A 121,896-nucleotide genomic window follows, 5' to 3' on the forward strand; every position below is an offset into this window, starting at 1 on the left:
CGTGACATTTTTTGATCGCTTTTTATTCCGATTTTTGTGAGGCAGAATGACCAAAAACCAGCCATTAATGAATTTCTTTTGGGGGGTGGGGGGGCGTTTATACCATTCCACGTTTGGTAAAATTGATAAAGCAGTTTTATTCTTTGGGTCAGTATGATTACAGCGATACCTCATTTATATTTTTTTTATGTTTTGGATCTTTTATATGATAAAAAACTTTTATATAAAAAAAATATTATTTTTGCATCGCTTTATTCTGAGGACTATAACTTTTTTATTTTTCCGCTGATGATGCTGTATGGCGGCTCGTTTTTTTGTGGGACAAGATGACATTTTCAGCGGTGCAATGTTTATATCCGTCTTTTTGATCGCGTGTTACTCCACTTTTTGTTCGGTGGTATGATAATAAAGCGTTGTTTATTGCCTCTTTTGTTTGTTTTTTTACGGCGTTCACTGAAGGGGTTAACTAGTGGGACAGTTTTATAGGTCGGGTCATTACGGACACGGCGATACTAAATATGTGTACTTTTATTGTTTTTTTTTTTTAGATAAAGAAATGTATTTATTGGAACAATATATTTTTTTCTTTTTTTAGGAATTTTTTTTTTTTAAACACATGTAAATATTTTTTTTCTTTTTAACTTTTTTACTTTGTCCCAGGGTGGAACATAGTTGTATAGTGTCAGATTGCTGACACTCTTAGCTCTTAGAAGGCGCTAGCAAGCCACCTCCCTGCAGGACCTGGAAGGAGCCCCTCAGCCATTTTGGATCCAGGGCCTGCAGGGAGGGTCTCAGGGAAGCACGCAGGGAGCCCCCTCCCTGCTTCCCTATGCCGCCGGAACGCTGCGATCATGTTTGATTGCAGTGTTCCGGGGGTTAATGTGCCGGGAGCGGTACGTGACTGCTCCTGGCACATAGTGCCGGATGTCAGCTGTAATAATCAGCTGACACCCAGCAGCGATTGGCCGCACTCCCTCCGTGAGCGCGGCTGATCGCCCATGACGTACTATCCCATCCCTGGGAATTAAGTCCCAGGTCCCCTCGACGGGATAGTACGTCATATGACAGAAAGGGGTTAATTAAATAGGTGTGTGTGTGGGGGAGCAAACTATGTTGAATTCAGGGTGTGTGACAGTGAACAATGAACTTAAGGTGGGGAGCAAATTATTAATTGAAGGGTGGGGGGGTGGAAAGAGCAAATAATGATGAATTAAGGGCGGGGGACAGCAAATGATAATGAATTGAGGGTGGGGGGAGTAAATTATATATTCAGACTGGGGACAACAAATTATGAATTGATGGTGGGGAAGCAAATAATGATAAATTGAGGGTGGGGGGGAAGCAAATGATGAATGTAAATATGAATCGGGAGCTGGAGGTACAGACGGGCATTGATGCAGGAGTGTGACTGGTAATGAATTGGGAGAAAGAGTATAGAGACTATATATTTATTGGGTAGGGAATGTGGTTATTTATGTTTACAGGGGGCGCAGTGGTGGATTACAATTTATATTTGGAAAGGTGGGTATAATGGTTATGTAGAAATTATTATTATTATTTATTGTTATAGCGCCATTTATTCCATGGCGCGTTACATGTGAGGAGGGGTATACATAATAAAAACAAGTACAATAATCTTAAACAATAGAAGTCATAACTGGTACAGGAGGAGTGAGGACCCTGCCCATGAAGGCTCACAATCTACAAGGGATGGGTGAGGATACAGTAGGTGAGGATGCAGGAACGCGGGATGTCACCACAGACAGGAGGCAGATCAAGAGTTAAAGTATTTAACAAATGCACTCCACGCAGGGAGTAGTGGGTTGCAGGGTGGTGGTAGGAAATGGGGCAGATCTGGGAGAGTGGCAGGGTAGGACAGGGACGAACGGTAGTTCAGAATTAAAGGGGTGAAACTTATCAGACTGTAGTATTCTTTGAGGCGTCTCTGGGTGCCAACGGTGGCACCGACAACAGTGGCATGTGACATCTCAGCGAAGTCTGTAGCAGGTGGGAATCCAACAGCGGCGCGTGACGTCTTAACAGAGTCTCTGGGAGCGGGTGGATTTCCTTTACTTAAAGGTGTTTAGCATGGTACTCAGTCCAACATAAGAGACTGCATTGAATGGGACTTCGCTGCGCAGCATACACTGGTCATGGGTGACAGGGCGCGGGCCTAGTCACCTGCCTCTCTCGGCGTCGCACACCTGATACAGTCCCTGATGTCAAGGCTGCGTCTCCTCCAGTCGTGGAGGATGGCGGGGGTCTGTCACCTAGTAGTACATCAGCGGTGGGCCTATGTGAAGGAGTGCTGTTGGGTTGGGGTATATGCACGGCACACTCTGCCCTGTCTGCAGACACTGCACCCGACTCACCACTCGGTTTTCCTGCCCCGGCTCTGCTCTGTGCACGGCTCCGCTGGCACACTAATCCCCCCAGCACTACAGCTCCTTTCCTCCTGGACGGTAGAATCACGACCGGTAATAGGCCTGGTACTCTCAGAAGGGAGAAGGGGCAGCCCAGCGCGCCGCTCACTGCTCTCCACGCCGGCGTCTAACTGGCTTCGCGTGCTTTTTTCCCCTTTTTGTCCCCAATGCTGCGTGCTCTCCAACGGCTCTCCCTGCCTCCTTCTGTCAACAGGAAGCTCCGTCTTGCAAGTGTTTCCCCTCGGCTGCAGAGGAAGGTCCGCCTCCTTAAAGCTTCCTCCTGGGAACAGAGGTTGCAGCCCTTTCAGTTCCGGACCCAGCATGCAGGTATCCGCGGTCCTATCTCCTTACATTTGCATAATAACTAATTATATATTATTGTTGGGTGTACGTCTGTATTCAGCTGCGTAGTGTAGAAGTTCGGGGAAAAAGTGGATAATGTGCGCTGGTAGCGGTAAAAACTTAAATAAGATACACTCAAGAAAGCTAATAACATTTTTTTTTTAAAAAAAGGGTAATATACTGTATGTACACTGAATAGCACGCTGTGGGGTAGGTGACAAACCAGGCTGCAAATAGATGATTTATAAATATTAAAGTTTGGAGATCAGCCTAATTTGCCCACCCTGCTTTCATAGCATATGCGCCAATATGTATCCAGTTAAAAGTTTAAGGGTACATGCACACGTAGATGGAACCTCTGCGGATTTTTCGGCACCTGTTTTTAGAAATCCGCAGATAAAAAGCACTGTTTTACCTTCAGATTTTATGCGTTTTTTGTGCCGATCCCTATTATGGAGCAGGTTTAAACCGCTGCGGAATCCGCACAAAGAATTGACAAGCTGCGGAATAAACAACGCCACGTTTCCGCGCGTTTCTTTCCATAGCATGGCACTGTGAACTCATGGAAAACTGCTGCGAATCTGCAGCGGCCAATCTGCAGCAAAATCCGCAGCGTGTGCACATACCCTAAAAAAAAAAAAAAAAGTGAAAAATACTATACACTAACGAAGTAGGTAATCACTTAGGCTAAGTTCACATTAGCGTTCGGGGACTTCCTCCGTTAAGCCCTGCCTACTTCTGCATACTTCTGCATGCGTCCTGCATACCTATCTTTAACATTGGGTATGCTGGATATGCAGATGTGTCGCAATTGTGAACCTGGCCTTACTTTGTTTGTGTATAGTGTTGATTTTTTTAACAGTGCACAAACTTTTTGTTGTGTTTTTATTAATTTATATATTTCCAAAATTTACCACACTTTTACTTTTCATGGTATTGCAGCTATGCCGTAAACTTGATCACTGATCTTTTTCATACTTACGAGCCAATTATCTGAGCAATTTGTAAAGATTACTAGGTAGAGTTAGCAACATTAACTGGCTGGGTTCACACAAGCGCCTTCCATGGTCTGTATATAGAATCCCCGGATAGAGTCAGGAGACCTGCAGTCAAACATACAGCCTCATCAGGGCCGGACTGGGACTAAAATTCAGCCCTGGCATTTGAAGTTACACAGGCCCACTTGTCACATGGTGACTGTATAATATCTTTGTACACTTGTAGGTTACAAGAAGTGAGGGGAGTGTAACACGACTATATAACATATAATTACAGCTGTATCCAGCATTACAGCTCAGTCCTATTTATTGCTTTTAGTTGCAGTACCAAGAAAAGCCGCTACTTTACCTACATAACTGGATCTTGTAGATAATGAAGGTATGAGACGACCAAAGGCTATGGAACCTCATTCTGATGCTCCATACACTTTGCCTACAGCCACTTTTGGTTCCGCTGCGCAGCACGAGACCCGGTGACTCTGAAGAGCGGTGACATCAGTAACGTCACCGCTCTTCAGATATTCCGGGTCTTGCTCTGAGCTCGGCGACTGTGAAGAGCGGTATTGTTACTACCGTCACCGCTCTTCAGAGTCGCTGGGTCTCGCCAGGTCTGGGCTAGTAGTGAGGGTGTCTGATAGACACCTCTCCATTACTTACACCAGGGATTGATAGCAGCTGACATTACGCAGCTGACATCAACCCTAAAAATCATTACACATACCAGAATTAAATGCTCTGGGGGCTGGGAAAAGCAGTAGAGTTAGCGCTAATCCCAGGAGTCGGGTGCTAACTACAACTGTCATCATCCTGGCCTGGTCTCCCTGAGAAGCATTTCTGCTGTATTTACATGCACTGATCTCAGGCCCCTAAACGAGTGCGATCAACAATACTGAGGTCGTTCGCTTGTTTCCCGGCCTCATTACACCAACTGAAAAAGAATGAAGGGAACAGAACAATCACAATTAGATCAATCTGTCATGATACAGTATCATGTTATCAGCCGCACATCTACAGTTTACACCGGCGATGTGCTGCTGAGAAGGATTTCTGTTCCCACATAAACAATCCAATCACTCGATGAATAGGCAGCATTTTGCTTGTTTTGTATAATACACCCCATAGTCCTCCATATATTATAATGTGCACCTCAGTCCTCCATATAGTATAATACACTCCTCAGTCCTCCATATAGTATTATACATTCCACATAGTCCTCCATTTAGTTTAATACACTCCTCATAGACCTCCATATATTAATACACTGCAATTCCTCCATATAGTATAATACATTCCTCCAAATAGTATAATACATTCCTCATAGTGCTCCATATAGTATAATGCCCCGCCATTGTCATCCATGTAGTACAATTCACTTCCCATAGTATAATGCACCCCATAGTTCTTCATATAGTATAATGTATTCCCCATAGTCCTCGATACAGTACAATGCAGCCCACATATAGTATAATGATGCCACCCCAGAGAATAATGCAGCCACCCCACAGAATATATTGTAGCCCCCTGAGTATAATGCAGCCCCCTCATATAGTAAAATGCAGCCCCTGCATATATAATATATTGTAGCCCCCTCATAGAGCATAATGCAGCCCCCCATAGAATATAATGTAGCCCCTCCATAGAATATAATACAGCACCCCATAGAATGTAATGCAGCCTTCCCCCATAGAATGTAATGCAGCCAGCCCCATAGAATGTAATGCAGCCAGCCCCCATAGAATGTAATGTAGCCAGCCCCCATAGAATGTAATGCAGCACAGCCCCCATAGAATGTAATGCAGCACAGCCCCCATAGAATGTAATACAGCCAGCCCCCATAGAATGTAATGCAGCACAGCCCCCATAGAATGTAATGCAGCACAGCCCCCATAGAATGGAATACAGCACAGCCCCCATAGAATGTAATGCAGCACAGCCCCCATGGAATGTAATACAGCCAGCCCCCATAGAATGGAATACAGCACAGCCCCCATAGAATGTAATGCAGCACAGCCCCCATAGAATGTAATACAGCCAGCCCCCATAGAATGGAATACAGTACAGCCCCCATAGAATGTAATGCAGCCCCCCAATAGCCCCACAATCCAATTGTTATCACTCAGTGATATATTTAAAAAAAAAAAAAAAAACTCCTCTCCTCGTGCGCAGCGCTACTCCTGGCTCCGGTCTCAGCAGCTGCAGTCTGCCCAGTCACACAGCAGGTACGCAATGATATGACATCATCACGCACCTGCAGTGTCAGCGCCAGGCAGAGCAGGAAATGATGGGTGAGGGAGCGTCAGCAGACACTCTCTCCTCCATCATTGCAGTCAACTGTACCGGCGTCATAAATTGCGGTATAGTTGAATGCGGCGGCACTGGCGGGGGGGGGGGGGGGGGGGGAAGGGGGGGGAAGGGGGGGGGGAGTCGGCGCTGGCGAGTCACCCCCCCCCGCCAGTGCCGCCGCATTCAACTAATGCCCTTCTGGCATTTGGCCCTGAGCCTCATAGACGCACAACTTCGGGTCTACTGTAGAGCGCCAAAGCAAGACTAAGCATTGTGGTCTTTATATGGGCTCTGAAATATCAGCGTGTGTGTAGTCGGCCTTTTAGTGTACCTGTCATTTTAAGTACCTCTTCGGAATAGGTGGTCATTTGTGTGTTCATGAGGAATAACACCATTTTCTCATGCATTGTATACTTTTGACATGTTTTCTTTGCTGCAGGCTCTCTAAATTTCAATTTTGTCTGAGCTGGTGGGTGAAAATTAGCTGCTATGAGGTCTCCTATAAGTAACACACAGAGGGCTTCCTGCTTGTTTTCCTCTGTGTAGCACAAAGGCATGGTGGAATACAGTATTCAGCTGTACAGTACTGTGTGGCTATGAACTCAGCACTAGAGTGATGGAAAGATCTGCCTGCCTATCACTGCTCCTTAATCCTCCGCCCCTCTTCATACAATATCATAGGCTCTGTAGCCTGTCACTTCACTGTACGGGTCCAGCATTCTTTGACCAAGGTGGATTTGAGCGTTTGTTTGGTTTTATTCTAGAATGGATGATGAGTCAGGAGTCACGGGGAGGGGATGAAATGGCTCATAAGTAGTGTTACATAGTTACATAGTTATTTAGGTTGAAGGAAGACTGTAAGTCCATCTAGTTCAACCCATAGCCTAACCTAACATGCCCTAACATGTTGATCCAGAGAAAGGCAAAAAAAAGTAACATAGTAACATAGTTATTAAGGTTGAAGGAAGACTTTAAGTCCATCTAGTTCAACCCATAGCCTAACCTAACATGCCCTAACATGTTGATCCAGAGGAAGGCAAAAAAAACCCATGTGGCAAAGAGTAACTCCACCATGGGGAAAAAAATTCCTTCCCGACTCCACATACGGCAATCAGAATAGTTCCCTGGATCAACGCCTTATCAAGGAATCTAGTGTATATACCCTGTAACATTATACTTTTCCAGAAAGGTATCCAGTCCCCTCTTAAATTTAATTAATGAATCACTCATTACAACATCATACGGCAGAGAGTTCCATAGTCTCACTGCTCTTACAGTAAAGAATCCGCGTCTGTTATTATGCTTAAACCTTCTTTCCTCCAGACGTAGAGGATGCCCCCTTGTCCCTGTCTCAGGTCTATGATTAAAAAGATCATCAGAAAGGTCTTTGTACTGTCCCCTCATATATTTATACATTAAAATAAGATCACCCCTTAGTCTTCGTTTTTCCAAACTAAATAGCCCCAAGTGTAATAACCTATCTTGGTATTGCAGACCCCCCAGTCCTCTAATAACCTTGGTCGCTCTTCTCTGCACCCGCTCCAGTTCAGCTATGTCTTTCTTATACACCGGAGACCAGAACTGTGCACAGTATTCTAAGTGTGGTCTAACTAGTGACTTGTATAGAGGTAAAATTATGTTCTCCTCATGAGCATCTATGCCTCTTTTAATACATCCCATTATTTTATTTGCCTTTGTAGCAGCTGCCTGACACTGGCCACTGAATATGAGTTTGTCATCCACCCATACACCCAGGTCTTTTTCATTGACGGTTTTGCCCAGAGTTTTAGAATTAAGCATATAGTTATACATCTTATTACTTCTACCCAAGTGCATGACCTTACATTTATCCCCATTAAAGCTCATTTGCCATTTATCAGCCCAAGCTTCTAGTTTACATAAATCATCCTGTAATATAAAATTGTCCTCCCCTGTATTGATTACCCTGCAGAGTTTAGTGTCATCTGCAAATATTGAAATTCTACTCTGAATGCCCCCTACAAGGTCATTAATAAATATGTTAAAAAGAAGAGGGCCCAATACTGACCCCTGTGGTACCCCACTACTAACCGCGACCCAGTCCGAGTGTGCTCCATTAATAACCACCCTTTGTTTCCTATCCCTGAGCCAGCTCTCAACCCACTTACACATATTTTCCCCTATCCCCATTACTCTCATTTTATGTAACAACCTTTTGTGTGGCACCGTATCAAAAGCTTTGGAAAAGTCCATATACACTACGTCCACTGGGTTCCCTTTGTCCAGTCCGGAACTTACCTCTTCATAGAAGCTGATCAAATTAGTCTGACATGAACGGTCCCTAGTAAACCCGTGCTGATACTGGGTCATAAGGTTATTCCTCTTCAGATACTCCAGTATAGTATCCCTTAGAATGCCCTCCAGGATTTTACCCACAGTAGAGGTTAAGCTTACTGGCCTATAATTACCGAGTTCAGTTTTTGCCCTTTTTTGAATATTGGCACCACATTTGCTATACGCCAGTCCTGTGGTACAGACCCTGTTATTATGGAGTCTTTAAAGATTAAAAATAATGGTCTATCAATGACTGTACTTAGTTCCTGCAGTACTCGGGGGTGTATCCCATCCGGGCCCGGGGATTTGTCAATCTGTGTTGAGCGATACCGTCCGATACTTGAAAGTATCGGTATCGGAAAGTATCGGCCGATACCGGCAAAGTATCGGATCTAATCCGATACCGATACCCGATACCAATACAAGTCAATGGGACTCAAGTATCGGACGGTATCCCTGATGGTTCCCAGGGTCTGAAGGAGAGGAAACTTTCCTTCAGGCCCTGGGATCCATATTAATGTGTAAAAGAAAGAATTAAAATAAAAAAATATTGCTATACTCACCTCTCCGACGCAGCCTGGACCTTACCGAGGGAACCGGCAGCGTTCTTTGCTTAAAATGCGCGCGTTTCCTGCCTTCCGTGACGTCACGGCTTGTGATTGGTTGCGTGCCGCCCATGTGGCCGCGACGCGACCAATCACAGCAAGCCGTGACGTAATTTTCAGGTCCTGAATGCCTAATTCTAGGCATTCAGGATTTGAAAATTACGTTACGGCTTGTGATTGGTCGCGTCGCGGTCACATGGGCGACGCAACCAATCACAAGCCGTGACGTCACGGGAGGCAGGAAACGCGCGCATTTTAAAATTACGTCACGGCTTGTGATTGGTTGCGTGCCGCCCATGTGACCGCGACGCGACCAATCACAGCAAGCCGTGACGTAATTTTCAGGTCCTGAATGCCTAATTCTAGGCATTCAGGAGTTGAAAATTACGTCACGGCTTGCTGTGATTGGTCGCGTCGCGGCCACATGGGCGGCACGCAACCAATCACAAGCCGTGACGTCACGGAAGGCAGGAAACGCGCGCATTTTAAGCAAAGAAGGCTCCCGGTTCCCTCGGTAAGGTCCAGGCTGCGTCGGAGAGGTGAGTATATCCCTATTTTTTATTTTAATTCTTTATTTTACACATTAATGTTGTTTCGATACCGATACCCGATACCACAAAAGTATCGGATCTCGGTATCGGAATTCCGATACCTGCAAGTATCGGCCGATACTCGATACTTGCGGTATCGGAATGCTCAACACTACTCATAAGTGGAGGGAAAAAAAAGACATTGCTCTGATAAAACTTAGAAATATTCTTGTTTGCCTATTATATATCATATTTGTCATGATTAACGGAGCTTAGGCTCCAGAAACGCGTTGAGATTCTTATCCATATGGTTTGTGCTGGAGTCTGTATTCTCTATGCTTAAAGTTTGTGAATAAAGAAAACTCTTTTTTACGGATTCGGTGAAGCTGGACATTCTCTTCTTTTTTTGGACTTTATACGCTTGGACACAGCGGGTCCGTGCTCCCGAAGATTGGTTTATGCATCACGGGTGAGCTGGTTTATGCATCACAGGTGAGCTGGTTTATATTCCTTCTGCCTATGTTTAACCCCTTCATCCCCGGAGCTTTTTTCGTTTTTGTTTTTTGCTCCCCTTCTTTCCAGAGCCATAACTTTATTTCTCCGCCAATAGGGCCATGTGGGGGCTTATTTTTTGTGGGACGATACCATTGGTTTTACCATGTCGTGTAACAAAAAAACGGGAAAAAAATTCCAAGTGCGATTAAATTGCAAAAAATGTGCAATCCCACACTTGTTTTTTGTCTGGCTAAATGCTAAAACTGACCTGCCACTATGATTCTCCAGGTCATTACGAGTTCATAGACACCAAAAGTGTCTAGGTTCTCTTTTACCTAAGTGGTAAAAAAGGGCTTATTTTTTGCATGCCGAGCTGACGTTTTTAATTATACCATTGTGATGCAGATACGTTCTTTTGATCGTCCATTATTGCATTTTAATGCAATGTCGCGGCGTCCCAAAAAAACGTAATTTTGGGTTGTTTTTTTTTTCAGGTTAATCCTTTTTTTGTTGATAGATCGGGCAATTCTGAACACAGCAATACCAGGTTTGATTTTTTTGTATTGTTTTATTTTCATTGGGGCAAAAGAGGGGTGATTTGAACTTTTATATTTTTTTATATTTTTAAACTTTTTTAATTTTGGCATGCTTCAATAGTCTCCACGGGAGGCTAGAAGCATCCACTATTCGATTGCCTCTGCTACATAGAGGTGATGCAATCTGCCATCAACAACCATAGAGGTCTCGAGAAGACCTCTGGTTGTGATGGCAACGCGCCGATGACCCCCGACGTGACGGTGGTCAGCGATGCGAGTACTTCCGGCTGCGCTTGTTAAATGCCGCTGACAGAGTTTGACAGCGGCATTTAACTAGTTAATGGGCGCGGGCGGATCACCATTTCGCTCTTGCCCATTGCTGGCACATGTCAGCTGTTGAAAACAGCAGACATGTCGCGGCTTGGAGATGGGCTCACTGCTGGAGCCCACCTCACAGCGGGGGATACTACCAGCTGACGGAATAGTACGTCAGGGGTTAGAGAGTTTCAAATGACAGTGATCATTTAAGAATGTTTAACCCCTTCCTGACATGGCCAGTTTACATTTTTTTTGCGTGTTCTCCTCCCCTTCTTTCAAGAGCCATGACTTTTTTTATGTTTGTCCACTTAAAACTCATACCACAAAAAAAAAACACCCTGATACATGTACTTTTGAATGACACCGTCCATTTTACAACATAGTGTACTGGAAAATGGCAAATAAACACGAAGGTGAAATTGCAACAAAATCCCTCAATTCTGACTTTGGGAACTTTTTTATAGCGTACATGTAGTAAAAATGACTTGGCATTATGATTCTCATCATCAGTACGGTTACTGCAATGCCAAACTTGTCTTGTTTTTTTTTTAATTACAGTGGGTACAGAAAGTATTCATACCCCTTTAAATTTTTCATTCTTTGTTTCATTGCAGCCATTTGGCAAATTCAAAAAAGTTAATTTTTTTTCTCATTAATGTACACTCTGCACCCCACCTTGACTGAAAAACAAATGTAGTAATTTTTGCAAACTTATTAAAAAAGAAAAACACTGATATTACATGGTCATAAGTTTTCATACCCTTTGCTCAGTACTGAGTAGAAGCTCCCTTTTGTGCTAGTACAGCCATGATGTAATAAGTTTTTCCACACCAGGAATTGGGGATCCTCTGCCACTCTTCCTTGCAGATCCTCTCCAGTTCCGTCAGGTTGGATGGTGAACGTTGGTGTACGGCCATTTTCAGGTCTCTCCAGTGATGCTCAATTGGGTTTAGGTCACGGCTCTGGTTGGGCCAGTCAGGAATGGTCACAGTTGTTCTGAAGCCACTCCTTTATTTCAGCTGTGTGCTTAGGGTCATTGTCTTGTTGGAAGGTGAACCTTCGACCAAGTCTTAAGTCCAGAGCACTCTGGAAGAGATTTTCATCAAGAATATATCTGTACTTGGCCGCATTCATGTTTCCTTCAATGAAAACCATTTGTCCTGTCCCTGCAGCTGAAAAACACCCCCATAGCATGATGCTGCCGCCACCATAGTTACATAGTTATTAAGGTTGAAGGAAGACTTTAAGTCCATCTAGTTCAACCCATAGCCTAACCTAACATGCCCTAACATGTTGATCCAGAGGAAGGCAAAAAAACCCATGTGGTAAGAGTAAGCTCCACATTGGGGGAAAAAAAATCCTTCCCGACTCCACATACGGCAATCAGACTAGTTCCCTGGATCAACACCCTAACAAGGAATCTAGTATATATACCCTGTAACATTATACTTTTCCAGAAAGGCATCCAGTCCCCTCTTAAATTTAAGTAATGAATCACTCATTACAACATCATACAGCAGAGAGTTCCATAGTCTCACTGCTCTTACAGTAAAGAATCCGCGTCTGTTATTATGCTTAAACCTTCTTTCCTCCAGACGTAGAGGATGCCCCCTTGTCCCTGTCACCGGTCTATGATTAAAAAGATCATCAGAAAGGTCTTTGTACTGTCCCCTCATATATTTATACATTAACATAAGATCACACCTTAGCCTTCGTTTTTCCAAACTAAATAGCCCTGAGTGTAATAATCTATCTTGGTATTGCAGACCCCCCAGTCCTCTAATAACCTTGGCCGCTCTTCTCTGCACCCGCCCTAGTTCAGCTATGTCTTTCTTATACACCGGAGACCAGAACTGTGCACAATATTCTAAGTGTGGTCGAACTAGTGACTTGTATAGAGGTAAAATTATGTTCTCCTCATGAGCATCTATGCCTCTTTTAATGCATCCCATAATTTTATTTGCCTTTGTAGCAGCTGCCTGACACTGGCCACTAAATGTGAGTTTGTCATCCACCCATACTCCCAGGTCTTTGTCATTGACGGTTTTGCCCAGAGTTATAGAATTAAGCACATAGTTATACATCTTATTACTACCCAAGTGCATGACCTTACATTTATCCCCATTAAAGCTCATTTGCCATTTATCAGCCCAAGCTTCTAGTTTACATAAATCATCCTGTAATATAAAATTGTCCTCCCCTGTATTGATTACCCTGCAGAGTTTAGTGTCATCTGCATGTTTCACTGGTGGGATTGTATTAGGCAGGTGATGAGCAGTGCCTGGTTTTCCCCCACACATACCGCTTAGAATTATCACCAAAAAGGTCTATCTTTGACTCAGCAGACCAGAGAATCTTATTTCTCATAGTCTGGGAGTCTTTCATGTGTTTTAGCAAACTCAATGCAGGCTTTCATGTCTTGCATTGAGGAGAGGCTTCCGCTCGGTCACTCTGCCATAAAAGCCTGACTGGTGGAGGGCTGCAGTGATAGATGACTTTGTGGAACTTTCTCCCATCTCCCTACTGCAACTCTGGATCTCAGCCACAGTGATCTTGGGGTTCTCGTTACCTCTCTCACAAAGGCTCTTCTCCCACGGTTACTCAGTTTGGCTGGCCAGGTCTAGGAAGACTTCTGTTGGTCCCAAACGTCTTCCTTTTAAGGATTATGGAGGCCACTGCGCTCTTAGGAACCTTGAGTACTGCAGAAATTCTGTTGTAACTTTGGCCAGATCTGTGCCTTGCCACAATTTTTTCTCTGAGCTCCTTGGCCAGTCCCTTTGATCTCATGATTCTGATTTGGTCTGACATGCAATGCAAATCAAGTCCTATTAATTTAATTAAACACAGCTGGACTCCAATGAAGAAGAACCATCTCAAGGAGGATCACAAGGAAATGGACAGCATGTCACTTAACCCCTTCATGACCTTGGGATTTTCTGTTTTTCCGTGTTCATTTTTCGCTCCCCTCATTCCCAGAGCCATAACTTTTTTTATTTTTCCGTCAATATGGCCATGTGAGGGCTTATTTTTTGCAAAACAAGTTGTGCTTTTGAACGGCATCATTGGTTTTAGCATGTCGTGCACTAGAAAACGGGAAAAAAAATCCAAGTGTGGTGAAATTGCAAAAAAAGTGGAGTCCCACACTTGTTTTTTGTTAGGTTCACTAAATGCTAAAACGGACCTGCTATTATGATTCTCCAGGTCATTACGAGTTCATAGATACCTAACATGACTAGGTTATTTTTTATCTAAGTGGTGAAAAAAATTTCCACACTTTGCTAAAAAAAAAAAAAATGTGCCATTTTCCGATACCCGTAGCGTCTCCATTTTTCATGATCTGGGGTCGGTTGAGGGCTTATTTTTTGTGTGCCGAGCTGGCGTTTTTAATACCATTTCGGTGCAGATACGTTCTTTTGATCGCCCGTTATTACATTTTAATGCAATGTTGCGGCGACCAAAAAAACGTAGTTCTGGCATTTTTAATTTTTTTCTCGCTGTGCTGTTTAGCGATCAGGCTAATGCTTTTTTTTTTATTGATAGATCGGGCGATTTTGAACGTGGCGATACCAAATATGTGTAGGTTTGATTTTTTTTATTTATTTTGAATGGGGCGAAAGGGGGTGATTTAAACTTAACTTTTATTTATTTTTATTTTTTTTCACATTTTTTTTTCACTTTTTTTTTACTCTTGCCATGCTTCAATAGCCTCCATGGGAGGCTAGAAGCTGGCACAACTCGATCGCCTCTGCTACATAGCAGCGATCATCAGATTGCTGCTATGCAGCAGAAATGCAGGTGTGCTATGAGCGCCGACCACAGGGTGGCGCTCACAGATACCGGGGATCTGTAACCATATAGGTCTCAAGGACCTCTATGGTTACTATACAGAAGCATCGCTGACCCCCGATCATGTGACGGGGGTCAGTGATGCGCTCATTTCCGGCCGCCCGGACGGAAGCGGCGGTTAAATGCCCCTGTCTGCGTTTGACAGCGGCATTTAACTAGTTAATAGCAGCGGGTGAATCGCGATTTCACCCGCCGCTATTGTGGGCACATGTCAGCTGTTCAAAACAGCTGACATGTCCCGGCTTTGATGCGGGCTCACTGCCGGAGCCCTGCATCAAAGAGGGGGAATCTGACCTCGGACGTACTATCCCGTCCGAGGTCAGAAAGGGGTTAAATACGAGTGTCTGAGCAAAGGGTCTGAATACTTATGATCATGTGATGTTTTTATTTTTTTTATTAAAAATTTGCAAAAATTTCTACATTTGTTTTTTTTCAGTCAAGATAGGGTGCAGAGTGTACATTTAATGTGAAAAAAATAACTTTTTTGAATTTACCAAATGGCTGCAATGAAGAAGAGTGAAAAATTTAAAGGGGTCTGAATACTTTCCGTACCTACTGTATTTTAGTGACTAAAAAAAAGGAAGTTTTTTATTATGTTGCCATTATTCAAGAGCCATAATGTTTTCATTTTTTTGGTCAATGGAGCTGTGTGAAGGCAGCTTTTTTTCAGCCTAAGAAGATATTTTTAATCGATAACATTTTGAGATGGATGTGACGTTTTGATGGCTTGTTACATTTTTTGGGGTGTTGCAGCAACAAAAAAAAATAAAAAATTGGGGGGGCTTGAATTTTTTTCTGTTTATGGTGTTTACCGATTGGGTTGTTATACTTTGATTTGGACTTTTATGAACACAGCTATGCCATAAATGTATGTATGTGATAAAAAAAATCTATCTAATTATCTTTATTTTTAATGGAGGAAAAATAGGGCAATTAAATTTTTTTCCTCACTTTCTATTAGTCACTTTATGGGAAGTACAGGTACAAGCGATCAAACAATTGCACTATATAAAGCAATACAACAGTATTGCTGCATGTAAGAAAAATAACGTTTTCCTTTGAAACCTAGCCAAGGGCTGGATTTCATTGGAGTTTTATCATTACAAGCACAGAGGTCTTCAACAGGTCCCCGGCTGTCAAAGCAACCCAGCGGAGGTCTGCGATCTTGTCATTTGGACCGTTGATGGGCGCATGCGTGCTGTTAATGCCGCAGTCAGAGATTCATAGGAGCAAGATTCACAGTTGCGGGCGGAGCTCTCCATCCACAACTCGTAGAGGCAGGTCCTGGCTGTATGGGCTCAACCGGTGAGCCAGATAGCGACTTGAGATTTACATGTAGGAAAAGACTTCCTTCAATTTTTTTTAATGTCACTACATAAATTGGGCACAACTTTCAGGGCAGCAATGTTTCCCTTGGGTATTTTTGTGTCAAAGTTATGTCTGTATTGGTATTTTAATGAACAGTAATAAAAGTTTATCTTTTATTGTACTCTAACGAAGAGAACCATAATGTCCACTGTCTAATCACAGAGGGGCATTTTGTGGTGATAAGTATTTTGAAGTGCCATTGCCAATCAGTACTTTTTTGGATGATTTTTTGATAGTCCATAATATGGATCTAAAAGTCAGGAAAAGCGCCTGGCGGTCAAAAGTGACAGACATCTTTGCACAAAATACACCAGTTGTTTCGCAGGATGCCCCATGTGAGATCAAGGATCTCATGCATAAATATAAACGCTTTGCAACTTAAAACGAAATTGTGGTGGAACCGATCCTCTTTGGGAATAATCTTTTTCTCTTGATAATTCTCCAGAGGCCTTCGGATTCAACTTTATCAGACATACGAATTGGGTGATCCGGAATTGATCAAATCAGTGGATGGCAGCAGCAGCCAAGTGCTCATTTGAGTTTATACAAATACCGATAAACAAAAATACTGGATTTCTACAAGAGATTGATAATGAACTGGACGGACTGCATAAACCTCTATCTAAGGATTTACCCACTGACCAATTTACTAAATGGTCTAAAGACCTGGATACTGATATTACAAAATGGGAAAACAAGGTCTGTCAAGACAAATTACGTAAGTACCAATGTGATGTCGCTGATTTTGATAGTAATAAGATCTATAGATGGCAACAAGGTGGTAAAAAAACAGCTCAGGGCCCTAGAATAAGGGCTGAATCTGAGGCCTCTGGTATATCTGGTATGGAAAGCACTGCTTCCACTAGTGATGTTGAACTGCCCCGTGATTTTCATCTTAGAAGTGGAGATCGGAGGAAAAAATTCCCGGAAATGTTCAACAAGTCACAAAGGGGACAAAGAAATAAAGATCAATATCGGGTTATTAATTTGTCAGAGCATATTTTGACCTCTGCTCAACCTAAGGTATTGCAATGTGGATTAACTTTTTCTCCTTCACGTAATCTAGACGCGTTCACATCAGTGAAAGATATTCATGTTTTCGTTAGAAAATTAATTTTGAAAAAGCTCCATACACAAAGATTGGAACCTGATTCTTTTCCTACTATTGAAGAAAGGGAGGCCCTGGAAATTTTGATGTCTTTGGAAGAGGAAAATGCCTCTCCACAGGTTAGTACTATTCCCCATCATTTATTTACTAAATCTAGGAAATTTCCGGCTCTAGGCATTTGCTCTGCAGTAGATATTTTTACCAAACTAGTATCTCAGGATATTGAAAATCGAGCTAAAGATCAAAAGGGTCAGTCCAACCTTACCAGACAGGAACAACAAGCTTTGACTGAGCTGAAGACCTGGAATGATGTTATTTTCAAACCAGCCGATAAGGGTGGGAACCTTGTTATCTGGCCCAGGGATCGGTACGAACGACAGGCTTGTATACTGCTGAACGATCCACTCTGCTATTGCAAACTTACATTCAACCCAGTCTTCTTTTCAGGCTCTTCTGATTGAAATTATGGAATAAGCGTTTGCTGATGGTATTATTTCTAAAAAAAACCTTTTGGATTGCATCCGGAATGATCACCCCATATTTTATCTCATCCTGAAAATACACAAGAACCCACTGGATCCTCCTGGCCGTCCTATCGTTTCAGGTATAAATGGACCGTGTGAACTTATCTCTGATCTGGTGGATTACTTTTTAAAACCACTAGTTGTTAATTTACCATCATACATAAAAGACACCGTCCGCTCTCCAACGTCTGGACCAGCTGACACTTGAGGATAACATGGTATTTGTCACGGCGGATGTTGAGGCTATGTATACCTCCATCCGCCACGAGGACGGTTTGGAAGCAATTCGTTTATTTCTCAGCTCTAGTTCTTTGGATAGTTCCCTTTCTAAATTTATTCTGGTACTTTTGGAATTTTTGTTAACCCATAACATTTTTACTTTTAAGGGCCAGACATTTTTGCAAACTCAGGGTACTGCCATGGGTGCCTCCTGCACCCCCTCATATGCCAACCTATTCTTGGGGGGCACGGGAGAGGGATTCTTTAATGGTGACCTCATCCAGAAGATGGACCATGTCCACAACTGGATGAGGTACATTGACGACATTCTCTTCCTTTGGGAAGGCACCCAGACAGGACTAGAAAATTTGATTCAACAACTTAATGATAACAATCGTAACATCAGATTGACTTTTAAATTGGGTAGATACTGAATTTTTGGACATCAAGTTGAAGGCAGGACCTGATGGTCATCTTAAAACGGATGTTTTTAGGAAGCTTACGGCCACTAATTCTTTATTGTTAGCTGATTCCTCGCACCCTATTTCCACAGTTCGAGGAATCCCGATAGGCCAATTTCTTCGTGTAAAAAGGATATGCTCCAATATGGAAAATTTTGAAACAGGCCACAGATCTTACACGAAGACTAATCAACAGAGGATACAGTAAAAGATCCATAAAGAGGCTTTTTCAGAGCGGAAAAAATGACACGTAACCAGCTTCTCTATGGCCCATCAACATCGGCAAAACAAGACTCCTACAATGAGGTAGGGTTTATTTCCACCTATAGCCAACAATGGAACAATGTCAAATCCATTATTCGGAAACATTGGGAGGTCTTATTGGTTGATCCCATTTTACGACATACCCTACCTCCCCATCCATCTTTTGTGGCTAGAAGATCAGCGAATCTTAGGGATATGCTAGTTCATAGCCACTAAGAGCCCCAAAAGTCTGGGAGATACTGTGGTTCGCCAGGCTTTTTTCCCTGCGGTATGTGTAAGGGCTGTCTCAATCATGTAAAATCAGGAACATTTATGAATCATGATGGATCTCGGTCATACACAATAAGAAAACATCTAAGCTGCAATTCTCAAGGTGTCATATACCATGCACAATGTCCCTGTAAGAAAATTTACATCGGTATGACGACTAGAGAACTAAACATAAGGACACACGAGCATGTTAGGGACATCGAGAAGGCAAAAACCAATGAAGATGATTCGGCCTTGAAGTCTATTCCTAGACACTTCAAGGTTCACCATGGATGTAACCCAAAAGGCCTTGTGGTGAAAGCTATTGACCAGGTAGATTTAGGCTCACGTGGTGGGGATTTGACTAGGATTTTGTCACAAGTGGAGAGTAGGTGGATTTAACGCCTTGGCACTATGAGCCCAAGGGGTCTTAATGAGAGTTTGGGTTTCTCAGCGTTTCTTTAAATTTAAAAACTTTAAAGTTTTTTTAAGCAATATGGGCATTCTTTTTAGGGATTATTTTTAGTTTTTTTTGGGGGGGTTATATTGCAGGCTATATTGTTTTCAATATTTTAATAGCTTTTTTATTTCCATTTAATTATTGTCATTTATAGTGATATTTATTTATTGTTATTCTTTAGGTCATTTTCCCTGGTGGTTTTTTCATGTGGGCCGTTTATGTGGCGGTGTCGTGTATGGACTGAGATATCACTCTCTCCATATATATTTATACATGCCTGGATCCTTCATATGGGACTATGGGAGCTGTTCTTCTGGCTGAGAAGATTTTTTTCTGGAAAATCCCAAAACAATTGGAACAATTCAAACTATCTGGAGGATATTACATATGGTGCTCTATTTATGGGCAGTTTTAGCCATGCGAGATGACGTGCCTTATCACATTCTGTGAATGGGGGGGTTTATTGGGGATTTGATCATGTCTAGGATTTGCACATGTCACTTTGTTTAATAATCTAGCCACTTATGCACTAGTCACTTTTGAAGCATTACATTTGACTACTTATTCTCAATTAACAGACCATTTTTTTACTTGTCACTGAAGACACTTTAAAGTTTATGCATTTAGCATTAATATGGATTTTTATCAAGTCATTTTATCGATTAAGGTCGAATACATGCAATAAATATTAAATCATTTAAATCACTTTTCTTATTATTTCTATCCTTTTTTTTCTCCCTCCTGCTTTTTCCTCCCCCTGGGCACGTTCACTGAAATGATAATAATGGTGGTATATATTTTTGTCCTTTGCACTTTGTAAATCGGTGTTTCACTTTCTTTTGCACTCCTTTTGCCGGCGTATTAATAGGAACTTTTCTTTTCCTCCGTCCCTTATGTCTCGGAACAGAGCGCATGCGTCTGACTTCACCTCTCCTCGCACTTCCGGATGGGCTCTGTTCGACATCACTTGCGTTCCAGCTTGCGGGGCCAGGGAGCGCATTCACAGAAGAGCACTGAATAGGAGGAGTATGATGGACGCATGCGCCGCCACGTTCTGAGATTTCTATCAATACACGGCACCCTGCATTGATGCGGCACCACAATTGGTCACACAGTCTTTTATAACCCCCCCCCATCCCTATACTGCACGCCCCCGGAAGAAACAACGGGCGAAACGCGCGTCGGGGCGCAGGGGAACTACCGGACCTTTCACCCTTAACTGATGACCTTCTGAAATCAGATAGATATTGTTACTCAGTGATGCACATTGGGCTATACTCCTTATGCAGGGCCATTTATGATTAGGATTTTAGGTCTCTTGATTCTTTTGGATGTTGTTTAGACCTTACATTTATACTGTTACCCATATTGATGGGATGCTTGTTCATGTATGAGAAAAACGCTACAATATAGGCATATGCATAACCATTAAATGTGTGATTAACTCCTGCAGGTTGGTCTTAAATGAGGTTCGGATACCCCCTTGGGTATTTTTGTGTCAAAGTTATGTCTGTATTGGTATTTTAATTAATAGTAATAAAAGTTTATCTTTTTATTGTACTCTATGGTTCTCTTCGTTAATGTCCACTGTCTAATCACAGCTGGGCATTTTGTGGTGATCAGTAATGTTTCAGAGTCAGAAATTTATTTTTGCTATGGGAAGGGTTGTAGATTTCTGCTATAACTGGTAAATTTCTAGTGCAAGTAAGCGTTTAAAGTTGTGTAAAGTTTCCGAAAGTAAAAAATAAAAATGGGAGTAGCTTACCGGAAGGTGGCGTGGGCATTCACAGCCCAATTAATTCACTACAGTTGAGAAAGATTAGTAGATCCTTGGCCACGGGTCATATCACTAGTCCATACCTTCAGAACTAGAGCCTTGTACCTATTCTTACCTGATGGCATTACCATCCCTGGATCATCTTCTGATTTGTATGCCCAGCAATAAGACTTGCGTGTGTCACAATACAATAATGACACTGTGCCGGGCCTATTTATGAGAAGAGGTGCCAGGAGGTTGGTTGACAGGGGCTCTGGTGTGGCAGTCACATACTATAGATGGACCTGCTGGACCAGTGTCTTGTGTATCTTTTTTCCCCTCAACTCTAGTGAACCAATTAGACTCTGTTACTTTTCCAAAAGCCTACACAATTTGGCCAAGTTGTAAACTTTTTGCGCAACTAATCAATACTAGTAGAGGTGGTCCTGACTGAAGCCACTTTCTGGAACCTCAATATGAACAAATGCATTATTTTAAGGAGTAGCTGTTTAAATCAGCGACAAAGATTCCACGTGGACTAATGACTAGAAAGATTTTTGCAGTTCTCTATTTTGCCCTTGGCATATGGGAACACATCAGTAGATCCCAAGATCCCATCCAATTTCTAAAGAAAACATTTTCCTACTTGCTCTTAAAGGAACCAAAGTACAACCATGTAAATGCAACCTTAGCATTATCTTATGTGACCTAAATATATATTAGACATACAAGACGAGTGAGACCTATATCCGTCATAAAATTGATACAAGGGACCAATCATTTTAGTGAGCTATGTACTGGTAGAAGTCAACCAGCTTTAGCACCAACTCTTGCCTAGGTGGTAACATGAAGCGATGATCTTCATAAAATACTCCTTCCACAACAGTTTGTATTTAAAATATTTATTAGTAGGAGACAGTTACATTGACAATGACTAGTACAACCACTAAAACGTAGAATTCTACTCATCAGTCCAAAAACAATCCAATGCATGTGAACAGAAAGGCTGAGGCTATGTTCACACGTTGCGGATTTTGGTGCGGATCCGCAGCGTTTCCGCAGCTGCAGGTCTGCAGCAGTTTCCCATGCGTTTACAGTACAATGTAAACCTATTGGAAACACAATCCGCAGTGCAAATGCGGCGGAAACACGGGTATTACATACCTGGTAATGTGTTTTTTCATGAGACATGACGGCACCACGAGAGAGGGGATCTGCCCATCAAGGACAGGAAACCTTCAAAATAAAAGAGGCGGCTCCTCTCTCCACATCAGTTGTTTTACAGAGTACGAGAGGAACTCCGCCGGTTAGTGTACACATAAATAATACATCCTATACGGTTCTATTCATCGACACCCAAGGGAGTGTATAATACAAATAATGCTAATAATACACCCAACTAATGACGTGATCAAAAAGGGTGGGAATATAAGGGTGCCGTCATGTCTCATGAAAAAACACATTACCAGGTATGTAATACCCGTGTTTTTCCATCATACATGATGGCACCACGAGAGAGTTACAGAGATTTGTATTCTCTTTTAGGGAGGGATGACTGCTTGTAACACTCTTCTCCCAAATGTGAGATCAGAGGTAGCAGATAGGTCTAGCCTATAATGTTTAAAAAATGTAGACGGAGAGGACCAAGTGGCCGCCTTACAGATTTGACGATGGTAGCATCTGCTCTCCACCCAAGACGTCGCCATGGCCCTCGTGGAGTGGGCTTTCAGACCCTGTGGAACAACCCTGCCTGTACTACTATACGTTAGAATAATGGCCTCTCTCACCCATCTAGCGATAGTTTGTTTTGAGGCTTTAAGGCCTTTCCTTGACCCCTGGAATGAAACAAATAAAGCTCTCTGTTTCCTCCAGGATTTTGTCATCTCTAAATACTGTAGGATACATCTCCTGACATATAGGCAATGGAGTTTCTCCTCTTTCTTGTTACTAGGATTGGGACAGAAAGAGGGTAAGGTTATATCCTGAGCCCTATGGAATCTCGATACCACTTTAGGGAGATATGCCGGATCTAATTTTAATACAACCCTATCGTCCATAATTTGTGTGTAAGGGGGGGTCAGCTGACAACGCGTGTAAATCCCTAACCCTACGGGCCGATGTAAGTGCTACTAACAAAGCTGTTTTTAATGTTAGTACTTTATCTGATGTTGTATTTAACGGCTCAAAGGGGCTTTCTGTCAAAGCTGTCAACACTAAATTTAGATCCCATGGTGGAGGAGTAGGGGATGGAACAGAGTCAGCTCTACTACAGGCTCGAATAAACCTCACCACCCATCTATTGCTTGCCAGGTCACAGTTGAATAAGGCTGCTATGGCTGAAATGTGTACTTTGAGGGTACTAACAGCTAATCCCAGATCTAAGCCCTTTTGCAGGAACTCCAGTATTGCCACTATCAGGACCTCCCCTTCCCATATTGGCCCTGAGCTGGACAGGAATTTCTTCCATATTTTCCCATAGATCTTGGTCGCTACTCGTTTTCTGCTACTGAGCAAGGTGGATATTAAACCAGCAGAGAACCCTTCTTTCTCTAACAACAACCATTCAAATGCCAGGCTGTCAAATGTAGCCCAGAATTCTGCAGGTGGTTGAAGGGATCCTGTGTTAGAAGGTCCTGGTCTTCCGGGAGTACCCACGGGTCCGTCACTGACATCACTCTCAACCAGTAAAACCATGGTCTTTTCGGCCAGAAGGGAGCTATTACAATTACCCTGGCCTTGTCCTCCCTGATCTTCTTCAGAACTGCTGGGATTAGAAATATCGGTGGGAAGGCATACAAGAGTCCTGACGTCCATTCTATCCTGAAGGCGTCTACTGCCAACGGCCTGTCTGCCGGGTTCAGGGAGCAGAACTTTTTAACTTTTTTGTTGACTTTTGAGGCAAAGAGGTCTACACTGGGTCTTCCCCAAATGTGCACAAACCGTTGAAAAATTGACTTTTTTTAGGGACCATTCCCCTTGCCTTAAGTGGTTCCTGCTTAAAAAGTCTGCCTTTATATTGTCCACATCTCGAATTTGCAGGGCCGATAATGAGAGGAAATGCCTTTCGGCTAGAATCATGAGTCTTTTGGTTATGTGCATCAGTGACCGAGAACGGGTGTCCCCCTGGTGGTTCACGTATGTGACCGCTGTTCGGTTGTCCGATAGGACCCTCACATGATGCCCTGTCAGTGTGGAAGTAACCTCCTTAGCGCTTTTTCGATTGCTAGGAGTTCCCACTCGTTTGAGGATAGATTTTTCTCCTCTTGAGCCCAGGGATCTTGGACCCATAGTGGGTCTGAGTGAGCGCCCCACCCCCATGGACTGGCGTCCGTTGTGAGTACTTTAGAGGCTGTGTATGTCCAGGGAACTCCTCTCGGAGATGACTATCGGTGACCACCATCTGAGTGGCTGGAGTACAGAGAGCGGGAGAATGAGCTTCTGCTCTAGCTGCCCCTGAAGTTCCACGTCGTTCTGCAGCACACACCATTGCAGTTCTCTTGCATGGAATTGGGCCCATTTTACTGCCAGTATGCAGGAGGTTAGGGATCCTAACACCGACATGGCTCTTCTTAAAGTCATCTCTGGTTTTTTAATGTTGTCATAATCATTTGTTTTTTTCCTCTTTTTGCTCTGGGAGGCGACACTCCTGCGTCATGGAGTCTACCGTTATCCCTAGGAAATTCTGGACCATTGCTGGCTCTAGTTTGGATTTCTTGAGGTTCAGTTGCCATCCTAGTGTCTGTAGAGTGTCCATCACTATTCTGACCTGCTCCTGACAGTGAGAAAAGTTTTTCCCCACTATTAGGAAGTCGTCTAAGTAGGGTATTATCAGAGTATCTTGTTCTCTGAGATGTGCTGTGACCTCTGCAATCAGTTTTGTAAATACCCGTGGGGCTGTTGCTATCCCAGAGGGCAGAGCCCTGTACTGAAAGTGATGCAACTGGGACCCCATCTGAACTGCCACGCTAAGAAACTGACGATCTTGTTGTCTGATTGGGACGTGGTAATAAGCGTCCTTTAGGTCTAGGACCGCCATGTAACACCGAGGATATAGGAGCTTCACTGATTTTATTGTTTCCATTTTGAACGATGGAATTATTAAATATTTGTTGAGGCCCTTTAGATTTATTATTGTCCTCCAAGAATTGTCAGGTTTTTTTATGAGAAAAAGGGGGGAGTAAAACCCTTTCATCCTTTCTTCTATTGGAACTTCTTCCAAGACATGTTTGTCTAGGAGTGATATTATTTCTCCTTCAAGATTGTCTTGTTTCTCTTGGGAGGACTGTACCGGGGTCTGCATGAATCTTCCTGGAGGCCAGTGGTGGAATTTTAGTTTTAGGCCTGATCCTATAATCTGACGGATGCATAAGCTGGATGAGATCCTCTCCCAGGCTGGAAGGAAGTGAGCGAGCCTCCCTCCCACCTGAGGAGGACCGTCACTGGGAGGGTTTCTTGGTGTCCCTGGGGGACTTGCCAAAATGCAAGCCTTTTCCTCCCCTGGATCGCTTGTCCAAGTTGCTCCTGTCTCGGTCTCTAAACTGCTGTCTTCAGAATTTTCGGCCTCTCTGAAAGGAGCGCCGAAAGGGCTGATATGGCTGCTTTGGAAAATTTTTCTTTTTGTCACCGGCTTTCTCCAACACCTCGTCTAATGCCGGTCCAAACAGGATGTTCCCCTCACATGGCAAAGAGCAAAATTTCATCTTTGCCTGTGTATCTCCTGGCCAGCATTTAAGCCATACCACCTGGCGTTGGCTAAAGCTGCTGACTTTGCTGCCAGTCTAGCAGAGTCTGCTGATGCTTCAGCTAGAAACACTGCCGCTGCTCTCATGGCCGGTATTGCCTCTAGGATAGTCTCTCTGGGAACTTTTTGTTCTACCTGTTCATCCAGGTCGTCTATCCAGATTTTTAGGGATCTGGCTACACAAGTGGCCGCGATAGCTGGCCTTAGTGCTCCTGCCGAGGCTTCCCATGCTGTCTTTAGGCAACTATACATCTTTCTATCCAGAGTTTCTTTTAGAGAACCTAAATCCTCGAATGGCAGGGAGGATTTTCTGGCAACTTTTGAAATTGCCACATCAATTTTTGGGGCTCTATCCCAAGATGAGGACGCCTCCTCTTCAAAAGGATACCTTCTCTTTAGGGAGCTGGTTATCTGGTACTTTTTCTCCGGTTTTTGCCATTCCCTCTTAATCAGGTCTTGTAGCTGTTGATTAATAGGGAATGACCTCTGTTTTTTCTTTTGCAGACCACTGAACATAAGTTCTTGGGCTGTCTTTTTTGCCTTCTCGTCTACCAGCCCCATGGTAGAGCGAACAGCTTTTATGAGCTTATCCGTAGCCTCTGCTGGAAATGTATCTTCCTCCTCTGAGCTACTATCTGAGCAGCTAGCTGTATCTGAGCCCCCCTCTGACTCCGAGGAATCTCTTTGGGATGCTACTGAGGGGCTGGATCTGTCCCTAGATCTGGTATCTGTGTCGGCTGTCTGCAATGCTTTTACAGACCAACAGACCTCTGATTGGATCAGTGATCTTAGACTCTCTGTAAAGGAGGGTGTTTCCTCCGCTACCGTCTTGTTAATGCAATCCTGACACAGATTTTTATTCCAGGATGGTTTCAATGCTTTTTTGCATAAGGGACATTCCTTGTTTTTAGCCTTTGATTTACACTTCTTGGGGACCTCCTATACTCCACCCCCCCAAATGTATGTAAGAAAAGAGGGGAGAGACGGAGATAAGAGAAAAGAAAAGACATTAGCGTGCTGGACTTTCTCGAAGTTCACTCACCACTCGGACGCTTTCAAAGTACAGGTACCGGATCCGGAGGTTGGCTGGTTCTCTCAGTGTCTCCCAATGAGACCAGGGACCCCTCCTTGGCATGGCAATCCGTCCGTACGCTATCCGAGCGACTTCTGCTGCTGCCATGGCGGATCTGGCTCTTTTCACTCGAGCGAGACCACCTCTCCTGCACCTCTTGCTGTGGCAATTAATGTTCTGGCGAAAAGCTCTCCATCTTACACACTACCACGTAACAAGAGCAGTCACTATCAACCTGGCCTGGTTTAGTGACACAGGGCAGCACTTCTGGTTTGCTTAAATAGACTCACTTCCTTCTCTTTTTTTTTTTTTTAAGGGATCACCTGGTTGATCCTGCCTTTTACTGGCCCTCAGCACTTTGTGCTACAATCAGGTGTATGCGCGCACCTGCATGTTATATGCAATCAATCACCTGGTTGATCCTGCCTTTACTAAGGCTGCTCAGCACCCTGGCCTGCTAATTTTATTAATTACCTGGCTGATCGTGCCAGCACCACTTCCGGTGCATGTGGTGCAATCAATCACCTGGTTGATCCTGCGTCTGTCTGCTGCCAGTGTGATGCCTGCGCTATCCCTCATGCATGAGCGCGCATCCGGCAACCACTTCCGGTGCGCGCTTTTTAATCCACCATTCACCTGGTTGATCCTGCCTCTGCCCGAACACTGCCGTCGGGTCCTGCGCGCGCACCCGGTGCGCGCTGCTGTACTGTGCTCCAGGCGCGAATCCGGTCACCACTTCCGGTGCGCGCCGCCTTTTTCGGTCCCCCTGCCCCTTAGCTCCTGTACAAGCGGTCCGAGTGCTGCCGCCGGGTATTGTGCGCATGCGCGTACCCACCATTTCCGGGTACCCGGCGCCGGCTGAGAAGGAGCTCGCAGTGCCGGGAATGTCCACGCCACGGGCTCCAGGAGGCAGCGCAGCACTCACCCCCAACGTCCTGATGCTCTCCAGTGCCCCGGACACCGCTCCATACCCCTTGTGCAGCCTCAGGTACCGACCAGGGAGGAGGGGGAAAGGGGAAGACCTGCTTTCAAATGCTTAACAGGGAGGGCCCCAAAACCTCCGAGGAGCTTACCCAGCCCGGGCACCAATGTGCCTTACGGGCTGCATGGCCACCTTTGGTCAACGGGGGGGGGGGGGGATGGGCGGCACCATAAGTGACCCCTGTGGACAGCAGGATTTTTATATCAACGGGGGGGAAACGCTACCTGCGGCCCCCCGAGGATAATTTTTTACCCGGACATTGCCTCACGGGTTGTGGCCATGCTTCGCTCTGGGGGGGCATGGAATACATGACCCCCGAGGCGACTACTGGTACCTGGTGACGGTGCAGCAGACCAGCGCCTGCCCAAATCCACCCGACCCAGGCATCCTCTTCTGTCTTCATCAGAAGTCTTCATCTTGAGGGTTCCCCGTCAAGGACAGGAAACCAACTGATGATGGGGAGAGAGGAGCCGCCCCTTTTATCTTGAAGGTTTCCTGTCCTTGATGGGCAGATCCCCTCTCTCGTAGTGCCGTCATGTATGATGGAAAAAAAAAATGCGATGAAACGCAGCGGTTTACATTCCGCAGCATGTCAATTCTTTGTGCGGAATCCGCAGCGGTTTTACAACTGCACCATAATAGAAGACCGCAGGTGTAAAACCGCAGTGGAATCCGCACAAAAACCGTGGTAAATCCGCAGGTAAAAAGCAGTGCCTTTTACCTGCGGTTTTCACAAATCCGCTGCGGAAAAATCCGCAGACCTCAAGAATACGTGTGCACATACCCTTAGCCTTCATAAATGATTGTGACTTTTCTGATGTCTAATGAGATGGGCCTTCTGGTTAAAACTTCTATTGCATTCAGGGCAACAAAATGGCTTTTCCCCTGTGTGAACACGCACATGTTTGAGAAGCCTAGACTTGCTTGTAAAGCCTTTCCCGCACTCAGAACATGGAAATGGTTTCTCCCCAGTGTGTATTCTATGATGCTCTACAAGATGAGATTTATTCTTGAAACATTTCCCACATTCAGAACATGGGAATGGCTTCTCTCCTGAGTGAACTCGAAGATGTTCCAGAAGATTGGACTTTGTGGAAAACCTTTTCCCACACTGAGAGCATAAGTATGGCTTATCGCCTGTGTGAATCTTTAAATGATTTGCAAGATTAAATTTCTCCTTAAAGCAAAGTCCACATTCATAGCACATATATGGTTTATCACCTCTGTGAATTCTCAGATGTTTGTTGAGATGCCATTTATATCGGAAAGGTTTTCCACACTCTGGACATGGAAATGATTTCACAACAGGGTTAGATGCGAATGAAAAATTATTATGAGGATAAAAACCTGAATATATCGTATTATCTAGATGGCCTGAATTGTGAGGGATACATGATGGATCAAACGCAAAGCTGCCATGTATGGTGGTGTCATATGAGAGTCCAAAGTCATGAGGGATTGAGTGTATATTGGGGGCAATAGGATTTGCTTCAAAGAAACTTCCTCTGCTATTCACCTCTTCTGCTCCACAATGTGAGTATGCACCAAGACGTCTCTTCGACTTCTTTCTACTCTGCTTTTTGCCTGCCAGGGATTACACAAAGTAAAAATAATTGCATTATTAAAAAAAACTAACCCCTTTCAAAGACTCAGAAAAATGATAATTACTTACCGGTAACTTTATTTTCCCAAAACCCATGATGGCAGTTGGGAGAAAGGGGAATCTGCCCTATCACTGCACAGGAAACCAAGAGCAAAAAATAAAAAGGCCACTTCCTCCTTCAGTGGCTCTCCAAGAAGTCAAGTAGGAGTAACCCAAATTTCTTATCCTTATTCTTGTTATGATTTATACATTCACTCAAGCTCATTTTTCACTGTGAGAAGAGAAAGACCGAAACCTCAACAACCACAAGCCAGAGGTAGAGAATAAATATGGGTGTCTTCATGGGTTTCGGGAAAATCAAAATTACCAGTTAGTTATAGTGCTTTGGAACAAAGCACTATACTGTTATTCCACCGTGGTAAACTTCTTATTATAGTGCTTTGGAACAAAGCACTATACTGTTATTCCACCGTGGTAAACTTCTTCTTATTCTTATTATTCAGTCCGCACGTAATGCGGCCCGAACCGCTAAACTCACAGACTCCAGTGAGGTGTCATTTCGAAGCCAGCGTTCCTGAGAGGTGTGCTAAGTATTTTTCGTGTCGATCGGATTTGTAGTTTTTGCGCAATTTGTGTTTGAAAAAAGTCTTTCAATGCGTTTCAATGGAGAAATTTTCCTATACGTTTATAATGGGCTGGTTTCTGAGGCAATTTCTAAAAATAACTGCCACCTGGCTGATTAGCTCATTGATATGCGCAGTCAGACACAGTTACTATGCCAACGCCTATGAACTCTACATCAGCTCACCAGGTCACAAGTTTTGTCAGATAATATCAGCTCTTAAAGTGACAGTACAGCACAATTCCAAACCACTATCCGTAGTCTTATGATTATTAGACTGTGGCCCGATTCTAACTCATCGGGTATTCTAGAATATGCATGTCCACGTAGTATATTGCACAGCCACGCAGTATACAGTGCAGAGCCGTGCAGTACACAGCGCAGAGCCGCGCAGTACACAGCGCAGAGCCGCGCAGTACACAGCGCAGAGCCGCGCAGTATAAAGCGCAGAGCCGCGCAGTACACAGCGCAGAGCCGTGCAGTACACAGCGCAGAGCCGCGCAGTATAAAGCGCAGAGCCGTGCAGTACACAGCGCAGAGCCGCGCAGTACACAGCGCAGAGCCGCGCAGTACACAGCGCAGAGCCGCGCAGTACACAGCGCAGAGCCGTGCAGTACACAGCGCAGAGCCGCGCAGTATAAAGCGCAGAGCCGCGCAGTACACAGCGCAGAGCCGCGCAGTACACAGCGCAGAGCCGCGCAGTATAAAGCGCAGAGCCGCGCAGTACACAGCGCAGAACGCGCAGTACACAGTGCAGAGCCGCGCAGTACACAGCGCAGAGCCGTGCAGTACACAGCGCAGAGCCGCGCAGTACACAGCGCAGAGCCACGCAGTATACAGCGCAGAGCCGCGTAGTATACAGCGCAGAGCCGCGTAGTATACAGCGCAGAGCCACGCAGTATACAGCACAGAGCCACGCAGTATACAGCGCAGAGCCACGTAGTTATACTGCCCAGTCACGTAGTATATTGTCCAGTCACATAGTATACTGCATATCCCTGTTAAAAAAAAAAAGAATTAAAATAAAAAAGTTACATACTCACCTCCTGGAGCGGCCGGTATCTGATGGTTGTTGCACCTCCTAGAGCGGCCGGTACACGATGCTTGTTGCACCTGGAGTGGCCGGTACCCGATGCTTGTTGCGCGCTCCGGTCCCAAGAGTGCATTGCGGTCTCACGAGATGATGACGTAGCGGTGTTGTGAGACAGAAAGACGGAAGTGCCCTTAGATAATTAGATAGTAGATTACCCCGCTCACCAATTCGGAACCCGAGAGGCCCGGCCCACCAAATCGGACCCCGAGGGGCCTGGCCCACCAAATCGGACCCAGAGTGACCCCGCCCCCTAAATCAGACCCAGAGTGACCCCGCCCACCAAATCGGACCCAGAGTGGCTCCGCCCACCAAATCGGACCCAGAGTGACCCCTTCCACCAAATCAGACCCAGAGTGACCCCTTCCACCAAATCGGGCCCAGAGTGACCCCGCCCACCAAATCGGACCCAGAGTGACCCCACCCACCAAATCGGACCCTGAGGTGCCCAGCCCACCAAATCAGACCCTGAGGTGCCCAGCCCACCAAATCGGACCGAGTGACCCCACCCACCAAATCGGACCCTGAGGTGCCCAGCCCACCAAATCAGACCCTAAGGTGCCCCGCCCACCAAATCGGACCCAGAGTGGCTCCGCCCACCGAATCGGACCCAGAGTGGCCGCGCCCACAGAATCGGACCAAAAGTGACCCCGCCCACCGAATCGGACCTAGATTTACCCCGCCCACAAAATCAGACCCAGATTGACCCAACCCACCAAATCGGACCGCCTGAGGGGCACCCAAGTGTGAAAGTCTTGCAGGGGCAGCCCGGGCACCATTCCAAAGCACTATCTGTAGTTCCTTCAGGAAATACCCATCTAGTTCTTATTATTATTATTCAGTCCGCACGTAATGCGGCCCGAACCGCTAAACTCACAGACTCCAGTGAGGTGTCATTTCGAAGCCAGCGTCCCTGAGAGGTGTGCTAAGTATTTTTCGTGTCGATCGGATTTGTAGTTTTGGCGCAATTTGCGTTTGAAAAAAGTGTCTCAATGCATTTCAATAGGGAAATTTTCCAATACGTTTATAATGGGCCTGATTTCTGAGGCAATTTCTAAAAATAACTGCCACCTGGCTGATTACCTCATTGATATGCGCAGTGAGACCCAGTTACTATGCCAACGCCTATAAACTCTACCAGCCCACCAGGTCACAAGTTTTGTCAGATAATATCAGCTCTTAAAGTGACAGTACAGCACAATTACAAAGCACTATCTGTAGTCTTATCATTATTGCCCCGCTCACCAAATCGGACCCAGCCCACCAAATCGGACCAGAGTGCCCCCGCTTGCCAAATCGGACCCAGAGTGGCGCCGCCCGCCAAGTCGGACCCAGAGTGGCGCCGCCCGCCAAATCGGACCCAGAGTGGCGCCGCCCGCCAAATCGGACCCAGAGTGGCGCCGCCCGCCAAATCGGACCCAGAGTGGCGCCGCCCGCCAAATCGGACCCAGAGTGGCGCCGCCCGCCAAATCGGACCCAGAGTGGCGCCGCCCGCCAAATCGGACCCAGAGTGGCGCCGCCCGCCAAATCGGACCCAGAGTGGCGCCGCCCGCCAAATCGGACCCAGAGTGGCGCCGCCCGCCAAATCGGACCCAGAGTGGCGCCGCTCGCCAAATCGGACCCAGAGTTGCGCCGCCCGCCAAATCGGACCCAGAGAGGCGCCGCCCGCCAAATCGGACCCAGAGTGGCGCCGCCCGCAAAATCGGACCCAGAGTGGCGCCGCCCGCCAAATCGGACCCAGAGTGGCGCCGCCCGCCAAATCGGACCCAGAGTGACCCGGGCCGCCAAATCGGACCCAGAGTGGCGCCGCCCGCCAAATCGGACCCAGAGTGGCGCCGCCCGCCAAATCGGACCCAGAGTGGCGCCGCCCGCCAAATCGGACCCAGAGTGGCGCCGCCCGCCAAATCGGACCCAGAGTGGCGCCGCCCGCCAAATGGGACCCAGAGTGACCCGGGCCACCAAATGGGACCCAGAGTGACCCGGGCCACCAAATGGGACCCAGAGTGACCCGGGCCACCAAATGGGACCCAGAGTGACCCGGCCCACCAAATGGGACCCAGAGTGACCCGGCCCACCAAATCGGACCCAGAGTGACCCGGCCCACCAAATCGGACCCAGAGTGACCCGGCCCACCAAATCGGACCCAGAGTGACCCGGCCCACCAAGCCTCAACCCTGAGGGGCTACAACTACCAAACCAGCGCCTGAGGGGCACCCAAGTGTGAAAGTCTTGCAGGGGCAGCCCGGGCACCATTCCAAAGCACTATCTGTAGTTCCTTCAGGAAATACCCATCTAGTTATAGTGCTTTGGAACAAAGCACTATACTGTTATTCCACCGTGGTAAACTTCTTCTTATTCTTATTATTCAGTCCGCACGTAATGCGGCCCGAACCGCTAAACTCACAGACTCCAGTGAGGTGTCATTTCGAAGCCAGCGTCCCCAAGAGGTGTGCTAAGTATTTTTCGTGCCGATCGGATTTGTAGTTTTTGCGCAATTTGTGTTTGAAAAAAGTCTTTCAATGCGTTTCAATAGAGAAATTTTCCTATACGTTTATAATGGGCTGGTTTCTGAGGCAATTTCTAAAAATAACTGCCACCTGGCCGATTAGCTCATTGATATGCGCAGTCAGACACAGTTACTATGCCAACGCCTATGAAGTCTACATCAGCTCACCAGGTCACAAGTTTTGTCAGATAATATCAGCTCTTAAAGTGACAGTACAGCACAATTCCAAACCACTATCTGTAGTCTTATAATTATTAGACTGTGGCCCGATTCTAACTCATCGGGTATTCTAGAATATGTATGTCCACGTAGTATATTGCACAGCCACACAGTACAAAGCGCAGAGCCACGCAGTACACAGCGCAGAGCCACGCAGTACACAGCGCAGAGCCGCGCAGTACACAGCGCAGAGCCGCGCAGTATAAAGCGCAGAGCCGCGCAGTACACAGCGCAGAGCCGCGCAGTATAAAGCGCAGAGCCGCGCAGTATAAAGCGCAGAGCCGTGCAGTATAAAGCGCAGAGCCGTGCAGTACACAGCGCAGAGCCGCGCAGTACACAGCGCAGAGCCGTGCAGTACACAGCGCAGAGCCGTGCAGTATAAAGCGCAGAGCCGTGCAGTACACAGCGCAGAGCCGCGCAGTACACAGCGCAGAGCCGCGCAGTACACAGCGCAGAGCCGCGCAGTACACAGCGCAGAGCCGCGCAGTACACAGCGCAGAGCCATGCAGTACACAGCGCAAAGCCGCGCAGTATAAAGCGCAGAGCCGCGCAGTACACAGCGCAGAGCCGCGCAGTACACAGCGCAGAGCCGCGCAGTACACAGCGCAGAGCCGCGCAGTATACAGCGCAGAACGCGCAGTACACAGTGCAGAGCCGCGCAGTACACAGCGCAGAGCCGTGCAGTACACAGCGCAGAGCCGCGCAGTACACAGCGCAGAGCCACGCAGTATACAGCGCAGAGCCGCGTAGTATACAGCGCAGAGCCGCGTAGTATACAGCGCAGAGCCGCGTAGTATACAGCGCAGAGCCACGCAGTATACAGCGCAGAGCCACGCAGTATACAGCACAGAGCCACGTAGTTATACTGCCCAGTCACGTAGTATATTGTCCAGTCACATAGTATACTGCATATCCCTGTTAAAAAAAAAAAAGAATTAAAATAAAAAAGTTACATACTCACCTCCTGGAGCGGCCGGTATCTGATGGTTGTTGCACCTCCTAGAGCGGCCGGTACACGATGCTTGTTGCACCTGGAGTGGCCGGTACCCGATGCTTGTTGCGCGCTCCGGTCCCAAGAGTGCATTGCGGTCTCACGAGATGATGACGTAGCGGTGTTGTGAGACAGAAAGACGGAAGTGCCCTTAGACAATTATATAGTAGATTACCCCGCTCACCAAATCGGACCCCGAGGGGCCCGGCTCACCAAATCAGACCCAGAGTGACCCCGCCCCCTAAATCAGTCCCAGAGTGACCCCGCCCACCAAATCGGACCCAGAGTGGCTCCGCCCACCAAATCGGACCCAGAGTGACCCCTTCCACCAAATCAGACCCAGAGTGACCCCTTCCACCAAATCGGACCCAGAGTGACCCCTTCCACCAAATCAGGCCCAGAGTGACCCCGCCCACCAAATCGGACCCAGAGTGACCCCACCCACCAAATCGGACCCTGAGGTGCCCAGCCCACCAAATCAGACCCTGAGGTGCCCAGCCCACCAAATCGAACCGAGTGACCCCACCCACCAAATTGGTCCCTAAGGTGCCCCGCCCACCAAATCGGACCCAGAGTGGCTCCGCCCACCGAATCGGACCCAGAGTGGCCGCGCCCACAGAATCGGACCAAAAGTGACCCCGCCCACCGAATCGGACCTAGATTTACCCCGCCCACAAAATCAGACCCAGATTGACCCAACCCACCAAATCGGACCGCCTGAGGGACACCCAAGTGTCAAAGTCTTGCAGGGGCAGCCCGGGCACCATTCCAAAGCACTATCTGTAGTTCCTTCAGGAAATACCCATCTAGTTATTATTATTATTATTCAGTCCGCACATAATGCGGCCCGAACCGCTTCACTCACAGACTCCAGTGAGGTGTCATTTCGAAGCCAGCGTTCCTGAGAGGTGTGCTAAGTATTTTTCGTGCCGATCGGATTTGTAGTTTTTGCGCAATTTGTGTTTGAAAAAAGTGTTTCAATGCATTTCAATAGAGAAATTTTCCAATACGTTTATAATGGGCCTGATTTCTGAGGCAATTTCTAAAAATAACTGCCACCTGGCTGATTAGCTCATTGATATGCGCAGTCAGACACAGTTACTATGCCAACGCCTATGAAGTCTACATCAGCTCACCAGGTCACAAGTTTTGTCAGATAATATCAGCTCTTAAAGTGACAGTACAGCACAATTCCAAACCACTATCCGTAGTCTTATGATTATTAGACTGTGGCCCGATTCTAACTCATCGGGTATTCTAGAATATGCATGTCCACGTAGTATATTGCACAGCCACGCAGTATACAGCGCAGAGCCGCGCAGTATACAGCGCAGAGCCGCGCAGTATACAGCGCAGAGCCGCGCAGTACACAGCGCAGAGCCGCGCAGTACACAGTGCAGAGCCGTGCAGTACACAGCGCAGAGCCGCACAGTACACAGCGCAGAGCCGCGCAGTACACAGCGCAGAGCCGCGCAGTATAAAGCGTAGAGCCGTGCAGTACACAGCGCAGAGCCGCGCAGTATACCGCGCAGAGCCGCGCAGTACACAGCGCAGAGCCGCGCAGTACACAGCGCAGAGCCGCGCAGTATACAGCGCAGAGCCGCGCAGTACACAGCGCAGAGCCGCGCAGTACACAGCGCAGAGCCGCGCAGTACACAGCGCAGAGCCACGCAGTACACAGCGCAGAGCCGCACAGTACACAGCGCAGAGCCGCACAGTATACAGCGCAGAGCCGCGTAGTATACAGCGAAGAGCCACGCAGTATATAGCGCAGAGCCGCACAGTACAAAGCGCAGAGCCGCGCATTATACAGCGCAGAGCCGCGCAGTATACAGCGCAGAACGCGCAGTACACAGCGCAGAGCCGCGCAGTACACAGCGCAGAGCCGTGCAGTACACAGCGCAGAGCCGCGCAGCACACAGCGCAGAGCCGCGCAGTACACAGCGCAGAGCCGCGCAGTACACAGCGCAGAGCCGCGCAGTACACAGCGCAGAGCCGCGCAGTACACAGCGCAGAGCCGCGCAGTACACAGCGCAGAGCCGCGCAGTATACAGCGCAGAGCCGCGTAGTATACAGCACAGAGCCACGCAGTATACAGCGCAGAGCCACGTAGTTATACTGCCCAGTCACGTAGTATATTGTCCAGTCACATAGTATACTGCATATCCCTGTTAAAAAAAAAAAAAGAATTAAAATAAAAAAGTTACATACTCACCTCCTGGAGCGGCCGGTATCTGATGGTTGTTGCACCTCCTAGAGCGGCCGGTACACGATGCTTGTTGCACCTGGAGTGGCCGGTACCCGATGCTTGTTGCGCGCTCCGGTCCCAAGAGTGCATTGCGGTCTCACGAGATGATGACGTAGCGGTGTTGTGAGACAGAAAGACGGAAGTGCCCTTAGACAATTATATAGTAGATTACCCCGCTCACCAATTCGGAACCCGAGGGGCCCGGCCCTCCAAATCGGACCCAGAGTGGCCCGGCCCACCAAATCGGACCCAGAGTGACCCCGCCCACCAAATCGGACCCAGAGTGACCCCGCCCACCAAATCGGACCCAGAGTGGCTCTGCCCACCAAATCGGACCCAGAGTGACCCCTTCCACCAAATCAGACCCAGAGTGACCCCTTCCACCAAATCAGACCCAGAGTGACCCCTTCCACCAAATCGGACCCAGAGTGACCCCGCCCACCAAATCGGACCCAGAGTGACCCCACCCACCAAATCGGACCCTGAGGTGCCCAGCCCACCAAATCAGACCCTGAGGTGCCCAGCCCACCAAATCCGACCGACTGACCCCACCCACCAAATTGGTCCCTAAGGTGCCCCGCCCACCAAATCGGACCCAGAGTGGCTCCGCCCACAGAATCGGACCAAAAGTGACCCCGCCCACCGAATCGGACCTAGATTTACCCCGCCCACAAAATCAGACCCAGATTGACCCAACCCACCAAATCGGACCGCCTGAGGGGCACCCAAGTGTGAAAGTCTTGCAGGGGCAGCCCGGGCACCATTCCAAAGCACTATCTGTAGTTCCTTCAGGAAATACCCATCTAGTTATTTTTGCCCCTCATCCATGACAGCACCTGAGAAACGATAAAGAAATCCTCTGATAGGGAGTGCCACTTGTAAGATCTCACACCTGAAGAAAGATCCCAAGAAGAAACTAACTAACTTATTAACTTTTTTGGAGGATCTATATTGATAGACTTTACTTTTGTGTATGCTTGGTTAGCTCTCTAAACTTAAATATTTTGTACTTGTTAAACCACTTCAACTGAAGTCTTCAGGAACTGGTAGTAAAACTTAGTATGTTATCAAAAGCAGAAGTCAAGTGATCCAAGGAACTTGGTAAGCCTAACAAGTCAGTGTAGGGTGCCAAGTGGGGTAATAGGCCAAACAACTGGAGCCACTGAGTACTTATACCTGGTTACGGAACTTCCTTTATTCTTCTCTCTTTTGTGATGTTTTAGTGTCTATCTTATTACTTGACTCATTTATTATGGATTATGTCTTAATGCATATGTATGCAAGATTACTTCTGCCATAGACGATATTTATGGAAGCCCGAATGTTGTATAGCTATTATACCCATTATCAACTCCTTGCAGCGAGTTCCTTGTACAGGACTGTTTTTTTACCATTTTCTAATTTTATTTATTAATTGAAAAAAAAAAAAAAGTATTTTTTATAAAAACATTTGATTAGTGAATATCCACATTATTTAGGTTTAATTACCAGTGATTTTTCACTCTGACCTTGTATTTCTATATTAAAATAAGGCCTCCTAAAACCAATATCTTGAACCTTAAAGAAATCCTACTTATGACAGTTAATTTTAACAAGAAACCCCTATGGATATAAAAAACAAAAAAACAAAAACACACACACACTAAACCATCGAGTGCAGATTGAACACTTAAAGGGAACCTGTCACCCCCCCCCCCAGTCGTTTCAAACTAAAAGAGCCACCTTGTGCAGCAGTAATGCTGCATTCTGACAAGGTGGCTCTTTTAGTTCTGGGTGCTGTAACTAGAGAAATAATAAGTTTTATAATTTGTCCGAAATACCTTGTCTTCAGTCAAGTAGGCCGGCGTTTCCCCCCTGCTTCAGACAGCACACAGCTGTCACTCACATCTTCTTGGCGCCGGGCGCCGCCTCCTCCTCACCGCTGTTTTCAAAATAGCCGGCGCCTGTGCTCTTATCCCCTGCCTGGTGCAGACGCAGTGAGCGCTGCCCGTCTTTCCTCATATGCAGCCCAGCTGACTGCGCCTGCACGGCCGCCCTGCCTGTGAATCCCAGCCCCGCAGTGACTTATGATTTATTCACATTGCAGGGCTGGGATTCACAGGCAGGGCGGCCGTGCAGGTGCAGTCAGCTGGGCTGCATATGAGGAAAGACGGGCAGCACTCACTGCGCCTGCACCAGGCAGGGGAAAAGAGCGCAGGCGCCGGCTATTTTGAAAACAGCGGTGAGGAGGAGGCGGCGCCAAGAAGATGTGAGTGACAGCTGTGTGCTATCTGAAGCAGGGGGGAAACGTCGGCCTACTTGACTGAGGAGCAGGTATTTCGGACAAATTATAAAACTGATTACTTCTCTATTTACAGCACCCAGAACTAAAAGAGCCACCTTGTCAGAATGCAGCATTACTGCTGCACAAGGTGGCTCTTTTAGTTTGAAACCACTGGGGGGGGGGGGGGGGGTGTGAAGGTGACAGGTTCTCTTTAAGTATGCTGACCAAGAACAAAGATTAGTATTTCCCCAAGGTATTAGTACGTCAAGTCCATTTCATGACATCAATTAGGAGGATTAGCTGGACTTAAGGCCCCGTCACACATAGCGAGATCGCTAGCGAGATCGCTGCTGAGTCACAAGTTTTGTGACGCAACAGCGACCTCAGTAGCGATCTCGCTATGTGTGACACGTACCAGCGATCAGGCCCCTGCTGCGAGATCGCTGGTTGTGTCGGAATGGCCTGGACCTTTTTTTGGTCGTTGAGGTCCCGCTGACATCGCTGAATCGGTGTGTGTGACACCGATCCAGCGATGTCTTCACTGGTAACCAGGGTAAACATCGGGTTACTAAGCGCAGGGCCGCGCTTAGTAACCCGATGTTTACCCTGGTTACCAGCGTAAATGTAAAAAAAACCAAACAGTACATACTCACCATCTGATGTCCGTCAGGTCCCTTGCCGTCTGCTTCCTGCTCTGACTGAGTGCCGCCGTACAGTGAGAGCAGATCACAGCAGTGACGTCACCGCTGCGCTCTGCTCTCACTGTACGGCGGCACTCAGTCAGAGCAGGAAGCAGACGGCAAGGGACCTGACGGACATCAGATGGTGAGTATGTACTGTTTGTTTTTTTTGGTAACCAGGGTAAACATCGGGTTACTAAGCGTGGCCCTGCGCTTAGTAACCCGATGTTTACCCTGGTTACCCGGGTGCTGCAGGGGGACTTCGGCATCGTTGAAGACAGTTTCAACGATGCCGAAGTCGTTCCCCTGATCGTTGGTCACTGGAGAGAGCGGTCTGTGTGACAGCTCCCCAGCGACCACACAATGACTTACCAACGATCACGGCCAGGTCGTATCGCTGGTCGTGATTGTTGGTAAATCGCTATGTGAGACGGGGCCTTTACTCTGGTTTACTCAACTTACCACAACCATATCCATCTTACTCAAACTAGGAGGAAAAATTGGAACATTGATGTTCACAGACCTAAATGCCGACCCGTTCACCTTCTGGCTCCAAACTAGGACGATTAACTGGACATACTATGGTTTTATTCATCTTGGCACAAGTATCACCATGTTACAACTCCAACCAGGAAGATAAAACTCGGGCATAGATGTTTATCGACCTAAATGCTTACCAGTCCATCTTCTGTCTCCAAAATAGGAGGATTAACTGTACGTACAATGGTTTCAGTCTGTTTAGCATTGCCATGTCTTCACAAAACTACTCCAACTGGAAGGACAGATTAAGGACATACAGTTAAGTCCAGAAATACTTGGGCAGTCACACGTTTTGGCATTTTAGCAGTTTACCAAAACACATTCAAGATGTATAATCAATACAGATGTATAATCAATATTAAGGTGTAGACTCCCAACTTTAATTTGAGGGTATTCACATCCTAATTGGAGTAAGGGATTAGGAATTACAGCTCTTTAATATGTAGCTGCCTTTTTTTTTTTTTTTTAAATGGCCAAAAGTAATTGGACAATTATCTCAAAAGCTCTTTAAATGGGCTGCCTCCTTAATCCATCATCAATTAAGCAGCTAAAAGGGTGAGGCATTTTAATTTGGAAGCTGTTGCTTTTAATCCACAACATGCGGTCAAAGGAACTCTCAATGGAAAAGAAACAGACCATCATTAGGTTTGTAAAAAGAAGAAATTCATCAGAGAGATAGCAGAAATGTTAGGAGTGGCCAGATCAACATTTTGGTGCATTCGGAAAACAACTCCATTGAGCATGCATGTCACATGATTAAGACAAAATTTAAGGCAGAAAGATCCACAAACAAGAACAACTGAAGTCAGCTGTAATAAAGGCCTGGCAAGGCATCATAAAGGAAGAAACACAGTGTTTGATTACATCCATAGCTTTAATATTTCAGGTAGTCATTGTCGGCAAGGATTCTCTGCAAAGTATTAAAAATTAACATTTTAGTTATGATAAAGTTATCCTGTCCAATTACCTTTTGAGTCCCTAAAATGAGGAGACTTTATAGAAAAATGGTTGCAGTTTCTAAACATTTCACAGGATATTTTTGTTCAACCCCTTTTATTAAACCTGGAAGTCTACACTTCATCTCAGTTGTTTCATTTTAAATACAAGAAATAGTGACTTGCAGAACCCAAATATTTCTGGACCCAACTGTAGATGGTTTACCAGATTAAATGCTGACCAGTTCATTTTATGCCTCCTCCACATGTAGGAAAAATGACTGGGCTGATTTGATTTAGTGCAATATGCACATCTCAAGTAGGAGGGATAGACTTGGAATCTGTTGGACTCGTGCTGCAGGACTGCATTTTAGCACCCTACCTAATTTCAAGAGACGGTATGATCTGTACCTCATCCTTCACCAAGTTCAGCGGCATTGAGCTGCAGGCAAAGAAAAGGTAGAATCCAACATATTGTGAGGCAGTAATGAAAAACCAGACCTACCAAGCCAGGTGTCAGCTGGCTAATTAGGCAAAGCCACGTATCCCAAAGTTAAGGCATATCACTGAGGGTCATACCAGGCCAAAGGCCACATCAAGCCAAGTCATACGGCAGAGATAGCAGGACATACAGCCAACACAAGGGCTAACATCAGGCCACCATCAACCCTGAGGGTACAGGGCCGGCACCAACCATAAGGCTGCAGGCGCCACAAACCATGAAGCTGTGAGCCAAATATCAAATCTGAGGTAGAAGGTACTGTAAACATGAAATCTAGCTTTCCCAAAGCTAATGATAAGATTTCAGGGTCCAACTGGGCCAATGTACTCACTGTGATTCTTGCCAGAGGTTGCTGTGTAACAGCCTAAAGGCCCCGTCTCACATAGCGAGATCGCTAGCGAGATCGCTGCTGAGTCACAAGTTTTGTGACGCAACAGCGACCTCAGTAGCGATCTCGCTATGTGTGACACGTACCAGCGATCAGGCCCCTGCTGCGAGATCGCTGGTCGTGTCGGAATGGCCTGGACCTTTTTTTGGTCGTTGAGGCCCCGCTGACATTGCTGAATCGGTGTGTGTGACACCGATCCAGCGATGTCTTCACTGGTAACCAGGGTAAACATCGGGTTACTAAGCGCAGGGCCGCGCTTAGTAACCCGATGTTTACCCTGGTTACCAGCGTAAATGTAAAAAAAAACAAACAGTACATACTCGCCTTCTGATGTCCGTCAGGTCCCTTGCCGTCCGCTTCCTGCTCTCACTGACTGCCGGCCGTACAGTGAGAAGTGAGAGCACAGCAGTGACGTCACCGCTGCGCTCTGCTCTCACTGTACGGCGGCTCAGTCAGAGCAGGAAGCAGACGGCAAGGGACCTGGACACCGAAAGGCGAGTATGTACTGTTTGTTTTTTTTTGGTAACCAAGGTAAACATCGGGTTACTAAGCGCGGCCCTGCGCTTAGTAACCCGATGTTTACCCTGGTTACCCGGGTGCTGCAGGGGGACTTCGGCATCGTTGAAGACAGTTTCAACGATGCCGAAGTCGTTCCCCTGATCGTTGGTCGCTGGGGAGAGCTGTCTGTGTGACAGCTCCCCAGCGACCACACAGCGACTTACCAACGATCACGGCCAGGTCATATCGCTGGTCGTGATCGTTGGTAAATCGCTTAGTGAGACGGGGCCTTAAGGGTGCTCCATGATCCATGGCTGCCCCTGCAGTGTGCTCAAGGCTCCATTGTCTGCAGGACAGGAAACCACTGACAGAGGACACATGAGTGGCGTTTTTATTTTTTGCTCTTGGCTTCCTGTCCAGTGATAGGGTGGGTCCCTCTCTCTCAGGTACTGTCATGTGAGGGGAAAAATGATTCCATTGAGATTACAGATTTCTAGTATGGAAGAAAACACGAACTATTGCTCTGTTCAGTGGCAGAACTAGAATCCGGTTGGCCCTGGTGCAAGATTTGTACTGGGCCCCAGTGCAAAATTCTGAAGCACAGCTATGTATAGCATAGGCGATCAGATGATCGTAGCATCAAGTCCTAAGTGGACTATTAAATGAAAGTGAAAAATATTATTAAATAAAATATATTAAATAAATATATGTAATAAATAAATATATTTAATAAAAATTAATATATTAAATAAATATTAAATAAAAGTGAAAAAGTTTTTAAAAGTAGGAAATAAAAACAAAATCAAATCACACCCCTTTTGCCACATTGAAAAGAAAAACAAAAAACACACACATAATTGGTATTGCTGCATTCAGAAAAGACCGACCAAATATGAAAAATGAATCTGATCAATAGACAGCGTAGTGAGTAAAGAAAAAAAAAAAGCTCATTACTTCAGCACGGCATTGCAAGCCTCTCTGTGCAGATAAAGTATACAAGATGTTTTCTTCCTTTTTGTGCAGCCTTAACATTTTTGGGATGGTGCTCTTGGTGGGTGCCCGCTTCGGCCGGCTCTGCTCAGTGGCCAGAGTGAAAACAGCAACATTTCAGGGGGTAACATAATTAATACACACGATATGGAAAATTAGGGAAGAAATCAAAAATACAACCAAAATGTAGTGAAGACTGAAATAAGACCAACGATGACGGGAACTCTTGTGTATTTAGGAACCCTTACTCACTTGGACTGTCATCTGTAGAAGTGTCATCCTCCATAAGATATTGATCTCCACTCATATAGGTCTCTTCGTCTCCTCCTACAATACACACTTGAATATCAATCTGGTCTTCCCCCTAAATTTGCCAAAATCAACAGAAGTATCATAGTACATGCGTTCAGCAATGCAGACCGGCATTTTGACACTTGTTGAGACCTCTGACCTAGCTACCTGAGGATTGTCACTGTCATATTTTGCTGGAGAATCTGGAGAATACAGAGGACTACAACAATTTTTTGGTAGGCTTCTCTTAATGGATCCATCTGTAGGAGACAAATTCACACCATTACCTAAATACATAACATAATATGATAAAGATACCCAAAAAGTGTCTTACTGCTGTGAAGAATACACTAATATGTGAGAAGATCAATGGGGAATGAGACTTCTAGTATTAAGAGGAGACTGAACCTGAATATGGGACTGTTCCAAGTTTCTCACCTAGGCAGAGCTCCTCCTGCTCACAATCCAGATTGCTCCTTCCATACAGCTCCTCTTCATTATCTAGTACTTCAACTTTAATCATCTTCAGATCTTCAACCTCAATAATCAAACATAGAAGCATGCTAAAGCGAATGGCCCTTAATAAACAGGTTAGTTGAAGATTTATTCCCAGTTACCTGATTGATCTGTGGGGTATGGCAAGGAATTTTGGGACAATCCTTGGAACTAAAACATTTCTCTGATGGATTTCCTTTGTGGGATCCAACTGTAGGAATCACACACACACACAGTGAATGAATACACATCCCATTCACAGGATTGGAGCTTTTTCTGCAGGAAAGCAATACTTTTTTTTTTCCAATCTCATACAACCTTTTTAAAGGAAAAAAGAAGAACATAGCTAGTTAGGACTAATCATAGACCAAGGATATTTCTGTAGCAAGAAATGGCTTGGGATAACGGAAGCAACAACATTACATTGATAGATTTTGTCAAACACACAAGCCATGTCTTATTTGAAGCAGATTTTTCTGGATTCGGACCTTTGATTTTTTTGTTTTGTTATAATTGTAGGGAAAAAAAAGTAACAAAAAAAAATATAGTTCTTACCGATAACGGTATTTCTCTGAGCCAATGACGGCACCACGGAGAGAGGGGATCCGCCCACCAAGGACAGGAAACCTACAGATAAAAAGGCGGTACCTCTCTCCCGCATCAGTTGTTTACTAGAGAACGATGGGAGACTAAAGAATAGAGCCTTACTTTTAACATTTACTTAAACTTAATTGAGATACCGTGTGACTATTAGATAATTGGCATAGGGCACTATATTAATGTGCACACCCATAAGTGAAGGGAGGGAATGTACGTGTGCCGTCATGGGCTCAGAGAAATACCGTTATCAGTAAGAACTATATTTTTCTCTGACGCCCATGACTGCACCACGGAGAGATTTGCAGAGATTGTACATTTAGGGAGGGACCACCGCTTTCAGAACCCTTTTACCGAAGGCAAGGTCTGAAGAGGAGATAAGGTCCAATCTATAGTGCCTATAGAATGTAGATGGTGAGCACCAGGTAGCAGCTCTACATATCTGGTCAATTAAAGCTCCGGCCTTCTCTGCCCAAGAGGTCGCTACTGCTCTCGTTGAGTGAGCCTTGATATCTCCTGGGATGGCCATCCCACTCGATGAGTAAGATAGACTGATGGCGTCTGTGATCCATCTTGCCAGAGTGTCTTTGGAGGCTTTTTCCCCCTTCCGGGGACCCTGAAAACACAAAAAGACGCGTCCTCCCTACTCTCTCTCTAGTGGCTTCTATGTAGTGCATAAGGCATCTCCTGACATCTAGTGTATGTAAGGATTCTTCCTCCTTGTTTTTAGGGTTGGGACAAAAGGAGGGAAGAGATATCTCCTGAGTTCTATGGAATCGGGATGCTACCTTCGGGAGGTATGCCGGGTCTATTTTGAGAACAACCCTATCCTCTAAAAACTGGGTGTAAGGAGGGTTAGCAAATAGAGCCTGTATGTCGCTAATTCTCCGTGCAGAGGCGAGGGCAACCAGCAGGGATGTTTTGAGAGATAGGATTTTCAATGGGATATCCTCTAACGGCTCGAAGGGAGGTTTAGTCAGGGCCCTAAGGACCAGATTTAAATCCCATTTAGGGGTAACCCTTATTGGAAGATATCTTGATCTACCTGCTGCCCTGATGAACCTGGAAACCCACCAATTCCCTGCCAAATCATAATTATATAGGGCTCCCAATGCCACCACATAGACTTTTAGGGTACTCGTGGCCAGACCGATTTCCAACCCGTTTTGTAGGAACTCTAGAATGGCCTTAAGAGGGACTCCTTCATTTATTTTAGCGCCTGAGGACGAAAGGAACTTTTTCCATACTTTTCCATATTGTTTGGTCGTAATTGGTTTTCTACTTTGTAGTAGAGTAGCCACCAGCCCTGGTGAGAATCCTCTGCTTTCTAGTAGCTGCCTCTCAATGCCAGGCTGTCAAGTGTAAGCTCGCAACTTGCGGATGATGAACTGGGCCCTGGGAAAGGAGGTTTGGATGGTCTGGAAGTACCCACGGGTTGGATACTGACATGCTCATCATCCAAGAGAACCAAGGCCTCTTCGGCCAGAACGGGGCTATCAAGATCACACGAGTCCTCCTGAATCTTCCTCAGCACTGCCGGAATCAGAGCAAGAGGGGGAAAAGCATATGCTAGATGATGGAGCCACGGGATCAGGAACGCATCCAAAGATACTGGGTTCCCCAATGGTGTTATGGAGCAAAAAGTGTTTACTTTTTTGTTGAGGTTGTTTGCAAAGAGGTCTATGTTCGGTACCCCCCATTTTTCCGTAATTTGGGTGAACACAGCTTGATTTAGCTCCCCTTGCTTTAGACGGGAACGACTCAAAAAGTCCGCTCTGAAATTGTCCACCCTTTTATGTGAAGACCTGACAGGGATAGAAGGTTGCTTTCGGCTATGTGGTGGAATATTGATTTGGCTACTTCCATCAGTTTCTGAGAGCGAGTACCCCCTTGGTGATTCAGGTACGCTATCACTACCCTGTTGTCTGACATAATACTGACATGGTGGGAGTGAAGGGGTCCCAAGAACTCCAGTAGTGCAAATTTGGCCGCTAGTAGTTCTTTCATGTTGGAGGATTCTTTTGCTAGAGTCAGTGGCCAAGTACCTTGGGCTAGCAAGTCGTTCAAATTAGCCCCCCACCTGCTGGGGCTTGCATCCGTGGTTACTATTTTTGAAACTGGAGTTACCCATGGGACATCTTGGGAAAGATTGCTTTGCGATGTCCACCAGTTTAGTGACTGAATTGTGCACGGAGATAAACTGAACCGACCTTCTAAATTCCCTTTTAGAGAGACCTCCTCTGACAAGATTTGCCATTGAAGGTCTCTCGAATGGAGCGGAGCTCATTGGACTGCAGGGATGCAGGATGTCAGATTCCCAAGAGGGACATGGCTTGGCGGAGGGTTATGGAGGGGAGATTTTGCATTTTGGATACGAGCCCTGATATTTTTTGTATTTTTTCCAGAGGAAGGCGGCACTCCTCTTTTATGGAGTCTAGAGTGAGACCCAGATATTCTGGGATTTGGGATGGTAGTAACCTGGATTTTTTTAAATTTATCAACTAGCCCAGTACATTATTGCCTCTAGTTGTTTGTTGCAGTGTTGGGGAGAGGAGCCGATTACCAAAAGGTCATCTAGGTATGGCATTATCAGTGTGTCCTGTTCCCTCAGGTGAGCCATTACCTCTGCAACTAGCTTGGTAAATACCCTTGGAGCTATGGCTAGCCCAAAGGGGAGGGCTGAAAATTGAAAGTGGTGTAACACTCCCCTGATGTGAACTGCTATCCTGAGAAACCTCTGGTGATGTCTGTGGATAGGGACATGATAGTAAGCGTTCTTCAGGTCCAGGACTATCATGAAACACAGAGGAAACAGCATTTTTATAGATGTCTTTATTGTTTCCATCTTGAACGCTTTGACCTCTAGGTATTTGTTTAGGTTTCTCAAATTTATGATAGTCCTGTATGACCCATCCATTTTTTTCCCTCAGGAATAGAGGGGAATAATACCCTTGCCCTTTTTCTTTGGGGGGGGGGGGGGGGGGGGACTTCTAGGAGAACCCCCTTGTTCACTAGGCCGATGATCTCATTTTCCAATGCTAGTTGCCCTTCCCCTGAAGATCTTGGCGAAGTTATCATAAAGGAAGGACGAGGGAGTCTGAGAAATGTCAGTTTTAGTCCCGATTTTATTATATTCAAGATCCATGGGCTGCAAGTAATTTTCTCCCAGGCCGAGAGAAAGAGGGACAGTCTTCCCCCACCTGTGGCAAACATTCATTGGGAAGGTTTCTTGTTGTCACTGGGGTTCTTATTGAACAAGAACCCTTTATTCTTGTTCCTCTTATCTTCCCATTTGTCCCGGTTTTTCCCTGGCTTCCTTCGGAAAAACCTCTTGCTCCGAAAGGGCCTTCTGTAGGAAGAAAAACCTAGGGAAGGGAAAGATTTCTTTTTATCTCCCGCTTTTTCTAAGATGTCACCTAAGGTGGGGCCAAATAAGAATTCCAACAGAACAATGCTCCATGCGGACAACACCATAACCCTAGTGAGTAAAGCTACGCGTTTCGACCGGAAAGGTCTTTGTCAAAGCTCAACTACCATGATTCCAATTAGAATAAATGGAATCCTTCTGCCAATCTGGCAGCTCCAAAGAGGTCACATGTTCCGCGATTTACAGTACAATACAAATCAATGTGAAAAAAAAAAAGGGGCTGTGCACATGGTGCAGAAAAATCCACGCAGAAACGCCGCAGACCCCAAAGAAGTGCACGTCGCTTCCCTTGTGCAGCTCTGAAGCGACGTGCACTTCTTTGGGGTCTGCGGCGTTTCTGCGTGGATTTTTCTGCACCATGTGCACAGCCCCCTTTTTTTCTTTTTTTCACATTGATTTGCATTGTACTGTAAATCGCGGTGCAGTTCTGCAGCGTTTCCGCAGCAGAAACATCTGCTGCAGTTCTGCACCAATTCTGCACTAAATCTGCATCGTGTGCACATACCCTTATTGTTTTTGGTTCAAGCATTTTATAGGCAATAGGACCTTTTGAACATGTGACCTCTTTGGAGCTGCCAGATTGGCAGAAGGATTCCATTTATTCTAATTGGAATCATGGTAGTTGAGCTTTGACAAAGACCTTTCCGGTCGAAACGCGTAGTTTTACTCACTAGGGTTATGGTGTTGTCCGCATGGAGCATTGTTCTATTGTGTTTTTAATGTTTTCATTAAAGTTTTTCATTTTACTCATTTAGAGCTGGAACATTTTTTTATTTTTTTTCTCCACTAATCTGCATCTTGTCAGGATCGGGTTCCGTGCTCTGCTGGAAATGGTGAGCTGGCTTTTTTTCTCTTTTTGTCTTCTTCAAATAAGAATTCGCCCTCACAGGGGATGGTACACAATTTGGATGATGTTTGTAGGTCCCCTGGCCAACACTTAAGCCAGAGGGAGTGCCTAGCCGCGCTAGAAAAAACTGCTGACCTAGCAGCCAGCCTGATTGAATCGGCCGAAGCGTCCGCCAAAAAAGCGGCCGTCCCCCTCATCACCGGCAAGGTGTTTTGTATGGAGTCTCAGGATGATTTCCCTTTTAGTTGGCCTTCCATTTGGTCTAACCATATCATTAATGAACGGGAAGTACATGCGGTGGCGACTTCAGGCTTTAGGCTACGTTCACACGATCCGGATTTTGATCCGGATCCGTAGCGGATTTTCAGCTGCGGATCCGGATCAGTTTTCCATGTTGGTTACAGTACAATGTAACCCAATGGAAAACCAAAACCGCTGTGCTAACGATCCGTTTTTCCGCTGGAAAATCCGCGCGGATTTTCCAGCGGAAAAAAGAAGTAGCATGTCAATTCTTTCAGCGGATTCCGCACCGGTTTTCCAGCAGCTCCAATAGGAAACTGCTATTGGAAACCCGCAGTGGAAAACGCTGAAGAAAAAGGATCAGAAAACGCAGCTCAAATTCACTGCGGAATTTAGCTGCCGTTTTCCAAAAACGGGCAGGAAAAAAAAAGGATGGAAATCCTGATCGTGTGAACGTAGCCTTAGACCTCCCCTGGTTGCTTCCCAGGAACTTTTTTAGAAAGGAGTCTGCCTTTTTGTCCATGGGATCTTTCAAGACCCCATGTCTTCAAATGGTAGGGCGAATTTCTTTGATGCCTTAGCTATGGCGACATCTAGTTTAGGGGCTTTTTCCCAAAAGGAGCAAGATTCATCCTCAAAAGGGTATTTCCTTTTAGGCGTCAGTAACGCCTTCCTTATGGGTTTTTTCCACTCTTTTTTGATCAGTGCGGATATTGTGTCATTAAGGGGAAATGCCCTCCTCTTTTTTTGTTCAAGACCCCCGAACATGATGTCCTGAACCGATCTTTTTGGGGAAGGGTCCACCAACCCCATAGTGCTTCTAACCGCCTTAAAGAGGCCATCTGTGTCCTCCAAAGGGAAACAAAGGGACCCCCAGAGGAAGAAGAGGATGATGAAGAAGAAGAAAAAGAGTTAGACGTATCCAAGTCCACATCATCACTGTCCGTAATATTAGACCCAGGGGACGGAGACCTGTGCCTAGTCTTCCTCCGCTTTTTACCGCTTTTAAGGGATCTAAAGGTGTCTTCCACCTGATTTTTTATCAGGGTTTTGAGGTCGGCTGCCAACCCGGGAAGCCCTTTGGATACTGTCTGCTGTTTACACATGTTACAAAGTCTTTTCTCCCAGGTAGTTGGAAGGTCTTCTCTACACAGGGCACATATCCTATGCTTAGTTTTGCCTAAGCTTTTCTTCCCCTAAAGTAAGAGACAAATATACCCTTACTGTCACTGACTTTCACGAAGATCACTTACTACCTCACGGACCCATAAATACCGGTTGGGGATGCTCTGCATCTGTCTTTTTTCCGGACGCTGTACTGGACTCTTTGCTATGCTGGGACCTTTGGCGTTCTTTACCGGTAGTATCTTGGTGTCCTTTTTGCTGTCGCCGCTTTTGCTGCTGCGGCGATGCTGGTGGCGATTCTGGTAAGGGTGACGCCCCCAGGTCGCTCATAGTGCCTGTGTTGCGGCTGTGCTGCAGCTGTGCTACCGCTGCTGTCCCACAGAAGCACCTAAGCAGGGCACCCTTTTATGTGGCGGTAATTCCCGCCGCCAATTTAGGCCTGTGCAGTAGCGCTGTTTGTCGGCGCATGCGCAATGGCCCGTTATCGCGATAATCCCGGCCAAATCCCGCGCAGTCGGATCAAAGATGGTGCCGCGCATAGCGTGCACGCTGCACACCGGAGCCCCCGGCTTTTTGCTGCTTGCAGGCTGATTTTCGGGAGGGAGAGCACCACTCTCCCCGCAGCCACAGATGGACCGCCCTGGATGATTATCGCTGCTGCAGCATCTTACTCGAGGAGATGGCCGCGAACTCCATGCCACCTCCCCCGCACACCCTAGAGGCCCACTAGCCCCAGCGGTGGTGCTTCAGGTCACCACACCAGCCGAGGCAGGGGGCCCCCCCGCTACCTGAGTCGGACTGAGTGGCCCCGGAATCCAACGACGTCTTCTTGTCGGTAAGCTGTAGGTCTCCCATCAAGGACAGGAAACCAACTGATGCGGGAGAGAGGTACCGCCTTTTTATCTGTAGGTTTCCTGTCCTTGGTGGGCGGATCCCCTCTCTCCGTGCTGCCGTCATGGGCGTCAGAGAAAATAGAATAATGTACTTCTCTTTATGTAGTGCTCGACACCTCTAGAACTTTCCCATAATGTTTACCATGCATCACATATGTCTCAATCTTCCTCTTTTCTAATACCAAATGGACAATCCTAAGTAATATTTTACCACAATACCTGGTGTTGAATTCAGTATTACTTTATTTTCCGATGACACCTTAGCTTGACCTTTCGGATGATCTTGAGACAATTGAGAGGCATCTTTTGAATTTGTACTTTTTTGCAGATTTTTCTTACTGAATCCATCTGTCTCTGTAGGAAACACATATTGATTTAATACACAGTCCATATGCAAAGCTGGGGTATCCTGGTGACATGTGAAATTACTCTAACCTGTACTTGGAGACTTGATGGGCTGGGGAATCCCAATAAAGTCCTTGTACAGATCCTTGTGTCCTTCTATGTACTCCCACTCCTCCATGGAGAAATAGACAGTGACGTCCTGACATCTTACAGTAATCTGACACATAATGACAGTCATTATCCACATACCACTAGTGATATTTTTGCATAACGTCCCCGTATTCCCAGTGGCGCTCACCTCTCCAGTCAGCAGCTCAATGATCTTATTGGCGAGTTCCAGGATCTTCTGATCGTTGTTCTTCTCTTCTGTCAGTGAGTGAGGTGAAGGCTCCATTGGACTCTGGCTTCCACTCCAACCACTTGAGATGTGCGGCTTCCACAAAGCTTTCATTTGTTTACTTGACTGCTTTAATGGTCCATAATTCTAATTTCCAAAAAAAGAGGGAATAAAATATCATCCAACAGCATAACCTGTAATGATCTGATGTTGGTCTCATTTCTTCAGAGGCCTCACCTCACCAGTCAGCAAATATATAATCTTAAGGGTAAACTTTAGTATCATCTCAGTGTTATCCTTCCTCACTCCATCCATCATTACCCCTCAGTCTGTAAGAGATACAACAAAATAAATATATTATACATCTTATATTCTTATTTCTTGAGCCAATTACAAATGGAGTTAATTCTGTATTCTGGATCAAAGTCTTGCCCTACATTCCAATTTTTCTTTTCTTAAAGATGTCCTGTACCAGTTGAGATTTCATGATCAACTCATTAGTAGCAAGAGTTTGGTGTCAGCAGATCTTTATGGAACTACCTGAACCAGTCATAATTTCTGTATGTCGACCTGGCTAGAGCATGCTGGATAACATCTGATATAATGGGACCCACAATGTCCAGAACACCACAATCCATATAGAACAGTACATCACATCGCTCAGAGACAACCCAGAAGTTTGTTTTATTCCTTTTTAATGGACAATGCCTGCTGGGAAGTGAGGGAAAGGAAGTTCCAGCTATTACAATGTAATATCATAATCAATGAGTGGACGGCAAATTACAAAGCATGAAATTAATAAAGTCTCTAAAGAAGCTATGACCACCAATCAATAATATAATGTAAAACAGCAGAGTGTGATTCTAAATTAAAAATTAGCTTTTAATAAATTCATTAAAATTGGTAGACCCAAGGTAATCAAATACACATAAAGGACTCACAGTATATCACATTTCAACAGAAGAAATGCCAATAACAAAATCGAACTGCCTCAGGCCTCAAATTCTGTGTTTCTCATGAATCGACCTATCATGAAGTTGAGGTCTGATGTGAACTGGCAGTGCAGAAAAGTAGCAGATTTCACATCACCGATCATTTAGCAAATCAGACCACACATGCTCTCCATATACACATATATTACTAGACGGAAAGCAATGACCACTTAAAATGGTGTGCGAAAAAAGTATGAACAGTTTCACCTTATCAACATTTAACAAGATGATGACCGTTTTTAACTGGTGTAAAGGCTGGGGAGATGGCACATCCTTATCCATACAAATACCCCATCACTGAATATCACCAGTTTCTTAATAACCCCCAGTGTAAGATATTGAAAAGGTATACTTCCCTACGCGTTTCGTTTTCCTGTACTCATCAGGGGAAGGTTCCTGTAGTTCTCCACTAAGATAGGAGGTTTATCAAAAACGGGGTGCTGTGACGGTCTTACGTGCCTCTTACCGGCTGTTGTTAAATAGACTGCCCGCTCTTTTCGTGTCTCACTGCTTCAGCATCACTTCCTGTGCGTCCGCTGTGGAACGCACAGCTGAACCGCACACACAACATCCGGCGCGCCGCTGAGCTGCACATGTCATCTCCTGCGACGTGTGCCCGGTGTTGCCATGCCAGCGCCTGACTGAGCCATAAATCTCTATTCATGGGGTATTTGTATGGATAAGGATGTGCCATCTCCCCAGCCTTTACACCAGTTAAAAACGGTCATCATCTTGTTAAATGTTGGTAAGGTGAAACTGTTCATACTTTTTTCGCACACCATTTTAAGTGGTCATTGCTTTCCGTCTAGTAATATATGTGTATATGGAGAGCATGTGTGGTCTGATTTGCTAAATGATCGGTGATGTGAAATCTGATACTTTTCTGCACTGCCAGTTCACATCAGACCTCAATTTCATGATAGGTGGATTCATGAGAAACACAGAATTTGAGGCCTGAGGCAGTTCGATTTTGTTATTGGCATTTCTTCTCTTGAAATGTGATATACTGTGAGTCCTTTATGTGTATTTGATTACCTTGGGTCTACCAATTTTAATGAATTTATTAAAAGCTAATTTTTAATTTAGAATCACACTCTGCTGTTTTACATTATGAAATTAATAAAGCAATGAATTATCTTGAATGTCACGCTGTGAAGGTCTCAGTAAGGAAGAGGGGCTTCAAACTGTCCCTTGAGCTAGGACCTTAACTATCCTTGTCCCGGGGGTACTCTTGATGGTAGAGAGGCCAGAGTCTCCAACTTTACTATGCTCCTGTAAAAACACTGATCTGTCCCCTCCCCCACCCCATGAGGCATGGGACAGAAATGAAAGGTAAACAAGACACAAAAAACAAAACAGTGGTATCAGAATACCTCTATCATACAAAAGCATTACCCAACAATAGGGAGCAGGATAGGGACAGGGAGGAATAAACTAAAGGGGAAAAGGGACCAAGAGATAAACACACACACACACATACAACAGCAAACTACAAGACACCACAACTCCAACCTGCAACTACTTAGCTTTAGCACAGGAAGACGAATCTCCAAGAGCAACCACAATCTCCTATTCAGCAGTGTCTCCTAGGAGCAAGGAAGCATAACTTTCACTGGCAAGACAGAGAGGGTCTGGGCAGGTTTTATAAGAAGAGTTTATGACCAGATCAGAAGCAGCTGAAATGAAGCTGCATGTTTCTGACCAGCATAGAAAGGGCCGTTAACCCCTACAGCACCAAAGGAAACCAAATCCATTTAAATGGAATCCAAACACACAGGCTAAATGGAAGATCTGCGATTCACAATACGCAGTGATCTATCCTCAGATCTCTCAGGCTGGCGTGACTCACTTGTGACAATTAACTAGTATGTGACATCCACATTTTCCAGTTTGCTTTTTAACCCAGTCGAGGCTGATACATATCAACAACTTTCTCTTTTGAACCCTCCTGGTAAAGTGTTCATTGACCACTTTACATCGGGGCAGTGTGTCACTGCATGGCTGCCAAATAAGGCCAATCACCAGGTCCATGAGCAGAGTCTTTGTTCTTTCCACAAAGAGAGGAATAGCCCAAAAAGAACATATTCTTCATTATACCTATATAGGTATGGCACACAACAGCAACTAGAAGGCTAGTACTAGGATGCTGATACTTCATGTAGACGGGACACCACATCCCACTCCTCCTGTTACTGATCCCACAGACAGGACACCACATCCCACTCCTCCTGTTACTGATCCCACAGAGAGGACACCACATCCCACTCTTCCTGTTACTGATCCCACAGAGAGGATGCCACATCCCACTCCTCCTGTTATTCATCCCACGGACACCACATCCCACTCCTCCTGTTATTGATCCCACAGACAGGACACCACATCCCACTCCTCCTGTTATTGATCCCACAGACAGGACACCACATCCCACTCCTCCTGTTACTGATCCCACAGAGAGGACACCACATCCCACTCTTCCTGTTACTGATCCCACAGAGAGGACGCCACATCCCACTCCTCCTGTTATTCATCCCACAGAGAGGACACCACATCCCACTCCTCCTGTTATTAATCCCACAGAGAGGACACCACATCCCACTCCTCCTGTTATTAATCCCACAGAGAGGACACCACATCCCACTCCTCCTGTTATTAATCCCACAGAGAGGACAACACATCCCACTCCTCCTGTTATTGATTCCACAGAGAGGACACCACATCCCACTCCTCCTGTTATTGATCCCACAGAGAGGACACCACATCCCACTCCTCCTGTTATTAATCCCACAGAGAGGACACCACATCCCACTCCTCCTGTTATTAATCCCACAGAGAGGACACCACATCCCACTCCTCCTGTTATTGATTCCACAGAGAGGACACCACATCCCACTCCTCCTGTTACTGATCCCACAGAGAGGACACCACATCCCACTCTTCCTGTTACTGATCCCACAGAGAGGACGCCACATCCCACTCCTCCTGTTATTCATCCCACAGAGAGGACACCACATCCCACTCCTCCTGTTATTAATCCCACAGAGAGGACACCACATCCCACTCCTCCTGTTATTAATCCCACAGAGAGGACACCACATCCCACTCCTCCTGTTATTAATCCCACAGAGAGGACAACACATCCCACTCCTCCTGTTATTGATTCCACAGAGAGGACACCACATCCCACTCCTCCTGTTATTGATCCCACAGAGAGGACACCACATCCCACTCCTCCTGTTATTAATCCCACAGAGAGGACACCACATCCCACTCCTCCTGTTATTAATCCCACAGAGAGGACACCACATCCCACTCCTCCTGCTATTGATCCCACAGAGAGGACACCACATCCCACTCCTCCTGTTATTAATCCCACAGAGAGGACACCACATCCCACTCCTCCTGTTATTAATCCCACAGAGAGGACACCACATCCCACTTCTCCTGTTATTGATTCCACAGAGTACACCACATCCCACTCCTCCTGTTACTGATCCCACAGACAGGACACCACATTCCACTCCTCCTGTTATTGATCCCACAGAGAGGACACCACATCCCACTCCTCCTGTTATTGATCCCACAGAGAGGACACCACATCCCACTCCTCCTGTTATTAATCCCACAGAGAGGACACCACATCCCACTCCTCCTGTTATTAATCCCACAGAGAGGACACCACATCACACTCCTCCTGTTATTAATCCCACAGAGAGGACACCACATCCCACTTCTCCTGTTATTGATTCCACAGAGAGTACACCACATCCCACTCCTCCTGTTACTGATCCCACAGACAGGACACCACATCCCACTCCTCCTGTTACTGATCCCACAGAGAGGACACCACATCCCACTCCTCCTGTTACTGATCCCACAGAGAGGACACCACATCCCACTCCTCCTGTTATTAATCCCACAGAGAGGACACCACATCCCACTCCTCCTGTTATTAATCCCACAGAGAGGACACCACATCCCACTCCTCCTGTTATTAATCCCACAGAGAGGACACCACATCCCACTCCTCCTGTTATTGATCCCACAGAGAGGACACCACATCCCACTCCTCCTGTTATTAATCCCACAGAGAGGACACCACATTCCACTCCTCCTGTTATTGATCCCACAGACAGGACACCACATCCCACTCCTCCTGTTACTGATCCCACAGACAGGACACCACATCCCACTCCTCCTGTTATTGATCCCACAGGGAGGACACCACATCCCACTCCTCCTGTTATTGATCCCAGAGAGGACACCACATCCCACTCCTCCTGTTACTGATCCCACAGAGTACACCACATCCCACTCCTCCTGTTACTGATCCCACAGACAGGACACCACATCCCACTCCTCCTGTTACTGATCCCACAGACAGGACACCACATCCCACTCCTCCTGTTATTGATCCCACAGGGAGGACACCATATCCCACTCCTCCTGTTATTGATCCCACAGAGAGGACACCACATCCCACTCCTCCTGTTATTAATCCCATAGAGAGGACACCACATCCCACTCCTCCTGTTATTGATCCCACAGAGAGGACACCACATCCCACTCCTCCTGTTATTGATCCCACAGAGAGTACACCACATCCCACTCCTCCTGTTACTGATCCCACAGACAGTACACCACATCCCACTCCTCCTGTTACTGATCCCACAGACAGTACACCACATCCCACTCCTCCTGTTACTGATCCCACAGACAGGACACCACATCCCACTCCTCCTGTTATTGATCCCACAGGGAGGACACCACATCCCACTCCTCCTGTTACTGATCCCACAGAGAGGACACCACATCCCACTCCTCCTGTTACTGATCCCACAGAGAGGACACCACATCCCACTCCTCCTGTTACTGATCCCACAGAGAGGACACCACATCCCACTCCTCCTGTTACTGATCCCACAGAGAGGACACCACATCCCACTCCTCCTGTTACTGATCCCACAGAGAGGACACCACATCCCACTCCTCCTGTTACTGATCCCACAGAGAGGACACCACATCCCACTCCTCCTGTTACTGATCCCACAGAGTACACCACAACCCACTCCTCCTGTTACTGATCCCACAGACAGGACACCACATCCCACTCCTCCTGTTACTGATCCCACAGACAGGACACCACATCCCACTCCTCCTGTTATTGATCCCACAGGGAGGACACCACATCCCACTCCTCCTGTTACTGATCCCACAGAGAGGACACCACATCCCACTCCTCCTGTTACTGATCCCACAGAGAGGACACCACATCCCACTCCTCCTGTTATTGATCCCACAGAGAGGACACCACATCCCACTCCTCCTGTTATTGATCCCACAGAGAGGACACCACATCACACTCCTCCTGTTATTAATCCCACAGAGAGGACACCACATCCCACTCCTCCTGTTATTAATCCCACAGAGAGGACACCACATCCCACTCCTCCTGTTATTAATCCCACAGAGAGGACACCACATCCCACTCCTCCTGTTATTGATCCCACAGAGAGGACACCACATCCCACTCCTCCTGTTATTGATCCCACAGACAGGACACCACATCCCACTCCTCCTGTTACTGATCCCACAGACAGGACACCACATCCCACTCCTCCTGTTATTGATCCCACAGGGAGGACACCACATCCCACTCCTCCTGTTATTGATCCCACAGAGAGGACACCACATCCCACTCCTCCTGTTACTGATCCCACAGAGTACACCACATCCCACTCCTCCTGTTACTGATCCCACAGACAGGACACCACATCCCACTCCTCCTGTTACTGATCCCACAGACAGGACACCACATCCCACTCCTCCTGTTATTGATCCCACAGGGAGGACACCACATCCCACTCCTCCTGTTATTGATCCCACAGAGAGGACACCACATCCCACTCCTCCTGTTATTAATCCCACAGAGAGGACACCACATCCCACTCCTCCTGTTATTGATCCCACAGAGAGGACACCACATCCCACTCCTCCTGTTATTGATCCCACAGAGAGTACACCACATCCCACTCCTCCTGTTACTGATCCCACAGACAGTACACCACATCCCACTCCTCCTGTTACTGATCCCACAGACAGGACACCACATCCCACTCCTCCTGTTATTGATCCCACAGAGAGGACACCACATCCCACTCCTCCTGTTACTGATCCCACAGAGAGGACACCACATCCCACTCCTCCTGTTACTGATCCCACAGAGAGGACACCACATCCCACTCCTCCTGTTACTGATCCCACAGAGAGTACACCACATTCCACTCCTCCTGTTACTGATCCCACAGAGAGGACACCACATCCCACTCCTCCTGTTATTAATCCCACAGAGAGGACACCACATCCCACTCCTCCTGTTACTGATCCCACAGAGTACACCACAACCCACTCCTCCTGTTACTGATCCCACAGACAGGACACCACATCCCACTCCTCCTGTTACTGATCCCACAGACAGGACACCACATCCCACTCCTCCTGTTATTGATCCCACAGGGAGGACACCACATCCCACTCCTCCTGTTACTGATCCCACAGAGAGTACACCACATTCCACTCCTCCTGTTACTGATCCCACAGAGAGGACACCACATCCCACTCCTCCTGTTATTAATCCCACAGAGAGGACACCACATCCCACTCCTCCTGTTACTGATCCCACAGAGTACACCACAACCCACTCCTCCTGTTATTAATCCCACAGAGAGGACACCACATCCCACTCCTCCTGTTACTGATCCCACAGACAGGACACCACATCCCACTCCTCCTGTTACTGATCCCACAGACAGGACACCACATCCCACTCCTCCTGTTACTGATCCCACAGACAGGACACCACATCCCACTCCTCCTGTTATTGATCCCACAGGGAGGACACCACATCCCACTCCTCCTGTTACTGATCCCACAGAGAGTACACCACATTCCACTCCTCCTGTTACTGATCCCACAGAGAGGACACCACATCCCACTCCTCCTGTTATTAATCCCACAGAGAGGACACCACATCCCACTCCTCCTGTTACTGATCCCACAGAGTACACCACAACCCACTCCTCCTGTTATTAATCCCACAGAGAGGACACCACATCCCACTCCTCCTGTTACTGATCCCACAGACAGGACACCACATCCCACTCCTCCTGTTACTGATCCCACAGACAGGACACCACATCCCACTCCTCCTGTTACTGATCCCACAGACAGGACACCACATCCCACTCCTCCTGTTACTGATCCCACAGACAGGACACCACATCCCACTCCTCCTGTTACTGATCCCACAGACAGGACACCACATCCCACTCCTCCTGTTACTGATCCCACAGACAGGACACCACATCCCACTCCTCCTGTTATTGATCCCACAGGGAGGACACCACATCCCACTCCTCCTGTTACTGATCCCACAGAGAGGACACCACATCCCACTCCTCCTGTTACTGATCCCACAGACAGGACACCACATACCACTCCTCCTGTTACTGATCCCACAGACAGGACACCACATCCCACTCCTCCTGTTATTGATCCCACAGGGAGGACACCACATCCCACTCCTCCTGTTATTGATCCCACAGAGAGGACACCACATCCCACTCCTCCTGTTACTGATCCCACAGAGTACACCACATCCCACTCCTCCTGTTACTGATCCCACAGACAGGACACCACATCCCACTCCTCCTGTTACTGATCCCACAGACAGGACACCACATCCCACTCCTCCTGTTACTGATCCCACAGACAGGACACCACATCCCACTCCTCCTGTTACTGATCCCACAGACAGGACACCACATCCCACTCCTCCTGTTACTGATCCCACAGACAGGACACCACATCCCACTCCTCCTGTTATTGATCCCACAGGGAGGACACCACATCCCACTCCTCCTGTTACTGATCCCACAGAGAGGACACCACATCCCACTCCTCCTGTTACTGATCCCACAGACAGGACACCACATCCCACTCCTCCTGTTACTGATCCCACAGACAGGACACCACATCCCACTCCTCCTGTTATTGATCCCACAGGGAGGACACCACATCCCACTCCTCCTGTTATTGATCCCACAGAGAGGACACCACATCCCACTCCTCCTGTTACTGATCCCACAGAGTACACCACATCCCACTCCTCCTGTTACTGATCCCACAGACAGGACACCACATCCCACTCCTCCTGTTACTGATCCCACAGACAGGACACCACATCCCACTCCTCCTGTTATTGATCCCACAGGGAGGACACCACATCCCACTCCTCCTGTTATTGATCCCACAGAGAGGACACCACATCTCACTCCTCCTGTTATTAATCCCACAGAGAGGACACCACATCCCACTCCTCCTGTTATTGATCCCACAGAGAGGACACCACATCCCACTCCTCCTGTTATTGATCCCACAGAGAGTACACCACATCCCACTCCTCCTGTTACTGATCCCACAGACAGTACACCACATCCCACTCCTCCTGTTACTGATCCCACAGACAGGACACCACATCCCACTCCTCCTGTTACTGATCCCACAGAGAGGACACCACATCCCACTCCTCCTGTTATTGATCCCACAGAGAGGACACCACATCCCACTCCTCCTGTTATTGATCCCACAGAGAGGACACCACATCCCACTCCTCCTGTTATTAATCCCACAGAGAGGACACCACATCCCACTCCTCCTGTTATTAATCCCACAGAGAGGACACCACATCACACTCCTCCTGTTATTAATCCCACAGAGAGGACACCACATCCCACTTCTCCTGTTATTGATTCCACAGAGAGTACACCACATCCCACTCCTCCTGTTACTGATCCCACAGACAGGACACCACATCCCACTCCTCCTGTTACTGATCCCACAGAGAGGACACCACATCCCACTCCTCCTGTTACTGATCCCACAGAGAGGACACCACATCCCACTCCTCCTGTTATTGATCCCACAGAGAGGACACCACATCACACTCCTCCTGTTATTAATCCCACAGAGAGGACACCACATCCCACTCCTCCTGTTATTAATCCCACAGAGAGGACACCACATCCCACTCCTCCTGTTATTAATCCCACAGAGAGGACACCACATCCCACTCCTCCTGTTATTGATCCCACAGAGAGGACACCACATCCCACTCCTCCTGTTATTAATCCCACAGAGAGGACACCACATTCCACTCCTCCTGTTATTGATCCCACAGACAGGACACCACATCCCACTCCTCCTGTTACTGATCCCACAGACAGGACACCACATCCCACTCCTCCTGTTATTGATCCCACAGGGAGGACACCACATCCCACTCCTCCTGTTATTGATCCCACAGAGAGGACACCACATCCCACTCCTCCTGTTACTGATCCCACAGAGTACACCACATCCCACTCCTCCTGTTACTGATCCCACAGACAGGACACCACATCCCACTCCTCCTGTTACTGATCCCACAGACAGGACACCACATCCCACTCCTCCTGTTATTGATCCCACAGGGAGGACACCACATCCCACTCCTCCTGTTATTGATCCCACAGAGAGGACACCACATCCCACTCCTCCTGTTATTAATCCCATAGAGAGGACACCACATCCCACTCCTCCTGTTATTGATCCCACAGAGAGGACACCACATCCCACTCCTCCTGTTATTGATCCCACAGAGAGGACACCACATCCCACTCCTCCTGTTATTGATCCCACAGAGAGTACACCACATCCCACTCCTCCTGTTACTGATCCCACAGACAGTACACCACATCCCACTCCTCCTGTTACTGATCCCACAGACAGTACACCACATCCCACTCCTCCTGTTACTGATCCCACAGACAGGACACCACATCCCACTCCTCCTGTTATTGATCCCACAGGGAGGACACCACATCCCACTCCTCCTGTTACTGATCCCACAGAGAGGACACCACATCCCACTCCTCCTGTTACTGATCCCACAGAGAGGACACCACATCCCACTCCTCCTGTTACTGATCCCACAGAGAGGACACCACATCCCACTCCTCCTGTTACTGATCCCACAGAGAGGACACCACATCCCACTCCTCCTGTTACTGATCCCACAGAGAGGACACCACATCCCACTCCTCCTGTTACTGATCCCAGAGTACACCACAACCCACTCCTCCTGTTACTGATCCCACAGACAGGACACCACATCCCACTCCTCCTGTTACTGATCCCACAGACAGGACACCACATCCCACTCCTCCTGTTACTGATCCCACAGAGAGGACACCACATCCCACTCCTCCTGTTATTGATCCCACAGAGGACACCACATCCCACTCCTCCTGTTATTGATCCCACAGAGAGGACACCACATCACACTCCTCCTGTTATTAATCCCACAGAGAGGACACCACATCCCACTCCTCCTGTTATTAATCCCACAGAGAGGACACCACATCCCACTCCTCCTGTTATTAATCCCACAGAGAGGACACCACATCCCACTCCTCCTGTTATTGATCCCACAGAGAGGACACCACATCCCACTCCTCCTGTTATTGATCCCACAGACAGGACACCACATCCCACTCCTCCTGTTACTGATCCCACAGACAGGACACCACATCCCACTCCTCCTGTTATTGATCCCACAGGGAGGACACCACATCCCACTCCTCCTGTTATTGATCCCACAGAGAGGACACCACATCCCACTCCTCCTGTTACTGATCCCACAGAGTACACCACATCCCACTCCTCCTGTTACTGATCCCACAGACAGGACACCACATCCCACTCCTCCTGTTACTGATCCCACAGACAGGACACCACATCCCACTCCTCCTGTTATTGATCCCACAGGGAGGACACCACATCCCACTCCTCCTGTTATTGATCCCACAGAGAGGACACCACATCCCACTCCTCCTGTTATTAATCCCACAGAGAGGACACCACATCCCACTCCTCCTGTTATTGATCCCACAGAGAGGACACCACATCCCACTCCTCCTGTTATTGATCCCACAGAGAGTACACCACATCCCACTCCTCCTGTTACTGATCCCACAGACAGTACACCACATCCCACTCCTCCTGTTACTGATCCCACAGACAGGACACCACATCCCACTCCTCCTGTTATTGATCCCACAGAGAGGACACCACATCCCACTCCTCCTGTTACTGATCCCACAGAGAGGACACCACATCCCACTCCTCCTGTTACTGATCCCACAGAGAGGACACCACATCCCACTCCTCCTGTTACTGATCCCACAGAGAGTACACCACATTCCACTCCTCCTGTTACTGATCCCACAGAGAGGACACCACATCCCACTCCTCCTGTTATTAATCCCACAGAGAGGACACCACATCCCACTCCTCCTGTTACTGATCCCACAGAGTACACCACAACCCACTCCTCCTGTTACTGATCCCACAGACAGGACACCACATCCCACTCCTCCTGTTACTGATCCCACAGACAGGACACCACATCCCACTCCTCCTGTTATTGATCCCACAGGGAGGACACCACATCCCACTCCTCCTGTTACTGATCCCACAGAGAGTACACCACATTCCACTCCTCCTGTTACTGATCCCACAGAGAGGACACCACATCCCACTCCTCCTGTTATTAATCCCACAGAGAGGACACCACATCCCACTCCTCCTGTTACTGATCCCACAGAGTACACCACAACCCACTCCTCCTGTTATTAATCCCACAGAGAGGACACCACATCCCACTCCTCCTGTTACTGATCCCACAGACAGGACACCACATCCCACTCCTCCTGTTACTGATCCCACAGACAGGACACCACATCCCACTCCTCCTGTTACTGATCCCACAGACAGGACACCACATCCCACTCCTCCTGTTATTGATCCCACAGGGAGGACACCACATCCCACTCCTCCTGTTACTGATCCCACAGAGAGTACACCACATTCCACTCCTCCTGTTACTGATCCCACAGAGAGGACACCACATCCCACTCCTCCTGTTATTAATCCCACAGAGAGGACACCACATCCCACTCCTCCTGTTACTGATCCCACAGAGTACACCACAACCCACTCCTCCTGTTATTAATCCCACAGAGAGGACACCACATCCCACTCCTCCTGTTACTGATCCCACAGACAGGACACCACATCCCACTCCTCCTGTTACTGATCCCACAGACAGGACACCACATCCCACTCCTCCTGTTACTGATCCCACAGACAGGACACCACATCCCACTCCTCCTGTTACTGATCCCACAGACAGGACACCACATCCCACTCCTCCTGTTACTGATCCCACAGACAGGACACCACATCCCACTCCTCCTGTTACTGATCCCACAGACAGGACACCACATCCCACTCCTCCTGTTATTGATCCCACAGGGAGGACACCACATCCCACTCCTCCTGTTACTGATCCCACAGAGAGGACACCACATCCCACTCCTCCTGTTACTGATCCCACAGACAGGACACCACATACCACTCCTCCTGTTACTGATCCCACAGACAGGACACCACATCCCACTCCTCCTGTTATTGATCCCACAGGGAGGACACCACATCCCACTCCTCCTGTTATTGATCCCACAGAGAGGACACCACATCCCACTCCTCCTGTTACTGATCCCACAGAGTACACCACATCCCACTCCTCCTGTTACTGATCCCACAGACAGGACACCACATCCCACTCCTCCTGTTACTGATCCCACAGACAGGACACCACATCCCACTCCTCCTGTTACTGATCCCACAGACAGGACACCACATCCCACTCCTCCTGTTACTGATCCCACAGACAGGACACCACATCCCACTCCTCCTGTTACTGATCCCACAGACAGGACACCACATCCCACTCCTCCTGTTATTGATCCCACAGGGAGGACACCACATCCCACTCCTCCTGTTACTGATCCCACAGAGAGGACACCACATCCCACTCCTCCTGTTACTGATCCCACAGACAGGACACCACATCCCACTCCTCCTGTTACTGATCCCACAGACAGGACACCACATCCCACTCCTCCTGTTATTGATCCCACAGGGAGGACACCACATCCCACTCCTCCTGTTATTGATCCCACAGAGAGGACACCACATCCCACTCCTCCTGTTACTGATCCCACAGAGTACACCACATCCCACTCCTCCTGTTACTGATCCCACAGACAGGACACCACATCCCACTCCTCCTGTTACTGATCCCACAGACAGGACACCACATCCCACTCCTCCTGTTATTGATCCCACAGGGAGGACACCACATCCCACTCCTCCTGTTATTGATCCCACAGAGAGGACACCACATCTCACTCCTCCTGTTATTAATCCCACAGAGAGGACACCACATCCCACTCCTCCTGTTATTGATCCCACAGAGAGGACACCACATCCCACTCCTCCTGTTATTGATCCCACAGAGAGTACACCACATCCCACTCCTCCTGTTACTGATCCCACAGACAGTACACCACATCCCACTCCTCCTGTTACTGATCCCACAGACAGGACACCACATCCCACTCCTCCTGTTACTGATCCCACAGAGAGGACACCACATCCCACTCCTCCTGTTATTGATCCCACAGAGAGGACACCACATCCCACTCCTCCTGTTATTGATCCCACAGAGAGGACACCACATCCCACTCCTCCTGTTATTAATCCCACAGAGAGGACACCACATCCCACTCCTCCTGTTATTAATCCCACAGAGAGGACACCACATCACACTCCTCCTGTTATTAATCCCACAGAGAGGACACCACATCCCACTTCTCCTGTTATTGATTCCACAGAGAGTACACCACATCCCACTCCTCCTGTTACTGATCCCACAGACAGGACACCACATCCCACTCCTCCTGTTACTGATCCCACAGAGAGGACACCACATCCCACTCCTCCTGTTACTGATCCCACAGAGAGGACACCACATCCCACTCCTCCTGTTATTGATCCCACAGAGAGGACACCACATCACACTCCTCCTGTTATTAATCCCACAGAGAGGACACCACATCCCACTCCTCCTGTTATTAATCCCACAGAGAGGACACCACATCCCACTCCTCCTGTTATTAATCCCACAGAGAGGACACCACATCCCACTCCTCCTGTTATTGATCCCACAGAGAGGACACCACATCCCACTCCTCCTGTTATTAATCCCACAGAGAGGACACCACATTCCACTCCTCCTGTTATTGATCCCACAGACAGGACACCACATCCCACTCCTCCTGTTACTGATCCCACAGACAGGACACCACATCCCACTCCTCCTGTTATTGATCCCACAGGGAGGACACCACATCCCACTCCTCCTGTTATTGATCCCACAGAGAGGACACCACATCCCACTCCTCCTGTTACTGATCCCACAGAGTACACCACATCCCACTCCTCCTGTTACTGATCCCACAGACAGGACACCACATCCCACTCCTCCTGTTACTGATCCCACAGACAGGACACCACATCCCACTCCTCCTGTTATTGATCCCACAGGGAGGACACCACATCCCACTCCTCCTGTTATTGATCCCACAGAGAGGACACCACATCCCACTCCTCCTGTTATTAATCCCATAGAGAGGACACCACATCCCACTCCTCCTGTTATTGATCCCACAGAGAGGACACCACATCCCACTCCTCCTGTTATTGATCCCACAGAGAGGACACCACATCCCACTCCTCCTGTTATTGATCCCACAGAGAGTACACCACATCCCACTCCTCCTGTTACTGATCCCACAGACAGTACACCACATCCCACTCCTCCTGTTACTGATCCCACAGACAGTACACCACATCCCACTCCTCCTGTTACTGATCCCACAGACAGGACACCACATCCCACTCCTCCTGTTATTGATCCCACAGGGAGGACACCACATCCCACTCCTCCTGTTACTGATCCCACAGAGAGGACACCACATCCCACTCCTCCTGTTACTGATCCCACAGAGAGGACACCACATCCCACTCCTCCTGTTACTGATCCCACAGAGAGGACACCACATCCCACTCCTCCTGTTACTGATCCCACAGAGAGGACACCACATCCCACTCCTCCTGTTACTGATCCCACAGAGAGGACACCACATCCCACTCCTCCTGTTACTGATCCCAGAGTACACCACAACCCACTCCTCCTGTTACTGATCCCACAGACAGGACACCACATCCCACTCCTCCTGTTACTGATCCCACAGACAGGACACCACATCCCACTCCTCCTGTTATTGATCCCACAGGGAGGACACCACATCCCTCTCCTCCTGTTACTGATCCCACAGAGAGGACACCACATCCCACTCCTCCTGTTACTGATCCCACAGAGAGGACACCACATCCCACTCCTCCTGTTATTGATCCCACAGAGAGGACACCACATCCCACTCCTCCTGTTATTGATCCCACAGAGAGGACACCACATCACACTCCTCCTGTTATTAATCCCACAGAGAGGACACCACATCCCACTCCTCCTGTTATTAATCCCACAGAGAGGACACCACATCCCACTCCTCCTGTTATTAATCCCACAGAGAGGACACCACATCCCACTCCTCCTGTTATTGATCCCACAGAGAGGACACCACATCCCACTCCTCCTGTTATTGATCCCACAGACAGGACACCACATCCCACTCCTCCTGTTACTGATCCCACAGACAGGACACCACATCCCACTCCTCCTGTTATTGATCCCACAGGGAGGACACCACATCCCACTCCTCCTGTTATTGATCCCACAGAGAGGACACCACATCCCACTCCTCCTGTTACTGATCCCACAGAGTACACCACATCCCACTCCTCCTGTTACTGATCCCACAGACAGGACACCACATCCCACTCCTCCTGTTACTGATCCCACAGACAGGACACCACATCCCACTCCTCCTGTTATTGATCCCACAGGGAGGACACCACATCCCACTCCTCCTGTTATTGATCCCACAGAGAGGACACCACATCCCACTCCTCCTGTTATTAATCCCACAGAGAGGACACCACATCCCACTCCTCCTGTTATTGATCCCACAGAGAGGACACCACATCCCACTCCTCCTGTTATTGATCCCACAGAGAGTACACCACATCCCACTCCTCCTGTTACTGATCCCACAGACAGTACACCACATCCCACTCCTCCTGTTACTGATCCCACAGACAGGACACCACATCCCACTCCTCCTGTTATTGATCCCACAGAGAGGACACCACATCCCACTCCTCCTGTTACTGATCCCACAGAGAGGACACCACATCCCACTCCTCCTGTTACTGATCCCACAGAGAGGACACCACATCCCACTCCTCCTGTTACTGATCCCACAGAGAGTACACCACATTCCACTCCTCCTGTTACTGATCCCACAGAGAGGACACCACATCCCACTCCTCCTGTTATTAATCCCACAGAGAGGACACCACATCCCACTCCTCCTGTTACTGATCCCACAGACAGGACACCACATCCCACTCCTCCTGTTACTGATCCCACAGACAGGACACCACATCCCACTCCTCCTGTTACTGATCCCACAGACAGGACACCACATCCCACTCCTCCTGTTACTGATCCCACAGACAGGACACCACATCCCACTCCTCCTGTTATTGATCCCACAGGGAGGACACCACATCCCACTCCTCCTGTTACTGATCCCACAGAGAGTACACCACATTCCACTCCTCCTGTTACTGATCCCACAGAGAGGACACCACATCCCACTCCTCCTGTTATTAATCCCACAGAGAGGACACCACATCCCACTCCTCCTGTTACTGATCCCACAGAGTACACCACAACCCACTCCTCCTGTTATTAATCCCACAGAGAGGACACCACATCCCACTCCTCCTGTTACTGATCCCACAGACAGGACACCACATCCCACTCCTCCTGTTACTGATCCCACAGACAGGACACCACATCCCACTCCTCCTGTTATTGATCCCACAGGGAGGACACCACATCCCACTCCTCCTGTTACTGATCCCACAGAGAGTACACCACATTCCACTCCTCCTGTTACTGATCCCACAGAGAGGACACCACATCCCACTCCTCCTGTTATTAATCCCACAGAGAGGACACCACATCCCACTCCTCCTGTTACTGATCCCACAGAGTACACCACATCCCACTCCTCCTGTTACTGATCCCACAGACAGGACACCACATCCCACTCCTCCTGTTACTGATCCCACAGACAGGACACCACATCCCACTCCTCCTGTTACTGATCCCACAGACAGGACACCACATCCCACTCCTCCTGTTACTGATCCCACAGACAGGACACCACATCCCACTCCTCCTGTTACTGATCCCACAGACAGGACACCACATCCCACTCCTCCTGTTACTGATCCCACAGACAGGACACCACATCCCACTCCTCCTGTTATTGATCCCACAGGGAGGACACCACATCCCACTCCTCCTGTTACTGATCCCACAGAGAGGACACCACATCCCACTCCTCCTGTTACTGATCCCACAGACAGGACACCACATCCCACTCCTCCTGTTACTGATCCCACAGACAGGACACCACATCCCACTCCTCCTGTTATTGATCCCACAGGGAGGACACCACATCCCACTCCTCCTGTTATTGATCCCACAGAGAGGACACCACATCCCACTCCTCCTGTTACTGATCCCACAGAGTACACCACATCCCACTCCTCCTGTTACTGATCCCACAGACAGGACACCACATCCCACTCCTCCTGTTACTGATCCCACAGACAGGACACCACATCCCACTCCTCCTGTTACTGATCCCACAGACAGGACACCACATCCCACTCCTCCTGTTACTGATCCCACAGACAGGACACCACATCCCACTCCTCCTGTTACTGATCCCACAGACAGGACACCACATCCCACTCCTCCTGTTATTGATCCCACAGGGAGGACACCACATCCCACTCCTCCTGTTACTGATCCCACAGAGAGGACACCACATCCCACTCCTCCTGTTACTGATCCCACAGACAGGACACCACATCCCACTCCTCCTGTTACTGATCCCACAGACAGGACACCACATCCCACTCCTCCTGTTATTGATCCCACAGGGAGGACACCACATCCCACTCCTCCTGTTATTGATCCCACAGAGAGGACACCACATCCCACTCCTCCTGTTACTGATCCCACAGAGTACACCACATCCCACTCCTCCTGTTACTGATCCCACAGACAGGACACCACATCCCACTCCTCCTGTTACTGATCCCACAGACAGGACACCACATCCCACTCCTCCTGTTATTGATCCCACAGGGAGGACACCACATCCCACTCCTCCTGTTATTGATCCCACAGAGAGGACACCACATCCCACTCCTCCTGTTATTAATCCCACAGAGAGGACACCACATCCCACTCCTCCTGTTATTGATCCCACAGAGAGGACACCACATCCCACTCCTCCTGTTATTGATCCCACAGAGAGTACACCACATCCCACTCCTCCTGTTACTGATCCCACAGACAGTACACCACATCCCACTCCTCCTGTTACTGATCCCACAGACAGGACACCACATCCCACTCCTCCTGTTATTGATCCCACAGAGAGGACACCACATCCCACTCCTCCTGTTACTGATCCCACAGAGAGGACACCACATCCCACTCCTCCTGTTACTGATCCCACAGAGAGGACACCACATCCCACTCCTCCTGTTACTGATCCCACAGAGAGTACACCACATTCCACTCCTCCTGTTACTGATCCCACAGAGAGGACACCATATCCCACTCCTCCTGTTATTAATCCCACAGAGAGGACACCACATCCCACTCCTCCTGTTACTGATCCCACAGAGTACACCACAACCCACTCCTCCTGTTACTGATCCCACAGACAGGACACCACATCCCACTCCTCCTGTTACTGATCCCACAGACAGGACACCACATCCCACTCCTCCTGTTATTGATCCCACAGGGAGGACACCACATCCCACTCCTCCTGTTACTGATCCCACAGAGAGTACACCACATTCCACTCCTCCTGTTACTGATCCCACAGAGAGGACACCACATCCCACTCCTCCTGTTATTAATCCCACAGAGAGGACACCACATCCCACTCCTCCTGTTACTGATCCCACAGAGTACACCACAACCCACTCCTCCTGTTATTAATCCCACAGAGAGGACACCACATCCCACTCCTCCTGTTACTGATCCCACAGACAGGACACCACATCCCACTCCTCCTGTTACTGATCCCACAGACAGGACACCACATCCCACTCCTCCTGTTACTGATCCCACAGACAGGACACCACATCCCACTCCTCCTGTTATTGATCCCACAGGGAGGACACCACATCCCACTCCTCCTGTTACTGATCCCACAGAGAGTACACCACATTCCACTCCTCCTGTTACTGATCCCACAGAGAGGACACCACATCCCACTCCTCCTGTTATTAATCCCACAGAGAGGACACCACATCCCACTCCTCCTGTTACTGATCCCACAGAGTACACCACAACCCACTCCTCCTGTTATTAATCCCAGAGAGGACACCACATCCCACTCCTCCTGTTACTGATCCCACAGACAGGACACCACATCCCACTCCTCCTGTTACTGATCCCACAGACAGGACACCACATCCCACTCCTCCTGTTACTGATCCCACAGACAGGACACCACATCCCACTCCTCCTGTTACTGATCCCACAGACAGGACACCACATCCCACTCCTCCTGTTACTGATCCCACAGACAGGACACCACATCCCACTCCTCCTGTTATTGATCCCACAGGGAGGACACCACATCCCACTCCTCCTGTTACTGATCCCACAGAGAGGACACCACATCCCACTCCTCCTGTTACTGATCCCACAGACAGGACACCACATCCCACTCCTCCTGTTACTGATCCCACAGACAGGACACCACATCCCACTCCTCCTGTTACTGATCCCACAGACAGGACACCACATCCCACTCCTCCTGTTATTGATCCCACAGGGAGGACACCACATCCCACTCCTCCTGTTACTGATCCCACAGAGAGGACACCACATCCCACTCCTCCTGTTACTGATCCCACAGGGAGGACACCACATCCCACTCCTCCTGTTACTGATCCCACAGAGAGGACACCACATCCCACTCCTCCTGTTACTGATCCCACAGACAGGACACCACATCCCACTCCTCCTGTTACTGATCCCACAGAGAGGACACCACATCCCACTCCTCCGGTTACTGATCCCACAGAGAGGACACCACATCCCACTCCTCCTGCAGTACAATACTGAGGTTAGCCAGCACTGTGCTTCCCATGTGGTCTATCACAGCCCTAAGGCCAGCCCGTCACTGGTTAATCCCGCCACTAGTGTCCTCCGCCTGTGGCATGCCCGGAGGGCAGAGCGCATCTGAGGACACTACAGTCCACATCACCCATTCTGCTCTGCTCCCCTTGTGCTCTACCAGGCACTCCATTCTGCATCTGCTGTGGTCCATCCCTCAGCCCCTAATTCTGCTCCCGAGTGGTACACTCCACGCCTCCAGCCGCACAAGCCCCGTTACCTGCACCTCCTCTTTGTTAACTGCACCTCCTCTTTGTTACCTCCACTTCCTGTCTCGCCGTTGTTTTCCTGAAGGCAGGTGGTAACGTTATCTGCCTGGCCACACCCCCTCACTCGTAGTCAGCTCCCTTACATTTTCTGCTGTGCAGTGCCCATATATGGGTAGAGTGACGTCATTGTGTTGACCTAGTTACAGTAACCTGGGAAAGGCTCTGTAGTTCTTAATCTGTCCTCAAGGCAGGAGAATGGCAGCCATTTTCTTGTGGTCTAAATTCTCAACCCCTTCACCCCCGGAGCTTTTTCCGTTTATTCGTTTTCGTTTTTCGCTCCCCTCCTTCCCAGAGCCATAACTTTTTTATTTTTCCGTCAATATGGCCATGTGAGGGCTTATATTTTGCGGGACGAGATGTACTTTTGAACGATACCATTGGTTTTACCATGTTGTGTACTAGAAAACGGGAAAAAAATTCCAAGTGTGATGAAATTGCAAAAAAAGTGCAATCTCACGCTTGTTTTTTGTTTGGCTTTTTTGCTAGGTTCACCAAATGCTAAAACTGACCTGCTATTATGATTCTCCAGGTCATTACGAGTTCTTAGACACCTAACATGTCTAGGTTACTTTTTATCTAAGTGGTGAAAAAAAATTCCAAAGTTTGCTAAAAAAAAATAAATAAATTGCGCGATTTTCCGATACCCGTAGCGTCTCCAATTTTCATGATCTGGGGTCGGGTGAGGGCTTATTTTTTGCGTGCCGAGCTGGCGTTTTTAATGATACCATATTGGTGCATATACGTTCTTTTGAATTCCCGTTATTGCATTTTAATGCAATGTCGCGGCGACCAAAAAACGTAATTTTGGCGTTTTGATTTTTTTTCTCGCTACGCCATTTAGCGGTCAGGTTAATCCTTTGTTTTTATTGATAGATCGGGCGATTCTGAACGCGGCAATACCAAATGTGTGTAGGTTTGATTTTTTTTTAATTATTTTATTTTGATTGGGGCGAAAGGGGGGTGATTTGAACTTTTATATTTTTTTAATTTTTTTAATATTTTTAAACACTTTTTTTTCTTAATTTTGGCATGCTTCAATAGCCTCCATAGGAGGCTAGAAGCATGCACAACTCGATCGCCTCTGCTAGATAGAGGTGAAGCACAGATCACCTCTATGTAGCAGAAAGGCAGGTGTACTTTGAGCGCCGACCACAGGGTGGCGCTCAAAGCATTCGGCCATCAACAACCATAGAGGTCTCAAGGAGACCTCTGGTTGTTATGGCGATGCACCGCTGACCCCCGATCATGTGACGGGGGTCAGCAGTGCGAGCACTTCCGGCCGTGCGGCCGGGAGCGCTAGTTAAATGCCGCTGTCAGCGCTTGACGGCGGCATTTAACTAGTTAATGGGCGCGGGCAGATCGCGATTCCGCTCGCGCTCATTGCGCGCACATGTCAGCTGTACAGAACAGCTGACATGTCGCGGCTTTAAGGTGGGCTCAGCGCCGGAGCCCACCTCAAAGAAGGGGATCTGCCAGCTGACGTACTATTCCGTCAGCTGGCAGAAAGGGGTTAAAAAGGTTGTCCCATTAGAATTCTTCCCCAGGCGCAATGCACGGTCTTTTAATGTACCGCTGTATGAAATAGCTAGCGTAACTAGTTCACATTAAAATTACAATTATAGCACATATGCAAATTGTCTCTTCAGAGAAAAAGAGGACTTTACTCTATAGCGCCACCTGTTGGAAGTAGCGATCCTACAAGTCACAATCAACCCTCTAACGAGTCGTGCAATATGACTTAGGATAAAAGCCAAATCAGTATCTCAATTCGCAGACACGGTGTTTCGGGCTGTTGGCCCTCGTCAGTGTGAAGCATGAGAACTGATTTGGCTAGGTGAGAAGCTCTGGACTGGGGTCTAAGGGGTAACGTTTCTCCTTATGGAGAGTGACATACCAGCTCTGGCTTAATTATAGCACATGCACCTTAGGCTACTTTCACACTAGCGTCGGGAAAGACCTGTCGCTGTGCGTCGGGCCGACGTTCCCGACGCTAGCGTGGTCTCCGTCGCACAACAGGGGCAGCGGATGCACTTTTCCCACGCATCCGCTGCCCCATTGTGAGGTGCGGGGAAGTGCGGGGAGGTGGGGGCGGAGTTCCGGCCGCGCATGCGCGGTCGGAAAAAGCGGACCGTCGGGAGCAAAAAACGTTACATGTAACGTTTTTTTCTCCCGACGGTCCGCTACCACACGCCCAAGCGTCGCAAAACGGACGCAACGTTTGGCAATGCGTCGCAAATGCGTCACTAATGTTAGTCTATGACGAAAAAACGTATCCAGCAAGAACTTTTGCTGGATGCGTATTTTCGGCAAAAATACGCATTTGCGACGTATTGCAGTTAACGCTAGTGTGAAAGTAGCCTTAGGCTTCTTTTACACATACCGTTGTTTTGTGGCCCCAATAGATTTTTATGGGGCTGCAAAAACGGGCCGCAATTATTTCACGGTGCGCCGTATGGCTGTGAGGGCCATATTTACGGCTGTCAAAAAAGATCGAGCCTGCTCAATCTTTTTCACGGCTTACGGACACAGACGCCATTGAAAATCAATGGAATAGAAGAAAAGAACCGCACTCAGATTGTATATTTGCGTCATAAATGTGAAGAATTTTAATAGGAACACCACAGTGTATATATTTGTATATATTATATTGTGATATTGTGCATAGTAATTTTTATATGGGTTCCCCGCTACTTTTGTATGCTGCCTAATTTTGCATGCTGCCCCTTGTTGGTATCCTTTTCACATTCTCCTGCTCTATATATTGTAACTGTATATGTATAATTTTGCTTTATGTTACACATGATTTCTAATATTATGTTTTTCTGCATTTTTTCAGTGAGGTTTGACAAAGGCCCATATAAGGGTCGAAACGTTACCTCAGCAACTGATTATACCACTGTGGTGTTCCTATTAAAATTCTTCACATTTATGACGCAAATATACAATCTGAGTGCGGTTGTTTTCTTCTATTTCTGAATGGTCTGGATCTCTCCGAGTTCAACCAGCACCTACTTCATTAACTCCAGAGTGCACGTTTTATTATTGAAAATCAATGGGGCCGCAAAAACAATGGAAGCTTGTTTTTGCGATGCACCGTGACTTCCGGTTTTGCGGAATGTCGGTTTTTTTCCAATACTATTTCCATACCTCCCAACTTTTGAAGATGGGAAAGAGGGACACATTTTAGGCCACACCTCTGACCACACCCATTCATAATTAGTCACACCCATATCCACGTCCCAACCACACCCATTTAGCACTGCTGATCACACTGTTTTATATACAATAATTATAAACAAAAAAAAATATGGCCACACAGTGCTCCATACTGTATAATCACCCCACATGATGCTCCATACTGTAAAATGGCCACACACAGTGCTCCATAGTGTATAATGGCCACACATGATGCTCCATAGTGTATAATGGTCACACAGTGCTCCAAACTGTATAATCCCACATGATACCCCTCACTCCTGTATGCATGGCTCATATTCCCCCCCCCTGTATGCATGACTCATCTCCCTCCCATCCCATATACATGGCTCATATCCCCCCCTCCTGTATGCATGGCTCATATTGCCCCCCTGTATGCATGGCTCATATTCCCCCGCGATTGCATGGCTCATATTCCCCCCCCCTGCATGCATGGCTCATATCCCCCCCCCCCCTGAATGCATGGCTCATATTGCCCCCCTGTATGTATGGCTCATATCCCCCCCTGTATGTATGGCTCATATCCCCCCGAATGCAAGGCTCATATTCTCCCCCCTGAATGCATGGCTCATATTCCCCCCCCCCTGAATGCAAGGCTCATATTCCCCCTCCTGTATGCATGGCTCCTATTCCCCCCTGAATGCATGGCTTATCTCTCCACCCCCCGCTCCCATCTTGCATGGCGCGCCGGCTTATGTCCTCCTTCATCCCCCCATCCCCCGTCCCTCATACTCACCTGTCTCACATCGCGCGGCCGCGCCGACATCCCCCTCGCTCTGTCCCGATGCCCGGCGCAGCACCTTCTTCCTGCGTGAGCGGTCACGTGATACCGCTCATTAAGGTCATGAATATGCGCATATTCATGACCTTAATGAGTGGTGCCACGTGACCGCTCATTCAGGACGAGCTGTGCACGCGGAGACCAGGCATCGCTGGAGCAAGGTGAGGTGAGTATCGTCTTCAAGGAGGGAGAGCGGGCGGGGGGCGGGATCAGAGAGTCCCGTGCTGGACAGCGGGGCGAAGCAACAAAACCGGGACAGTCCCGCACAATGAGTGACGGTTGGGATCTATGCTATTTCTATAGTATTGGAAACCTGAAGAACGGCGATCCGCAAGTTTTTTGTAGTCCGTTATTGCGGCAGACCTTGAAAATTGTGGCTATACGACCCGCAATAACGGACCGCAAAAAACCCCGAATGTGTAAAAGAAGCCTGACCCATAAGTTTGTGAGAAAATATTTTACTATTTATATATAAATTGCTTTCAGGGCTGGTTTTAGACAAAGTGGGGACCTGGGCAAAAGTTTAAAATGGGGCCCCATATGCTCACATATCACATCGTCACTCAGAAACATTCTGGTTGTATTTACATGCGCTGAGTTCAGGACGATAAATGAGTGTGATCGACAATATTGAAGTCCTTCAATGCTTGTTTCCCAGTGCTTTACACCAACTGAGGAACAATGATGGGGACAGAGTGATCATTAATAGATCAATGTGCACCCATACATATCATGTTATCAGCACATCTACAGTTTACACTGGCGATGTGCTGCTGAGAACAATGATTTATGTTCCAGCATAAACAATCCAATCACTTGATGAATAGGCAGCATTTTGCTTGTTTAGTATAATACACCCCATAGTCCTCCGTATATTGTCATAGCTCCCAACCGTCCCTCATTCTGCGGGACTGTCCTGGTTTTGAGCCTTTGCCCCGCTGTCCAGCACGGGACACTCTGCTTCCCGCAGACAGAAGCAGCTGACACTCCCCGTTGTGTTAAGCCATGCCCCTTACCCTTCCGTATGCAGTGCAGTACATATCATCCGGTCATCCCTGCACCCGCAGAGCCTTACACCACATATTGGCTGCCTGCTTTGTGCGCACAGGACCTGTGATGAGGTCACAGGAGGGGAGGAGTCAGGGGTCACATGATCGGGACCTCCGTGGATTGCAGGACTCGGCTTTGCTGGTTGGCAACTTGCCACATGGTGCTGCTGGATGAGGTAAGTAATGCCTTGTGTGGGGTCAGATGTACAGTGCGGATGTAGCAGAGCCATGTGCGTACGAGGTGTATGGAGCAGAGCCGTGTTTGAGGTTTATGGAGCGGAGCCGTATGTGTACGAGGTGTATGGAGCAGAGGTGAATGTGTACAAGGTGCATGGAGCGGAGCCGTGTGTATGAGGTGTACGGAGCGGAGCTGAATGTGTATGAAATGTATGGAGCGGAGCCGTGTGTGTATGAAGTGTATGGAGCGGAGCCGTGTGTATGAGGTGTACAGAGCGGAGCCGTGTGTGTACGAGGTGCATGGAGCGGAGATGAGTGTGTGCGAGGTGTACGGAGCAGAGCCGTGTGTACGAGGTGTACGGAGCAGAGCCGTGTGTGTACGAGGTGTACGGAGCGGAGCTGAATGTGTACGAGGTGTACGGAGCGGACCTGAATGTGTACAAGGTGTACGGTGCGGAGCTGAATGTGTACAAGGTGTACGGAGCGGAGCCGTGTGTACAAGGTGTATGGAGCAGAGCCGTGTGTATGAGGTGTATGTTGCGGAGCCGTGTGTATGAAGTGTACGGAGCGGAGCTGAATATGTACGAGGTGTACGGAGCGGAGCTAAATGTGTACGAGGTGTACGGAGCAGAGGTAAATGTGTACAAGGTGTATGGAGCGGAGCTGAATGTGAACGAGGTGTATGGAGCGGAGCTGAATGTGAACGAGGTGTATGGAGCGGAGCTGAATGTGAACGAGGTGTATGGAGCAGAGCTGAATGTGAACGAGGTGTATGGAGCGTAGCTGAATGTGAACGAGGTGTATGGAGCGGAGCTGAATGTGTACGAGGTGTATGGAGCAGAGCTGAATGTGTACGAGGTGTATGGAGCAGAGCTGTGTGTGTATGAGGTGTACGGAGCGGAGCCGTGTGTGTATGAGGTGTACGGAGCAGAGCTAAATGTGTACGAGGTGTTCGGAGCGGAGCCGCGTGTGTACGAGGTGTACGGAGCGGAGCCGTGTGTGTATGAGGTGTATGGAGCGGAGCTCATATGTACGGAGCGGAGCCGTGTGTGCAAAGTGTACGGAGCGCAGCCGCGTGTGTAGGAGTAGCTATGTGTGGCCATTATACGGTACAAAGTATCATGTGCGGCCAATATACAGTATGGAGCATCATGTGCGGTCATTATACAGTATGGAGCATCATGTGTGGTCATTATACAGAATGGAGCATCATGTGGGGCCATTATACAGTATGGAGCATTATGTGCGGTCATTATACATTATGGAGCATCATGTGTGGTCATTATACAGAATGGAGCATCATGTGGGGCCATTATACAGTATGGAGCATCACGTGCGGTCATTATACAGTATGGAGCATCATGTGCAGTCATTACACAGTATGGAGCATCATGTGGGGTCATTATACAGTATGGAGCATCATGTGCAGTCATTATACAGTATGGAGCATCATGTGCGGTCATTATACAGTATGGAGCATCATGTGCGGTCATTGTACAGTATGGAGCATCATGTGGGGTCATTATACAGTATGGAGCATCATGTGGGGCCATTATACAGTACGGAGCATCATGTGCAGCCAATATACAGTATGGAGCATCATGTGCGGTCATTATACAGTATGGAGCATCATGTGCGGTCATTATACAGTATGGAGCATCATGTGCGGTCATACAGTATGGAGCATCATGTGCGGTCATTATACAGTATGGAGCATCATGCGTGGCCATTATACAGTGTGTATAACAGCACTGTGTGGCCATATTTTTTTGTTTATAATTATTGTATATGAAACAGTGTGATCAGCAGTGCTAAATGGGTGTGGTTGGGATGTGGATATGGGTGTGACTAATTATGAATGGGTGTGGTCAGAGGCGTGGCCTAAAATTTGCCGCGGCGCTCGTTGCACGCCGAAAACTTTGTCCCTCTTTCCCAGCTTCAAAAGTTGGGAGGTATGATATTGTAATGTGCCCCATAGTCCTCCATATAATACAATGCACATCTCACAGTGCTCCACATACAGTGCCTTGCGAAAGTATTCGTCCCCCTGGAACTTTTCAACCTTTAACCCACATATCATGCTTCAAACATAAAGATACCAAATGTAAATTTTTGGTGAAGAAACAACAAGTGGAACACAATTGTGAAGTTGAACAAAATTTATTGGTTATTTTAAATTTTTGTGGAAATTCAAAAACTGAAAAGTGGGGCGTGCAATATTATTCAGCCCCTTTAACGTAATACTTTGTTGCGCCACCTTTTGCTGCGATAACAGCTGCAAGTTGCTTTGGGTATGTCTCTATCAGTTTTGTACATCGAGAGACTGAAATTCTTGCCCATTCTTCCTTGGCAAACAGCTCGAGCTCAGTGAGGTTTGATGGAGGTCGTTCGTGAACAGCAATTTTCAGCTCTTTCCACAGATTCTCGATTGGATTGAGGTCTGGACTTTGACTTGGCAATTCTAACACCTGGATACGTTTATTTTAAAACCATTCCATTGTAGATTTTGCTTTATGTTTGGGATCATTGTCTTGTTGGAAGACAAATCTCCATCCCAGTCTCAGGTCTTTTGCAGACTCGAACAGGTTTTCTTCAAGAATGGTCCTGTATTTGGCTCCATCCATCTTCCCATCAATTTTAACCATCTTCCCAGTCCCTGCTGAAGAAAAGCAGGCCCAAACCATGATGCTGCCACCAACATGTTTGACAGTGGGGATGGTGTGTTCAGGGTGATGAGCGGTGTTGCCTTTACGCCAAAGATATCGTTTGGCATTGTTGCCAAAAAGTTCAATTTTGGTTTCATCTGACCAGAGCACCTTCTTCCACATGATTGGTGTGTCTCCCAGGTGGCTTCTTGCAAACTTTAAACAACACTTTTTATGGATATCTTTGAGAAATGGCTTTCTTCTTGCCACTCTTCCATAAAGGCCAGATCTGTGCAGTGTCCGACTGATTGTTGTCCTATGGACAGACTGTCCCACCTCAGCTGTAGATCTCTGCAGTTCATCCAGAGTGATCATGGGCCTCTTGGCTGCATCTCTGATCAGTCTTTTCCTTGTTTGAGATGAAAGTTTAGAGGGCCGGGTCTTGGTAGATTTGCAGTGGTATGATACTCCTTCCATTTCAATATGATCGCTTGCACAGTGCTCCTTGGGATGCTTAAAGTTTTGGAAATCATTTTGTATCCAAATCCCGCTTTAAACTTCTCCACAACAGTATCACAGACCTGCCTGTTGTGTTCCTTGGTCTTCATGATGCTCTCTGTGCTTCAAACAGAACCCTGAGACTATCACAGAGCAGGTGCATTTGTACGGAGACTTGATTACACACAGGTGGATTATATTTATCATCATTAGGCATTTAGGACAACATTGGATCATTCAGAGATCCACAATGAACTTCTGGAGTGAGTTTGCTGCACTGAAAGTAAAGGGGACAAATAATATTGCACGCCCCACTTTTCAGTTTTTGAATTTCCACAAAAATTTAAAATATCTTGTAAGCATAATACCCAAGCCCATATTCCCAAAACGGGAGTGGGCAACACTTCATGTAAAACTATAACATACTTATCCCACAGTTGATCAGACTGTGGTCAAAAGAAGTGCCACAGTCTGATCAACTGTGGGATAAGTATGTTAAAAATTTAAAATAGCCAATAAATTTCGTTCAACTTCACAATTGTGTTCTACTTGTTGTTGATTCTTCACCAAAAATTTACATTTGGTACCTTTATGTTTGAAGCATGATATGTGGGAAAAGGTTGAAAAGTTCCAGGGAGCCGAATACTTTCGCAAGGCACTGTAGTATAGTACACTCCCCATAGTCCTCCACATAGTATAATACACTGCCCGTAGTCCTCCATATAATGTAATGTGCCCCATAGTCCTCTATATAGTATAATACACATCTCACAGTGCTCCATAGTATAGTACACTCCCCATAGTCCTCCACATTGTATAATACACTCCCCATAGCCCTCCACATAATATATTGCACCAATAGTCCTCCATATAATATGATGTGCCCCATAGTCCTCCATATAGAATAATGTGCCCCAGTCCCCATATATGTGCCCCATAGTCCTCCATATAGTATAATGTGCCCCATAGTCCTCCATATAGTATAATACATCTTCCCATAGTATTATGCAGCCCATAGTTCTCCATATATTAAAATACACTTCTCAACCCTCCATATTGTCCTCCATACAGTATAATATGCTCCCATAGGCCTCCATATAGTATAATACACTCCTCAGAGTCCTCCATGTAGCTTAATGCACCCGCCATAGTCCTTCATGTAGTATAATGAAATCCCCATAGTCCTTCATACCATATAATGCAGGTTCCATATAGTACATATAGTATAATGCACTGCCCATAGTATGATAAAGTAGAATGCAGCCACTCCATAGGAGTATAATGCAGCCACCCCATAGGAGTATAATGCAGCCACCCCACAGAAGTATAATGCAGCCCACTCATGGAGTATAATGTAGTCACTCTATAGAATACAATGCAGCCCCCCACAGAATATAATGCAGCCACCCTCATAGAATACAATGTAGCACCTCCATAGAGTATAATGCCCCATCCACATTTTTCCATAAAGTATTACATGCTCCCACACAGTCCTTCATACAGTATTATGGGCCCCACACAGGAGATCCATACAGAATTACGGGCCCCATAGACCCCCATACAGTATTACGGCCCCACACAGTACTCCATACAGTATTACGGTCCCCACATAGTCCTCCATACAGTATTACAGTCCATACACAGTCCTCCATACAGTATTATAAGCCCCACATAGTGCTCCTTATAGTATTATGGGTCCCATAAAAGTAATTCATACAGTATAATGGGGCCCACATAGTCCTCCATATAGTATTATGGACCCCACATAGTCCTCCATACCATGCAATGGGCCCCCATAGAGTACTCCATACAATGTAGTAGGCCCCACATAGTACTCCATACAGTGTAGTGAGCCCCACATAGAACTCCATACAGTATTAATGGCCCCATAAATTCCTCCATACATTATTTTGGGCCTATATAGTCCTCCATACATAAATACTCAACTCTCTCTGTTCCCCAGCTGCTCCAGTCTATGTAGTGGTCTACTGCACTGCTCAGCTCTGAGGGTGTGCTATAGTGACATCTTCGCTCCCTCTGCACTGAGGCTTCACAGAGCTCAGATGCAGAGGGGGGAATGATGGGAGAGGGAGCATCAGCTCTCATCATTGTTTTCAAATGTATCAGCATCCAGGACCATGATGCCAATATAGTTGAAAGTACGATTCTTGGGGGGGAGGGGGGGGGGGGTGGTAAGCCACTGGTGCAGGTTACCGGTGTGATTTGTCTACAGTGCATGTTTTAAGCCTTTCTACCCAGATAATTCTTCCCTTTTCTCTGATTTATGAAGAAACATGAAGTCTCTTTTCCCTGCATTTATAATTTCTTCTAACTCCTGACCCAATAGCTAGCCGCTGCCCCCACCTCTTCTTGATTACTTATACATCTGTAGGTGTGGACAGTGTACTGATTGAGCGCAGGCCTCACTTGACACAACATCCTTATATAAGCCCCGGAAAGCATAACTTTTTCATTTTATAGGGGCCGATGAGAAGCGGTTGCCCTAGCATTGGCAATTCCTTTAAAGAGAACCTGTGACCAGGTTTGGCCGATACGAGTTACGGCCATCACCTTTCATGGGCTTATCTACAGCATTCTATAAGCCCGATACGACCTGCAAGAGAAGAAAAATCCGTTTTATTATACTCACCTGCAGGGCAGACCGGTCCGATGGGTGTCGCAGGTCCTGGTTCGGAGCCCCCCATCTTCTTGCGACGCCACCCTCCTACTTGCTTCATGGCTCCCCGGCATCGAGGCTCCTGCGCCCGGTGTACTTATCTGCCCTGTTGATGGCAGAGCAAAGTCCTGCAGTGCACAGGCACTGGGAAAGGTCAGAGGGGCCCAGTGAAGCCATGAACCAAGCAGGAGGGCGACATTGCAAGAAGATGGGAGGTGCCGGACCTGGACTTGGACCTGCGACACCCATCGGACAAGACCGCCCCCCCCCGCCCCAGGAGAGAATAATAAAACTTATTTTTCTTCTCTTGCAGGTCGGATTGGGTGGCATATATACAGCATTATAGAATGCTTTATCTAAGCCCTGAAAGATGATGGCTGTAATCCGTATCGGCCAAACCTGGTGACAGATTCGCTTTAAGGGGATAAAAACTTTGATGGGAGTGCTTTCTTCATAAAGTTAAGTTTATTCACCAAAAAGGCGGCAAATACACACCCAAGTCTATTTTCCACATTTTTTGCAGCGATAATGCACTCCCATTGCTTTCTATGGGTAAAAAAAAAAAAGGTGAAAGACTTGACATGCTGTAGTTTTCAAAAACGCTGCAGTTCTCAAATTCAGACAGGAAAAAAAATAAAAAATTGTGTGCATGAGACTCCTGAGACTTCAAGCTTTTACCCCTACTGTAAAAAGCAGCTTCTTTTCTGCAAAACCAGTGTGTGATCATAGCCTATTAACGGTTGCATCTAACCATGCTTCTCCCATTCTTCTCTTTTAGGCTTCTTTTACACTTGCCGTGTTTTTCACGGTCCGTTTTTGCGGGCCGAATTGCCATAATTTTCACGGTCTGCCGCAAAAACGGCAGTAAAAATCTTGCGGGTCGACGTTTTTCTGGTTTCGAATAGTAGGGAAAAAACACACGTTGAACCGCAAATATGGTCTTCACAGTGCACCGTAAAAACAAGCTTCCGTTGTTTTTGTGGCCCCAGGCTCGATATTTTTTCACGGCTGTAAATACGGCACTCCGACTAAATCTATTGGGGAAGCAAAAACACGGCAAGTTTAAAAGAAGCCTTAGGATACGTTACAATGAGCTTTTAGTGAGTTTTAGACGCTGCACCTATTACCTAAATTAGGTTACTTTTGTTTTTTTCATTGTGTTTTTTTCTCACGCTGGGAGCGGTGATGTCGGTAAGCTTAAAGCAGTTCACAGGCCGGCTCACACAGAGCTTACTGAGAGAACCGCTGCCTGTGACCTGCGTAACCTTAATGACGTCACCGCTCATCACTGAAGAGGGAAATTTCTCACGGTATATTCATTGTGCACCGGCTGGCGAGGAGAGTTGTCACATTAGGCTACTTTCACACTATCGTCGTGCACTGCACGTCGCTATGCGTCGTTTAGTAGTAAAAACGCATCCTGCAAAAGTGCTTGCAGGATGCGTTTTTTCTCCATAGACTTGCATTAGAGACGCAGTGCGACGCATTGCCACACGTCGCAACAGTCGTGCGACGGTTGCGTCGTGTTGCGTCGGACCGTCGCCACCAAAAACGTTACATGTAACATTTTTTGGTGCGTCATGACCGTCTTTTCCGACCGCGCATGCGCGGCCGGAACTCCGCCCCCGCCTCCCCACACATCACAATGGGGCAGCGGATGCGTTGAAAAACAGCATCCGCTGCCCCCGTTGTGCGGCGCTTTCACTGCTTGCGTCGATACGTCGCAATTCGTCGTGCGTCGTACGACGCTAGTGTGAAAGTAGCCTTACTGATGTCACCTCTCACCCCACCATCCGGATGTAGCAGAGTTGTGGAACGCTGTAGGACCTCCTCATTATGGATTAACGGCGGACAGGTGAGAATTACTTTGATTTTTAGATTGATAAGAGAGGGTAATTGTCAGGGGAGCGATTTGTACAATTAAAGGATTTTTCTCTGTGTGTGTGTCCTTACTCATTTTGACTATGGCATTAGTAATGGGGGGTGTCTGATAGACGCCTCTCCATTAATAACCCCTGGGCTTGATGTCAGAGGATATAAGCCAGCTGACAACAACCCCAAAGCTATTACTACAAAGGCCAATGCACCAGGGCAAGTGGGAAGAGCAGAGACGCCAGAACTGGCGAATCTAATGAATGAGCCATTTCAGGGGCGACTGAGGTCTTGTGTTCTAAGTCTGGGAGGGGACCAATATCCATGTCCCCTTCCCAGACTATTAATATCAGTCCGCTGTAGTCTGTTTAGCCTATTTTAGTTAGTAAAAATAAGGGGGACCCCACGTCATTTTTTGGGGAGCCCACTTTTAACTAACCAGTAAAGGCTAAGCAGACAGCTGCGAGCTTTTATTAACAGGCTGGGAACCTTTATCACTATTGGCCCCTTCCTGGAACAATAACGGCCCCCAGCAGTCTGCTGTCTCTCAGCTTTTTAGGAAAACATAAAAAAAAGGGGGGGGGGGCATTATTTTATTTAAAGGGAATTCTTTCTTTCATTCTGCAATGCTGTAGATAAGCCCCCGATGAAACCTGAAAGATGAGAAATAAAGGTTAGATTATACTCACCTGGGTGGGCGGTCCGATCTGATGGGCGTCCCGGTCTGGTCCGGGGTCTCCCATCTTCATAGGATGACGTCCTCTTCTTGTCTTCAAGCTGTGACTCCTGCACAGGTGTACTTTGTCTGCCCTGTCGAGGGCAGAGCAAAGTACTGCAGTGCGCAGGTGCCGGGACTCTCTGACCTTTCCCGGGGCCTGCACCGCGATGCCCATCGAACCGGACCGCCCCCCAGGTGAGTATAATCTAACCTTTTTTTTTTCTCTCATCTTTCAGGATACATCGGGGGCTTATCTACAGCATTACAGAATGCAGTAGATAAGCCCCTGATGCCGGTGGGGGTGACAGGTTCCCTTTAATATGTGCGATACACAGACGGTGGGTGCTGACTACAACTGTCATCAGGGTCACCTTGTCTTGCTGATTACAGCGAGATCAGGTGATGATGACAGTTGTAGTTAGTTCTATTACCTGGCTATTACCTCTTCCTAGCAAAGGGCCTGCAGCATCACCCCAGTGATGCCGCCATTGGCTTCATTCAGCAGCGACCCTGCATCCTGTGATCCCGCTCCACCGAAAGCTAAATGCGGACTACAAGATGGACCCCCATTTTAACATTATTTTCCCCATTTTGCGCCCCAAAATAACCCGGGCCCCTGCAATTTCCCTCAGACTAGGGAAATACTGACTGACCCTCTACCTGAAGTTTACACTGATGGTGTGCATGTCCAGGCCTCGAACCTCACCCTGCCTCCTGTTTCATCCCTAAGTTGAAAACCTTCGCCCTCCACCCAGTGAATGTAATACTCCAATACCCACAGTTAGCACAGACAAGGATAAAGGAAAATATACACCACGCCGCATTCACTCAGGAATTCACTAAAAATGCGCAGGGCAAAATAAATACAAATATAGGAAGTAGTAAATAAGACAAAGGAAAATACACCACCAGCAACGATTCTCCAACAACCAGCTCTCCACTCTGGAACGAGATAACAATGCACAAGACAGAAGCTATAATCGGCGACGCCCAATGATCAGGAGAACTATTTAAAGGCAATGGGCACGGCCCAGCTTCCAATCCGAGGATCAGGTAAATTAACCCCGGAACAGCTAGACAAAATCTAGCCGACGCCAATTAGCAAATAGTTGTCAAAAGCGGAACTACCGCTGTCTGTTGGACGACCTGGTCTGAACAGCGTCCGACATGACAGGTACATCTTATAGTCCACAAAATATGGTAGCTTACATTTTGATTTCTATTGAATTTTTTTAGTGTTTTTTAAATGCGTTTTTATGCTGCAATTTTTGTCTCTTATTGGTATCGTGCTCTAAATAAAACTGTTTTGTTTTTTATTCTTCTTGATATTTGGCTTTGACATAACTTTATTGATACTGTCATGTGCAGATTACGTGCATTTTAGTGTGTTTCCGCTTCAAAATTGCACTAAAAACACATATGCATTTTCTACCTGCAGATTTTTCACGTCTAATGCCATTCTATGGAGAAAATCTGCATATAAAACTCAGCGTCCCTGCAAGAGAAATTAACATGTCACAGATTAACAAAAATGCATCACAGGTCGGTTTAGGCTGCATAAAAAAAACCTGTAAGACACTGCGGTTTTTGATCAGCAAAAATACGCAGCATCAAAAACTCATCATGGGAACTAATCCTTAGAGGGTTTAACCTAAAGAAAAAGAAAGAAATAAGGATGACACAGCCAATGAATGGTGACATACACTCACCGGCCACTTTATTAGGTACACCTGTCCAACTTCTTGTTAACACTTAATTTCTAATCAGCCAATCACATGGCGGCAACTCAGTGCATTTAGGCATGTAGACATGGTCAAGACAATCTCCTGCAGTTCAAACCGAGCATCAGTATGGGGAAGAAAGGTGATTTGAGTGCCTTTGAACGTGGCATGGTTGTTGGTGCCAGAAGGGCTGGTCTGAGTATTTCAGAAACTGCTGATCTACTGGGATTTTCACGCACAACCATCTCTAGGGTTTACAGAGAATGGTCCGAAAAAGAAAAAAAATCCAGTGAGCGGCAGTTCTGTGGGCGGAAATGCCTTGTTGATGCCAGAGGTCAGAGGAGAATGGGCAGACTGGTTCGAGCTGATAGAAAGGCAACAGTGACTCAAATCGCCACCCGTTACAACCAAGGTAGGCCTAAGAGCATCTCTGAACGCACAGTGCGTCGAACTTTGAGGCAGATGGGCTACAGCAGCAGAAGACCACACCGGGTACCACTCCTTTCAGCTAAGAACAGGAAACTGAGGCTACAATTTGTACAAGCTCATCGAAATTGGACAGTAGAAGATTGGAAAAACGTTGCTTGGTCTGATGAGTCTCGATTTCTGCTGCGACATTCGGATGGTAGGGTCAGAATTTGGCGTAAACAACATGAAAGCATGGATCCATCCTGCCTTGTATGGCGCATCTTTGGGATGTGCAGCCGACAAATCTGCGGCAACTGTGTGATGCCATCATGTCAATATGGACCAAAATCTCTGAGGAATGCTTCCAGCACCTTGTTGAATCTATGCCACGAAGAATTGAGGCAGTTCTGAAGGCAAAAGGGGGTCCAACCCGTTACTAGCATGGTGTACCTAATAAAGTGGCCGGTGAGTGTAGTTAAGCTGTAAGGGGAAGTTGAATGGCCACAAACGGATTCTTGCAGTTGAGAAACACTTACCATGTGGAGTCGCTGGAGGCGACAGGTTATCTGCCTCTGAATAAAATAATACACAACATTGGCAATATAGATAATAAAGTGGGAGTCATCTCAATGCATTACCATTCAATGTTAGAATTAGCACTGCCATAACACCCAGTACAATGTGAGGATAAATGGAAAGGAGACATAGGGCCCATTCAGAACTTTCATTGGGTGAGGCACACATTGTCACATATATATATATATATATATATATATATATACACAGACACATATATTTATTTATACTATGTATATATATTTATATTTTTATTATATATATATATATATATTTATATATACACATACGCACATATACATATATATATATACACATACATACACATATTATATATATATATATATATATATATATATATATATATATATATATACACACACATAATATATATATGTATGTATGTATGTATGTATGTATGTATGTATGTACAGGTCCTTCTCAAAAAATTAGCATATAGTGTTAAATTTCATTATTTACCATAATGTAATGATTACAATTAAACTTTCATATATTATAGATTCATTATCCACCAACTGAAATTTGTCAGGTCTTTTATTGTTTTAATACTGATGATTTTGGCATACAACTCCTGATAACCCAAAAAACCTGTCTCAATAAATTAGCATATCAAGAAAAGGTTCTCTAAGGCCATGTGCACACGTTCAGTATTTTTCGCGTTTTTTTCGCGTTTTTTCGCTATAAAAACGTGATAAAAACGCGAAAAAAACGCTTACATATGCCTCCTATTATTTTAAGTGTATTCCGCATTTTTTGTGCAAATGTAGCCTTTTTTTCCGCGAAAAAATCGCATCGCGGAAAAAAAAGCAACATGTTCATTAAAATGCGGAATTGCAGGGGATTCCGCACACCTAGGGGTCCATTGATCTGCTTACTTCCCGCACGGGGCTGTGCACACCATGCGGGAAGTAAGCAGATTATGTGCGGTTGGTACCCAGGGTGGAGGAGAGGAGACTCTCCTCCACGGACTGGGCACCATATAAGTGGTCAAAAAATAAGAATTAAAATAAAAAATAGCGATATACTCACCCTCGATGTCTTCCCGCCTCCACTGCACGCTGCCGTTCGGTTCCTGTAGCTGATGTGCGGCGAAGGACCTCGCCGATGACGTCACTGTCCTGTGATTGGTCGTGAGCGGTCATGTGACCGCTCACGTGACCGTGACGTCACGGAAGGTCCTGCGCGCACACACCAGCTATAGGAAGACGAACGGACGCCGCTGATGAGATGTCTGGGTGAGTATAAGCATTTTTTTATTTTTTTTATTATTTTTAAACATTCTCTCTTTTACTATAGATGCTGCATAAGCTGCATCTATAGTAAAAAGTTGGTCACACTTGTCAAACAGTATGTTTGACAAGTGTGACCAACTTGTCAGTCAGTTTTCCAAGCGATGCTACAGATCGCTTGGAAAACTTTAGCATTCTGCAAGCCAATTACGCTTGCAGAATGCTAAAAAAACGCGAAAAAAACGGAAAAAAAACGCAAAAAAAAAAATGCGGATTTCTTGCAGAAAATTTCCGGTTTTCTTCAGGAAATTTCTGCAAGAAATCCGCAACGTGTGCACATACCCTAAATGACCTATTACCCTAATCTTCTGAATCAACTAATTAACTCTAAACACATGCAAAAGATACCTGAGGCTTTTAAAAACTCCCTGCCTGGTTCATTACTCAAAACCCCCATCATGGGTAAGACTAGCGACCTGACAGATGTCAAGAAGGCCATCATTGACACCCTCAAGCAAGAGGGTAAGACCCAGAAAGAAATTTCTCAACAAATAGGCTGTTCCCAGAGTGCTGTATCAAGGCACCTCAATGGTAAGTCTGTTGGAAGGAAACAATGTGGCAGAAAACGCTGTACAACGAGAAGAGGTGACCGGACCCTGAGGAAGATTGTGGAGAAGGACCGATTCCAGACCTTGGGGAACCTGAGGAAGCAGTGGACTGAGTCTGGTGTGGAAAGGCGTGTGCAGGAAATGGGCTACAGGTGCCGCATTCCCCAGGTAAAGCCACTTTTGAACCATAAACAGCGGCAGAAGCGCCTGACCTGGGCTACAGAGAAGCAGCACTGGACTGTTGCTAAGTGGTCCCAAGTACTTTTTTCTGATGAAAGCAAATTTTGCATGTCATTCGGAAATCAAGGTGCCAGAGTCTGGAGGAAGACTGGGGAGAAGGAAATGCCAAAATGCCTGAAGTCCAGTGTCAAGTACCCACAGTCAGTGATGGTGTGGGGTGCCATGTCAGCTGCTGGTGTTGGTCCACTGTGTTTCATCAAGGGCAGGGTCAATGCAGCTAGCTATCAGGAGATTTTGGAGCACTTCATGCTTCCATCGGCTGAAATGCTTTATGGAGATGAAGATTTCATTTTTCAGCACGACCTGGCACCTGCTCACAGTGCCAAAACCACTGGTAAATGGTTTACTGACCATGGTATTACTGTGCTCAATTGGCCAGCCAACTCTCCTGACCTGAACCCCATAGAGAATCTGTGGGATATTGTGAAGAGAAAGTTGAGAGACGCAAGACCCAACACTCTGGATGAGCTTAAGGCCGCTATTGAAGCATCCTGGGCCTCCATAACATCTCAGCAGTGTCACAGGCTGATTGCCTCCATGCCACGCCGCATTGAAGCAGTCATTTCTGCCAAAGGATTCCCGACAAAGTATTGAGTGCATAACTGAACATTATTATTTGATGGTTTTTTTGTTTGTTATTAAAAAACACTTTTATTTGATTGGACGGGTGAAATATGCTAATTTATTGAGACAGGTTTTTTGGGTTATCAGGAGTTGTAGGCCAAAATCATCAGTATTAAAACAATAAAAGACCTGACAAATTTCAGTTGGTGGATAATGAATCTATAATATATGAAAGTTTAATTGTAATCATTACATTATGGTAAATAATGAAATTTAACACTATATGCTAATTTTTTGAGAAGGACCTGTATATATATATATATATATATATATATATAATTACATAAATTCCTTTATGATCCAGGCTACAAGGTGACTAATTAAGGCCTAGGTGAAAAACCTAGTTTGTAAAAATAATAAAAGTTAAGATTTGGATTGCGTAGCCAAATTCTGAGAAACGTAACTTTTCTATTTTCCCATCAATCTTGCTGTGTGAGGGCTTGTTTTCTGTGTGGCGAGCTGATGTTTTTATTGATATCACTTGGGTCCAGATACAGTGATTTGATCGCTTTTAATTGGATTTTTTTTACAAGGTGCAGCTAATGAAAAACCACAATTAAAGCGTTTCAACTTTTCTTTTTCCTTTATGGCATTTACTGTACAAGATAAATCATTTTATAATGTGATTAACTATTCAAAATACAGCAATAAAAGGTATTTTTTATGCCTATTTTTAAACAGGAGATAGGTGGAGCAATTTCTATGGGTATGTTTTACACATTTCTTTTATCCCGTTAAGGAACTTGAACCTGTGATTGCCTGTACTATATACTGCAATATAACACTATTGCAGTACATAGCTAAAATCTGATCAATAGGCTCCTATAAAGCGCAGAACTGAGGTACCAGCATAGCAGAAGTGGGGGGCCTGCAGCAGACCCTTGACATGACAATCCAGTAGAACGCTGATGGTATTCTCATGTTAATAAAATGGTATAGTTAGTATAACTTATAAAAATAAGCAAGTCTGCAATTAACTTGCTTTTTCTATCTGCTATTGCTATCCTGCTGGTAGACCTTTTGTCTTACATTGTTTACAGCTCTCTGACAAGGGGACTAACCATGGGAGCAACTACATTCAAGGGTCTAACAATTAACTCCTGAGATCCCAGTCATCTCTCTCCAGACCATTATTTTTAAAAAAGGTGTTTGCTCACTCCCGCCTCCCTCTTAGTTTCTGACCCAAAGCTATCATCGCTATTGCAAAATCACAAGTCCCTACTCATCTTCTGCTTGAGCAGTTAATCCCCAGAAAACAGTGCAGTCTTTAAAACCAGTGCACTCACAATCACAGTAGGATATTCAGTTCAGCAGAACTAAACCTGAACCATAAGCGGCATAGTCCACAAGGAGTGCTCGCTCCTTTGATATAAGGAAGTCAAGGAGGCAGAAGAGCATTGCATGGTTTCAGACATGTGTTGAAGTACAGTGGGGAAAATAAGTATTTCATACATTGCCAATTTTGCAAGTTTTCCCACCTACAAAGAATGGAGAGGTCTGTAATTTTATCGTAAGTGACTTCAATTGTGAGACACAGAATCTTAAAATAAAAACCCTTTAAAAAAATCCCAAAAATCACATTCTATGATTTTTACATATTTCACGCAATAAAATGCAAATTAATTATTTGATTTGAAAAATCCAAAAAATAGTTGTGGAATTGCACTTTTTTTTGCAATTGCACCACACTTGGAATTTTATTCCCATTTTCGAGTACACTACATGGTAAAACCAATGGTGTCATTCAAACGTACTACTTGTCCCACAAAAAACAAGCCCTCACCTGGCCATATTGATGGAAAAATAACAACAAAAACAGAAACACAAAAAAACAAAAAAGGGCTGCAACGTGAAGGGGTTAAGAAGCTTTCCTACTCTGCACTCATTACTTGTATTAACTGCACCTGTTTGACCTTATTACCTGTATAACATACACCTGTCCCCTACACTCAATCACACTCCAACCTCTGAACCATGGCCAAGACCAAAGGCCTATCAAAGGACATCAGGAACAAAATTGTAAACCTTCACAAGGCTGGGATGGGCTACGAGGACAATAGGCAAGCAGCTTGTTGAGAAGGCAACAACTGTTAGCACAATTATTAGAAAATTAAGATGACTGTCAATTTTCCTTGGTCTGGGGCTCCATGTAAGATCTGGCCTCATGGGGCAAGGATGATTCTGAGAAAGGTGAAGAATCAGCCCAGAACTACACAGGAGGACCTGGTGATAGACCTGAAGAGAGTCGGGACCACAGTCTCAAACATTACCGTTAGTAACACATTACGACAGCATGGATGAAAATTCTGCATGGCACGCAAGGTCCCCCTGCTCATGCCAACACAAGTCCAAGCCTATTTGAAATTCGATAATGACCATTTGGATGATCCAAAGGAAGCATGGGAGAAGGTCATGTGGACACATGAGACCAAAATACAACTTTATAGTATCAACTCCACTAGCCTTGTTTGGAGGAAGAAAAAGGATGAGTACAACCCCAAGAACACAGTCCCTACAGTGAAGCATGGTTAGGAAAACATCATACTTTGGGGTGCTTTTCTGCAAAGGATGGATGGGGTCATGTTCCGCAAGATTTTGACCAACAACCTCCTACCCTCAGTAAGAGCACTGAAGATAGGTCGTGGATGCATGACAATGATTTGAAACACACAGCCAGGGCAACTAAGGAATGGCTCCTTAGCTAATGGCTACCTGAACCCAATAGAAATTCTTTGGAAGGAGCTGAAACTCCATGTTGCCCAGTGACAGCCCTGAAACCTGAAAAATCTGGAGATCTCTATGGAGCAGTGGGCCAAAATCCCTGCTGCAGTGTGTGCAAACTTGGTCAAGAACCACAGGAAACATCTGACCTCACAGTCATTGCAAACAAAGGTGTCCGTATCAAATATTAAGTTCTGTTTTTCTATTGCATCAAATAAAAATTACAGACCTCTCCATTCTTTGTAGGTGGGAAAACTTGCAATCAGTAGTGTATCAAATACTCATTTTCCCCACTGTATAAATGCTGCAGTCAGAGACTTATTTCAGCAGAATGTATGTAGCTGCTTCTAGATCCTCCATTCTTCACCTAGCCATAGAGCTTTTAATGTTCAGCCTCCTTAATTCCCCACAGATTCCATTCAAGGGCTCACCTGTTCTCTGCTGGTCTCTTCTTCCTAGTCCTATCCTTGACATACCATAAGTGGAAGGAAATGCCCACTCAGCCATCCAATGATTTGCTGAATGGCCATCTTTGGTGTATTGAGGATTTTATGGAGAAGCAGAGACTAGCAGGAACCAAGTTAACACCGAAATGGGACCTGCAGGAAAATTGAGGAAGGGAGGTGGTGTTACTTCTTTGATGTTTCCAACCCATCTTGAGGCAGTCAATTCAGTCTTCCATTTAATGGCCATGGTTTTAAAAACAGATGTTTAACAAGCATGGATGTTTCAGTGCCTACCTATATTTACGCACAAGGGTACAGTATGTATTACTTCCAGGAAGGGCGCTGATAACAAATATTTAATGTTTTCTCACTGTCCTTTATATATGTTTTACCAATACAATAAATGAGCAAAATCAACAAAGGTCCTTACATACTGTATATTGCAAACATGTTTTTTCTTGTAATTATACATGATTACGACTTCTCTGATGTATTCCTAGGTTTGATTTCTTTGTGAATGACTTCCCACAGTGTGAACATGAAAATGGCTTTTCACCGGTGTGTATTCTGAGATGTTCGAGTAGTCTGGATTTGTTTGTAAAACCTTTCCCACACTCAGAACAAGGATACGGCTTCTCCCCAGTGTGAATTCTCCGATGCTCCACCAGGTGAGATTTATTCTTGAAACATTTCCCACACTCAGAACATGGAAATGGTTTCTCCCCTGTGTGAACTCTTAGATGTTCAAGGAGATTGGACTTCTTGGTGAATCGTTTCCCACATTGAGGACATTCAAATGGCTTTTCGCCCGTGTGAATCTTCAGATGATTCACAAGATTAGATTTTTGTGCAAAACATCGTCCACATTCGTAGCAGGAAAATGGTTTGTCCACTCTACGAATCCTCTGATGTTTGGAAACATACATTTTGAATCTAAATGGATTGTCATACTCGGAAGATGAAAATGGTTTCATCACAGGATCATTTACCAGTGTAAAATACTTCTGAGAATCTGAACCTGTATATATTGCATCACTGAACTGAGGTGAGCTGTGCTCAATGAGATGCGAAAGGTCAGAGGGAAAACCACCATGTATAGTGGATTCGTAGGAGTGATCTAAGCCGTGAAGGGCTGGGTGTAGATTCAGAGTAGCAGGATTTACTCCTGAAAGATTTCCTATGAGGTTTTCATCTTCAACTTCATAATCTGGATATAGAAGATGTCCAGCCAAACTATTATGATTGCCGTGGGTTTCTGCTAAAAAGGAAATAGAGTCTAATTATAACAAAACTTTTAAAAATCAAGCTCTATAAATGATCATTTTGTAAAGAGTAAATAATTTAAACAATTTAGTATTCTACTTCAATTGAATAATGAATAAAATGAGTTGATGGCATCAAAATTTAACTAATTCAGTCATAGGCTTCTTATTTCAAGGTTAAAGGAAATCTGTTCCTAGGTATTTGCTGACCCATCTGATAGCATGATGTAGAGCAGATAACCTGATTATAACAATTAATCACTTACTGGCCTGCTTGTTAGTTTTTATAAAATCTGTAGATCTAGCAGTTCTCTGAATACTGAATATATGACCCGGCACATGCCACTGATTGACTGCTTTCTGTGTACAATGTGCATAGGCAGAAGGCGGCCAACCTGTGGTACATAGCAGCAGGTTTAGCAGTCCTTTAGTGATCATCTCCTGCTGATAAAACACCAATATTATAAAAAATACAACAAGCAGCCCAAAAAGTTACACATCGCTGGAATCAGCCCCTACATTATGTGGCTTTCATATTAGCTGGCAAAACCTGGTGACAGATTCCTTTCAACAGGACTATCAAGAATAAAGACATATTCTATAATTGAGATAAATCACCTCAATGCTTTTTAACTGTATTTCCCTCTTTACATGTCAATTGTGTGATGTCATATGTGGGACATACTGCTACGCTACCTGGCAACCAAAATACAAGATCAACTGCAACTCTCCTGCTTTTGGATGCCAGCTGTCTGCTCAAAAAGGTGAGGTTACATGAACTCATCATTGCCGTTTGTATTTTCAGCCTAGTACTCACCAATTTTGATAGGAGTAGAACATTTCTCATACTTCTGTTTATCCATCACATATATCACTTCGTCTTCATGTATTTCCTCCACTTTAATCTGACAGGAATCTTCATCCTACACAACCATATAAAACGTATTCCTTACCAAATACAGAGGGGGAAAAAAAGTATTTAGTCAGCCACCATTTGTGCAAGTTCTCCCACTTAAAAAGATGAGAGAGGCCTGTAATTGACATCATAGGTAGGACACAACTATGAGAGTCAAAATGAGGAAACCAATCCAGAAAATCACCTCGTCTGATTTGGCAAGATTTATTTTGCAAATTATGGTGGAAAATAAGCATTTGGTCACCTAAAAACATACAAGATTTCTGGCTCTCACAGACCTGTAACTTCTTTAAGAGGCTCATCTATCCTCCACTCATTACCCTGTTTGACCTCGTTATCAGTATAAAAGACACCTGTCCACAACCTCAAACAGTCACACTCCAAACTCCACTACGGTGAAGACCAAAGAGCTGTTGAAGGACACCAGAAACAAAATTGTAGCCCTGCACCAGGCTGGGAAGACTGAATCTGTAATAGGCAAGCAGCTTGGTGTGATGAAATCAACTGTGGGAGCAATAATAAGAAAATGGAAGACATACAAGACCACTGATAATTTCCCCCAATCTGGGGCTCCACGCAAGATCTCACTCCATGGGGTCAAAATGATCACAAGAACAGTGAGCAAAAATACCAGAACCACACAGGGGACCTAGTGAAGACCTGCTGGGACCACAGTAACAAAGGCTACCATCAGAAACACTACGCCGTCAGGGACTCAGATCCTGCGTTGCCAGACGTGTCCCCCGCTTAAGCCAGTACATGTCTGGGCCCATCTGAAGTTTGCTAGAGAGCATTTGAATTATCCAGAAGAGAATGGAGGGAATGTCATATGGTCTGATGAAACCAAAGCAGAACTGTTTGACAGAAACAAAACTTGTCGTGTTTGGAGGAGATAGAATGCTGAGTTGCATCCAAAGAACACCATACCTACTGTGAAGCATGGGGATGGCAACATCATGCTTTGGGGCTGTTTCTCTGCAAAGGGACCAGGATGACTAATCCATATACATGGCAGATGAGGGGGTGCCAGTACAGGGGTAGCACAGCTGCAGCCAGGAATGTCCTCTAAAAGCCGGAGGAGTGACTGCTACAGTAAGGAGGGAAATAGGAGAGAGCAGTGCAGGCCAGACAGGTGCTGGTAGTGGGGGCCTCAATTATTAGGGGAACAGATAGGGCAATCTGTCACAAAGACAGGGATCGTCGAACGGTGTGCTGCCTACCTGGCGCTCGAGTCCGACACATCGCTGATCGGGTGGACAGATTACTGGGAGGGGCTGATGAGGACCCAGCGGTCATGGTGCACATTGGCACAAATGACAAAGTTAGAGGTAGGTGGAAGGTCCTTAAAGATGATTTCAGGGAATTAGGCTGCAAGCTGAAAGCAAGGACCTCCAACGTGGTATTTTCCAAAATACTGCCTGTACCACGTGCCACGCCAGAGAGGCAACAGGAGATTAGGGAGGTTAATAAGTGGCTCAAGAATTGGTGTAGGAAGGAGGGGTGTGGGTTCCTGGAGAACTGGGCCGACTTCTCAGTTGGCTACAGGTTCTACGCTAGGGACGGGCTGCACCTCAATGGGGAAGGTGCAGCTGTGCTGGGGAAAAAAATGGCTAGAAGGTTGGAGGAGTGTTTAAACTAGGGATTGGGGGGGAGGGTATTCATTTTATAGGAGGGGAAGATAGTGCAGATAGAGACCTGGGCACAAATAAGGAAGTTGGGGGTGGCAGTGGCATGGGGGGTGGGGTTAGAAGAATTAATAATTTAAGAAAGAATAGAGGTGCAGAGAGATACATAAAGTGCATGTATACTAATGCCAGAAGCCTCCCCAACAAAATGGACGAATTAGAATTAATGTTGTTGGAGCATAATTATGACATGGTGGGGATATCTGAGACGTGGCTGGATGAGAGCCATGACTGGGCTGTTAACTCGCAGGGTTATAGTCTGTTCAGAAATGACCGAACAGATAGGCGAGGGGGAGGTGTGTGTCTATATGTAAAATCATCCTTAAAACCAATCCTGCGTGATAATATAGGTGAATCTAATGATAATGTAGAGTCCCTGTGGGTGGAGATAAGGGGAGGGGGAAAAAATAATAAATTACTGATAGGGGTTTGTTATAAGTCTCCAAAAATAATGGAAGCAATGGAGAATATCCTCAAAGCAAATAAATGAAGCTGCGACTCAAGGAGAAGTCATTATTATGGGGGACTTCAACTACCCTGAAATAGATTGGGGAGCAGAAACCTGCAGTTCCAGCAAAGGTAATCGGTTTTTGACAACTATGAGAGACAATTACCTTTCACAACTGGTTCAGGACCCAACAAGAAGGGGGGCACTGCTAGACCTAATATTAACCAACAGGCCAGACCGCATAGCAAATATAAGGGTTGGGGGTCACTTGGGGAATAGTGATCACAAAATAATAAGTTTTCATGTATCCTTTAACCCCTTCATGACCTTGAGATTTTCCGTTTTTCCATGTTCGTTTTTCGCTCCCCTCCTTCCCAAAGCCATAATTTTTTTTATTTTCCATCAATATGGCCATGTGAGGGCTTGTTTTTTGCGGGACAAGTTGCACTTTTCAACAACATCATTGGTTTTAGCATGTCTTGTACTACAAATCAGGAAAAAAATTCCAAGTGCGGTGAAATTGCAAAAAAATGGCAATCCCACACTTGTTTTTTGTTTGGCTTTTTTCTAGGTTCAATAAATGCTAAAACTGACCTGCCATTTTGATTTTCCAGGTCATTACGAGTTCATAGACACCAAACATGACTAGGTTACATTTTATCTAAGTGGTAAAAAAAAAATTTCCAAACTTAGCTAAAAAAAAAAAAACAAATTGCACCATTTTCTCGTACCCGTAGCGTCTCCATTTTTCATGATCTGGGGTCGGTTGCTGGCTTATTTTTTGCGTGCCGAGCTGGCTTTTTTAATGATACCATTTCTAATTTTTCATAGTTGTGGGACGACTACCAGACCCAAGCTTCTAGTAACACTGGTAAACTGACAACTGTTCTTCCCTCTTTACTGCTCTTTTGAGAAAGGTGAGGAAAGTCAGGTAACCCTGTATACATGTTAAACATTGTTAATTTGGAATTCATTTCGGTGCAGATACGTTCTTTTGATCGCCCGTTATTGCATTTTAATGCAATGTCGCGGCGACCAAAAAAACGTAATTCTGGCGTTTCAAATTTTTTCTCGCTACGCTGTTAAGCGATCAGGTTAATGCTTTTTTTATTGATAGATCGGGCGATTCTGAACGCGGCGATACCAAATATTTTTTATTGATTTATTTTCAATGGGGCGAAAGGGGGGGTGATTTAAACTTTTATTTATTTTATTTTTTTTCTCACATTTTTTTTAACTTTTTTTTTTTAAATTTTGTCATGCTTCAATAGCCTCCATAGGAGGCTAGAAGCTGGCACAACTCGATCGCCTCTGCTACATAGCAGCGATCATCAGATCGCTGCTATGCAGCAGAAATGCAGGTGTGCTATGAGCACCGACCACAGGGTGGAGCTCACAGCTAGCCGGGATCCGTAACCATAGAGGTCCCAAGGACCTTTATGGTTACTATGCAGAAGCATCGCTGACCCCCGATCATGTGACGGGGGTCAGCGATGCGTTCATTTCCGGCCACCCGGCCGGAAGCGCCGGTTAAATGCCGCTGTCAGCGTTTGACAGCAGCATTTAACTAGTTAATAGCGGCGGGTGAATCGCGATTTCACCCGCCGCTATTGCGGGCACATGTCAGCTGTTCAAAACAGCTGACATGTCACGGCTTTGATGCAGGCTCACCACCGGAGCCCGCATCAAAGCAGGGGATCTGACCTCGGACGTACTATCCCGTCCGAGGTCAGAAAGGGGTTAATAAGATGTGTAGTAGGGGGGTTACAAGGACACTAATCTTCAGGAGGGCAAATTTCCAACGGATGACAGATGATCTTGGTGCAATTAACTGGGACGATATCCTGAGACATAAAAATACACAAAGAAAATGGGAGACGTTTATTAGCATCCTGGATAGGACCTGTGCACAGTATATACCGTATGGGAATAAACATACTAGAAATAGGAGGAAACCAATATGGCTAAATAGAGCTGTAAGGGGCGCAATAAGTGACAAAAAGAAAGCATTTAGAGAATTAAAGGAAGTAGGTAGTGATGAGGCATTATATAAATACAGAAAATTAAATAAATTCTGTAAAAAGCAAATCAAGGCAGCAAAGATTGAGACAGAGAGACTCATTGCCAGAGAGAGTAAAAATAATCCCAAAATATTCTTTAACTACATAAATAGTAAGAAACTAAAAAAAGATAGTGGTGGTCCCCTTAAAAATAGTCTGGGTGAAATGGTGGATGAGGATGAGGAAAAAGCCAATACGCTAAATGACTTTTTTTCATCAGTATTTACACAAGAAAATTCCATGGCAGACAATATGATCAGTGATAACAAAAATTCCCCATTAAATGTCACCTGCTTAACCCAGCAGGAAGTCTAAAAATCACTAAAATTGACAAATCTCCGGGCCCGGATGGGATACACCCCCGAGTACTGCATTCTAAGGGATGCTATACTGGAGTATCTGAAGAGGAATAACCTCATGACCCAGTATCAACACGGGTTTACTAGGGACCGTTCCTGTCAGACTAATTTGATCAGCTTCTATGAAGAGGTAAGTTCCGGACCTGACCAAGGGAACCCAGTGGACGTACTGTATATGGACTTTTCAAAAGATTTTGATACAGTGCCACACAAAAGGTTGATTCCCCAATATTCTCATTTTGTGTTAGGGGAAAATATGCGTAAGTGGGTTAAGAGCTGGCTCAGGGATAGGAAACAAAGGGTGGTTATTAATGGAGCACACTCAGACTGGGTCAGGGTTAGCAGTGGGGTACCACAGGGGTCAGTATTGGGCCCTCTTCTTTTTAAGATTTATTAATGACCTTGTAGGGGGCATACAGAGTTTTCAATATTTGCAGATGACACTAAACTCTGCAGGGTAATCAATACAGAGGAGGACATTTTATATTACAGGATGATTTATGTAAACTAGAAGCTTGGGCTGATAAATGGCAAATGAGCTTTAATGGGGATAAATGTAAGGTCATGCACTTGGGTAGAAGTCATAAGATGAATAACTATGTGCTTAATTGTAAAACACTGGGCAAAACCGTCAATGAAAAAGACCTGCGTGTATGGGTGGATGACAAACTCACATTTAGTGGCCAGTGTCAGGCAGCTGCTACAAAGGCAAATAAAATAATGGGATGCATTAAAAGAGGCATAGATGCTCATGAGGAGAACATAAATTTTACCTCTATACAAGTCACTAGTTCGACCACACATAGAATACTGTGCACAGTTCTGGTCTCCGGTGTATAAGAAAGACATAGCTGAACTGGAGCGGGTGCAGAGAAGAGTGACCAAGGTTATTAGAGGACTGGGGGGTCTGCAATACCAAGATAGGTTATTACATCTGGGGCTATTTAGTTTGGAAAAACGAAGACTAAGGGGTGATCTTATGTTAATGTATAAATATATGAGGGGACAGTACAAAGACCTTTCTGATGATCTTTTTAATCATAGACCTGAGACAGGGACAAGGGGGCATCCACTACGTCTGGAGGAAAGAAGGTTTAAGCATAATAACAGACGCGGATTCTTTACTGTAAGAGCAGTGAGACTATGGAACTCTCTGCCGTATGATGTTATAATGAGTGATTCATTACTTAAATTTAAGAGGGGACTGGATGCCTTTCTTGAAAAGTATAATGTTACAGGGTATATATACTAGATTCCTTGTTAGGGTGTTGATCCAGGGAACTAGTCTGATTGCCGTATGTGGAGTCGGGAAGTAATTTTTTTCCCCAATGTGGAGCTTACTATTTGCCACATGTTTTTTTTTGCCTTCCTCTGGATCAACATGTTAGGGCATGTTAGGTTAGGCTATGGGTTGAACAAGATGGACTTAAAGTCTTCCTTCAACCTTAAAGGGAAGGTGCCGCAATTTTGTTTTTGTATTAAAAATGATTGTTTATATAAACAATTATTTTTAATACAAAAATATTTTTTTTAACCTTTAATATCTTTTTTATTATTAATTATTTTTGCAGCCACTGGGCGCCGCCATTTTGCTTTGCAGGAGTGTAAGTGTAGCTGCACGACACTTACACTCTGCAAATACGGCAGCCCTGGGCATAGGAGGCTGCGGTCGGCGACCAACCCCATACCTAGCATTGTGCTGCTCCCTGCTCTGATGTGGCCACGCCCCCTGGGATGTCTCCACATCACAGCAGATGCAGGAGGTCGGCGCCATCTTTCTTCAGCTCACAGTGTGTGAGCTCCACTCACTGTGACTTGAGAGCTGCGCTGTTATAGGAGGGACAGATCCAGCTGTCTCCCCTTTCACACTGTCAGCAGTCGGCCGTTCCCTGTCCTCTGCTATGTAGCCTGGTGTGTGGCTGTGATCTCTAGAATCGCTAGAGAGGGTTAAGTGCTGTGGTCTGATGTCCTCTATCAGGAGCTGCAGAGAGGTAACAGAGGGGGGAGGGGGAGGCTCTGTGCTGCTCCGACCCTGCCTCTCACTGCAGCCACTGATCAAGGACATCAGACCGTGTATCTATCACTATACTGTGCTGAGCCATGTATCTAATCCTCTCCTGTGTGATACTGTCTTCTGAGCAGTGTATCTAATCCTATCCTGTATGATACTGTCTGCTGCACCGTGTATCTAATCCTATCCTGTGTGATATTGTCTGCTGAGCAGTGTATCTAATCCTATCCTGTGTGATACTGTCTGCTGTGCCGTGTACCTAATCCTCTCCTGTGTGATACTATGCTGAGCTGTCTATCTAATCCTATACTGTGTGATCCTGTCTGTTGAGCCATGCATCTAATCCTATACTGTGTGATACTATGCTGAGCCGTGTACCTAATCCTATACTGTGTGATACTGAGCTGCTGAGCCGTGTATCTAATCCTCTCCTGTGTGATACTGTCTGTTGAGCCATGCATCTAATCCTATACTGTGTGATACTATGCTGAGCCGTGTTCCTAATCCTATACTGTGTGATACTGTCTGCTGAGCCGTGTATCTAATCCTATCCTGTGTGATACTATGCTGAGCCGTGTATCTAATCCTATCCTGTGTGATACTGTCTGCTGAGCCGTGTATCTAATCCTATCCTGTGTGATACTGTCTGGTGAACCGTGTATCTAATCCTCTCCTATGCACTCCTCTCCCCCCGCATATCTTTCCCCATTGCACACACAACTCAATGGGTGCGATAACAGGAGCTGCAGGGGTCATGCTGTATTATGGCATTACGTGAGATCTATATGACGGTATTATGTGATCTGTATGGTGGTGATTATGCTTGATCAGTATTGTGAGAATTATATGGTGGTATTGTGTGTGATCTATATGGCGGTATTATGTGAGAACACTGGCAGCATTATGTGTGATCTATATGGCGGTATATGTGAGAACACTATGGCAGTATTATCTTCAGAAAGCGGACCCATTCTATGGTGGTTCTGGCTGAGCACCTGCACGTGGGTCTGGGGTAATAGAGGGGGCGGGGGCAGAGGCAGCATGACCTCCAGTTAGGTGCAGTCAGGGGAAGGCTGGTGAGGCAGCTGAAGAGAGGGTTCTCATGTTTATCGTTACTATATGGCTACATTTCCTTCCCGTACTTCGCCTGTCGCCTCGCTTTCACACATTGCCAGGACAGGATGGAGAAGACAGGATCTGAGGAGGGAAATGGGGTCTGCATGCAAAGTCTGGATCAGAACAGGCCATCAATCCACAGAAATGTTTCCTGGATTTCTGTGTAGCAGACGGTCCATCCATGTGTGAAGAGCGGAACAAAAATGGTTACCTCAATGAACCAATAAGAATGTGATCAATATTGACCTGTCCATTCAAGGACATTTTAGCTATAGTGTGAAATCCTATTTTTTGTTTGTGAAACTGCCACTTAGGCGAAACTGTACTGTTTTGTTTGTTGTGAAACTATCACATAGCCGAAACTGTTTTTTTTTGTCTTCTCTTTTCTCTCTTTGTTTAAACAAGCAAAACTTGTATAACCACTGAAACTACCTGTACAACTATATAAAGAGGGGATAGCACCTTGAAGGCAGGCGTGCTTCAAAGGCTTCCCAGTGATATACTATACGAGACGTGTCTTGTGTATTATTTCTGGTGATTCCCCACTTCCAAAGGCTGCTCCGACTGAGTGTGGTCCCGACATTTCCTGGCGCCTGAACAGGGACCCGAGGTCTGTGTACTCCTTCAAGAACACCGGCAGAATACGAACGAAAAGAGAATCTGGGATAATGGACGGCAGATGAATAAAAACCTGGCCAGGTAAGAGACACTGTTAGATCTCTTATATCTGCCCTGCACTGTCCGTAAGATTTTCTGTGTCGTGTCCTTTAGCGGGTAGTTCTAGTAGAGGAGGATACCTATAGCTCGGGTTCTTGAACTACTTAGGAATTGACCACCTCACGGAGTACGGCATTGAATGAGAGTGAATGTGAATAGAAGGTGTGTGGAAGTTGGGAATAGCCCTATAAGCCGCCCAGGGTGTTGAAACAGAAGAAGTGACTGTCCCACTGGGCAACGTGGTTGCGTCCTTTCGGGGAGACCTCCGCGCCTATGTTCAATCTCTGATCCTGTCTTTGACGAAAACCTGGTGACGGATAAGTGTATGATAGTATGAGCCCAGGACAGATAAATTAGCCTGGGACAAGATACGTTGTATTTTGATCCTCTGTCTGGTTGCATTTGTGTTGTTTGCTATAGGTGTAGGAATCAGGATTTTCTTACATCAACACGGTACGCAGAAGCCGTTAAACATCCTAGCTCCTTAGGAAGAAGGTAACGAGGTATTCTCATACCCAAACGCCACCTAGGGCAAGAAAAGAAAAAAGCTCAGGATAAGAAAATGGGGAATAAGCAAACAAAGTCGGAACCAGAAGAATTAGATATCTATACTATCATAAAGGAGAGAAGTGGTGAAGATGCCACTAAGGGGCTGAGAAAGATTTTTAGTAAGTTTGGAGTTACTAAGGCAGAAGCCTTTAGTAGAAAAAAATGGGAAGGAATTCAGGAAAAAAAAAAGGCATAATCAGAGACAAGAAATGGATAGATCAGATCCAAGCGTTGATTGATGTCTCTAGGGTAGCAGAAAAAGAGGGATGGACATATAATCAACAGAATAAAAAGTGGTGTATTAGACCCGCAGGCTATGGAGAAAAACAAAATGTGGAATATAAGAACACCCCACCCCCATACCTTAACCCACATGCCCCATCTTTTCTCCAAACACCACCTCAAAGTTTAGCCGGACCAGGAGGATGGGTATGTCCGCACTGTGGACAACAAAATCCAGACTGGAGAAATGATTGCCTAGCCTGTGGTACACCTAGACATGGCGCTGTACTTGCCCCTGTTAGGGTAGTACCAAGACCCTTTAGGGAACCTGGTGCTGACAGAGTAATGGGAACTAGATATCACCAAACTCGACAATATTTCCCTTGGTCCCTCGCTGAAGGCATGTCTCTCTTGCATAACGCACCAGATCCCACCCAGTGTCCAGTTAGATTTGCACAATATATACAGCAAATTATGCAGACTCACGCTGGAGTTTGGGCAGATGGAGAAGAATTATGTAGAATGAAAATGACTCCTGGACTCTTCCAGGAGCTATTAGCAAATCTACAGGTACATAGGCCCCAGGCAGGAGATGGTGCCTTACAAACGATAGAATCAGGTACACAATTTGTAGATCACTTAATGGTTTTCATGAGGGAAAAACAGAGGCAGAGAGGAACAACGGGAGTGGTGGCTCAGAAATCTGGACAATCAGTAGACGAATATTATCTAAGTGTAGAAAATAATTTCAGAGATGAAGGCATGGATCTAACCGCTTCAGGAATGATGAGGTTAGTTACAAAAACCTTTATAGATGGATTGTCTCCAAAAGTGAAGGAAAAGCTTAAGGCCGCAACCCCTGATTGGAGAACCTTGGAAGACCCACACCTGGCTAGACAGAAAGCTGTAGGGATAGAAATGGACTTAAGAGAAAATTCTAAGCCAGTAAGAATTGCACAGGCTAATACTGGCTCTGCTAATCAAAAGTTTACTTGTCATTACTGTAAGAAGCCAGGACATTTCCAAAGGGAATGTAGGAAGAGAAAAGCAGATATAGATTCAGGAACCTTTGTACCCAAAAATAGGATAAATAACCCAGCGCCTGATCAAACAGACAGCTCAGAATGACTGAAGGTTATGCAGGTCTCTCTTCCTTCTAGAAGACCAATAATACAAGTTGAGGTTGAGGGTAAAAATGTACCTTTTCTGATAGATACGGGAGCAACATCCTCCATTTTAAATCAAGACTTTTTACCATATCCTGACAATATATCCTCAAAGGTAACATATGCAGAAGGGTATGATGGTAAAATTCAGGCGTTGCCCTTTACAAAACCTTTAAATGTGAGCTTTGGCCCTAAAACCTTTGTATCCAAATTTTTATTTGCTAAAGGTGCACCTACCTGCTTGTTGGGTACTGATGTCTTAAGTAAAATGCACGCAAACATCCATTTTAGAGAAAATGGCACAGTTATGCTGACCATCCCTGAAGATGCAGAAACTCTGGAACCATATGTTAGAATACAGGCAATGGAGGATTTTCCCGAAATTTACACTCAACAAGCAAAAATTGACTTGTCTCGGGTTCCTGACAGCCTATGGGCAAAAGGAGACACTGATGTAGGATTCTTATCAGTAGCTCCTGTACTGTTAGAAACTGCCCCGGGAACCATTTTACCTCAGCTTAGGCAATACCCCATCAGCGCCCAGCAAGAACTGGCGATTTCTCAACAAATTCAGGATTATGTGTTACAAGGTGTTTTGGTAGAAATCAGGTCACCCGCCAATACACCCTTATATCCTGTTAAAAAGAAAGTTTCCTCCAAAGAAACTATGGTGAAATATCGCATGGTGCACGACCTACGGGAAATCAATAAGGTTTTGGCACCGGTCACCCCTGTGGTACCGAATCCTCATACCTTACTGTCTCAAATTCCCAGCACTGCTGCATATTTTACGGTAATTGACTTATCAAACGCATTTTTTTTCTGTGCCACTACATAAGAACTGTTGGCATTTGTTTGCCTTTACATTCAAGGGTAAACAATTAGCATGGACAAGATTGCCACAAGGTATGGTACACTCACCAACTTTGTACTCTGAAGCAATGCAGACCGTGCTAAAAAATTTCACCCCAGAACCAGGAGTAGTCATTCTACAGTATGTAGATGACTTACTTATTTGTTGCCCTGATGAGCAGACGGCAGTTACCTCAACTGTTAATTTCTTAATTTTCCTAGCGCAAGAAGGCTGTAAAGTAAATAGACAGAAACTCCAGGCTTGTCAACAAACAGTCGTGTTCTTAGGTCACTGCATATCACTGGGCATCAGACACCTCACACCTCAACGTACGGAAGCCATACGTAACATGCTTGAACCCAGGAATCACAAACAGCTGCGTGCTTTCCTGGGTATTGTTTCACACTGTAGACAGTGGATCATACATGCAAGTCAACTCATGCAGTCTTTATATGACTGTATTGCCAACACGCCATATTCACTCAGTGAAGAGGCTAAACAGTCATTTTCCTCTTTGAAAACAGCACTGGTATCAGCTCCGGCTTTGGGACTCCCAGACTACACTAAACCTTTTCAATTGATGGCAGCTGAGATATCCTCACATGCTACAGGGGTGCTCACACAAAAACATGGAAACAAACAGAGACCGGTGGCATACATATCAGCTCATCTGGACCCTGTAGCTAGAGCCGCACCTTCTTGTGTAATGGTACCGTCACACATTGAAATTTCCATCGCTACGACGTTACGATTCGTGACGTTCTAGCGATATCGTTACGATATCGCTGTGTCTGACACGCTACTGCGATCAGACACCCTGCTGAGAATCGTACGTCGTAGCAGATCGTTTGGAACTTTCTTTCGTCGCTTGATCACCCGCTGACATCGCTGGATCGTTGTGTGTGACAGCGATCCAGCGATGTCTTCGCTTGTAACCAGGGTAAACATCGGGTAACTAAGCGCAGGGCCGCGCTTAGTAACCCGATGTTTACCCTGATTACAAGCGTAAACGTAAAAAAACAAACCGTACATACTCACCCGTCGGTGTCCTTCAGGTCCCTTGCCGTCTGCTTCCTGCTCTGAGTGCCGGCCGGAAAGTGAGAGCAGAGCGCAGCGCTCTGCTCTCACTGTACGGCTGCACTCAGAGCAGGAAGCAGACGGCAAGGGACCTGAAGGACACCGACGGGTGAGTATGTACGGTTTGTTTTTTTACGTTTACGCTGGTAACCAGGGTAAACATCGGGTTACTAAGCGCGGCCCTGCGCTTAGTTACCCGATGTTTACCCTGGTTACCCGGGGACTTCGGCATTGCTCCAGCGCCGTGATTGCAACGTGTGACCGCAGTCTACGACGCTGGAGCGATGATCATACGACGCTGCGACGTCACGAATCGTGCCGTCGCAGCGATGAAAATTTCAATGTGTGACGGTACCCTAAGAGTAGTAGCCGCAATTTCACTGTTATTAGATAAAGCTTCTGAGATTGTTCTTGATCACCCACTTCTAGTTCAGACCACTCATGATGTACATGGCATTCTTAACCAGGTCCAACCTAAACATATTTCAATGGCCAGACACCTCCGTCTCCAATGTTCCCTACTACTGCCGCCCAACATTTCCTTTGCCAGGGTTCAGACTCTTAATCTCGCGTCTTTGCTCCCTTTAGAGTCTGAGGGGGGTACCATACCTGAGGAAACTGCACTCTCCAACTCCTTTGACCCATCAGAGTCAATGCATGATTGTGTACAATTAATGGAACAAGAGACTCAGGGCTTACGTAATGTACGTGACAAGCCACTCTGTAATGCTACATTTGAACTTTTCATAGATGGCAGTAGATATGCAGATATGAATGGACAATTTCATACAGGTTATGCGGTAGTAACTCAGCATGAAGTGCTGAGAGCAGAACCTCTCCCTGCTAATCAGTCTGCACAAGAAGCAGAACTTACGGCATTAGTTGAAGCTCTAAAAATAGCCAAAGATCAGACAGCAAACATATACACTGATTCTAGATATGCACATGGCATTATTTTTCGATTTTGGCGTAATATGGAGAGCCAGAGGTTATATGACTGCTTCAGGCCAACCTGTTAAACATGCCTCCCTCATTAGACAGATTCTGGAGGCAGCACAAGAAACTAAAGAAATAGCGGTGATAAAGGTAGCTGCACATGTGAGACTCGACACCGAGGAAGCCAGGGGTAACGATAAAGCCGACAAAGCAGCAAAACAGGCAGCACGTAAACCCTTACATCATGCCCACACACTAGATAGCTCTGAAGATGATGAGGAGAGATTGAAGGAAGCTCAGAAACAGGTAGACGACGAAGAACGAGGGCAGTGGCAGAAAAAAGGGGCAGAAGATCAGCAAGGATTATGGAAAAAAGGAACTTTGTTATGTTTACCCAGAGCCTGGTACCCCGCAGTGGCGAGTGACCTCCACCTACCTACGCATGTATCGGCAAACGGTATGACGCTCAAGGTAAAAGAAAGGTGGTTGGCTCCAGGCTTTGGTAATTTCGCTCGGAACATGTGTGCTGCATGCGCTATATGCCTGGCACACAATCCAGGTCAGACCATTAAAACCCCAACCAAGCATCATGTAAGACCACTGTATCCCTTTCAAAGACTCCAGATCGACTACATCCAGCTTCCTAGGTACAATGGATACGAATATGTGCTTGTGTGTGTGGACATGTTCTCAGGGTGGCCAGAGGCTTATCCAGTTCGTAAAGCCTCAGCAAAAACTACTGCCATTAAAATAGCACATGAACTGATACCCCGTTACGGCATGCCTGAGGTGATCGAGTCAGATAGGGGTACCCATTTTACTGGAGAAATATTCCAGAATGTTATGAAAATGTTGGGAGTAGAAAACCAGTTTCACACTCCGTATCACCCACAGAGTTCAGGTAAAGTGGAAAGATTAAATGGAACAATAAAATTAAAAATCCAGAAGGCCATGGCAGAAACAGGAAAGCCTTGGACCGAGTGTCTACCACTTGCCCTGTATTCCATCCGAAACGCCCCAAGGGGGAAGGCTAAGCTGTCACCACATGAGATTCTTTTTGGTAGAGCAGCAAATTTGGGTTGTTATTTTCCACAACAACTGATGTTGAATACTGAGACTTTAACTGCTTATGTACAAGAATTACAAAAACGTTTAACTAAAGTGCATTCGCAAGTTTTTGCTTCCCTTCCAGATCCAGAAAATCTCGAAGGAGGCCACAAGTTGGAACCTGGTGATCAAATCTACGTGAAAAGACACACCAGAAAGACTCTGGAACCGAGATTTGATGGACCTTTCCAAGTCCTGTTAACAACTCCAACAGCAGTCAAGCTTGAAGGAAAGGCGTCATGGATACATGCAAGCCATTGCAAAAAAGCAGTATAAGACTCATGATATTGATGTTAATAATGTTAACCTCAACGGAGGCATGGGAAAGATTGAATTCTCTAGCCCCTTTGAACAATAGATTCGTACAACATCATAGAAAATTAGTGCATGATTTGATAAATAATACGCAACCCCTGGCAGATTGTTGGATCTGTACCCATTCACCAGTATCAGCCACAAGTATACCTTTTCTAGATAGCTGTACAGAATCAGCTTATAATAGTCACTAACCAACATACCCTGGTATTGGATTACCTAACTGCCTCACAAGGGGGTATGTGTCAAATCATCGGACCCACCTGCTGTCATTATATAGACCCGAATAGTACTATGAGTATGAGATTTAAATTAGAAGACGTACAACGACTCAGGGATCAGTATGACAAAGACAATGACCAAAATAAGGATAGCTGGTGGTCAGATACCTTTTCTTTTCTTAACCCGGCCAATTGGTTCAGGGGGATCGGTGGGTGGGTTACCGGGATTATGCAAAGCCTAATACATACAGTTATAGTTATTGTAATTATATATGTATTATTCAAGGTTGTACTCAAGGGTATCTCGGTATGCACAAATAAATTTTGTGTAATGGATGCGAGAATATAAAGTTTTGTTTTTTTTTGGAATATCACAAAAAGAATGACTAAAATAATCGTCTATATGACAAGGTTTTGAATGGAATATGTCAAAGGGGGGATTGTGAAGAGCGGAACAAAAATGGTTACCTCAAAGAACCAAAAAGAATTTGTGATCAATATTGACCTGTCCATTCAAGGACATTTTAGCTATAGTGTGAAATCCTATTTTTTGTTTGTGAAACTGCCACTTAGGCGAAACTGTACTGTTTTGTTTGTTGTGAAACTATCACATAGCCGAAACTGTTTTTTTTTGTCTTCTCTTTTCTCTCTTTGTTTAAACAAGCAAAACTTGTATAACCACTGAAACTACCTGTACAACTATATAAAGAGGGGATAGCACCTTGAAGGCAGGCGTGCTTCGAAGGCTTCCCAGTGATATACTATACGAGACGTGTCTTGTGTATTATTTCTGGTGATTCCCCACTTCCAAAGGCTGCTCCGACTGAGTGTGGTCCCGACACGTGTATAAAAGACAGCACTCTATGTACAATCCCTGGCTGCTCCACACACCGAACAGGGTGCCCCCATAGACCAGCACACCGCTCTCCTGAAATACTTTGTGCTGCTGTCACCCTGCTCCCTCCACCATATATCTCCCAGAATCCTTGCTTCCTGCCATCCTCGGTGACTGTCTACTTGTCAGTATAAGGCTGCTTTCACACAAGCGTCGGAACAGGCCCGTCGCAGTGCGTCGGGCCAACGTACCGACGCATGCTGTGAAAGAAATGCCCGACGTGGGCAGCGGATGCAGTCTTACGACGCTTCCGCTGCCCCACTGTAAGGTCCGGGGAGGAGGGGGCGGAGTTTCGGCCACGCATGCGCGGTCGAAAATGGCGGACTCGACGCACAAAAAAGTTACATGTAACTTTTTTTTGTGGCGGCGGTCCGCCAAAACACGATGCAACAGTCGCACGACGGTTGCGACGTGTGGCAATACGTCGCAATGCGTCGGTAACGTTAGTCTAAAAAACGCATCATGCGGACAACTTTGCAGGATGTGTTTTTTCTCCTGAACGACGCATTGCAACGTATTGCAAACAACGCTAGTGTGAAAGAAGCCTAAGGCTGCGGTCACACAGTATTTGGTCAGTATTTTACCTCAGTATTTGTAAGCCAAAACCAGGAGTGGGTGATAAATGCAGAAGTGGTGCATATGTTTCTATTATACTTTTCCTCATGGTTCCACTCCTGGTTTTGGCTTACAAATACTGAGGTAAAATACTGACCAAATACTGAGCCTTATTCTGCAGTCACCAACAAAATGGCTGCTCACTGGGTTCCTGAATATCATCCTCTCTTATCCCTTAGCAAACACCCAGAAGGGGAGGAGACATCACACACGTCAGCAGACTCCGCCCATAATTACTGCAGTGCTGTAATGTGAGCTATTTGTACACGAGGTTTTTCTGAAATTTCAGCAGCTGCTCCCCCTAGTGTTTAAAAGTGGAAATTCCAAAACTTTTCAAATTATTTTTCATATTTTACTAAATTATAAACAAATGATAATATTTTTTAAGAAAATGTAAACATTAATTCTTTACATTTTTACAATTGCTGTAAAAAAATGTTTTTTGATGGCACCTTCCCTTTAATAACTATGTTACTATGATACATGAAAGAAAGAATGGGGCCACGTATCGTGAGATTTTGAGTGCAAACCTCCTTTCATCAGCAAGGGCATTAAAGATGAAATGTGGATGGGTCTTTCAGCATGATAATGATCCAAAGCACACTGCCAAGGCAACGAAGGAGGGGCTTCATAAGAAGCATAAGAAGGTGCTGGAGTGGCCTAGCCAGTCTCCAGATCTCAACCTCATAGAAAACCTTTGGAGGGAGTTGAAAGTCCGTGTTGCCCAGTGACAGGCCCAAAACATCACAACTCTAGAGCAGTGTTTCTCAACTCCAGTCCTCAAGACCCACCAACAGGTCATGTTTTCAGGATTTCCTTAGTATTGCACAGGTGATGGAATTGATGCTTGAGCAGGTGATGAAATTATCACCTGAGCAATACTAAGAATATCCTGAAAACGTGACCTGTTGGTGGCTCTTGAGGACTGGAGTTGAGAAACACTGCTCTAGAGGATCAGATCTGCATGAAGGAATGTGCCAACATACCACCAACAGTGTGTGCCAACCTTGTGAAGACTTACAGAAAATGTTTGCCAACAAAGGATATATATAACAATATTGAGATTAACTTTTTTTAATGACCAAATACTTATTTTCCACCATAATTTGCAAAATAGATCTTGCCAAATCAGACAAGATGATTTTCTGGATTTGTTTTCTCATTTTGACTCTCATAGTAGTGGTCTACCTATGATGTTAATTACAGGCCTCTCTCATTTTTTTAAGAGGGATAATTTGTACAGTTGGTGGGAGAATTTGTACAATTGGTAGCTGACTAAATACTAAATGTTTTTCCACTGTACCTGATCTGATGTTTTGGTATTCCGTGAGGCCCTAGTTCCATCTACCTGATGGTCATTCGAATTTTGCCGTTGATGAACCTGGAAATATGGAGGACTCGGGCATTTTTCTGGGAAATTAGTGTAACTGGATCCATCTAAGAGAAATTAAAGTTACACATTATTGTTTATGTGTGACGTTCATATGAATTCTTGTGTCTATATGAGTGTCCAAAGGTTTGCCTTAGGCCTCATTCAGATTGCTATGTTGGAAAAACAAACAACATGTAACTATTATAATTTATGGTGCTAGTCACATGTTCGTGTTTTTACATGGACCATCTGTCTATGCAAAATACACAGAGACTTGTCCTTTTCTTCCCGTTATCGTGGATGACAAGGGCCAATATAAATCTAAGAGTCCATGAAAATCACGTTAAGCACAGAGACCCATAATTATTTTTCCTCAGAAAGTCATGGAAGGGTTTATGGGGGGGTTTTTTCGCAACAAACTGTAGAACTTACTGTTACCATTTTGGGATTTCTATGTCTTTTTGATCACGTATTTTTTGTGATGTAGGATGAACAAAAATGTCAATTCTGGTGTATTTTCTATTAAAAAATGTTGTGGCGTGCAATGTGCAGGATAAATAATAATATAGTGTTATACGGAATGTTGTTACAGATGCAGTAGTAATACCATATTTGTGACTTTTAAGCTGCAGTTATATTTTTTTACTGATTAAACCTATTTTTATTTGGAAAACTGGGATTTTGAGGAGGATAGTTTTTTTATTTTTTTAACACGTTAAATTTTTTTTTCCCATTTTTATTTTCAAATATTTCTTAGTTCCCCAAGGGGGCTTATACATGCAATCTTATGATCATACTATTAATACACAACACTGCTTTAGTAGTGTATTACACTATCCTGCTGGTGCTTGACAGACACGTAACCTGCAACTGATTGCACAGTACCACGTGATCAGCATGATGGACATAGCGGTGACTGATATATACATCACATGGCGTTAAGGGGCTAATATTTAAGGCCAGCTTAAACCTTTATATCTAGGAAATCATCGCATCAGCGCTATTGTTTACAATAAAGGAAAATCTCCTCTTTCCTGATGAACTAAGGTGTTGGTGCTTCTCCATCATGACATCCTTGTACTGATCCTTGTGTCCTTCTAAATACTCCCACTCCTCTACAGAGAAATAGACCGTGACATCCTGACACCTTACAGGAACCTGAGACAGAGAACGATAACATCATTATCCGTGCACTACCCTTGGTGCTTCTGTGTAATGACCCAACATTCCCAGTGGCGCTCACCTCTCCACTCAGCAGTCCCATAATCTTGTTAGCAAGTTCTAGAATCTTCTGCCATTCACTTTTTTCTTGTGTCTGACTTTTCCTCAGTCCCTCTGAACCATGTGATTCCCAAATAGGTGTCAACATTTTACTGGACTTCTTCACTGGTCCATATTGCTGGAAATCAAAAAGAAAATAAACCATAACGAGTCACCAACTCCTATAAGAATGCAATTCAAAATTCTAGTACTCAAGTGTTTTCATTTTGCCCGGGTCTGTGGTAAAACTGCAGCATACAGTTGATTCTGAAAAAGTAGGTTCCATACCTAATGCTCAGCGTTCCTGAACTCCGCTCCAGAGTGCGTGGAGAATAACTGTCCCTCATACAAAGCACAGAAAAGAGGAGACCCTTTCTATCAAACATTCTAATGCAGGACCAGCATGGAGAAAATTATGGAGCAGTCCTTCATTATGAGGAGTATTGATACTACTGTAGAACTAGCAGCTGCCCCTTTGTGCCTCACAACTCCACAGTCAACTATTGGATGTAACTGACACCTAATCTTTTATTCAAGGGCTTGTCCAACCTTAGGCTACAGGTATACAGTAACTATGCGAGTGCAGACTTGTGAATCCTCATACGCCATGCTGTGAGGGTTCTCTGCTGCTGGGAGCCGTAGGCACACGACCACAAGTATGTGATCTGCATACATGCGGTCACATGACCACTAAACGTGTGTGACCTCACTCAGTGCAAGCATATGGAGCGAGGCCAGACACGTCTAGTCGGAATGTGGCCAAAAGTATGCAAATCACATTTTCACAGTCACATGACCACCAACTCCCAGCACCGGCGAATCCTCACAGCGGGCAATGCAGGCGATGTGAGGATTCACAAGTCTGCACTCCCGTAGAATGACTGCAGACTTTTAGCCTAAGGACGGACAACCCCCTTTAACCTGAAAATCTGTTTTAAATGTTGATGGAACTAAACCATTGAATTCAGATTAAATGATCAGGGCTTGGGGAGAGAGGACAGGAGTCTGATAAAAGAATAAATAGGTACGGTAACTTATGTAACAATACCTTATACTTGTATTACTGAAGAAAAAAACCCAATGATCACTGTTATAGAGGACCTGTGACTGGATTTTGTCATCTAAACTGGAGTACCTTCTCCCATTCGTGCTGTTCCACTGATTCTGGAACAGTTTTTCTTTTCCCCTCTGTTCCAAGCTATACAGCCAGTAAATAACAATGGAAATATTCCCTTTAACCAACTGGGTGTTTACCACAGAACTTTTCTGTGGGCGTTTGCCTTTTCTTCCCTGGTCAATCAAAAAACGTCTGTGCCCACAGAGAAAGTCTGTAATATAAGCCCAGTTGGTTGAAGGGAAATGTGCACCTTTATTACAGGGTATCAGGGTTCAGGAGGAAAAAACCCGAAAAGTGGACCCGCTGGGTCGTGGCTTCAGAGCCCCCGAGGACGAGCGGACCAGATGGTTCCACCCCCTATACAGGGAGTGTTTGGAACAGCCCAAAGGACGATGAAAACCACAACTGCCGGAGCCAAAGGGGCGACTAAGGGCTAGACAAGGAAGAGAAGAAGACGGAGTATGGACGAAGACACAGTGCTGGCAAGAATGACAGAGACACTGGGCTGGCAGGGATGGCAGAGACACAGGGCTGGCAGGAACGGCAGAGACACAGGGCTGAGAAACAGAAAAAGACAAGGCTGTGACTAAGCGGAGTAAATAGAGAGAGGGAGCCTAGGTACCAGGGAAGGCACCAGCAAGAAAGGTAGCGTGAGCACAATAGATACTTAGGCACCTTACCTGATTAGGCGCAGGATAGAAATACCCGATGGGCGCCATGTTGAGGCGGAGCCACCGGGTCACAACCTCCCAGAAACCCTAGCAATGGGAGAGGCCGCAGAAGCGTCGCGAGCCTGAGAACCAGGGCGATAGACAGTGAGGGACACCATCGGGAGCGCGCCGGCCGAACAGGTAAGTATCCGACGATGTGACAGACGTGACACGGGGGGGCATAACTTTAGAAGAGAATGTCACAGAAGGAAAAGAAAAACAGTTCCAGAATCAGTGACGCAATAATAATTGGAAGAGGGCTTGCACTGTATATTAACAATAGTCGTGCCAATACTGTTCTTTTTTTTTTTTTTATAAAAAAAAAAAAAAAAAGGATTATGTCTAACCCCTTCATCCCCCAGCCTGTTTCAGTTTCCTGACAAGGCCATTTTTTTCCAGTTCTGACCAGTATCACTTTATGAAGTTATAACTCTGGAACACTTATTTTCATGACACATTATACTTCATGTTAGTGGTAAATTTTGGTTTATATGATTTGCATTTATGAAAATATCAAAAATTTGACAAAAAAATGTGAACATTTCAAACTTTTAATTTTTATTACCTTAAACCAGATAGTTATCCCACACAAAATAGTTAAATAATATTTATCACATGTCTAAGTCACATCAGCATCATTTTTTAAACAATTTTTGGCGGGGTTAGGAATTTAGAAGGGTTAAAAGTTTATCAGCAATTTCTAATTTTTCCAATAAAATTTACAAAACCAATTTTTGGGGGGACCACATTCGATTTGATGTTACTTTGAGGGGCCGATGTGACAGAAAATACCCAAAAGTTACAAATTTTAAAAACTACACCACTCCTCAAAGTACTCAAAAGAAGATGAGCTAAGCCCACCAGCATCAGGGGCTTATCTACAGCATTCTGGAATGCTGTAGATAAGCCCCCAATGTATCTTGAAAGATGAGAAAAAAAAAGGATAGACTATACTCACCCAGGGGCGGTCCTGCTGCGATTCGGTCCGATAGGTGTCTGGGTCCGGTCCAGGGCCTCCTATCTTCTTATGACGTCCTCTTCTTGTAGTCACGCTGCGGCTCCGGTGCAGGCGTACTTTGTCTGCCCTGTTGAAAGGTCAGAGAGGCTCGGCGCCTGCGCACTGCAGTACTTTGCTCTGCCCTCAAAAGGGCAGACAAAGTACGCCTGTGCCGGAGCCGCGGCAGGAAGACAAGAAGAGGACGTCATCGTAAGAAGATGGGAGGCCCCGGACCGGACCGCGACGCCCATAGTACCGGGACCGCCCCTGATGCTGGTGGGCTTAGCTCACCTTCGATTTTGGGGGTGACAGGTTCCCTTTAAACTTTTAGGGCCTTCACCAGAATTAAAACAACGTGGAAGAAAAAATATGAAACTTTTCAGACAAAAATGTTGCTTTAACCCCAATTATTCATTTTCATAAGGGTAACAGGGGAAAATGGACCATACAATTTGTTGTGAAATTTCTTTTGAGTATCCCGGTACCCAATATGTGGAGGAAAACTACTGCACACGACAGGGCTCAAACAGGACAGGGCACAGTGTGACTTTTAGAGTGTAAAATTGGCTGGACTATATAGTGAACGCATTGTCGCATCTGTGGAAACAACAAGTGACAACATTTTGGAAAGTACACCCCTCAAGGAATTTATCCAGAGGTTTGGTGAGCACCTTGAACCCGCAGGTGATTCACAGAATTTAATAATGTTAAGCTGTGAAAAGGGACTAACAAGACTAACAGGAGGAAATGGACCATACACCTTGTTGTGCAATTTGTCCTTAGTAGGCAGATACCCCCCATATGTGGTGGAAAACTACTAATTGGAAGCACGGCAGGGTTGGAAAGGGAAGAAGAGCCAATTGAATTCTGGAGTGCTATTTTGGCTGGAATACACTGCAGATGCCATGTCGCATTTGAAGAGCCCCTGACATGCCAAAACAGCAGAAACTCCCCAAAAAGTGACCCCGTTTTGAGGACTACACTTCTTGCTGAATTCATCTAGTGGTGTAATGACCATTTTCAACCCTCCAGCAATTCACAGAATTGTATAACATTGGGCTGAGTCATTGGAACATTACCATTTTTGACACCAACATGTTGCTTAGGCCACTAATTTTCAATTTTCAAAAGGGATAATAGGAGAAAATGGAAAGTACAATTTGTTACGCAATTTTTCCTGAGTACACCAATACCCCCATATGTGTTCAAAAAATAACTTTTGAGGCACAGTGCAAAGCTCAGAAGGGAAGAAGCTCCATATTGAAGTTTAGATTTTGCTGGAATGGTTTGAGGGTGCCATGTCACATTGGCAGAGCCCCTCAGGTGCCAGAATTGCAGAACCTCTCTCTCCATAAGTGACCTCATTTTACAAACTACATTACTCAATGAATTCATCTAAGGGAGCAGTGATCATATTGACAAGAGTGGTGTGTCACAGAATTTT

At 46.1% G+C, this 121,896-nt stretch overlaps 2 protein-coding genes and 1 long non-coding RNA gene across 7 annotated transcripts; 1 reads left to right on the forward strand and 2 right to left on the reverse strand.

The window, feature by feature from the left end:
• The first annotated feature begins 9,693 nt into the window (after positions 1-9,693).
• LOC143764865 (uncharacterized) lies at positions 9,694-20,801 on the forward strand. The gene is made up of 6 exons (XR_013213286.1): positions 9,694-9,986; positions 16,503-16,775; positions 17,124-17,284; positions 17,613-17,769; positions 18,462-18,675; positions 19,524-20,801. It is a non-coding gene; the product is annotated as an uncharacterized LOC143764865 (long non-coding RNA).
• Positions 20,802-21,990: 1,189 nt separating this feature from the next.
• On the reverse strand, positions 21,991-74,531 carry LOC143764855 (uncharacterized). Of its 5 annotated transcripts, none has more exons than XM_077250890.1 (10): positions 74,231-74,531; positions 52,803-52,894; positions 52,527-52,712; positions 52,319-52,445; positions 52,103-52,237; positions 44,877-44,965; positions 44,698-44,797; positions 44,428-44,519; positions 44,221-44,332; positions 21,991-29,477 (listed from the first exon to the last, which is right to left on the reverse strand). In XM_077250890.1, exons 2-10 carry the CDS (start codon positions 52,881-52,883, stop codon positions 28,687-28,689), a joined length of 1,713 nt encoding a protein of 570 aa, XP_077107005.1. In that variant the 5' UTR covers positions 52,884-52,894; positions 74,231-74,531; the 3' UTR covers positions 21,991-28,686. The 5 variants fall into 5 exon arrangements, with proteins under 5 accessions (XP_077107005.1, XP_077107007.1, XP_077107004.1 ...); XM_077250892.1 differs by having other exon boundaries at positions 74,212-74,531; XM_077250889.1 differs by having other exon boundaries at positions 74,191-74,250.
• A 19,139-nt stretch (positions 74,532-93,670) lies between these two features.
• On the reverse strand, positions 93,671-119,464 carry LOC143767885 (uncharacterized). Its single transcript, XM_077256406.1, has 6 exons — positions 119,426-119,464; positions 117,612-117,767; positions 117,403-117,526; positions 116,300-116,433; positions 98,546-98,651; positions 93,671-97,724 (listed from the first exon to the last, which is right to left on the reverse strand). The coding sequence occupies exons 1-6, from the start codon at positions 119,462-119,464 to the stop codon at positions 96,931-96,933; spliced, it is 1,353 nt and encodes a 450-aa protein (XP_077112521.1). The 3' UTR covers positions 93,671-96,930.
• Between the last annotated feature and the right edge of the window lie 2,432 nt (positions 119,465-121,896).

Source organism: Ranitomeya variabilis, chromosome 4 (genome assembly GCF_051348905.1).
Source record: "Ranitomeya variabilis isolate aRanVar5 chromosome 4, aRanVar5.hap1, whole genome shotgun sequence".
NCBI classification, from domain to species: domain Eukaryota; kingdom Metazoa; phylum Chordata; class Amphibia; order Anura; family Dendrobatidae; genus Ranitomeya; species Ranitomeya variabilis.

Coding starts and splice junctions, on each gene's coding strand:
- LOC143764855 (XM_077250890.1), bottom strand. CDS start 52,883: ATGATGGATGGAGTGAGGAAGGATAACACTGAGATGATACTAAAGTTT. Junction 44,966..52,102: donor AATACTGAATTCAACACCAG/GTATTGTGGTAA, acceptor TGATTCCTACAG/TTGGATCCCACAAAGGAAAT. Junction 44,333..44,427: donor ATGACAGTGACAATCCTCAG/GTAGCTAGGTCA, acceptor TGGCAAATTTAG/GGGGAAGACCAGATTGATAT.
- LOC143767885 (XM_077256406.1), bottom strand. CDS start 119,464: ATGGCGCCCATCGGGTATTTCTATCCTGCGCCTAATCAG. Junction 117,768..119,425: donor TCTATCCTGCGCCTAATCAG/GTAAGGTGCCTA, acceptor TTTGATTTCCAG/CAATATGGACCAGTGAAGAA. Junction 117,527..117,611: donor TGGGACTGCTGAGTGGAGAG/GTGAGCGCCACT, acceptor TCTCTGTCTCAG/GTTCCTGTAAGGTGTCAGGA.